This window comes from Rattus rattus, chromosome 3, assembly GCF_011064425.1.
Source record: "Rattus rattus isolate New Zealand chromosome 3, Rrattus_CSIRO_v1, whole genome shotgun sequence".
NCBI lineage: Eukaryota > Metazoa > Chordata > Mammalia > Rodentia > Muridae > Rattus > Rattus rattus.
This window is the reverse complement of record NC_046156.1, coordinates 220,826,561-220,954,755: the sequence shown is the minus strand read 5'-3', so window position 1 is coordinate 220,954,755 and position 128,195 is coordinate 220,826,561. Positions and strand designations below refer to the sequence as shown.

Genomic DNA, 128,195 nt, shown 5'->3' with positions numbered 1-128,195 from the left:
ATCTTTCAGTAACTTTCAAGGTAGGTGTACAGTATTGCTGTCCCATTTGAAGATGAGGAAACCAAAATTACAGAACAAATCCAAAAACACACTAATGGTGATTGTAGCACAGGATTAAATTTGGGATTTGTACTACTCAATATTCCTTGAATTCTCTGACATTCCCCCATTTCTTTTTGAGACTATTTAAATGGACCTGGCTCATGGCATAGTGGTCAATCTACCAGTCATTTCACATTCTCAATGGTCATGTATATGTATACCTTCTGAAAAATTTCATTCTACCAAAGAGTCAAATAATGTCATGACTCTATAACAAGAAGATCTAACATAATGTTAACCCTTTCCACAAACATGCGTGACTCCGATCTCCCAGAGGGAGAAAAGCCTTGTAGGATATGGTGCAGGAGATCTCTCCTGTTTCCCTGCAGCAGCCCTGCCTCTCTTGAGTGTTTGAAAAGACATTCATTTATTTATGAAATAGAAGAGGAATCAAGAAAGCATTTAAGTTGTCATTCTGTGCTTGCAAATTTACATTGGAGGTTGGGTCATCTTTGGTAGGTGGATTCTACCTTAGAGCAAGGACAGTGGAATGGTAATCAGTCACTGCCACCATCTGCAGGCAATAAGAGCTTCACATACAGACAGAGCCTCTCACCCACCGCACGGCTTCTACCCTATTGCTGATTATATCCTTACCTGGGCATGCCTGTTCCTTCACACTCGGTGTTCAGCTTGCAGTATCCATGCCCCTACACCCATAACACTCACACTCAAGCAAGTCTTTCCCACCCAGAATTCCAATAACTGTTGCTGGTGACTACCAAAGCTAAATTCACAGTCTGGATCTTTATCCAGGCCTCATTAAACACTGGACTCGACAGTTTTGACAGTCCCCAGAATACATACTCTATATACTGTATACCCCTGAGCACACACACACTGCCCTGCTGTGTCATTTCTCTTTCAGCCCAACTGTTCTTCCTCCCGACTGTCTAATCTGTACACTCCAGGCAATGGAATCTCAAGGATAAATCTCAAGTACTCTCCTATATAAATCGCTTGGGGCTTATTATGGGCCCTTGGGAGAAAGCCCAGTTTCTCAACATGAATTACTAAGTCCTTTGTGGTTGAGTCCCCTACACCCTCGATGTTCGTTCCCCAGCTCTTTCTTTCTCTACCCACTTCCTGCATGCCCCTCCCCTTCCTGTCTCCTAGGACTCATTTTAGGCTCTGACTATATTGAACTTCTTGAAGTTCATAGATTTAGTCTCTTGTCCTCCAGACTGTGCTCACTCTCCTCCACTTGCCTTAGTTCCCATCACAGCCTTGCCCAAGCATTTGCAAATATAATTATTGGCCTTTCCATAGACTTTAACTTCCTTAAGAGCAAGATATTAGCCTCCTATTAAATATATGATTAATATATGAAGTCTGTAGGTAATTCATCTGTAGATTCAACCATTGGTAAAAAGTATTTTAAAACTTGAACTGTATATAACATGTACTTCTTTTTGTTATCATCCCTACTACCCCAGCCAGGAAAAAAAAAAAAGGTTTAGCAAAACTATATAGCACTGACATTCTGACACTGCAGTAATCTAGTGAGGTATAAAGAACATGGATGACTAGTGATGTGGCTGAATTGTGGAGTGTATGTGCAGCCTGCTTGTGAACTTAGGGTCACTCCAACATTGGAATGTGATATTTGTGCAGGGGCTCCTCCTCTGGTTCCACATCCTTTGTTTCCTCCCTCTCCATATGTCCAGGCATCACTGCACACCAGCCTAGGACCAGAACAAGTGGGGTCTGCAGGATCCTGGTCTGGCAGGGAGTGAGTGCCAGGCCTGGAGTGGGTAGGGGCTTCTCTGGTGATTTTTAATGAAACAGTTCTTTCACATGATCTTAACTTGTGCACATACCATTATTTGGGGTAGTCAGGGGGAGTATATGATCCTTGAAGAATTACTATTCTTCATTCTTCTTAAGGTAAAGTTTTATTGGCTGGAGTTTAAAGTACTGGGATTGTTTCATTTGTATGGAAAGGCATTTCAAGAATCCCAGGTACTTTCTGGGCAGATTTTTATCAGGAAAGAGGAAGTTGCCAGGGACTATGTGAAATTCCTCAGGTCGGTTAAGGGTCGGGTTCCCCAGAGCAGGCAGAGAAGAGGAAGCCCTAGTAAGAAAAGGGAGTTGCACTGAGTTCAAAGGAGCTATCTGGACATGCTAGACTAAAACCTTAGTAGCGAGGTGCAGTATAGGAACAAATAAAATATTAGAATTTGCATAGGTCTTCAATACATGCTACATGGTTTTACAGGAGTTCAACATGTATGGATCATCATGATGCTGACTGCTAGAGAAGGACATCAAATATCCTATCACTTTTCACCTTTTTCACTTGAGATATGCTCTTTCACTGAACCCGGGGTTGTACTGGTGTCAGCTTGCTCCAGTGATCTTCCTGTCTTGGCCCCTGCAAGTGCTGGTATTGATGTGTCAGCTCTTTATGTGGGTGCTGGATTCTCAATGCAGGTCTTCATACATGCACAGCAGATGTTCTTATCTACTGAGCCATTTCTGTGTCTCTTCTTCCCTTATGCTGTCCCTACATATTTTTGCCTTGCTATGTGGAAATCTTTTATTTGATGTAGTCATACTTTTTTCACCCTGTGCTTTGATCTTATGTCCAAAAAGTCACTGCTACAACTAATGTCAAGATTTTCAGAATATTTTCCAAGAGCAGGTTCTAATACATACAGGGAAAGCAGAGGCTGGGAAACAGCAGGACTTACACTGTTTGGGACTGTGTAAATGGTATTAGTATACAAAAAGTACGTATGTTCTGGATATGATCTGAGAGTTCCAGTGTATTAGCCTGTATCTGTGGGGAGAGGAGCTTCACATTTCTTAACTGATTAAGCAAAAGCATTTGAGATGGAGTGTAAGTATCTTGTCTCTGCATTGACTTTCTCTCAAAAAGGAAGTCTATCATGCTGATAAAATTTTTCAGTGAACTTAAATGACATAATGCAAGGGGAAAGCTCTAATCCTCCAGTGTCCCCTTAACAGAGGTTAAATTGTTGTGTAACCACCAATGTTTCTTCAGCTTCAGAATCCCTCATGAGTCTTGAATGTGTCTTTACAAAGCTTTGGGGAGCTTTCTGTGTGTAATAGAACAGGTTTGGAGTTGTAATTCTGCAGGGTCTGTGCATGATAGAGAGTCAGGAGATGAAGGAAAGAGAACAGAAGAGAATATTTAATAGATTCTTCCAGATTGCCCTCTAACTCATTGTAGCAGTTTATAGGCACACCCATGCTTGATGGGAGCGTTCCTTTCTTTTTTCTTTTTTTAAGACTGGAGGTTTTATTTGGTAATCATTGAAGAGTTCTTTCCAGAAAACAAAACAAAACAAAAAAAATTTATATGGTGATCACATGGAATAGTTTCATTTTTTATTATATCTAAACTAATAACAGAATTGCAAATTTTTACTAGTGACCCCCATTAAGAATGTGTATGTGACAAACTAACCTATCTTCTGTGCCTTGGATTTCCCATGCAATCACCATTTACAACCTAAACAAATGAAAAACTGTAATGTTAATATACATGTGTTGAGTGTATATTGATAATAATTTGCTAAAAACAAAACACTTAGGTTAAAAGCAATGTTTTAAATACATACCTATTGTAAATGTAGAACTCAATATATAGATTATAGTGATATTTATTCCTTTTATTTACAATAATACTTATTTTTTACTTTTTATGGAATATTTTCTTTTATCTACATTTCAAATATTATACCCCTTCCCAGTGTCCTCACCAGGAACTCCCATTTCATTCCCCCATCCCCTGCCTTCATGAAGGTGCTCCCCAAACCACTAACCCACTCCCTCCCACCTACCTGCCCTGGCATTCCCATACAGTCAGGCATCAACCCTTCAAAGGAACAAGGATCTCTCCTCCCATTGATACCCACCAAGGCCCATTCTCTGCTATATATATATATATGGCTGAAGCCATGGGTGGCTCCATGTGTACTCTTTGGTTGGTGATTTAGTCCCTGGGAGCTCTGGGGTATCTGATTGATTGATATTGTTGTTCTTCCTATGGGATGCAAACCTTTTTAGCTACCTCAGTACTTTCTTTAATTTCTCCATTGGGGACCCCATTCTCAGTCCAATGGTTGGCTGCAAGCACCCACCTCTATATTTGTCAGGTTCTGGCAGAGGCTCTCAGGAGACAACTGTATCAGTCTCCTGTCAGAATGCACCTCATGGCCTCCATAATAGTGACTGGGTTAGGTGACTGCATGTGGGATGGATCCCCATGTGTGGCAATCTCTGGATGGCCTTTCCTTCAGTCTCTGTTTCACACATTATCTCCATTTTTCCTCCTGTGAGTATTTTGTTCCCCCTTCTAAGAAGAACTGAAGAATTCACACTTTTGTCTTTCTTCTTCTTGAGCTTCATGGGGTCTGTAATTGTATCTTGGGTATTCCAAGCTTATGGGTTAATATCCACTTATCAATAAGTACATATAGTGTGTTCTTTTGTGATTGGGTTACCTAACTGAGGGTTGTATTTTCTAGTTCTAGACATTTGCCTAAGAATTTCATGAAGTCTTTGTTTTGAATAGCTGAGCAGTACTCCATTGTATAAATGTATCACATTTTCTGTATCTTTTCCACCCACCTTCTGACTATTGTAAATAATGCTGTTATGAACATAGTAGAGCATGTGTCCTCATTACATGTTGGAGCGTCTTTTAGGTATATGTCCAGGAGTGGTATAGCTGGGTCCTCAGGTAGTATTATGTCCAATTTTCTGAGGAATGTCCAGACTGATTTCCACAATAGTTGTATAAGCTTGTAATCCAACCAACAATGGAGGAGTGTTCCTCTTTTTCCACATCTTCACCAACATCTGCTGTCACCTGAGTTTTTTTGATCTTAGCCATTGTGATTGGTGTGAGGTGGAATCTCAGAGTTGTTTTGATTTGCATTTCCTTGATGACTAAGGGTGTTGAACATTTCTTTAGTTGCTTCATGGCATTCGATAGTCCTCAGTGGGGAAAATTCTTTGTTTAACTCTGTACCCCACTTTTTAATAAGGTTATTTGATTCTCTGGAGCCTAACTTCTTGAGTTTTTTGTATATTTTGGATATTGGCCCTCTATCAGATGTTGGGTTGGTAAAGGTCTTTTCTGTTGGTTGCTGTTTTGTCCTAATGACAGTGTCCTTTGCCTTACAGAAGCTTTGCAATTTTAAGAAGTCCCATATTTGGATTCTTGATCTTAGAGCATATGCCATTGGTGTTCTGTTGAGGAAATTCTCTCCTGTGCCCATGTGTTCAAGGCTCTACCCTACTTTCTCTTATATTAGTTTCAGTGATTCTGGTATTATGTAGAGGTCCTTGATCTACTAGGACTTGAGTTTTGTACAAGGCAATAAGAATGGGCCAATTTTGAACCGATACCATCCCACAGTTCCCTGCACCCAAATCCCGTGGGGAAGAGCAGTAAACACCCAGGAGTTCAGACATCCTGAGGCCACAGGACAGACTGCCACCTCTGCACACCTCTGCCCATAAACCTAATCCAAGGGGAAATTGCACAGTGCCTCTGGAAACAGGGATATAGGAGCAGACAGCCACCAGTACCCACGGTTCTGGTCTGCGCCCAGGGACTGAACTGAACCAGCCAAACAGCTCCCTGCACCCAAATCCCGGGAGGAGAGAGCTGGACCCTCAGAAGTGTGGACACACCTGAGAAGTCAGAGGAGACAATCCTCTGCCCACAGTCCAGACCCAAGAGGGAATCGCATAGTGCCAACCGTGCCCTCTGGGTGCAAGCACCTCGGAGTAATCAGGGGCAGGACCCTTTGATTCCTGCCCATGCCAGAGCTAAAAGACAGTCTCCAGGAGTGCCTACACACCTGAAATCAGAGCACCTGTTCTCAGAAAAGGCTGAAAGAAAACAGGAAAACAGTTCTACAGGAGTGCTGACACAGAGGCCTACAGCAGGGTCAAGTCACTCTCAGAAACAGCAAGACAAGCAAACACCAGAGACAACCCAATGGCTAGAGGCAAGCGCAGGAACCTAAGCAACAGAAACCAGGAGTACTTGGCATCATCAGAGCCCAGTTCTTCCACCAAAGAAAATACTAGATATCCAAACACACCAGTAAAGCAAGATTTAGATTTAAAAATCACATTTTTTGATAATGATGGAGGACTTTAAGAAAGACATAAAGAACTCCCTTAAAGAAATGCAAGAAAACACAAGTAAACAAGTAGAAGCCCTTAGAGAGGAAGCACAAAAATCCCTCAGAGAATTACAGGAAAACACAAACAAGTGAAGAAATTGAAAATGGAAATAGAAACAATAAAGAAAGCACAAAGTGAGACAACCCTGGAGATAGAAAACCAAAGGAAGACACAAGGAGCCGTACATACAAACATCACCAACAGAGTACAAGGGATAGAAGAGAGAATCTGAGGGGCAGAAGATACCATAGAAAACATCGACACAACTGTCAAAAATAATGTAAAACGCAAAAAGTTGCTAACACAAAACATACAGGAAACCCAGGACACAATGAGAAGATCAAACATATGGATAATAGGTATAGAAGAAAGTGAAGACTCCCAGCTCAAAGGACCAGTAAATATCTTCAACAAAATCATAGAAGAAAACTTCCCTAAGCTAAAGAAAGAGATGCTCATAAACATATAAGAAGCCTACAGAACTCCAAATAGATTGGACCAGAAAAGAAACTCCTCCTGTCATATAGTAGTCAAAACACCAAATGCACAAAACAAAGAAAGAATATTAAAAGCAGTAAGGGGAAAAGGTCAAGTGACATATAAAGGCAGAACTATCAAATTACACCAGAATTCACACTGGAGACTATGAAAGCCAGAAGATCCTGGACAGATGTCATACAGATCCTAAGAGAACACAAATGCCAGCCCAAGTTATTGTATCCAGCAAAACTCTCAATTAACATAGATGGAGAGACCAAGATATTCCATGAAAAAAACCAAATTTCCACAATATCTTTCTACAAATCCAGCCCTACAAAGGATAATAGATGGAAAACTCCAACACAAGGAGAGAAACTACACCATACAGAAAGCAAGAATATCATTTCCTTGCGATGAAACCAAAAGAGAGACAAACAAACATAATTCCACCTCTAACAACAAAAATAACAGGAAGCTACGATCACTATTGCTTAATATCTCTCAACATCAACAGACTCAATTCCCCGATAAAAAGACATAGACTAACAGACTGGATACGAAAAGAGGACCAAGCATTTTGCTGCATGCAGGAAACACACTTCAGAGAAAAAGACAGACACTGCCTCAGAGTAAAAGGCTGGAAAACAACTTTCCAAGCAAATGGTCTGAAGAAGCAAGCTAGAGTAGCCATTCTAATATCGAATAAAATCAATTTTCAACCAAAAGTCATCAAAAAAGATAAGGAAGGACACTTCATATTCATCAAAGGAAAAATCCACCAAGATGAACTCTCAATCCTAAATATCTATGCTCCAAATGCCAGGGAACCTACATACATAAAAGAAACCTTACTAAAGCTCAAAGCACACATTGCATCTCACACAATAATAGGGGATTTCAACACCCCACTCTTATCAGTGGACAGATCATGGAAACAGAAACAGAGACATAGAGAAACTAACAGAAGTTATGAACCAAATGGACTTAACAGATATTTATAGAATATTCCATCCTAAAACAAAAGGATATACCTTCTTCTCAGCACCTCATGGTACCTTCTCCAAAATTGACCATATAATTGGTCACAAAACAGGCCTCAATAGATACAGAAAGATAGAAATAATCCTATGCATCCTTTGAGATCACCATGCACTAAGACTGTTCTTCAATAACAACAATAATGACAGAAAGCCCACATATACATGGAAGTTGAACAATGTTCTACTCAATGACAACTTGGTCAAGGAAGAAATAAAGAAAGAAATTAAAGACTTCTTAGAATTTAATGAAAATGAAGATACAATGTTCCCAAACTTACGGGACACAATGAAAGCTGTGCTAACAGGAAAACTCATAGCTCTTAGTGCCTGCAAAAAGAAGCAGGAAAGAGCATATGTCAGCAGCTTGACATCACACCTAAAAGCTCTAGAACAAAATACATAAATAAACAAACAAACAAACAAACAAACCCAAGAGGAGTAGAAGACAGGAAATAATCAAACTCAGAGCTGAAATCAACCAAGTAGAAACGAAAAGGACTATACAAAGAATCAACAAAACCTGGAGCTGATTCTTTGGAAAATTAACAAGATAGATAAACCCTTAGCCAGACTAACCAGAGGTCAGAGTGTGTATCCAAATTAACAAAATCAAAAATGATAAGGAAGACAGAACAGAATCTGACGAAATTAAAAAAAATCATTGGTTCCTAGTACAAAGCCTATATTCAACAAAACTGGAAAATCTGGAGGAAATGGACAATTTTCTCGACAGATACCAGGTACCAAAGATAAATCAGTAACAAATAAATCTAAACAACCCCATAACTCCTAAAGAAAGAGAAGCAGTTATTAAAACTCTCCCAATCAAAAGGAGCCCAGGAACAGAATTAGTGCAGAATTCTATCAGACCTTCACAGAAGACCTCATACCAATAACTGTCCAAACTATTCCACAAAATAGAAACAGGTGGAGCAAATTCCTTCTATGAAGTAACAATTACTCTTATACCAAAATCATACAAAGACCCAACAAAGAAAGAGAACCTCAGACCAATTTCCCTCATGAATATTGATGAAAAAATACTCAATAAAATTTTTGCAAACTGAATCCAAGAACACATGAAAATGACCATCCATCATGATCAAAGTAGGCTTCATCCCAGGAATGCAGGGATGGTTTAATATATGAAAAATCCACCAATGTAATCCACTATATAAACAAGCTCAAAGATAACCCCATGATCATTTCATTAGATGCTGAGAAAGCATTTGACAAAGTCCAACACCCCTTCATGATAAAAGTCCTGGAAAGAATAGGAATTCAAGGCCCATATCTAAACATTGTAAAAGCCATATACAGCAAACCAGTAGCCAAGATCAAACTAAATGGAGAGAAACTTGAAGCAATATCACTAAAATCAGGGAATAGACAAGGCTGCCCACTCTCCCCCCACTCATTCAATATAGTCCTCGCAGTCCTGGCTAGAGCAATTAGACAGCAAAAGGAGGTCAAAGGGATACAAATTGGAAGGGAAGAAATCAAAATATCACTATTTGCAGATGATATGATAGTATACTTAAGTGACCCCAGAGTTCCACCAGAGAACTACTTAACCTGATAAACAACTTCAGCAAAATGGCTGGGTATAAAATTAATTCAAACAAATGAGTAGCCTTCTTCTACTTAAAGACTGAGAACGAAATTAGGGAAATGACACCATTCACAATAATACCAAATAATATAAAATATCTTGGTGTGAGTTTAACCAAGGAAGTGAAAGATCTGTATGACAAGAACTTCAAATCTCTGAAGAAAGAAATTGAGGATGATCTCAGAAGATGGGAAAACCTTCCATGCTCATGGATTGGCAGGATTAATATTGTAAAGATGGCCACTTTGTCAAAAGCAGTCTACAGATTCAATGTAATCCCCATCAAAATTCCTACTCAATTCTTTATAGAGATAGGAAAATCAATTTTTAAATTCATTTGGAATAACAAAAATCCAGGATAGTGACAACTATACTCAACAATAAAAGAACTTCTGGGGGAATCACTATCCCTGACTTCAAGCAGTACTACAGAGCAATAGTCATAAAAACTGTATGGTATTGATACAGAGACAGGCAGATAGATCAGTGAAACAGAACTATACATTATATGCTGTGTATACACTAATAACAGTAAGTAGAGATGTTCTACATGCTTAAAAATTTAGGAAAGTGGGTGTAGATGAAATGTTTGGGTGTTAAAACTGCTTTATTATGGGAGAAATTGCTACTGTTTTTAGAAATTGACAAACCAAGGAAGGTTCCTAAATCTATTAATGGGTTCCCTTGTCAGGTTTATAAAACCTGTGGGTAGAAATTAGTCCACAGTGTATGCCACAAAGTTTTATTTTTCATGAATAAAAATGCCTAATTCTGATAGTTCCTGTAACGATTAGCTTTGATTGTCAACTTGACACAATTAGGACTCACCTGGAAAATGCAACTCAGAGAGAGATTATTTGTAGTTTAGTTGGCATGTGGATGTATTTGTAGGGAGATGTTTTAAATTAATCGATATGGAAAGAGCATGCCCACTATGGGTGGTAACATTTCTTAGGCAGGGGTCATGAACTGTAGACAGCTGAACACGAGTAAGAATGAGAAATATTTATGCATTTATTTGTCTCTGTTCATAACTATGGATATGCTAGGACAAGCTGCTTCAAATTCCTGCTGCTTGATTTCTCTACAATGAATTGCAACCCAAATAAATCCTTTCTCCCTTAAAGTTGCTTTTTGTTAGGGTATTTTATCACAGGAGCAGAAATAAAACTATAACAGCTCTATACTTGGGCTGTGTGTTTTAGTTTTACAGGAAACCAATGTTTTTGATGTACTTCTGATTTAGTATCTAGGCCAAATATTGTGGAGCTTTTTCAGTGGAAGCAAGTACGTCATTTTATTTTCAGGTGTTAGTACAATTCTGATACATTGAGTGCAATGAAAATTCATTTTAAATATGCATAAGTCAGAATTACTATAGACGTAGTATTTTTAGAAAAGAGAATTTTCTGGGTCAGAAATTATAAATTATCCCTCTGATATGTATGTCCCACAAATGTTGATCTTAGAATTTATGGAATATTTTATCATGAATCTATAAGCTATTTTGATCTCAAATGCTAATGGTAAATGAGATTTTTAAAACGTAGATATGTTTTACAATAATGGACAAAATTCATATTATAGCAATGAATTGTAACCATATAGTGGTTACAATATTTTCAGACGTAATCAGTCATCTAGTGGGTTTGCCATATACCTGAACTTACTAAATTCATGTGGTTCACAATACAGACTATGTTTTTCTTACTTGTGTGCAAATAAAAATAAAACAAAGCAAAAAAGAAAGAAAGAAAGAAAGAAAGAAAGAAAGAAAGAAAGAAAGAAAGAAAGAAAGAAAGAAAGAGGACCTAAGAAAAAAGATTGGGGATTTAGCTCAGTGGTAGAGCGCTTGCCTAGCAAGTGCAAGGCCTTGGGTTTGGTCCTCAGTTCTGGAAAAAACAAAAAAACAAACAAAAAATAATGCATGCATGAAAACAAATTTCTTAATTTTTCATTAAGAAATTAAAGGCATCATGAAGCTTTTTGATTTATTTTGTGTTTTTTCCTCCTGAAATGTCTATTTACTTTAGTGGTGATAAGAAACACCAGTAGTAATATCCTAAAGATATTAATTTTCTTCTTCACAACTTTTCCCAACCAACCCTTGCACCTGCTGCTGGAAAGAAAGTGCCTTCAAAGTTATACTTCTTGGAGTTCCACTATTTTACGCTGTAATTTCTTTAGGTCTTTCTGTACTTTATATTTCTCTAAATCCATTTTTGTTTTCTGTATTTGTTGGAGAGAATTGAGGGAGTCGTGGATTGATTTAAATCCTAGAAGAGGAAAGGAGAACAGATATACTAAAACAATGCATTGTATCTCCCCCATCCGCAAATGTGCTCTTCATCAGTACTTCCATAATTGATCAACCTTTAATTCAAATAACATTAAAGTCCATTAAGACACATCTAAAATTATACAGACAAATTAGCTCATAGTAGCTTAACTGGATCTGTCTTTATTATGAATACCTTTTTCCCCCTCTCTGTAAGCATACTGGCTAGTAAAATAACTTTCAGAAGAACTTGAAAATATTTTCTTCTTTCTATAGGCTGTGTAAAAAGATTTGTGGGCTTCAAAAGAATTCTTGTTATCCCCTTAACAAGTAAGCAACTTGGAGGAGCTAAAAAGGCCTGCTGCCCTTGTCCCTCTTGCAACTTTCTACTTGTTCTCACGTTTATTCCCTGATAGCCACAGACTTGTCAGGCCACAAGCTCAGAACCTACATCCTGAGGTCTTCTACATAGTTGCTTATCAACATCTTTTTATTCAAAATATAAAGGAGCACTCATTTGTAGTCTTTCTTTGCTAGAACCTCCACTTAGTAAAATAAAAACAAAGGCTGAAAAACTCTCTTCTACTCGTCCTAAGCAACAATGAGTATAATTAAATAGGAAACGGATACTGAAATGAAATATGAAGAGGGTCTCTTTTTGGAAGAGTCATTTGAGTCTGGGATATGATTCCTGGTCACAGTAGGAGGTGTGGCTATGGCTGTAGGAAGTGGGGCTGTGAGGGTTACTTTCTGTAGGCAGCACGTTCACTTATGTGCCAAGACCACTGGGTAGAAGGAGGCACCTCCAGTGCAGCTCTGTGGGACCAAGGCTTTGTGGAATTTACACATATTTTTCTAAGCCCTGAAGGACACAACACAGCTTTCTCTAATAAAGGAACCTTACATTCTTCAGAATTGTGACTCAAGGCAGATGGCATTTGAATTAGATGAGCCTTTCAAATAAATTCTTTTTGAAGTCAGCTCAGCTGGACTCTGCTTCCTTTAGCCTCTTAAGAAGAAAAAGTTATTACAAGGACTCTGTTAATTCATCTCTTCCTCACTTGTCAAGGTCAAGTTGCCAAGCTAATATCTGTCTAGCACCACTACCTGCAGTTCGATGAGAAGGCCATTTGACTTAGTCTCCTAAGTTCATAATGGAGCCACAGTCAATTTTTTGGTGAGCCCAAGAACTTGCCATCTTACAGATCCAAAGATCTTAGTAAGTAAAGCATCTCACAACAATGGCAGGCATAAGACATGGTCAAGTGTAAACAAAGAACCATCTACTTATGTATGTGCCTTGAGTATTATGCCAACCTCCTGTAAGATGTTTGGGGACACCAGATTAAATGCATGATGATGTCACTAATGACCAGACCCAGTGAAAATAGATACTTGGGAACAGAAGGGGGATGGGAAGGAGGATAGGCCATATGATTTTTGCTCACCTGATTGATAGTCATTTTGCATTTTCTCTAGTTCCCCCCAGATCCGCTTCTCTATTTGGCACATTTTCTTGGACACTTTATTTTCTATGGCCTTCACTTTGTTTACTTCTGCCTCCTGTTTCTGGGAGTTAATAAAATTCTCCAACTTGCTTGAAAGTTGCAGCATTTTTTCTTCCATCTTATTCTCAGACTTTTCCTTAAAATAAATAAATAAAAATTAAATAAATAAATGAGAGAGAGAGAGAGAGAGAGAGAGAGAGAGAGAGATCATATGATAACACTTCAGACAAGAGCAGCAGAATGGATTCATGCTTCAGCTTAAAGAAACTGCTGTTGAGCTGAAACTGCTGTTGAGTTGGTGCCCAAACCTCGCTGGCCCCAGCCCACAGCTCCCTGCTCCCAAACCCCATGGGAGAGAGAGCTAATCACCCAGATGTGTGGGCAATCCTGAGACTGCAGGGCAGGAGAGAACGCCACTTCTGCCCACCTTTTTCCACATCCCTGGCCCAAGAGGAAACTGTATAGGTCCTCTGGGCACAGGAAGATATGGTAGTCAAGCTGCAGGAGCCCTGTGGTCCAGACTATGCCCGGATGTGAAGAGACCCTGTCAAAGAGCTCCCTGCACCCAAATCCCATGGAAGGGAGAGCTAGACCTTCAGAGGGGCAGACAGGCCTGGGAAACCAGAGGAGACTACTCTCTGCCCACATTTCTGATTCTAGAGGAAAACACCTAGCGCCATCTGGAGCCCCTGTGCACAGGGACCCAGGAGAAGTAGGGGCAGGCCCACAGGGACAGCTGAAAGCCAGAGGACAGGAATGACTACATGCCTGAAAGCAGAACACTCTGTTCCCATAACTGGCTGAAAGAAAACAGGAAAACAGGTCTATAGCACTCCTGACACACAGGCGTATAGGATGGGCAAGTCACTGTCAGAAATAGCAAAGCAAAGTAACACCAGAGACAACCTGATGGTGAGAGGCAAGTGCAGGAATCCAAGCAACAGAAACCAAGACTACATGGCATCATCAGAGCCCAATTCTCCCACCAAAGCAAACACTGACTATCCAAACACACCAGAAAAGCAAGGTCTAGATTTAAAATCACATTTGATCGTGATGATGGAGGACTTCAAGAAAGACATGAAGAACTCCCTTAGAGAAATGCAGGAAAACACAAGTAAACAAGTAGAAGCCCTTAGAGAGGAAACACAAAAATCCCTGAAAGAATTACAGGAAAATACAAGTAGGTGAAAGAATTGAAAATGGAAATAGAAACAATAAAGAAAGCACAAAGTGAGACAACCCTGGAGATAGAAAACCAAAGGAAGACACAAGGAGCCGTACATACAAACATAACCAACAGAGTACAAGGGATAGAAGAGAGAATCTCAGGAGCAGAAGATTCCATAGAAATCATGGACACAACTGTTAAAGATAACGGAAAACGGAAAAAGCTACTGGTCCAAAACATACAGGAAATCCAGAACACAATGAGAAGATCAAACCTAAGGATAATAGGTATAGAAGAGAGTAAAGACTCCCAACTCAAAGGACCACTAAATATCTTCAACAAAATCATAGAAGAAAACTTCCCTAACCTAAAGAAAGAGATGCCCATAAACATACAAGGAACCTACAGAACTCAAAATAGATTGGACCAGAAAAGAAATTCCTCCCGTCACATAATAGTCAAAACACCAAATGCACAAAACAAAGAAAAACTATTAAAAGCAGTAAGGGAGAAAGGCCAAGTAACATATAAAGGCAGACCTATCAGAATCACACCAGACTTCTCACCAGAGACTATGAAAGCCAGAAGATCCTGGACAGATGTTATACAGACCCTAAGAGAACACAAATGCCAGCCCAGGTTACCGTATCCAGCCAAACTCTCAATTAACATAGATGTAGAAACCAAGATATTCCATGACAAAACCAAATTTACACAATATGTTTCTATAAACCCAGCCTTACAAAGGATAATAAACGGTAAAGCCCAACATAAGGAGGCAAGCAACACCCTAGAAAAAGCATGAAACTAATGTTTTGCAAGAAAACAAAGAGAAGACAAGCACACAAACATAATCTCAGCTCCAAATATGAAGATAACAAGAAGCAATAATCACTATTCCTTAATATCTCTCAACGTCAATGGACTCAATTGACAAAACGGCAACCAACCCTACAACTGATAGAGGGCTTATATCCAAAATATACAAAAAACTCATGAAGTTAGACTGCAGGGAAACAATATCCCTATTTAAAAAAATGGGGTTTAGAGCTAAACAAGGAATTCACAGCTGAGGAATATCGAATGGCTGAGAAGCACCTAAAGAAATGTTAAACATCCTTAGTCCTCAGAGAAGTGCAAATCAAAACAACCCTGAGATTCCACCTCACACCAGTCAGTATGGCTAAGATCAAAAACTCAGGTGACAGCAGATGCTGGCAAGGATGTAGAGAAAGAGGAACACTCCTCCATTGTTGGTGGGACTGCAGACTGGTACAACCATTCTGGAAATCAGTCTGGAGATTCCTCAGAAAATTGGACATTGAAATACCTGGGAAACCAGCTATACCTCTCTTGGGCATATACCCAATAGATGCTCCAACATAAAACAAAGACACATGCTCCACTATGTTCATAGCAGCCTTATTTATAATAGCCAGAAGCTGGAAAGAACCCAAATGACCTTCAACAGAGGAATGGATACAGAAAATGTGGTACATCTACACAATGGAGAACTACTCAGCTATCAAAAACAGTGACTTTATGAAAATCATAGGCAAATGGATGGAACTGGAAAATATCATCCTGAGTGAGGTAACCCAATCACAGAAAAACACACATGGTATGCACTCATTGATAAGTGGCTATTAGCCCAAATGCTTGAATTACCCTTTATGCACAGAACACATGAAACTCCAGAATGATGACCAAAATGTGAATGCTTCACTCTCTTTAAAAGGGGAACAAGAATACCCTTAGGAGGGGATAGGGAGGCAAAGTTTAGAACAGAGTCTGAAGGAAAGCTCATTCAGAGCCTGCCCCACATGTGGCCCATACATATACAGCCACCAAACTAGATAAGATGGATGAAGCAAAGAAGTGCAGGCTGACAGGAACTGGATGTAGTTCTCTCCTGAGACACAGCCAGATTATGGCAAATACATAGGCAAATGCCAGCAGCAAACCATTGAACTGAGAACAGGACCCCCGTTGAAGGAATCAGAGAAAGGACTGAAAGAGCTGAAGGGGCTTGAGATCCCATATAAAGAACAATGCCAAGCAACCAGAGCTTCCAGGGACTAAGCCACTACCCATAGACTATACATGGACCTACCCTGGGCTCGGACTGCATAGGTAGCAATGAATAGCCTAGTAAGATCACCAGTGGAAGGGGAAGCCCTTGGTCCTGCCAAGGCTGGACCCCCAGTGAACGGGATTCTTGGGGGGAGGGAGGTAATGGGAGGATGGGGAGGGGAACACCTATATAGGAGGGGAGGGGTAAGGCACGGGGATGTTGGCGTGGAAACCAGGAATGGGAATAACATTTCAAATGTAAATAAGAAATATTTAATAGAGATAAAAAACAACAACAACAAAAAAAGAAACCACTGTTTTCCTCATAGAGAACATGAACATTGTATTTCTCTAACTGTCCTCCTAAGTGTGAGAGTCAACTGCTTAGTTTGTCTTTGTAATTCTTTTGTAACACTACACATTATGTAGAGGGGCTGATGTGCCTGGAAGTTTTGGAATGTTGGTCTGATGTTTAAAGAAGTATTACAAAGAAAGATAACAGACACCACTTTGTCTAAGCTCCTTGGATGTGCTTCTAAGCATTATAACTAATCTTTATAGAACCTCACATCTCCACGTGTACCCCAATCAATGTAAATGTTGACTCCAAGCTCTGGTTCTTAAATCTCCTAGGTCATACCCCTCCCCTATGAGCTCTAATTTAATTGGTGTATAATGGAACTCGGGAATTAGTACAGTAGAAATGCTCACGAAGTGATTCTAGGGGGTGAGTATGGGTGCAGTGACAGCCTTAGACCTAAGGGAGTTCCACAGAGAATCAAGGAGGAGAGATTGGGCACAAGTGCCATGCCTATTTTCTGCTTCTTGCTTTAGGAATGGTGAAGTCAGTTTCTCTCTTCCTCCCATGATGACCTAGGCTCACCCATTATACTGCTTATAAATGGTAGAGGGTTTTGGGTACTTTGGGAGTTGAAGAACTCGCAGGCTCACTTGGCAGCCATGAATCTAACTATCCAGACTTTGATAGTCACAGTCACAATAAAGCTGTTATTTGTGTTCGGCTCCTGGCCTGTACCTTGTTCAGTTATGTGCAGACTCAGGTGTGGGCTAGAGACATTGTTTACTGTGTTGCTGACAGTCCCACTGAATGAAGTTCTCAGGCCATCTCATTTGTACAGTTTTCGTGACAGGCAGCCATGGTCTACCATCATGATTGTGAGCTGCCCTTTTTGGAGAACTTGGGATTCCAGCAGCAATGAGAGAGGGAAGTCTACACACAGGTATGTTTGTATATGCTGTGTCAGCCTCACTCTGAAGATGTGGACTTGCTTCACAGGGTGTGATTGAGAAAAGAGTTTTTAAAACTTTGGATCTATGCCAGGCATGGTGGCATACACCTTTGATCTCAGCACTCAGGAGGTAGAGAGACAGGCAGATCTCAGTGAACTCCAGGCCTGCCTGATGTGTATAGCAAGTTCCACGACAACCAGAGCTACATGGTAAGATTCTGTCTCAAAAACAAAGAAAAAAAGCAATAACCAATAACTCTGCACTAGTAATAGATCTCAAATAGGGTAAATTTTGTTTTCCAGAAGCTTTCAAACTGTCATGAGGTCAAGTGTCACCTAGAAAATTTGTCTAGAGCCTCAGATTTCTTTCTTTCTTTCTTTCTTTCTTTCTTTCTTTCTTTCTTTCTTTCTTTCTTTCTTTCTTTCTTTTTTTTTTGAAAACAGCACAACCACTTTAATCAGTGAATTCTTTCAGGCTGTAAGCAAAAACATCATTCTAACAATACACAAACTTTTTCAAGGATTAGGCCAAAATACACTTTCCGGACTTTGCTTGCTAACAAACAGATAAGGACTCTTCATGAGCAGAAAGTTCCAGATCAATCCTGCTCGTGTATATTTATAAATGACAAAATGAAATACATAACATTGACAGTTCATGCGCCGTAGTCTATGATAATGATCAAGTCAATATTGTTCCAGGATTGCAAAGATCTCTGAACTTGATAAAATTAACAAGTTTGTTTCCCCAAATTGGAAGGATAGTGGAGAAGTACTATTTAGTCACTCACCTGAACATCTACCTCTGGTCACCATTCTTTCCAAGTTGGGAAAATGCACATTTTTTTTCTTTTATTTTTTATTTTTTTATTATTAACTTGAGTATTTCTTATTTACATTTCGATTGTTATTCCCTTTCCCGGTTTCCGGGCCAATATCCGCCTAACCTTTCCCCCTCCCCTTATATATGGGTGTTCTCCTCCCCATCCTCCTCCCATTGCCGCCCTCCCCCCAACAATCATGTTCACTGGGGGTTCAGTCTTAGCAGGACCAAGGGCTTCCCCTTCCACTGGTGATCTTACTAGGGCCTCAGATTTCTTTTTTTGCTTTTTTGTTTTTTCCTTTTCCTTGGAGCTGGGGACCGAACCCAGGGCCCACTGAGCTAAATCCCCAACCCCGGCCTCAGATTTCTAACAGAGCACCCCTGACAAGATTCTTCAGTTTGGGCTGAGAGTGCTTTGTTGTTGCTCTTGCTGCTGTTGCTGTTGTTGCTGCTCCTCCTCTTCTTGAAAAAGAAAATTTCTTCAAGTTATTTTGGTACAGAGAGAGCATATACTAGTAAATGTAGATTCCCACAGCTGGAGAGGAGATTCCTGGACCAGAGGTAGGCACTGGCCCCCTACAGAGGTGTCAAAATACAAGCACTCTCTCAAGCAAGAGAGATTACTGTCAAGGCTTGGGCAGCCACCATGCAATGTTGTTAACCTCAGGAAATAGTAGCACCTTACCAGCTTTTCTTGAACAACCTTCAGACATTCATTCATGTGGCCCAGATGGTCTTTTCTGTACTTGATAAACTGGTTTTCTGTCCATTTTTGATTGTTTTCAACTTCTTCATATATGTTTGTAGAAAGTGAGTTAAATCTAAGGAAAAACATTTTAATAAGTGAATTTACTAAGTCAATCAATCAATAAATGTAAATATAAATAAAATTAATAAATTTAAAAATTTAGCACCAAAAAGGTGCAGTAGGATAATGTCTCTGGGCCTGAGCAGGTACTTATGAGACATCTTGGGAGGTGTAGGCACTGCCCTAGGCTGGAGTCCAGGCCAGCCACTGTCAGCAGTCTTTTGTGTACCTCAGAATGCAAACATACATGGTGGTAGGTAAATGGTAAGCTTATGATAACTTTCTCATACAGAAATGCATATGTTATCCATGTGTAAATCCCCTCAAGGCTTGAAGTTCTCTTTATGAGGGAAAGAAATGCTCAAGTCACTTTGCAGTAGAAACTGACAAATTTTCTGTAAAGAGCCAGATTGTAATAGTTCAGGCCCTACAGCTTGAATGGTGCTACTGTGGTAGGAGAGTATCCACAAACAAATAGCACAGCTCTGCTCTGATCAAACGCTCTGTATACCCAGAGTAAAATTTCACAAAATATTTACAGGTCACACAGTATAACTTTAAAAAAACGTATTCAAGAGTATAAAATGCATCACCTTCAGTCAGACTCAGCTGCTTGAGTTTGCTGACCCACCTGAAGTACGGAGAAGAACAAAAGGGACTAAAAATGTCATTAGAGGGAGGTGAGGGCAGTCCCCAGATATACCACAGTAAAGCACTGTCTAAGGTCTGGCTTAGGGTAGTGTATGATTTCCCTGGGGAAATCATCAGAGTCATCTCCTCTGTAGCCCGTGGATCTGAGTGGATGGATTTGTGCCAAGTTACTCATATGGCAAAAGGAAGAACCTAAACAACCAACCCTAAAGTAAAGAATGCACAGAAAGGGACTGCTTCTGACATGGAGTATAAGATCATTAAACAACCACAGAAGATTTTAACAAATCGGAGTGAATGTTTTCCTTTGACATCACTTAAGATGTCAGGCATGTATGTATATCTTTCTAGCTGCCATGAAAAGTATTTGGCTCCATAATTAAAAATGTCAGCTGACCTTAGCATACAATTATATTCCTAGTGCTTGCCTGCAGGTGCAGGAGGATTGTTCACAAGGTCGAGGCAAGTCTGGTCTACTTATTACACTGTAGATTAAACAGGGTTGCAGACTGAGATGTTGTACTGGCTAGTTTTGTGTGTCAACTTAGCATAAGCTGGAGTTATCACAGAAAAGAAGTCTCCCTTGAGGAAATGGCCTCATGAGATCCAGCTGTAAGGCATTTTCTCAATTAGTGATCAAGGAGGGAGGACCCAGCCCTTTTTTCCGTCCTGGGCTGGTGGTCTTGGGTTCTATAAGAGAGCAAGCTGAGCAAGCCAGGGGAAGCAAGCCGGTAAGTAACATCCCTCCATGGCCTCTGCATCAGCTCCTGCTTCCTGACCTGCTTGAGTTCCAGTCCTGACTTCCTTTAGTGATGAACAGCAATGTGGAAGTAAGCTGAATAAACTCTTTCCTCCCCAACTTGCTTCTTGGTCGTGTTGTTTGTGCAGAAATAGAAGCCCTGACTAAGATAGATGTCTCAAAACAAAAGAGAGAAGTGGAGTGGAAGGAAAAGGAGAAAGAAACAACAACCTCGAAACAGGTGCTGTAAAATAATTGTTGTGTAGACCAGTGGCTATAAAACAGAGGCTATTTAGTGTCTGATGACAATTCTCATTGTCAACACTGGGAGGTGCTATTGGCATTTAGTGTACAGAGACTATGGCTGCTACTGTGTATCCTCCTGAGGCATACAGTCAAGGTCATGCAACCAAGCCATCAGTAATGTTAAAGGTGACAAACCCTGACTTGCATCACAAAGGCAAGGAATGGGGAAAGTAAGTTAATTAAAGTCTGATCTTCATCTAAATTTTCCCACATTAGTTTTTGACACAAGAACTTATTTTGATTTAGCTGAGTTCTTTGGCATTGAAGAACATGAAATCAGTTTCATTTCTTGTGCTTAGTAATGTCATGATTCCCAATCACCTGTGCAAATATCTAATTGCTGTTAGATATCAGGCAAATAGGTTCAATGGATGTTATGTGGGTAGCACCATTTGGGTCAATAGTTTCCTCTTTGTGGACTGCTCCTTTGGTTGCTCCTGGTTTCCATTCATTCAGACTTACTTCTCTGTTGAGTAACACCCTTTTAACAGAAGTCTCTTTTCTAACCACCCTGAGAAAGAGAATGTTTTAACTAATGTGACATCCACTTGCTCCATGTCTTCACTGTTTTATTGTTATGAAAAGACACCATGGCCAACACAAGTCTTATAAAGTATTTAATTGTGGGCTTGCTTACAGTTTGAGAGGGTTTGGCCATTATCATTATGCCAGGGGGCATCATGGTGGTACATATGGTACTGGAGCAGTAGGTAAGAGTCCATCATGATCCATGGGCAAAGAGAGAGAGAGAGAGAGAGAGAGAGAGAGAGAGAGAGAGAGAGAGAGAGAGAGAGAACTTGGGCCTAGTGTAAGCTTTTGAAAACCCAAAGCCCATGCCTAGTAGCATACTTTCTCCAACAAAGCCACACCTTCATCCTTTCCAAATAGTTCCATTAACTGGAAAGTAAGTATTCAAACATTTGAGCTCTTGGGCCATCCTCATTCAAACCACCACACCTGATTTGTCAATAATTAAGTGGGCATAGCTTTCCCATTTTATTTCTAGGTTCTCTATCTATTGCAGTGGTCCATTGGTCCATTTTTATATCAGAACCAAGCTGTCTTTATAACTATAACTCTGTGTAGTATTATTTGAGATCAGGTAGTGCAATATCTCAATCATTGTTGTCATTCCTTAGGATAGCTTTGGCTATTTGTGTTGTGTGTGTGTGTGTGTGTGTGTGTGTGTGTGTTGTTGTGATTTTTATAGTTCCATATGAATTCTTGTATTTTCCTATATCTGTGAAACATGATATGGAAGTTTTGAAATGAATATGTTTAATATTGATTTGGGTAATATAGACATTTTTATAATATTAATTTTACCTACCCAGGAGCATGAAGTAGGTTTCCATCATTTAGTATCTACTGTGATTCCCTTTTTCAATATCCTGAAATTTTTGTTGTCAAAGTCTTTTACTTCTTTAGTTAGATATTTTCCTAAATACTTATTCTTGGGAGGAAATATTTTAATTTGAAAAGATCCTGATCATAGTATCCTCTCCCCCAACAATTCCAAGATTCTCTCCACCTTCCCATCCACCCAATTTCATGCCCCCCTCTCAAATTGGCATCAAACAAGCAAAACAAAACAGCAGCAGCAGAAGCAACAACAACAACAACAAAACCCCATACCTTCCACACACAAGAAACACAAAATTAAAAACTGTATTATGTACATTATGTGGTGAAAATCTGAGTTAATAAAGAAAAATTCTTTGCACGTTCCTATGTGTTCCAAGTTACAATAAAATTAAAGTCTGTGAAAATTGAAAAAAAACTGTATTATACAAGCAAAAGACGATAAGGACAGAAACAAAACAAAATGCTCAAATACAGCAATATGTGACAAAATTCTAGCAGTGACATTTTTGTTTTGTTAGTCTTCTGCTGCTGGGCACAGAGCCTACACTTACATGTGGATAATGCATCCACTCAGCTTTCTCCAATAGAGAATAACTTACTTTTCCTTTTCAAATGGTTGTCAATTGGAGGTAGCTTCTTGGTTAGGGATGAGAGCTGTGTCTACTTTCCCTCTCAGTGCTGGGATCCTGTCTTAATTGAATCTGTACAGGCCCTGTGCATGCTGATATTTGTGAGTTAATTATGTGTCATTCCTTTTGTATCTGGAAGATACTGTTTCTTCCATCCCCTATGACTTCTTACACATGGTTTCCTGTTGGACCCTACCTTGGGGTGTTTCCCTTCCCCTTCACTGAGCCTTTTCCCCTGCTATAGCAAGAAGTCATTTACACCCTTGGCAGCTGCTCTCAGTGCCTGATTTGGGCCTGAGACTTTCCGTGGCACCCTTCTCCCTTGCTGAGCCTTTCAGCTTGTTATTAAAAAATTGTTTATTGCCCTGATTTGGTCCTGGGACTTTCCACGACACAGATTTTTCCTGTTTTCCTGATTGGGGATTTTCATCTGCTTTGTTGTTTTTCCATGACTTTTGCCTCGGGTATATAAGGAGATCTCAGTAAAGCCTTGGTGGCACTCTCTGAAAATGGGTGACCTGTGTATTTGTTTTCTTTCAATCCCGCAGACCTACACCCGATATTCACACATTGGCGGCACAGGTGTCCTCATTTGGCGGTCCCACCGAGACTGAGAAAAAGAGGACAACCTGACGGGATTGTTCCAAAAGGGTGGCCAGTGAGGAAGCAGAATGTATTGGGGACAAGTGGTGACCACGAGACAAAGCAAAGTAAGTAGCACTACAAAAGTTTCATCTTAGCCATGGGAACTAAAAGTTCCTTGTTATTGGTCGCATATCAGCTTGTAAGTTTACTCAAATAACAAAGTACTGGTATTAAGGTAAAGGCAGCCCAAGATTTTGTTAAAACTATAGAACACGTCAGTCCTTGGTTTATAGCTAGTGGTGGTTTGAATAGTCCAGATTGGAAACAGGTTAAAAGGGACAAGGTAATAATGGTAAAATATTTTTGTGTATGTGTTCTTTTAGAGTCATGCTAAAACCTAGAGAAGTGAAGTCAATTCTCATAGATGTCTTTGAACCCTGACTAGAGACATTTTACATCCTAGACAAGAGAGAGAATAAGTTTTAGAAAAACAATCTGTCCACAGATGTTTTGGCAAAATAAGGAAAATGAGCCTAAGCTTTTTAAGAGCTCTCCTAGGGACAGACGTCCCGCCTCCTTGCTGGCTCCTATTGGAGAAGTGCTTATTTCAGTTTCTGGGTCCTTTAGGGTATCTGGGTCCCTTTGGTGGGACGCCATCTAGTTCTTTCCCTCTATGTCTATTGCCTGTCCTTGGTGCACCAAGCTGTCCATGTATGTCAGTTATGTCTGGGTTTTGCTTCTTGTTGCTTAAATGTTTTATGTTCAAAAGAAAAAAATGCTAATAACTTTATCTGTCAGTCGTTCACACCTTGATTTAGTACTAACTCGTTTCAAAAAAGGAACAAATAATTAAAAAACAATTTAAATTGACCTTTGGAGCCCTGCACTTGTAGCTAGGAGCCTAGGTCAACTGGAGAAGCTCCCCAGGGGCTGAGTGTCTGCACAAGCTGATCTTAAAGGTGCCAGCAGCTTCTCAGCTCCTATGGTAGGGAGCTGAAAAGCCATCTAGTTCTCAGCTGATGGCTGTTTCTCTTTGAAAAATCTTTGATTGTGATTATTGAATTCAACAGATGACAAGGTGCTTCTCTTAAAATTACAGCTAGAAAAAGTAAAAATGGTTTTTGATCTAAATATCAAAGATAATGTTTAGCCATTTCATTTTTTTGTTTCTGATTTGTTTTAAATGTATAATATTCTCTACATGTCTTGGTTATAGGTTAGTGGCTTTTAAGTTATTGGGTATGGTAGAAAATTTGTAACATTGGTAACATAAAGTTGGCTTAAACCTCATAATTCAGATGGAATTATTTTAGACAACACAGGGAAATAGGTCTAAATTGGGATAATATTTTAATATAATTCTTATCATTAAAAACCAGACCTATAAAAGAATTTAGGGCAATATCTCTTTGTTGAGGTACTAGAGCCTGCACCATTGTTGGTTCATACGCAAGAACTGGCAGTCAAACTTTAAAGCATGAGAAATGCAGTTGGTGTTTTGGAGAGACTGGATTTTGGAGAATAGATGGCTTGTTGGAGGTTGAGCTTTGCTTTCCAAAATTATGGTTGTGCTCTGGTGTTACAAGGGAGAGTTAAAGATTATGGTTAATGATTGTCAGTGTTACATTGGCTACAGATTACAGTTTGATCACAGACAGGCTCAGGATTCTAACTCACACATATTTGTAATTAAGAAAAAATCAAACGGATGGAGAATGTTACAGGATTTATGAATGGTTAATGAGGCTATGGAACTTATAAGAGCATTATAGCCTGTTTGCTCACTCCAACTGCTATTTCAAGAAATACATGTAGAATTATTATAAATTTAAAAGATTGTTTTTATGCTGTTTCTTTACATCCTGGCGATTGTGAAAGATTTTCATTTAGTGAGCTTGCTTATAATTTTGGAGAGCCCATGAAGTGATACCATTGGAAAGTTTTGCCTCAAGGAATCACTTATGTCCCTACATTACATTAAAATTTTTTTGTCACTGCTTCAATACAAGAAGTTAAGACTTTGAATCTTTCAGTGTGTATTATTCATTATATAGACATTTTAATTTTACTACAAGCCTTTATTCTTACAATGTGCTTTAAATTTTGGACAGTAGCTGCTGCTCCAGAAAACATTCATTATTCCTTTTCAATATTTGAGACATTGGTTATATCCTAAACAAAGTGTGGCTCAGAAAATTGAAGATATTTTACTTTAAATTAATTTTAAAAGCTTCTAATATATGTTAATTGGCTAAGACCTTACCTTAACTTCACCACCAAGCCTTTGTTTGATATCCCCAAGAGAGATGCAAATTCTATTCCCCTAGACAATTAACTGAGGAGTGATTGAATAGCTTTACAGAAAGTAAAGAGAGCTAGATGTACAGAATTGTAAGATTGAATCATGGAAGTATTATAGAAAAAGAACCTGATGAAACATACCTTACTTTATTCCAAACAGCAATTAAATTGGTTATCTAATGAGAAGGCAACACATGTAATTGGATCACGTGCTTATTCTCTTGACTGTGCTTCAACACAGATTATTGAATTACATGCTGTAGCCACTCTTGTTAAAATGTTAAATCAAGCTTTCAATTCGTATTTTGATAGCCAATGTGTGGTTTGCAATTGATTAAAATTTTTCCTCTTTTAGATACTGTTAACCCTCAAATTTTACAAATATTTATGCTAATACCACTGATTTAAGAGAAGTGTACTGTTCCTTTATAGGCCATTTAAGAACTCAGACTGGATTGCCTGGACCCCTTAATGAGGGCAAAGTCACAATAGAATTATATACCAAGGCAGATTTTGGGCCTTGCATAGGAACAATTAGACAATCTCATTCTTTATATCATCAAATAGAAATAGCTAGAGACAATAATCTGGTATTTCTAGATTTATTTGTGACTACTGACACTTTTTCAGACTTTCTGGTTGCAACTGCTTTAACAGGAGAAGCAACTATAAATGTAATTAGTCATTACATACTTGACAAGGAGTGGGGACAGCTACAGCTCCTCAAAAGTAGTAAAATACTTAAATGGAAAGATGAGGAAGGACATATGGGATATTTTCAACCTTCGTCATCAGTAATATTCCTATTAATCTATGGGGAAGCAATGTGCTTCATCATGTGGAAGCTGTCTTGACTATGCAACCTGCTCAAAGAATGATTATTTTACCTTATGATCAGGAACAGGTAAGTAATTTGATTAGAACTTTTGATGATTTGTCCATTTTTTCATGTTCTACTACTAGTCAATTTGATAACTATTATCCTGAAAATAAAATTTGTCAGTTAAATTACATACTGTGATTTCTCCCTCTATAGTAAAAAAAATTAGCCTCTAAGTAAGGCCAGATTGCTTTTCACTGATGGGTCTTCTGAGGGAGACGCCATGGTCCTTTCAGAGGGCAAGGTGGAGAGACTGATGCTTGATTCTGTCTCGGCACAGCTGGCTGAGTTAAAGGCCCTGATTCTGGCGCTATCTGTTTCCTCAAGAGCCCTGCAATACTTATACAGATAGTGCTTATGTATCTAATATTATTTTACCTTTGGAACCTGCTGCATATATTGCTCCTGTATCTCCTATTTGCTCTTGTCTTTTGCAAGTGGAGGCATTGTGGCAACGCAGAGAGCCTATTTATGTAGGGCATTATCAGAGGTCATTCTGGATTGCCTGGCCCCCTTGGCAGAAGGTAATGCTGCTGCTGATTTTTATATTAGGCCACAATTTGTAGCTATAGCTCTTGATTCTTATGATTTGGTCCTTCAATTACATAGAAAATTTCATATTAACTCACAATCTTTAAGACATCATACAGGATGCACCAAGGATCAAGCTGTTCAGATAATTACTCAGTGTTCCTCATGTGCTCCGTTGATTCCCTCACCCAGTTTGGGCATTAATCACATGTACTTTCTTTTGAGAAATTGAAATATGTCAGTATGTCCATAGATACCTATTCAGGATTGATTTTTGCTTCTGCTTAGAGTGGAGAAAAGATCAAAGATTTACAAGCCTTTGCCTTTATGAATGTGCCTAGGCAAATGAAAATAAAAACTGATAATGGACCAGCATATACCAGCAAATCATTTCAACAATTTTGTGCTTATTTCGATATTCTTCAGAAAACAGGTATCCCTTATAATTCTCAAGGTCAAACAATTGTAGAGCAAGCCCAATTGACCATAAAAAACCAACTTGAAAGAATAAAAGAGGGAGAGTATATAGTCCCCCTATAATTATCAACTATTCTTTATATCTTAATTTTTTTTAATTGTGGATAAGGCTGGTCTCTCAGCGGTTGACAGGCACTGGAGGAAGGACAGAGCACATAATGGTTTGGTTAAATGGAAAGATCTGCCCTCGGGAGCCTGGAAGGGGCCTGACCCCATCTTTGTCAGGGTGAGAGGATCAGCTCGCATCTTTCCCAAGGATGCGGAGGCCCCTGTTTGGGTTCCTGAGCGTTGTGTGTATCCTGTGGACGACAGTCCACTTGGAGTTATACTGAAGCTTCGTAAACAATCCCTCGATCCTGATGCCAGTGGGAATACATAACACGGCACAGCCTGCCATTATTACAACAAACCACACAATTGGTAAAATGGCAGCTCACATAAAGGTAAAATGAATAATTCTTAACTTTATTTTTCATCTTAAAGGATAGTCTATGTTTTGTTAAGATTTTTATAAAGCCTCATTAAATAACTCCTCATTTTTTTCAGTCAGGTTTACTTTTAATAATGTTTTCATAGCTGATTTAAGTATTACTGTTACCAATGCTAGTGTTAATAGGATTGAGAGATATTTTGTACCCCATTAGTCTTGTTAGAAATGATAGTTATCTGCTTCCTAGACCAGCACATAGGTGCTGGCCTGGACCTTTAAGTACTGCCTCTTGAAGTATACCTGATATTTTTGAAACCTCCCTACATTTTTGCCCAAATAAGAAGAGTAAAAATTTTCTGAAATCTGCGCCATGTGTCTTGGCACCCCTTTTCTTTTTTGGTTTGGAATGGGACTAAGGCAGTGTCAAGGGAGGAGATTCTCAATTGTTCTTCCAGGTCTTCCAAGGGCTTCTCCTACCTTTGGTGCCCAACAGAGGCATCCTCTTTTACATACGCAGATGGAGCCATGGGTATGTGCATGTGTAGTCTCTGGGTAGTGGTTTAGTTCCTGGGAGCACTGGTTGGTTGGTATTGTTGTTCTTATGGGGTTGCAAGTCCCTTTCAGCTCTTTCAGTTCTTTCTCTAATTCCTCCAACTGGGATCCCGTTCTCAGTTCAGTGGTTTGCTGCTAGCATTGGCCTTGTATTTTACGTGCTCTCGCTGTGCCTTTCAGCATGCACTTATTAGCTACATACATCTTATCTAACTTTAGTGGCTGTATGTATGTAGGTTGTATACCCATATGGGGCAGGCTCTGAATGGCCATTTCTTCAGTCTCTGCTCCAAACTTTGACTCCATATACCCTCCTATGAATATTTTTCTTGCCTCTTTAGACAAGACTGAAGTACCCACACGTTGGTTGTCCTTCTTCTTGAGCTTCATGTGCTCTGTGGATTGCATTTTGGGTAATTTGATCTTTTGTGCTAATATCCACTTATCAGTGAGTACATACCATGTATGTTTTCTGTGATTGGATTACCTTACTCAAGATGATATTTTCTACTTCCATCCATTTGCCTATGAATTTCATGTAGTCATTGTTTTTGATAGCTGAGTAGTACTCCATTGTGTAGATGTACTATATTTTCTGTATCCATTCCTCTCTTGAGGGCCATCTGGGTTCTTTCCAACTCCTGGCTATTATAAATAAGGCTGCTATGAATATAGTGGAGCATGTGTTTTTGTTGTATGTTGGAGTACCATTTGGGTATATGCCCAGGAGAAGTAGTACAATGTACAATTTTCAGAGGAACCTCCAGACTGGTTTCCACAATGGATGTACCAGTTTGTAATCCCACCAACAATGGAGGAGTGTTCCTCTTTCTCCACATCCTTGCTCGCATCTGTTGTTACCTGATTTTTTGATCTTAGCCATTCTGACTGGTGTGAGGTGGGATCACAGGGTTGTTTTGATTTGCATTTCTCTGATGGTTAAGAATGTTTAACATTCCTTTAGGTACTTGTCAGCCATTTGATATTCCTCAGCTGAGAATTCTTTGTTTAGCTCTGTACCCCATTCTTTTTTTAAATAGGATTACTTTGCTCTCTGGAATCTAACTTCTTTCGTTCTTCGTTTATTTTGGATATCAGATGTAGGATTGGTAAAGATCTTTTCCCAATCTGTTGGTTGCCATTTTGTTCTACTGACAGTTCCCTTTGCCTTACAGAAGCTTTGCAGTTTTATGAGGTGCCATTTATTGATTCTTGATCTTAGAGCATAAGTCATCAGTGTTTTGTTAAAGAAATTTTTCCCACTGCCTATGTGTTCGAGAATCTTCGCCACTTTTTCTTCTATTAGTTTGAGTGCATCTGGTTTTATGTGGAGGCCATTGGTGCACGTGGACTTAAGGTTTGTATAGGGCAATAAGAATGGATAAAATTTATTCTTTTACGTACTGACCTCCAGTTGAATGAGCACCATTTGTTGAAAATGCTATCTTTTCCCCATTGGATGGTTTTAGTTCCTTTGTCAAAAATCAAGTGACCATAGGTGTGTGGGTTCATTTCTGGGTCTTCAATTCTATTCTACTGGTCTAACTGCCTGTCTCTGTACCAATACCATACAGTTTTTTATGACTATTGCCCTATTGCTTGAGATCAGAGATGGTGATTCACCCAGAAGTTCTTTTATTCTTGAGGATAGTTTTCCAGATTCTGGGTTTTTTTGTTATTCCAAATGAATTTGCAAATTGGTCTTTCTAACTCTATGAAGAATTGAATTGGAATTTTGATGGGGATTGCATTTAATCCGTAGATTGCTTTTGCCAAGATGACCATTTTTACTATATTACTCCTGCCAAACCATGAGCATGGGAGGTCTTTTCATCTTGTGAGATCTTCAATTTCTTTCTTTAGAGACTTGGAGTTCTTGTCATACAGATCTTTCACTTGCTTGGTTAGAGTCACAGCAAGGTATTTTATGTTATTTGGCACCATTGTGAAGGATGTCATTTCCCTAATTTCTTTCTCAGCTTGTTTATCCTTTGAGTAGAGGAAGGCTACTGATTTGTTTGAGTTAATTTTATACCCAGACCCTTTGCTGAAGTTGTTTATCAGGCTTAGTAGTTCTCTGGTGGAACTTTTGGGATCACTTAAGTATACTATCATATCATCTGCAAATAGTGATATTTTTACTTCTTTCTTTCCAATTTGTATCCCTTTGACCTTTTGTTTTATGATTGTTCTGGCTAGGACTTTGAGTACTATATTGAATAAGTAGGGATAGAGTGGACATTGTTGTCTAGTCCCTGATTTTAGTGACATTCCTTCAAGTTTCTTTCCATTTATTTTGATGTTGCCTACTGGTTTGCTGTATATTGTTTGTACTATATTTAGGTATGGACCTTGAATTCCTGATCATTCCAAGTCTTTTAATATGAAAGGGTGTTGAATTTTGTCAAATGCTTTCTCAGCATCTAATGAAATGATCATGTGTTGTTTTTTCCTTTGAATTTGTTTATATAGTGGATTACATTGATGGATTTCCATATACTCAACCATCCCTGCATCCCTGGGATGAAGCCTACTTGATCATGATGGATGATACTTTTGATGTGTTCTTGGATTTGATTTGGGAGAATTTTATTTGGTATTTTTGCATCCATATTCATAAGAAAATTGGTTTGAAGTTCTCTTCCTTTGTTGGGTGTTTGTGCGGTTTAGGTATAACAGTAATTATGGCTGATAGAGGGAATTGGGTAGTGTTCCTTCTGTTTCTATTTTGTTGAATAGTTTGAACTGCATTGTTATGACACCTTCTCTGAAGGTCTGATAGAATTCTGCACTAAACCCATCTGATCCTGGCTTTTTTTGGTTGGTAGACTTTTAATAACTCTTTCTATTTCTTTAGGAGTTATGGGATTGTTTAGATGATTTTCTGAGCCCAATTTAACTTTGGTACCTGGTATTTGTCTAGAAAATTGTCCATTTCCTCCAGATTTTCCAGTTTTGTTGAATATAGGCTTCTGTAGTAGGATCTGATGATTTTTTTAATTTCCTCAGATTCTGTCTCCCTTAATTTGCATACACTCTCTGTACCCTCTGGTTAGTCTAGCTAAGGGTTTATCTATCTTGTTGATTTTCTCAAAGAACCAGCTCCTGGCTTTGTTGATTCTTTGTATAATTCTTTTTGTTTCTATTTGGTTGATTTCAGCCCTGAGGTTGATTATATCCTGACTTCTACTCCTCTAGGGTGTATTTGCTTCTTTTTGTTCTAGAGCTTTTAGGTCTGCTGTCAAGCTGCTGATATATGCTGTCCTCTGTTTCTTTCTGCAGGCACTCAGAGCTATGAGTTTTCCTCTTAGCACAGCTTTCATTGTGTCCCATAATTTGGGTATGTTGTACCTTCATTTTCATTAAATTCTAAAATATCTTCAATTTCTTTCCTTATTTTTTTCCTTGACCAAGTTATCATTGAATAGAGTGTTGAGGCCTGCATTATGACTGATTATATGGTCAATTTTGGAGAAGGTACCGTAGGGTGCTGAAAAGAAGTTATATTCTTTTGTTTTAGGATGAAATGTTCTATAAATATCTGTTTAATCCATTTGGTTCAAAACTTCTGTTAGTTTCTCTATGTCTCTGTTTAGTTTCTGTTTCCATGCTATGTTCATTGATGAGATTGGGGTATTGAAATCTCCTACTATTATTGTGTGAGGTGCAATGTGTGATTTGAGCTTTAGTAAGGTTTCTTTTATATATGTAGGTGCCCTTGCATTTGGAGCATAGATATTTAGGATTGAGAGTTCGTCTTGGTGGATTTTTACTTTGATGACTATGAAGTGTCCTTCCTGATCTTTTTTGGTAACTTTTGGTTGAAAGTCAATTTTATTTGATATTAGAATGACTACCCTAGCTTGTTTCTTTGGATCATTTGCTTCTGTTTGGTGCAGAAGTGTTGGTGTTACCTCTGCTCTCAGGTGTGTAGGCGCTCCTAGGGAATGACTTTCAGCTGTCAGCACAGGCAGAAACCTGAAGGGTCCTGCCCTTGTCTGTGGCTCCTAGGTCCCTGTGCCCAGAGGACACAGATGGTACTAGGTGATTTCTTCTTGGGTCAGGAATGTGGGCAGAAAGTAATTGTCTCCTCTGAGTTCTCAGGAATCTCCTCGCTTCTGAGGGCCCAGCTCTCACTCCCACGGTATTTGGGTGCAGAGATCTGTGTGACCAATTCAGTTCAGGTTCCTGCTGCTGACCTCCTCTATATTCCTATATCCAGAGGCCATTATGCAGGTTACTCTTGTGTAGGGAACGGCTAAAGATGGCGCCAACATCCGGTGGTCGTTTGTGGTAAACACCTACTGCGCATGTGTTGGCATACCCCCAGCACCTACTAGGCCAGGGTGATATTCATGCTAAATAGGTTATTTCATACTCCACCAATCCCCAGTGGACAAATTTACAGCTACAGTCTGTTTTGTATATAAGGCAAGTGCCTTTGTTCCTCGGGGTCCCCGTATCATCAATAAGGTGTTCCTGCAATAAAGGCTGATTGAGAAGGATCCAACGGTGTTGCGTCTTCCTTGCCGGTCGAGGTGGGCGCGACACTCTTGGGTCAGGAATATGAGCAGAAGTGGTGGTCTCCCCTGAGCTCTCAGGATTGTCCATACTTCTGGGAGTTCAGTTCTCTCCCCATGGGATTTGAGTGCAGGGAGCTGTGGGTCTAGTTCAGTTCAGTTCTGGACACAGGCAGAAACCAGAAGTGTCCTGTCCCAGAGGACTTCTGCCTTTGCATGTTCTGAGCCCACCAGGTGGGTCACTTGGAGCAGAAAAGTTGGTCTTACCTCTGCTCTCAGGTGTGTAGGCACTCCTGGCATCTGTCTTTCAGCTCTCAGCGCAGACAGAAACCTGAAGGGTCCTGCCCTTGACTGCTCCTAGGTCCCTGTGCCTAGAGGGCACAGATGGCACTAGGCAGTTTCCTCTTGAGTCTGGAATGTGGGTAGAAAGTACTTGTCTCCTCTGAGTTCTCAGGATTGTCAACACTCCTGAGGGTCTAAATCCCCCAACCCCCATGGGATTTAGAAGCATTCTTTAAAGATCTCCCAATCTGGCCCAGGGCCAAATGGTTTAGCACAGAATTCTATCAGACAATAATAACAATAATCCTCAAATAATTCCATATGATAGAAACACAAAATACATTGCCTCATTCTATTAGGCCATAGTTACTGCCAGGAGCCATCCTTGCCTGCAGTGATTTGAAGCAGGATTTAGAATTGGATGTACAGCCACCAAACTAGATAAGATGGATAAAGCCAAGAAGTGCAGGCTGACAGGTACCAGATGTAGATCTCTCCTGAGAGACACAGCCAGAATATGGCAAATGCATAGGCGAATGCCAGCAACAAACCACTGAACTGAGAATGGGACCCTCGTTGAAGGAATCAGAGAAAGGACTGAAAGAGCTTCAAGGGGCTTGAGACCCGGTATGAACAACAATGCCAAGCAACCAGAGCTTCCAGGGACTAAGCCACTACTCAAAGACTATACATGGACTGACCCTGGGCTCCAACCTCATAGGTAGCAATGAATAGCCTAGTAAGAGCACCAGTGGAAGGGGAAGTCCTTGGTCCTGCCAAGACTGAACTCCCCAGAGAACTTGATTGTTGGGGGAAGGGCAGTAATGGGAGGAGGATGGGGAGGGGAACACCCATAAATAAGGGGAGGGGAAGGGGTTTGGGGGATGTTGGCCCGGAAACCCGGAAAGGGAATAACAATTGAAATGTAAATAAGAAATACCCAAGTTAATAAAGATGAAAAAAAAAAAAAAAAATTGGATGTAGAGGTGGCTTTAAAAGACTGATGGTCTCTGGCCTTCCAGCTCCTATAACTATACTGAATGCTTGCTGATAATTTCTTTAAAAAAGAAAAGTTCTAAAAACTTTCTTGCTTATTTTGTGGTTAAAAACCACTGGCTTGGGTGACTAACATCTGTTGCCTAGCAGCAGAAAACTAAGTAAAAAATGTATTGCTATCACTCCCTTCTCAGTCCAGGCAGCCAGAAGCCTCTCTGGCTAGATTGGTTAACTCTTTGTGAACCAGAGAGGAAGTAAAGGAAAAGAATTAAGATTCTTTATACAACAAATATGCACAGGCACATATACATTCATGCACCCACACTGCTAGGCCCTAATGTCTATCTCAATCAACTCCATGACTACTCATGCATGCTTACATCCATACCCATATTCCTAAATATATACATACAAACAACCAGACATATACATTTGGATGGATAGATGTAGAAGCCAAACTACCCAACCAACAATTTTATTTCCTTTCTCTGGACGTTTTATACCTTTTTAGACAAAAAGTTCTTTAGAAAATTACCTCAGAGTTAAAATGTTACATAAAATGGGAGTTATAGAGAGATGTTGATATTCTTTTCAAAGCAGTATTTCATACTGTAAGCTCAAAGTTCAAAGCAAGTTTTTACATGGCTTTGCCTTATCATAGTGCACACCTATGACTTTTTCATTGGACCTAAATGTTTTTCATTGAATACAGATTTGTCCTGAAAGGTAAAGGTTTTAAAGTTGTCCCCCACCCCAGACACAAAGTTTAGAGCAGAACAGGTTAGGCCCCAGAATTGTATGTTCCAGGAAGCCTATTCTAGGTCTATAGAATAGGTAATTACATCGGCCAGTTCAACAGCTTTCTCCCAGGAACTAGCTGATCATGAAGTTAGATTAGAATCTTAGAGAACAATCTTGAGAAGCAGGAAGCAGCTTCTCCCAGGAACTAGCGGACCATAAAGTTAAACAATCTTGAGAAACAGGAAGCTCCTCCTTGTGATTTTTCACTGGTATTCTAGACATTTTCCAATGACTCTCTCCCTACCCCCTTGGGTTGCAGTTTCTTCCTTTAAATTGCCCGTCTTAGCTACTGGTCTTCGAACTCCACTGCCCCTGCGTGGGATATGAGTCTCGACCCCAGTGCACTGGTTCCTATTGATAAACCTCATGTGATTACAGCAAGGATGGTTTTGTGTGAGTTCTTGGGGGTTTGCGTCATCCCAAGACTTGAGTGAGGGTCTCCCTGCTCTTGGGGTCTTTCATTTGGGGGCTCGTCCAGGATCGGCGACCACCCTCGTCTCTGAAGACCCACTTGGAGGTGAGATAGCATCTCTGTCTTTGTCTGTGTCCTTGTGTTTTGTGCCGGCTAAACTCTGGGTCTGTATTTGCTACTCTGGGTCTGTATTTGTTTGAAAGTTCTGGAGTTCTGGTTTTGCAGTCGCTCCCGTCTCAGGCTGAGAAGGGAGGCTTATGTCTCAGGAGAGATGAGAGTGTGAGCAGTAGACGTACCAGGGGCTCACCGATTGTGCTGCCCTGAGAGATGTCCCAGGAGGTCTGGAGGAACCTCAGGGACGCCTGGGAGATTCCCATCTGGGTGCCGGTGAGGATTCAGTGATGCTCCTGGATTGGAGAAGAGACCCGTCCTCCCGGCCGTCTGTATTTCTAGAGTGGTCTTTGTCTGTGTGTCTTAGGTCTTTGTTTTGTGTTACTTGTACTTTGACGATGGGACTCCTCTGAGTTTGACTTTAGACCACTGGACTGCTAGAGCACACAATTTGTACCGTGGCAGACTTTTTGCTCCTTGGAGTGGCTGGCATTTGATGTTGGCTGGCCTCCAGAGAGCACCTTTGACTTAACCATTATTTTTGATCTGCTCTCCTTCATCTGTCTTTGGTGTCCCCTTGGGAAGGAGGAGTGAAGTGAAATCCACTCCCCTTCATCTCTCTGTGGTTGAGAAGGAAGAGTGATGTGGAATCCGCTCTCCTTCATCTGTCGTTGGTGAGCTCAGTTCAGTTTTGTGGTGATTTTGAGGCAGCCGCTTGTTTTTTGTTTTTGTGCACACTTCTGCTTTTTGTCTGTTAATCTTTTGATTGTCTTTCTGTGTGACTGAATGCTTTTGTCCTTTTCAGCGGACCTCTATTTTCTGGACTCTCTTCTTGTTTTCTCACCATCCCACTTGAGATGCTTGTTAATAGCTGTTACAGGAAATACAGAATCCTACTAGAGGCCAGAAAAAATGTTCCAGACACGGATGGAAGGCCCTCACTTCTGCCTGTTGACTTCAATACGCCTAAAGGTAGGGAATGCCAGGTCTACTGTCAGACTCCAATGGTAGAACTCTGAGGGGCTAAAAAAATGCCCTGCCAATTTGGCTAAAATAAGGAAAATATATGAAAAAAAAAAGCTGCAGAAACTTGAAGGGTTAAGCTAAGTTGCTGAGAGAGTTAGTGTAAGTCGCAGAGAAAGTAAGGTTGAACAGAGAGACTGAGGCAGAGAAAGAGAAAAGAAGGTAAAAAGAAGGGGAAGCTAGAGAGCTAAAGAGAGATAAAAGACAAGAGAGGAACATATACTGGATACAGTAGTTAGGGAACCTAGGAAGACAGTACCTGGCAACCGAAGAGAATTCCTGGCTAAAGATCAGTGTGCCTAATGCAAAGAAAAAGGACACTGGGTCAGGGACTGCCCCAGGAAGAACAAAAGGGGCCTCTTCAGTGGCCCCTAAGGCAAGCCTCTCAATCCTAGAGTGCTGGCTATGCACAAAGATAGAAGGGAAGCCCGCCCAATTGTTTTGTGAATAAGGGGGCCCAACACTCTGTGCTCCTACGCCTAAATAGGCTAGTGTCCAACAAAAGACCTTGAATACAGGGGGCTACCAGCAACAAACAATACTTATGGACTACCCGAAGAACAGTGGACCTTGGTGTGGGCTGGGTAACCCACTAGTTCATGATCATCCCTGACTGCCCCTATCCCTTGCTCATGAGAAATTTGCTCTCCAAAATGGCTTGTGTGGGCTGAAATGGCTGGATGAGGCCATGTGTATGCATATCTGCAGACTGTGTATGTGGAACTTAAGACCTGCCTCAGTGCACCAGTACCTGATGCTGGAAGATGTGTGGCTTAGTGCCATTCTGCCTGGAACACACCGCTCCTGCCAGCCGGGCACTAACAGTTATCACCCAATCCAGGACTTAAAACTGTGGTAGAGTGGCTGATGTTTTGCCTTTGAATAAAATGTCCCAGAGGATGGAACCACTGGTCAGCTGACATGGACTAGATTCTCCACCGGTTGGGGGCAATATGGTCACCTTGCTGCCCAATCCTGACCTGGAGCCACCACAGCATGAGTGTCAAGCACTAGCAGAAGTCAATGGGTGGAGGGAAGACCTCTGCGAAGGCTACCTTGTCTACAGATGGAAACAGTTTTCTTCATGAAGGTCAGAGATAAGTGGGTGCTGCCATGGTGGACAATTCAATGTCATCTGGGATGGCTGAACCTCTATTCCCCAGCACATCAGCACTGCAGATGCCTTGCCATCTCTTGGATGCCCTGATGAAGCCAGCAACTGTGAGTATTATTCATTACCCAAGACATCAGGAGGGAAGAGATTCAGTGGCATGGGGCAATAACAAAGTAGATTAAGTGGCTCGAGAAATGGCTATGCAGGAGCCTATTCTGGTTGCAGGCCTACAAGAGACAGCCACTGGGAACTGGAGTCGGACTAAGGAATGGCCTTGCCAAGAATACCCACATTGCAAAAAAAAAAAAAAAGACAATGGCACATGAGGGAAAACTATATTCTCCAGAGAACAAACAAGATTCACTTTGCCAAATACACAAATGGACTAATTTAGAAGATAAGAAGCCTGTCCAAGTAGTTAAGATATATGTAATAGACTTTTAAGATTTTAGCCAGAGAGGCAGTAAAAAAGTATGTATGTCAGTAAGTGAATGCTTAGCAAACAAACATGGCAAAGAGACCTAGAGAGTTTAGTAGAAAGTCGAAGTGAACTTCACTGAGATAAAACCAAGAAAATATGGTTACAAGTATCTCCTAGTGTTTATAGATACCTTTTCAGGAATAGATAGAAGCTTTCTCCACCAAGCAAAAGATGGCCTTCGTAGTCATCAAGAAGATACTGGAAGAAATCTTCCCCCAGTCTGGAGTGCTCAAGGTAATCTGGTCAGACAACGGCCCTACTTTCGTTGCCAAGGTAAGCCAGGGTGTGACCAAGAGGTCTATTGGAAATTACATTGTATCTATGTACCTCAAAGTTCAGGACAGGTAGAGTAAATAAATAAAACTCTAAAAGAGACCCTGACCAAATTGACCATGGAGACTGGTGCAGACTGGGTGGCACTCCTTCCTTCTTGCTCTCTTCAGAGCAAGAAATACCCCTTCCAGATTCAGCCTTACCTACTTTGAGATCTTATATGGGGCCTCAGCTCCTCTGACTGTATTAGATGATGTTACTGAACCAACATGTCATAGTAATAATGATTTGTATGCCAGGCTAAAAGACCTACAGGTGATACAGAAAGAAGTCTGGTCACAGCTGACAGCAGCCTATGCCTCGCGGACCCCTGAGACATCTCATCAGTTCCAGGTCAGAGACTCAGCTACATACGACAACACCGAGCCCAGACACTCGAGCCTCGCTGAAAAGGACCATACCTGGTGCTGCTGAACACCCTGACAGCCGTCAAGTCTCAGCCCTCACTAGCCACATACTAACTGTTGGGGCTGAGAGCTGGGACCTAGAGGGACACTCAGATCTTCAAAAAGCTCCCTAGACTTGCACATCAGATAAGCAGATACATCAGAGACATGACTGGGAGGTTGCTATAATGCTCATTTGAGGAGTGTGCTTTAGAAACAAGAATTTCATGTTTACCCAGGGTTCCATCAGGATAGGTGTGGGAATAGGCTTGATTTCTATTGCAAATGATGTAACATTGCATATGTTAGTACTCCTAACACTTCTTGGGACTGTGCCTGAGGGATCACAACCTGTATAAGTTTAGAAGTTCTAAAAGGCAGTCATGACCTTTGTGTGTAGGTTCAGATAGTGTCCAGATTGGAATCCTGATGCTAAAGACTTAGTAAGACACAAAAGAGAGTTGACCTGATATTCCTTAAAGATAGAGGTCTGTGTGCTACACTAAAAGAAAAATGTTGCTTCTATGTAGACCATTCAGGAGTAATTAAAGACTCCATGAGTAAACTTAAAAAATGGTTAGACAAAAGACAGAAAGACAGAGAAGCACAACAAGGATGGTTTGAGAGATGGTTTAATAGATCTCCATGGCTGACTACTTTAATCTCCTCATTAGTAGGGCCCCTTTTGATTTTATTTCTGCTTCTTACGCTCTGGCCATGTATCCTTAATAAGCTAGTAGCCTTTGTTAGAGAAAGAATAAGTGCTGTACAGATTCTGATGCTACACCAGCAACACCATGCTTTAGGAGGACAAAAAAAAATCAATATTATGAATATACTGAAATTATGATTAGACCTAGCCACTAGAAGAAGTGGAGAACTCCACTGCCCCTGCATGGGATATGAGTCTCGACCCCAGTGCACTGGTTCCTATTGATAAACCTCATATGATTACAGCAAGGATGGTCTTGTGTGAGTTCTTGGGGGTTCGCATCATCCCAAGACTTGAGTGAGGGTCTCCCCACTCTGGGGGTCTTTCAGTCCCAAGTCTATTTCTATTTTTAGTATAATTATGAAAATTCATTGTATTTCTTATTATATAGCCTTTACTTTCTATATGAGGAGTGGGCACATTCTATTTTTGATTCTAAATTTATCACATCTTTCTAGCACAACAGCCATCTCTAAAAACTCTTCCTAAAGATATTTGAATCAAATCATGAATTCTATAAAATCATCTAAATAGCAGTAATTCATGGCAGTTCATCCTTATGTTGATCTGTAGGAAATTTGATCAATAGGGTGGGCTAATACTCATGGATTATTATATTAATTTAATAATGACAGGAAAGGCATATCAGCTGTCAAGCAATTCTGAGATTAATTCTCAGAACCTTGCCATCCTTTGTAACCTTGCCATTGAGCTCACCATTACAGAACATGCAAAAATGATGGGCCACCTCCAGGAAGACTCCCTGCTAACCTTAGCCTATCCTAGATGACTCTTAACAAGTTACCCTGTGATACTTTGTGGTGTCAAAGAAAGACTCAACAAATAAAAGAAAAAATTTACAGACCAATTTTCTTCATGAACATAAATGAAAAGATATTCAATAAAATACTTGCAAATCATGTCCAAGAACATTTCAAAAAGATGACCCACCATGATCAAGTAAACTTCATCCCAGAGATGCAGGGAGGGTTCAATATACAGAAATCAATAAATATAATCCATCATATAAACGAAGTGAGTGAAAAAATCACATGATCACTTTATTAGATGCTGAAAAAGTCTTTGACAAAATAAAACACCATTTTATGATAATGGGAATTAGAAACCCCTTCGGTTGATCAGCACTTTCAGCAAAGTACTTAGAGTTTTGATATAATTATGTCTTTGCACTGGGAATTACATTACACCAGGAAACTATTTTCCAAATTGTACTGTGTTTAAAGAAACTGGCAATAAACCATCTGTCACCTGACTCCCAAAGTTTAATCCAGGCCAAATCAGGCTGACCCCCCTGCCATGACCACTGCAGGAACCCTTTCAAAATGACACTTACTCAATCATGTTTGTGCTGTTTGCTTCCTAAGAGCTAGCAGTTGGAAATAATCTACATGCTCCTCAACAGAAGAATGGATAACAAAAATGTGGTCCATTTGCACATGGAATATTACTTAAATGTTTTTAAAAAAACATGAAATGTGCAGGCAAATGGGTTGAACTAGAAAAAAAAATCACACTAAGTGAGATATATCAAACCCAGAAAGGTAAGTATGGCATATATTCACTTATATCTGGAAATTCACTATTAAACAAATGATAACCAACCTACAGTTCATAAATCCAGGGAAAATAAGCATAGAGGAGAGGGCTAGGCCAGACACATGGATCTCTTCTGGAGGGGGAAGTAGAATAGATTTTATGGGTGGAGTAGAGCCTTGAAGGAGAATGGGAGAAGGTCAAGAGTGGGAGGATCTGGTGAGAAGGGGGACAGAATTGAGGAATGGACTGAGATAAAGGACATTTAAGCCTTGAAAGGACATTAAACTACATGAAAGCCCAGTACAGTACCAATAAAACAACCTTAATTATATTGTGCTGTACTCAGAGATTGGTGCTCTAAAAAATGAAGTTAAAATTTTTTGCAGGAAGATTGACGGACTTGGAATGTATATTTTTAAGCAATGTTATACAATCTCAAAAGAAACTGCATGTTCTCTCCTATGTGCAGAATTTAGCCAATAATATATGTGTACATGTAAACAAATGTATATATGGATACAGCACAATATAAAGAAAGAAAGCAAGAACATATATATATATACAGGGGTGAGGAAGAATAGACTGCATGTAGCAGTCACAAGCTATAAAAGTGTATAAAGCTAATTGCTCCAGTAGTTCTGTCAAGGAGCATCTAACTTCTAGATGCTGTTGTGGAATTTTTGGTTCTGGTAGTAGATGGGTGTGTAAAATCCATTCAACACTAAGAGTGCAAAAGTTAATGCTCGGTCCTACAGCTTCCCTTCCACTCGCCTATTCTAACTGTGCTGGAGTCCACTAAGATGTATAGACTTAAGGTCTGGTTAATTTTGGTGTGCTATACTTTTTCTTATTTGTAAGTTCTTTTTAGTAGTAAGGATTATAAATTAAAAGGTGAAATACAAATGAGCAGGAAAAAAACTTGTCAAACTATTTAGAAACCTAAGATGCTTTGACTTTCTTTTTCTTTTTCTCCATGTCTGGGGGAAGTATAAATTGCTATAGTTTACAGAGACAGTAAGTCCCAGGTAATCTATAGTCTTCCAACTGTGAAGTGAGACTTTAGGTTCACCTTTGCTTGTAGTGAATACAAGCATTTGTTCCCTTATCGCATATCTATGCATGTCTCTCTGAACAAGAAAACACTAACTATACTCAAGTAACATCTTTTGGAAGGGTGCGTTGCTAATTGAATTTCTGAAATTAAAATAAAACCAGAAACAATTACTGTTGTGACCCTTTTATTACAAGGTCAGCCTTCAATCAGACAATGACTTTCCTTTATCATTGGAAATCAGACTCAATCTGCTGATAATATATTAAAACAGAAGCATATTTAAAAAAGCATTTTTCTTCAAAGAAAATGTAAAATAAGTTTGTGTAAATCTTTGCTTAGAATTTTCTCTAAAATCATGGGCATAATTCACCCTAATTCTGTAGATTATAGAATTAATAGTTAAAAGTTGTAATATTAATTTATTTTATGTCATTTACAGTTTTACTTAACAGATCATCAAATCTACTGGATGTAGAAATAGTTCAATCAGGAGTAGATAGGTGGGTAGGTAGATGTTAGGTAGCTAGCTAGATAGGTAGGTAGGTAGATAGATAGATAGATAGATAGATAGATAGATAGATAGATAGATAGAGTGATGGTTTGTATATGCTTGGATTAGAAAGTGACACTATTAGTAGGTGTGACCTTGTTGGAGTAAGTGTGTCACTGTAGGCATGGGCTTTATTTCCCTTTTTAGAGTTGCCTGGAAGCCAGTCTTCTCTCTGCAGCCTTCAGATGAAGATGTAGAACTCTCAGCTCTTCCTGTACCATGCCTGTCTAGATGCTACTATGCTCCCATTTTGATGATAATGGACTGAAACTTTCAACCTATAAGCTAGCCCCAAATAAATATTGGCCTTTATAAGAGTTGCCTTGGTCTTGGTGTCTGTTCACAACAATAAAACCCTAACTAAGTCAGATAGATGCCAACAGGCAGACAGGCAATAGGTTGGTAGGTAAATAGCACTTAAAAATTTTTTTTAAAGACAAAGGTCAGACTTTTCAGTTACAGTCAGAGTCCTCAGTAGGACAATACAGGCTATTCATTTCAGTTTTGTCTAATTTTTATATAGATGAAAGAAGGCTAAATTTCACACCCAGGGAAATTCTAGGAAGACTTAATTGAAAACTGAAGGCACAGCAGAGGCTGGCACTGAGTTGTGGTGAGAGCTAACAGTGCAAATACCTTGGTTGGTATTCTTAAACAAACAGCTCCATCCTAAATCAGTGTTACTAGGCCACTCATGACCCCAGTGCAATTCCATGTCCTAATTATTCAATGAACAGTTTTAGAAGATTTAAAGATTTGTAAAACTTAAGAATGTGTCTTTAATAAATTGAATGTAAAAAAAAATAAAAAGAAGAAAAGAGAAGAAAAAAGACATGAAAAAAAGTTCATTGTCATGAACTTATAAATACAGGAGATAATTTCATATTTTATAATGATTGTTTTTAGGTGTATATGATAGATGGTGTGCTATTTTGGGGGATTGAGTCAGTTTTGAGCTTCATGTCAAGAATGAGAAATTAATTCTAACTAATATATTTTCTCCTAACTTCATTCCTATTAATTCTCCTAAATTAATTTATGTTAAGGAGTAGGGATATATGAATAGAATATCCCTCTAACATGTATAAGGTTTGATCTCCAGCACTGGACCAAATAAACAAAAATGCATGAATGTCTTAGAGTATGTATGGATCATAATTACCTAAGCTTTCCAGTTAAGCACTTGTGTGATTTGGGCAGGTCACTTACAATAATTCAAAAATGCCCTGGTTTTTGAGTAATGATAAGACTTGAGATGCAGGCCTGGCTGCACTGCAAATCTTGAGGTCTTCAGGATTGGTAGGTATTTATAAACAACTACTACATTTTTATTTTTATTTCTGTCTATGTTATTGAACAGTTACAGTTTGACTTTTGCTTTATGTCTTTTTAGTTTTTCACTTACCTATGCTTTCTTTTCACCTGTTTGTATCTAGATAAGTTACATACATAAATTCTCAAAGCTCACCCATTCAGGCATCAGCTTCTATTTGTGTTTGAATGTGTAGCATGCTAAGTGTGCAAAGATGGATGCCATAGGGTCCTTCCTGTCTTGGATACTGTTCTACCATGATAACCTTTTCAAAGCTAGGCAATAAGACTAGATTTTATGCTTTCACACCCCTGACCTAATGGCTTCTTTTCTTTCTCTTCTCTTCTCTTCTCTTCTCTTCTCTTCTCTTCTCTTCTCTTCTCTTCTCTTCTCTTCTCTTTTCTTTTCTTATAAATAACTATCTCCTAAGCAGCAGCAGCCATAAGAAATATTTAGGTAGTAACTAGCATGGATGCAAGTTTCTTATAATAAAATTCTTTTTAAAAATATACTCTTTGACCTAGAGATTATTCTTATGCTAATTAAAATTTAAAGATAGCATGCAACATAATAAGCTTTGCTATGGCATTTTTGTGCTTAAATATCATTATGTTTTGTTCTTTTTGTTTTGTTTCAAGACAGGGTTTCTCTTTGCAGCCCTGGTCAACCTGAAACTGGCTCTATAAACCAAGTTGCCCTCACACTCAAGAGATCCATCTGCCTCTGTCCCACCACCCCTGCTTTCCTCCAGTGTGGGGATTAAAGGCATGGTTTTCTTATTTATACCTGTCTTTTACTCTTCTTCTCTCTTCTCTTTATGGTCTCCTTCTTCCCTTTCTCCCCATAGTCTTCTGTCTTTATATCACAGGGATTCCATTATCCCTGTCTCCATGTGGACATTTTTTATTTCCTATCATTGCTCCATTACTACTTTCTGATCTGAACTTAACACGTACACACACGCACACACACACACTTAGGTTCCACCCATTTTGGCTGTAAGCCCAGACTTTGATGGCTGAACCACCTCTCCACCCCTAGATTCCACAAATAACAGAAAACATGAAATATTTGTCTTTCTGAGAGTGTCTTATTTCACTTAACATAATCATTTTCAATTCCACTTCCCCATAAATTTCATGATTTCACCTTTTCTTTATGACTGAAGGAAATTCTACTGAGTATGTCCTATATTTTTTTACCCTTCCATGTATTGATGGACATCTAATCTCATTGTATTTTTTTCTGTGAAAAAAACAATGACATCACTGATGTGCATGTGTCTCTGGGGTATCCTGACTGAGTACACTTTAGATGTATACTCTCAAGAGTGGTATACCAGGGTCATATGATAGCTCTATTTTAGCTTTTTAGGGGTCTTTATGTTAACTTCCATGGTAGCTGCTAAAAGCTTACAGTTTAAGTTGTATCTTAGAATGTTTGCATTTTCACTTTCCCTTGGAACATTTTTTTCTTAATCCAAAAGTAAGGGAATTAAATAAATCACATAGCTATTTACTGAGGGATCTCATTGGAGAGGACTATCATAATCTGAAAATGTTGTCCTAAATATAAAGAAATTGATATGTTCCCTTTAGTTGAGAAATCCTTGTCTTCAAAATTTAGCAATAACTTATTTGTCACCTTTTGGTGTACATATATTTTCCATTTCACATTATGTCAGACTGTGTCTTGTGAGCTTAGTGACTTTGAGGTACAAATATTATGGTGTCTCTTGTGGCCAGTAAGAATTCAGAGGGGATGTGGAGAATGGACAAAGCATTGTTTTACCTAGGTGCTGTGGGACAGACAGGAAAAGAGCAAGATACAAGGAATGCTAAGATCATAGTATCCTAGTTTCTTTATGCTGTATTTCTGGGACACAGTGGTTATTTAAACAAGAAAGGGAACCTTGAGAATAGTGGCGGTCATCCAAACATTTGTTCAATCCTCTTTATTACTTTCTCCTTCAGTAGGGGAAAATTCAGTTTGGAAAGGTAAAGCCCGGTTTCAGAAGGGGTAAGGGAGAGCAGTGAATGCAGCACCACATAGGACGCAAACATGCTTTTATAAACAAACCTAAGAACTTAACATTTTAGATTGAAATAATACAATTTATGTTCAAATTAGTATTCATATTTATTCATATGAACATTGTGTAAATGATCTCAGTGTGGAATGTCCCCTGGACTGATTTGCTACTTAATTTCTTGTTCAGGCTCAAATTTCTGGAATAGGTTTTACTTATTGCCAGTGTTTTTGTTATAAGAAACTTTTTGACATTCACATAACAAAATTAAAAATCATCTATTTACTTACTTGAAATCCAAGAGGTTCATTTCATGCTGATAATCACCTTGGACTGTCTTTAAATTTGAGGTATGTTCAGAGGTAGAGGCCTCTATCTTTCCTAAGAGCTGCATTACCTAATGGAAGTAAAGATGTTTGTATGTGAGAGCAAAGCCTCCACCATTTTTGCACTAAGACTTCCTTTCTAAGAAGTCTAGAGCACATCTGCATTAGCAAATGATTCAACTGCCAGAAGACCAGGCAGGCTGCTCTCAGACTTCCTTATCCCTCTGTTATCCCAGACACAATTTTCATGGCTGTTCATAACACTGGAAGAGAACACAATGGGCAGCTTTCCTCCAACCTCCTGCCTATGCCTCCTGTATATCTCCTCATTGCCTCCTCTTCCTATAGCCTCCAACACCAGCAAGTATCCCTACAGCTCTCACCACCATTCCTGTGAACATACCAGCCTAGCAGACAAGTAAAACAGACAACACTCAGCCAATAAATGCACTCTCTGGAAACCTAGAGAGAGGATACAGAAACCAAGGAATAAAACTGTCACACAACAAAGACAAACCCAGAAATCAACACCTAGACCTATAAGCACTTCAAACCCAGATGCCTAGACACCAGCATAAAAAAAACAAAAACAAACAAACAAAAAATCAACATAATATCAGTCAGAGCAATAGCAAAGTCCAGCTATCCTTGGATATGCTAACATAGCTGAAGCACAAGAAAATGATCCTAAAACCAACTTTATGAAGATGACAGATATCCCTAATGTCCTCATGAATAATTGTAGAAATCTGAAAAAATACAACAACCAATTGGAGGAAATGAATAAATCTTTCTTTAAAAAAGGAGTAAGGAAAAACAAAACAACTGAAGGAAACAAATAAAACTGTCCTGAAAATGGACATAAAAGCAATAAAGAAAACAGAAACTGGGGGAATCTAGGAAATGGAAACTTTTATGAATTTGAACAGGAAATAGAGGCAAGCTTCACCAACATAGTACAAGAGAGAGAAGAGAGAATCTCAGTCATTGAAGATACTAAAGAATAAATGGATACATCCATCAAAGAAAATATTAAATCTAAAATAATCCTTACATAAAACATCCAGGAAACCTTGGAAACCATGAAAAGATCAATGCTACAAATAATAGGAATAGAGGAAGGAGAAGAATTTCAAAGTCCTAGGCAATATTTTCAACAAAATCACAGAAGAAAAATTTCCTAACCTAAAGAATGTGGTGCCTATAAAGGTACAAGAAACACACAAACACCAAATACAATAGACTAGAAAAGAAAGTCTCCTTGCCACATAATTATAAAAACACTAAACATACAGAACAAAGGAAGAATATTAAAATCTATAAATGATCAAGTAATACATAAAGGCAAACCTATTAGGATTACATCTGACTTCTTAATGGAGACTCTAAAATCTAGAAACATGCCGACAAATGTTTTGCAGACTCTAAGAGATTACTATAAGCAGCAAAACTTTTAATCACCATAAACGGAGAAAATAAGATATTCTATATAAAGTCAAATTTAAACTATATATATCTACAAATCTGGTCCTACAGAATGTGCTATAAGAACAAGTTCAAACCAAGGAGGTTAGCTATACCCACAAAAATTCAGAAAATAATCTCAGATCAACCAAACCAAAGGAAGGTAAGCATAAACGCACCACCACTACCACCACCACCAATAAAAAGCAGAAATCAACAATCATTATTCACAGAGATCTCTTACAATCAGTGGTCTTAATTCCCCAATAAAAAGACACAGACTAACAGAATGAATATAAAACAGGACCCATCCTTCTGCTGCATATAAGAAACACACCTCAACATTAAGGACAGATATTATCTCAGGGTAAAGTGATGGAAAAAGATATTCCAAGCAAATGGACCCAAGCAAGCCAGTATAGCTTTCTTAATATATAATAAAATTGACTTCAAACCAAAACTAATCAAAAGAGATAGGGAAGAACAGGACATATTTATTCATCAAGGGGAAAATTTGCCAAGATGACATTTGAATTCTTAACATCCATGTCCTCAAAACAAGAGCATACCAGTTTATAAAAGCAATACTACTATAGCTTAAGTCATGCACTAACCCTCACACAATGATACTTAATAGATGTATGTACCAGCCCATGATGCTCACAAACAACTAGCACTGGCTAATTCTTTCCCAGCATCAGTGAATAAGCAAGTAATCACTGTGATCTGAAGGGAATTTCAATCTGCTCCAAATGCAAGAACAAAAGCACAAGCTATGTGTCTGTACTGTGCTAAGTGGAAATGAATATAACAGAGTACATATAAAGAAACCAAAGTCCAGCCATTTGAATACAGAAATGTTTTGAATTCTACTGTCTCGCATGCCTCTGATAGTTACTATGAGAGGCATACTTGGCCCAAAGGCTCAACCACTGGGCTTAAAAACAGTAAGTAGTGTTGTGTGTACCCTGAGTATCTTTCCCAAATCTTTGGTGCCAGCACAATGAGTGCTGCTCCTCACATGGGTACTTTTCATTCATGGAACTTGAAGACATGTTCTTCATGACATCCCACAGAGTCCTTTCTTCCCTGTCTGTGTCACAGGAGTAAGATTTCTACTTCCCTGTCTCATCCAGCTCTCTCTCCACTATTCTGCACAGATGCTCCCTTAGTGAATCTTTTGCTTATCTGATTCCTCCATTATATTTGCCTCTCAAAGTGTCTGGACTAATAACAAGTATCAATGAGAGAACCCATTCTGCAATCAGTTTTCCTAGGAAACGAGAATGAATGTGTCACCCACTGACAGGACATGAACAAATCTAGTCAAGTAGTGATTACCTTGCAGGTAGCTCAGTATCACTGGCCCAAAAGGATGAGTCCAATGGCCCAGGTACTAGGCATGCCCATTAAAGAAGCAATGTCTAAAATCCGAGTCTAAGGTTGTTTATGCTTTTCATAAAAAATCTAACCCACCACAGGGTTTAAATAGGTATGTAACATCATCAGTGACATGAATGTTGGATCTTTAGTAATAACAGCTCTCATGAGAACTGCTATTATGTGCAATCCTGAGCTCCTCAGTGTTAAAGGGAGCCAGAGAGTGAGCGAAAATCAGCAGTGATGGAAGCAGCCCATGATCACATTGGAAGCCTATGCTGGGACACAAGAGGCACTCATTAAATGTTTGTTGGTTCAACTGAATGAACTAATAATGTATATGAATAAGCTTCATGTTAATCTTTTAAGGTAAGGGGTTCTCTTTTCGATGTAGGCCTTTGAAGATCTATCACATTACTGCTGCTTATAATGCCATACACATCCTGTCTCTTTCCAGTTACCTTCACATCCAAGTTCTTGGAAATGGTTTCTATGGCAGAAGCGAGTTCTTGAACTGACTTCTCAGTCTGTCGGCACTCGTGCCTGATGAACTGTATGTCTCCCGAAAGCTTCACAATGCTTGAATCACACCTAGGATCATGATAGAAATCTGTGTGATATTAGCAGGCTCACTAACTGTAAAATCTACAGTAGGATATAGGGATTCACTTAACACCAAATTTCTCCAGGGTTTTGAATAACATGTTAGTAGATAAGAGAAGGAGCATGGAGAGATACTGAGGTACTGTGGGAACACCACGTTGAGTGGAAGGAAACTGCATTTCATTACAAAATTGTTTTTTCCCTCCTTCCCTCTCTCCCTCCCTCCTTCCCCTCCCTCCCTCTCTTCTTTCCTTCCTTCCTTCCACCATTCCTTTCTTCTTTCTCTTCTTTTCTCCTCCTCCTCCTCCTTCCTCTCTCTCTCTCTCTCTCTCTCACACACACACACACACACACACACACACACACACGCATACACAATCAAGGTCTTATTGAATACCTCTGGCTGGCCTGAATTCCCTATGTAAACCAGGCTAGCCCTGAACTCACAGAGATATACACATGCCTTGCCTCCTCTGTGCTGAAATGTACAATGCTTGGTTAAGCTGGGTGATTTTTATAGATTTTGATGTTTGGGTAATACATTCAGTTACCTTGGGTTAGGTAGTTAGGTGTGACTCTAACTAAGCAAGTGAAAAATCTGTATGCCTAGAACTTCAACTCTCTGAAGAAAGAAATTGAAGATCTCTGAAGATGGAAAGTCTTCCATGCTCATGGATTGGGTAGATTAATAGAGTAAAAATGGCCATTATGATTAAAGCAATCTACAGATTCAATGCAATCCCCATCAAAACTTCAACTCAATTCCTCATAGAATTAGAAACACCAATTTACAAATTAATTTGGAATAATAAAAAACCCAGGATAGTGAAAAAAGTATTTTCAAAAATAAAAGAACTTCTAGGGGAAATCTCCATCCCTGAACTCAAGCTGTATTACAGAGCAATTATGATGAAAGCTGCACGGTATTGGTAGAGACACAGGCATGTAGATCAATGGAATAGAATTGAAGACCCAGAAATGAACTCACACACTTATGGTCACTTGTTCTTTGACAAAGGAGTTAAAACCCTCCAGTGGAAAAAAGACAGCATTTTCAACAAATAGTCCTGGTTCAACTGGAGGTCACCATGTAAAAGAATGAAAATCAATCCATTCTTAACTCCTCGTACAAAGCTCAAGTTCAAGTGAATCAAGGACCTCCACATAAAACCAGATACACTGAATCTAATAGAAGAGAAAGTGGGGGAAGAGCCTTGATCATTTGGGCAGAGGGGAAAATTTCCTCGACAGAACACCAATGGCTTATGCTCTAAGATCAAGAACTCATAAATGTGACTTCATAAAGTTGCAAAGCTTCTGTAAGGCAAAGGGCACTGTCAATAGGACAAAACAGGAAGCAATTGGGAAAAGATCTTTACCAATCCTATATCTGATAGAGGGTTAGTATTTAATATATACAAAGAACTCAAGAAGTTAGACTCCAGAGAACCAAATAACCCTATTAAAAATGGGGGTACCATGGTAAACAAAGAATTTTCAACAAAGGAATATTGTATGGCCAAGATGCACCTAAAGAAATGTTCAATATCCTTAGTCAACAGAGAAATGCAAATCAAAATGTCTGAGATTCCACCTTACACCAGTCAGAATGGCTAAGATCAAAAACTCAGTTGATATCAGATACCTGTGAAGATGTGGAGAAAGAGGAACACTCCACCATTGCTGCTGGGATTGCAAGCTGGTCCAACCGCTGTGGAAATCAGTCTGGAGGTTTCTCAGAAAATTGGACATAGTACTACCTGAGGACCTAGCTATACCACTTCTGGGCAAAAGATGCTCCAACATATAACAAGGACACATGATCCACATAGCAGCCTTATTCATAACAGCCAGAAGCTGGAAAGAACCCAGATATCCCTCAAGAGAGAAATGCATACAGAAAATGTGGTATACTTACACAATGGAGTACTACTCAGCCGTTAGAAAACAATGACCATGAAATTTACAGGAAAATGGATGCAACTAGAAAATATCATCCTGAGTGAGGTAACCCAGTCAAAAAAGAACACACGTGGTATGTACTCAATGTTAAGTGGATATTAGGAAAAACTCTAGGAATAGAGATGACACAAGTTACAGAGCACATGAAGCTAAAGAAGAAGGAAAACCAAAGTGTGGATGCTTCAGTCCTTCTCAGAAGGGGGAACAAAATAGTCACAGGAGGTAGAGGTTGAGAGGGACTTGATAGAGACAGAGGATGGGGAGGGTGGGAAGGGGAGCAGTATTAGGTATGGGAGGAGACTGGGATGATAAATAGAGGCTTAGAAAATTGAACAGTTATGTATAAATTATGGATGGGAAACTGGGAGTAGCCAACTGACAGTCCCAGATGCCAGAAAGCAAGAGGCTCCCAGAATTCAACAGGGATTAGATTAGCTGAAATGTTCAACAAAGGCCAGGGACAACCTATGGAGACCATATCCAAAGGTTAGGTAAGGCCCCTGGTTGGGCAATAGGGCTACCTACTTATCTCCAAATTTTTAATCCAGAATTGCTTCTGTCTATAGGAAATACAGAGAGAAAGTGTGGAGCAGAGACTGAAGGAAAGGCCATCCTGAGACTGTCCCACCTGGGGATCCATCTCATATACAGACACCAAACCCAGACAATATTATGGATGGTAAGAATTGCTTGCTGACAGGAGCCTGATGTGGCTGTCTCCTGAGAGGAACTGCCAGAGCCTGACAATTCATGGATGCAGATGCTAGCAACCAACCATTAACTGAGCATGAGGACCTCAATGGAGAAGTTAGGGAAAGGACTGGAGGAGCTGAAGGGGTTTGCTACCCCATAGGAAAAACATTATCAACCAACCAGACTCCTCAGAGCTTCCAGGGAATAAACCACTAACCCAAGAGTATACATGGAGGGACCCATGGCTCCAGCTGCTTATGTAGCAGATGGCCTTATCTGGCATCAGTTGGAGGAGAGGCCCTTGGTCTTGTGAAGGCTCTATTCCCCAGTGTAGGAGAATGCCAGAATAGTGAGGTGGGAATGTGTGCGTGGGTTTGGGAGCACCCTCATATTAGCAGGGGGAGGGGGCATAGGGTACAGGGTTTGTGGAGGGGTAACAGTGAAAGGTGATCACATTTGAATGTAAATAAATAAAATGTCCATTAAAAAATAAGAACAAAGAAAAAAAGATGAAAAAAAATCCTTTTGGAACCAAAAGTGAATTAAGATAGTAATCTTGCAGAGCATTCTGTGAAGAAAGGCTATGTTTGGAAGCCAAGAGGCTATAGGGGAGAAAATTAGGAGTCAGTATGATCAAGAACAAGAACAATATGCTATGCACTCATGTCATGTTCAAAAACTGTTGTCCAGAGTTGTGTATAGAATCTACAATTGTTGGAATGGCACCTCTGTTTTTGATTTGTTAGAATGTTCTCATGTGAATCCATACAACCCACTAGACTATGCAGGAGTTGCTGCTGCTTTCACTACTTCCTGTCCTCTTCTGCCACCCTTACCTTACTTCCCATACTCTGGGATAGCTGGAGTGCACAATGCAGGCTGCTGACTAAGACGCTGGTGTCAAATAGACCAGGCTTTGAGCCTTATGTCTACTACTTCTTAGGTTTGTGATCTGGAATGAATTTCTTAACACTTATGAGTTTTGATTTTCCACACTGAAAAAGAAGTAGTTCAGTGGCCAATGATGTTAAACTGATGCATTGTAACAGATACATAATTTTTAATCCATACTACTAGGAGATGCTAGACATTTTTGCAAATATGTGCATATGTCTTCTGAAATGCTGCCTGCTCAACCTCCAGGATTCTAAGCAGCTCTCCCAATATTATTACTTATGGAAGCTATTTAAGGACAGGAGGTCGTGGTGAGTGTGAATTATCTAGACACTCCCTGGCACTCTGAGAGCATGGACATGGGCTTGGCAACTCTATGTACCAATCTGACAGCAATTCCTGACATCCTTCTGAACAAAGTCTAACCCCACATATTTTGAAATCCAAGGTTGACCAGAGGCTTCTGAGAGCAGTGCTTTTTATTCCCTGGGGCTGTTCTTTGTGCCCACCATTTTCCAGGATAATTTTACTAACTGAAGCCCATTATAAACCATGTTGTCTGAGGCCGGCTGCCTTTGTAGACATAGAGTCTGCAGATCTAGAGCCCACAGGCTGGCTGTGTACTTCTTTACTACAGGAGATATTTATTTCTAAAATAAGGTACTTCAAAAGCCACAGTAGACTGGAATTACTGGCTTTTTACACTTGCCATCTCAACTTTAGACATCATCTGTTGCCATACGTCCCCAAGCAAGCGGGGAAGATAAAATAGACTTACATATCTGCTCCTTCAGCATTTCTATAAATGATTTGCTCTTCTAAAATGTCAAAATGTATGGTACTTGAATTGTGTTCTATAACTGGAATTTTTAGTTATTGCATTTTCATTATACATTTTGATGCTGCTATCCCATCCTTCCTTTATTTCTTGCTTAGTCATATTTTGTTTTTCTTATTTTAATAGGAGAGCTCAAACATGCAGGATACACAGATACTTAAGTTTTTATAGGCGGCTGTCTGCTCTCACATACATAGAAGAATGACTTATGATCGTATTTTTCTTTCATTTTTATTTTGTCTAGAAGGGCAAAGGCACACCTTCTTTTGATGGAGCCTGTTTCCTTCTCATCTGTGGAAAAGTGACTTGGCTAAGACTTTCTTCTATCCAAATCTGGTAGGTAGCACTCTATTCTCCTCAGGAACATTCTACATTCATGTAACTTAAGTACATTTTCATAGTTAAAATTTGATTTTGCTCTATCAACTAAGAAAGTTACAGATAATGTAGGATAAAACCAAGCTGCTTCAGGTATCTCATGGATGTTAATGAGGTATCTTCCACAGGTGAGTCCTGAACAGTAGGACCCAACTCTGTCTCTCCTTACCCTCTCTAATAACAAAGCTAGATGTCTTTAGAGACCTCTGACCCATAGCACTCTGCTTTTGATATAGAGATTTAAAAGTGTGATGATTAAGCTTTCCAAGGCCATTTCCACATGCTCTTCTATTTTATAACTCTAAAACTCACTGATATCCCTCATGTTAATGGGTTCACACTTTAAAGAGAAAAATAACTTCATTGTAGATTTATGTGTGAAAAGAATTTGTGTGTCACCTTTAGACAGGGTCACATATAAGTTCACAAGTCTTTCATTTCTCTCAGTTTCTTTGAAACTGGGAGACGTTTGGGTTGTCTTGCTTTCTATTTCTGGGCAATTATGCTCATGAAGTATATTCCCCAGTCTTTTGGTCTATCTATCTATCTATCTATCTATCTATCTATCTATCTATCTACCTACCTACCTACCTACCTATCTATCTATCTATCTATCTATCTATCTATCTATCTATCTATCTATCTATCTATCTATAATCTATCTGATATCTAACTACCATCTATCTATCTATCTATCTATCTATCTATCTATCTATCTATCTATCTATCTATCAATCATCTATCTATAATTTATCTTTCTCTCTGTTATCTATCATCTGTCTGTCTGTCTATCTATCTATCTATCTATCTATCTATCTATCTATCTATCTATCCATCTATCCATCCATTCAGCAGGGAATTCTTCAGTTTGGAGGAAATCGCTAACCAACACCTGTGACAAACTCCACATTATGTTAAAAGTGAAAGGTTTCTTTTTTTTTTTTTTCCTTTTTTTTTTTTTTTTTTTTGCACTGAGATATCTTAAAAGTGGGGTGAGGAAAATGTCTTCATTTTGTCCAGTATAGACTGACTCCTTCTCTCTCAACTTTTATTCTCAAAGTAAGTTCATGATTATTGCTTTTAATCACAAATCAACATAATTTAACATTGTTTTTAAAATACAAGTTTTCTTTGTAGTCCTAATAAACCAAGCATGGCAATGGGTTGGCCACACATGGGCTGCTGCTGCCTCAAGTTATAAGCTATGCCCATTCCTGTGGGTGCCCCATGTACACTCACCTTTATTTGTTTTAGACTCAGGATCAATCTGCCAGAGGAGAGATATCAAATGGAGGCTGTGCCACAGTGAGAAACTCATTTCAAAGAAGTATGAGCTTTTAAATTACCCAAACATTTGGGTCAGGGAGAAGTGAAAATCCAAGGAATTAGAACTTTAACTAAGTACTAAATATTAAACTTAAATTTTGAGGCTCATTTAAGAACAGCAAAGGGCTTGCTAAGATTTATGTTGAAATAATTAACTTAATTTCACATATGGCAAAATGCTAATTAGAATTAAAATTACTGCATGTGGAAAGGCAGTTATCAAGATAGATGCCTTGCCTTGTCCATTAGTCTTTTTTTTTTCTGGCAAAAACCACAAAAATCCAGGTAGTACAGGGAAGGCAAATCTAAGTTTGATGAATTCTAGCCATGGTTTGTTTCAGACAACCAAATAGACTTCAGAATTATCCACTAATAATAGACATTTCAAGGAGAAACAAGACCTTTTCCTGATGATACTACTTAAGATTGAGGATGAAAGCTCAGAAAGTATTGGAGGACACACCTGAGAGCAGAGGTAAGACCACCACTTGTGCTCCAAGGGACCCACCTGCTGTCCTCTGTACATAGGAAACAAGGAGCAGTCTGGGACAGGATCCTTCTAGTTTCCAACTGTGCCTGGAGCTGACTGAGTACCACAGCTCCCTGTACCCAAATCCCGTGGTGGGGGAGAAAGCCGGACTCTCAGAAGTGCAGATAATCGCGACAGCTCAGGGGAGACAAACCACTTCTGCATACATTACAGGCCCAAGAGGAATCCACATGGAGCCCTCTGGACACAGGAACTTAGGAGGAGTCAGGGATAAAAGCCTGCACCCAGAGCTGAAAGCTAGTCTCCAGGATGCTGACAAACCTGAGAGCAGAGGAAAGACCACCACTTCTGCTCCAAGGAACTCGCCTAGAGCCATCAGGATATCAGAACCCAGAAACAATCTGGGATAGGATCCTTTTGTTTTCTCCTGTACCAGAGCTGACCCAGTCCCACAGCTCTCTGTACCCAAACTCCATGGTGGAGAAAGCAGGACTCTCAGAACTGCAGACAGTCCTGAGAGCTCAGGAGAGATCACCACTTCTGCACACATTCCTGGCCCAAGAACAACCCTCTAGGAGCCCTTTGGACACAGGAACTGAGGAGCAGTCAGAGACAGGATCCTTCTGGTTTCTGCCTGCAACCAGAGCTGACCCTGTGACACAGCTCTCTGTACCCGGATCTCCTTTGAAGAAAACCAGCCTCTGTGCTGAAACAGATTTACAAGAGGGTCAAGTCAGTGTCAGAGACAGCAAGACCAGCTAAAACCAGAGATAACAAGATGATGAGAGGCAAGGATAAGAACCTAAGCAACAGAAACTAAGACTACTTGGCAATGTCAGAGCCCAATTCTCCTACCAAAGCAAATACTGGATATCCAAACACACTGGAAAAGCAAGATTTGTATTTAAAATCACATCTCATGATAATGATAGAAGACTTTCAGAAGGACATAAATAACTCCTTTAAATAAATACAGGACAACACAGGCAAACAAGTAAAAGCCCTTAAAGAGGAAACATAAAAATCCCTTAAAGAATTACAGGAAAACACAACTAAACAGGTGAAGGAATTGAACAAAACCATCCAGGATCTAAAAATGGAAGCAAAAACAATAAAGAAATCACAAAGTGACACAAACCTGGAGAGAGAAAACCTAGGAAAGAGATCAGGAGTCATAGACACAAGTATCACCAACAGAATACAAGAGATAGAAGAGAGAAACTCAGGGGCAGAAGATACCATAGAAAACATTGACACAATCTGCAAGGAAAATGTAAAACGCAAAAAGCTCCTAACCCAAAACATCCAGGAAATCTAGGACACAATGAGAAGATCAAACCGAAGGATAATTGGTACAAAAGAGAGCAAAGATTCCCAACTTAATGGGCCCATAAATGTCTTCAACAAAATTACAGAAGAAAACTTCCCTAACCTAAAAAAAGAGATGCCCATAAACATTCAAGAAGCCTACAGAACTTCAAATAGATTGGACTAGAAAAGAAACTCATCCCGTCACATAATAGTCAAAACACCAAATGCACAAAACAAAGAAAGAATATTAAAAGCAGTAAGGTTAAAAGGTCAAGTAACATATACAGGCAGACCTATCAGAATTACACCAGACTTCTCATCAGAGACTGTGAAAGCCAGAAGATCTTGGGCAGATGTCATACAGACCCTAAGACAACACAAATGACAGCCCAGCTTACTATATTCAGTAAAAACTCTTAATTAACATGGATGACAAAACAAAGATATTCCATGACAAAAAAAAATTTACACAATATCTTTCTCTAAATCCAGCCCTACAAAGGATAATAGATGAAAAACTCCAACACAAGGAGGGAAACTATACTCTAGAAAGTAATCTTCTTGTAAGACACCCAAAAAGAGAGAGTCACACAAACATAATTCCACCTCTAAGAACAAAAATAACTGGAAACAACAATCACTATTCCTTAATACCTCATAACATCAATGGACTCAATTCCCCAATAAAAAGACATATACTAGCAGACTGGATATGTAAAGAGGGCCCAGCATTTTGCTGCATATAGGAAATACACCTCAGTGACAAAGACTAACACTACCTCAGACTTAAAAGCTAGAGAACAATTTTCCAAGAAAATGGTCCCAAGAAACAAGCCGAGATAGTTATTCTAATATCAAAGAATATTAACTTTCAGCCAAAAGTTATCAAAAAAGATAAGGAAGGACACTTCATATTCACCAAAGAAAAAAATCCACCAAGATAAACTCTCAATCCTAAATATCAATGCTCCAAATGCAAGGGCACCTACATTCATAAGAGAAATTTTACTGAAGCTCAAAGCACACACTGTACCACACACAGTAATAGTGGGAGACTTCAACACCCCACTCTCAGCAATGGACAGATCATGGAAACAGAAACTAAACAGAGACATAGAGAAACTAACAGAAGATATGAACCAAATGGATTTACAGATACATATAAAACATTTCACCTAAAAGAAAGAAGTTATCTTCTTCTCAGCACCTCATGGTACCTATCTAAAATTGACCACATAATCAGTCACAAAACAGGCCTCAACAGATACAAGAAGATTGTATCATATGAGATCATCCTATCAGGTCACCATGGACTAAGGCTGATCTTCAATAACAACAAAAATGTCAGAAAGTCCAGATACACATAGAAGTTGACCAATTCTCTACTCAATGATTACTCAGTCAAGGAAGAAATAAAGAAATTAAAGACGTTTTGCAATTTAATGAAAAGGAAGGCATAACATACCCAAAATTATGGGACAGAATGAAAGCAGTGCTAAGAGCGAAACTAATGGCTCTGAGTGCCTCTGAAAAGAAACTGAAGATAGCATACACTAGCAGTTTGTCAGAACATCTAAAAGCTCTAGAACAAAAGAAGCAAATACACCCAAGAGGAGTAGACTGTAGGAAATAATCACACTCAGGGCTGAAATCAACCAAGTAGAAACAAAAAGAACTATACAAAGAACGAACAAAACCAGGAGCTGGTTTGCTGAGATTATCAACAAGATAGATAAACCCTTAGCCAGACTAACCAGAGGGCACAGAGAGTGTATCCAAATTAACAAAGTCAGAAATGAAAAGGGAGACATAACAACAGAAACTGAAGAAATTTAAAAAAATCACCTGATACTACTATAAAAGCCTATATTTAACAAAACTGGAAAATTTGAATGAAATGGACAATTTTCTAGACAGATACCAGGTGCTAAGGTTAAATCAGGATCAGATAAACCATCTAAACAACCCCATAACTCCTAAAGAAATAGAAACACTTAAAAAAAAAAAAAGCCCAGGACCAGGTGCGTTTAGTGCAGAATTCTATCAGACTTTCATACAAGACCTAACACCAATACTGTCCAATCTATTTCACAAAATAGAAACAGAAGAAACATTACCCAATTCCTTCTATGAAGCTACAATTACACTTTACCTAAACCACACAAAGATCCAACAAAGAAAGAGAACTTTAGACCAATTTCCCTTATAAATATTGATGCAAAATCACTCAATAAAATTCTTTCAAACTGAATCTAAGAACATATCAAAACAATCTTCCATCATGATCAAGTAGGCGTCATCCCAGGGATGCAGGGAAGATCAATATACAGAAATCCATCAACATAACCCACTATATAAGCAAACTAAAAGAAAAAAACTCACATGATCATTTCATTAGATGCTGACAAAGCATTTGACAAAATTCAACAGCCCTTCATGTTAAAAGTCTTAGAAATATCAGGAATTCAATGCCCATATCTAAACATAGTAAAGGTAATATACAGCAAACCAGTAGCCGACATCAAACTGAATGGAGAGAATCTTGAAGCAATCCCACTAAAATCAGAGACTAAACAAGGCTGCCCACTCTCTCACTAATTCAATAGAGTACTCGAAGGCCTAGCCAGAGCAATCAGACAACAAACAGAGGTCAAAGTAATACAAATTAGAAAGGAAGAAGTCAAAATATTACTATTTGCAGATGATATAATAGTATACTTAAGTGACCCCAAAAGTTCCATCAGAGAACTACTAAGCCTGATAAACAACTTGAACAATGTGGCTGGGTATAAAGTTAATTCAAATTAGTGGCCTTCCTCTACTCAAAAGATAAATAGTCTGAGAAAGAAATTAGGGAAATGATACCCTTCACAATAGTCACAAATAACATAAAATACCTCAGTGTGACTCTAACCAAGCAAGTCACAGATCTTTATGACAAGAACTTCAAGTCTCTGAAGAAAGAAGTTGAAGAAAATATCAGAAGATGGAAAGATCTCCCATGCTCGTGGATTGGCAGGATTAATATAGTAAAAATGGCCATCTTGCCAAAAGCAATCTACAGATTCAATGCAATCCCCATCAAAATTCCAACTCAATTCTTCATAGAGTTAGAAAGAGCAATTTGCAAACTCATTTGGAATAACAAAAAACCCAGGACAGTGAAAACTAACCTAAACAATAGAGGACTTCTGGGAGGAATCACCATTTCTCACCTCAAGCAGTATTACAGAGCGATTGTGATAAAAATGCATGGTATTGGTACAGAAGGCAGGTAGATCAGTGGAATCAGATTGAAGACCCAGAAATAAACCCACAAACCTATGGTCACTTGATCTTTGACAAAGGAGCTAAAACCATCCAGTGGAAGAAAGAAAGCATTTTCAACATATGGTGCTGCTTCAACTGGAGGTCAGTATGTACAAGGATGCAAATCAATCCATTCTTATCACCCTGAACAAAGCTCAGGTCCAAGTGGATCAAGAACCTCCACATAAAACCAGATACACTCAAACTAATAGGAGAAAAAGTGGGGAAGAGCCTCAAACACCTGGTCACTGGGGAAAATTTTCTGAACAGAACACCAATCGCTTATGCTCTAAGATCCAGAATTGACAAATGGGACCTCATAAAACTGTAAAGCTTCTGTAAGGCAAAGGACACTGTCATTAGGACAAAACAGTAACTAACAGATTGGGAAAAGATCTTTGCCAATCCTACATCAGATAGAGGGCTAATATCCAATATTTACCAAAAAAACTCAAGAAGTTAGACTCCAGAGAACCAAATAACCCTATTAAAAAATGGGGTACAGAGCTAAACAAAGAATTCTCAGCTGAGGAATATCAAATGACTGAAAAGTACCTAAAAACATGTTCAACATCCTAGTCACCAGGAAAACATAAATCCAAACAACCCTGAGGTTCCACCTCATACCAGTCAGAATGGCTCTAAGATCAAAATATTCAGGTAATAACAGATGCTGGCAAGGATTTGGAGAAAGAGGAAAAGTTTTACATTTTCGGTAGGATTGCAAGCTGGTACAACCACTGTGGAAATCAGTTTGGAGGTTTCTCAGAAAATTGGACATAGTACCACCTGAGGACGCAGCTATACTATTCCAGTTCATATAAGTAAAAGATGCTCCAACATATAACAAAGGCACATGCTCCACTATATTCATAGTAGTCTTATTTATAAAGCCAGAAGCTGGAAAGAACCCAGATGTCCCTTGATAGAGAAGTGGATACAGAAAATATGGTACATTTATACAATGGATTACTACTCAGCTATTAAAAATAATGACTTCATGAAATTCTTAGGCAAATGGATGTAACTAAAAAATATCATCCTGAGTGAGGTAACCCAACCACAAAAAACAAAACAAAACAAAACAAAAAAACAAAACAACAACAACAACAACAAAAAAACAAAAAACCACACATGGTATGTACTCACTGATAAGTGGATATTAGCCCAATAGTTCGAATTACCGAAGATACAATCCACAGACCACATGAAGCTCAAGAAGAAGGATGGCCAATGTGGGGAAGCTTCAGTCCTTCTTAAAATGGGGAACAAAATATACAAAGGAGGAGATAGGGAGACAAACTTTGGAGCAGAGACAGAAGGAACGGTCATTTAGAGACTGCAAAACCTGGGATATACAGCCCAAATACTTACAGCCACCAAACTCAGACAATATTGTGATGCCAAGAAGTACATGCTGATAGGAGCCTGATATAGCTGCCTCCTGAGAGGTTCTGACAGAGCATGAGAAATACAAAGGTGAATGCTCATAGCCAACCAGTAAACTGAGAATGGGGTCCCCATTGGAGGAGTTAGAGAAAGGATTGAAGGAGCTAAAGGGGTTTGCAACACCATAAGAGCAACAATACCAACCAACCAGAGCTCCCAAGAACTAAACCACCATCCAAAAAGTACACATGGACAGACCCATGGCTCCAGCTGCATATGTAGCAGAGAATGGCATTGTTGGGCACTAAAGGGAGGAGAAGTCCTTGATCCTGCCAAGGCTGGATCCCCCAATGTAGGGGAATCTCAGAGCTGGGAGGCCAGAAGGAGTGGGTTGTTGGGTGTGGGAAAGGGGATAACATTTGAAATATAAATAAAAAGTCCCATAAAAAGAATAAGGAAATATTGGGGACAGTGGTATCTACTGACAAGGACCAGTACATCCAGGTCCTTAGAGGAGCAAGTGAGAAATTAGTAATTTCAGCTCTCCTCAGTCAGCAGTATTCTCTTCAGCAGTACTCTGTTTCAACACAGAGAGAGACAGAGGGAGACAGAGAGAGAGAGAGAGACAGAGAGACAGAAAGACATTAAGAAATAGAGCCAGAAGGGGATAGAGAGGGATGAAGTTCAGTAGTAGATAGAGAGTGTGGTTAGCCTGGGAACAGTCCCTGAGATTTGACTTCTATACCAAAAAATATTTAAAAATAAATTAAATTAGAGCAAAAAGAAAAAGAATGTCACATCTTCTTGGTGTTACTCTATTGGTCTCTGTGTTACTTTTAAAAAAACTGTGTGTGTATGTGTGTGTTTCAGTGTGTATGTATGTCAGTGTGTGAGTATGTGTGTCAGTAGATGTGTATGTTCTCAGTGTGTGTATCTGTCAGTGTGTACAATGTGTGTCAGTGTGTGTGTGTGTGTCAGTGTGTGTGTGTGTGTGTGTGTGTGTGTGTGTGTGTGAGACATGTGCCAATGCTCATCTGTGGAGATTAAGTAATCAGTCCTCCCCTTCCACTCTGGGTTTGGGAATTGAACTTAGGTCTCTAGGCTTACTCTGAGAACACTTATACCCATTGAACCATCTCTCAGGCCCTTAGTTACTTTGAATTCATTTGCTCTTTGCCTTATAAACAAAATAGAATTTATAAGAAAGGGATAATAAACATTTAAATGTTATCAGTACACCACCAAACTAAACCAAATCATATTTTATTCAAAAGGAATCGTTCGTTGCTTATGTTTTTCAAATAATATTAAGTAAGGTCATAGGTTCATTCATGTTTACCTTATTATGTTTTTTATAACTCGCCCAAATCTAAAAATTATTTTTGCATGTATCAGATATTGTCTAATAAATGTAGAATGATATCTAAATATTGTTTTTATCTACTAAGTCTCTGGATTATTAGTAAATTTTTCTTTGATGACTTTCTAACTATGAGTATTATTTCCTAATCAGTATTGAATTTTTAAGGAACAAAGCAACAGTTCAGAACTCTACAGTCTTTCCTAGTATACAAAGTTATTTGTGTTGGAGGACTACAAAAATCCAAGGTTTCTCTCCTACCTCTACCCCTCCAGCTTCCCTCTGAGCACCATGCTCATCTGCCTAAGACCCCACAGGCTTTTCAGATGGCACACTTGTGGGACCAAGGAACCGTCTGCTTATTTGTTCTACCCATTTCTCATTTCATGTTTTGTTCCTCTGCCAAGTAATGGGGTGATAGCAGGTATTCAATCAGACCCCAGATCAAAATTTTGGGTGTTTGCTAAAACTTTGACATGCATTTCTCAGTCATAATTAATGTTAATTTATTGAGTAATTCCATAGATTCTCTTTTTCTATGTCTGTCCTCTGCACTGAACAGCCAAGGCTAATGACTTAGTTCAGGCCCCACACACCTCTAGCCTGCGCTGTTGCAAAAGAATGCTTCTGATTTCTAAACCCTCTTTCTATTTGTACCATCAATTGAGATATTATTAGAATGCCACTTAATATACCATTACCTTACCTAGAATCCTCTTATAGCTATTTATAGCCTTCCACATGAAGTTCAAACACTTTACTTTGGCCCACAAGGTTCCTCCTTTTCAAATTTTATTGTTTCTTCAGCATTATCTCCCATCTTTCCTTGAATACATATTGGAACAATGTTCCCATGGGCAGGCTTGGAACATGCCCAGCAGACCTTTCCTTTACTCTCTTCTCCACACCTTTCCTGTATGAAGGGTCTTTTCCAGCTCTTCTTGGCTCATTACTACCAATACTTCAGAGTCTGTCTTGAGTCTTGCCTCCTTGAGCAGCCTCTTCTGCTCAGTCTGATTTCTAAGCCAGGTGAGAAGAAACATATTTAACTCAGGACACCAGGCTTTCAGGACAGTATTACCCTCATTGCTGGTAAGCTGATGATAGAGCTGGTTTTGCCTGATGGACAGTGAAGAACTACTGAGAAGGGATGTGTTGTGAATCTTATCCTGGCATATGGTAAATGATGACTGAGTCAAATGAGTTGTTTTTGTTTTTGTTTTTGTTTTGCAATTGGGTCTTTTGAAGTAGCCTGGCTGTCATAAAACTCACTATGTAGACCTGGCTGGTCTCAAACTCAGAGTTCCACCTGCTTCTCACTCCTGAGTACTGGGATGAAAGAAAAGCATATGACACCAGGCTTAGCTAACTGCATTTTATTTAAGTGATGAAATACATATCATAGAATTCTCTGGCTTAACTTTGTGTCCAAGTGCTGTCAGTATGATAAAATTAGGAGGTGAGGCATCTCAATGGAGGAAGCACCTCCCAGATGAATAGAATTCATGGCCTTATGGAAGTCTTCAGGTGTCTGACACACGATGACATTGTTTATCCCCCTGGAAGATGCAGCCCTCCCAAGACAATGGAATGCATTATTATCCTGGAGTATTGACTTCCCAGTCTCTGAAACTGAGACACCCTTGAGTGTCTGGTTCTTTTGTGATAGCTGCATAGATGGACTAAGACGTTTGACTTAGATGTCAGCCATTCAATTCTCATCTGGTGATTTGCACATTTGGGACATAGAAGATGAAGGTGGAAAATTCAAGGAACAAGAAAACAGAGTTGAGCAGAAGATGTAGAGATGGAATTTAACCATAGTAAGCCAATCTCGAGTAATTTCTGTATGCCTGTAAAGGCAGTCCAGCCATTGCCATTCCCCAACTTCTGATGTGTCCATCAGTGTTTCCACAATTGTCATTATCTATAGATTGTTTGTCCGATTCATGAACTATTAATGATTTAAATATCAGGCAAGATATTATTCAAAATGTTTTCTGTTTGGCTGACTTGTATGCAATCACTGCATATTGTAAGTACTTTATTTCCCAGAACTACCACGCACGGTGATTTTGTGTCTTTATGTGGGTGTTCTGAGTATAACTGTTGGCATCTGGGCAGGAGAAGGCTGTAAAGACAAGACTGTGGTAACTTCTAGTAGAAAAAAAAGACAAGTGGGTATTCTACATAAGGGTTCATGGAACTGACAATGAGCATCAGACTTTCAACTTTTTGAGACACTTTCTCAACTACAGGTCACCCACTTAGCTTGATGTAATGATAACTCACTTTTTAAAATGTAAAATTCTTCTGAGAGATATTCAGTAGACAACAGCTATCCAGGAAACCTGAGTTAAACATGCTTCTCACCTGGCTACTCTTCCCCGAAGGTCTCCAACTCCTTGTATGTGTTTGATGTTTAGATCCTGCACTGCAAAATTAGTTCCTGTGGCCACCTGGTCTCGGATTCTTATTTGGTCTTCTAGGAGCTGTAATTTTGAGGTAAGATCATCATTAGTTTCCAAATAATCGTGATAAAAGAACATCACTGAAATCCATATAAAACTAGTTAAACAGATGGAATGAGAAAGAGGGATAGAGAAAGAAAAGAGAGACACAGAGACAGAGAGACAGAGAGAAAAACACAAAGACACACACACACAGAGGGGGGAGGGAGGGAGGGAGGGAGGGAGGGAGAGAAAGAGAGAGAGAGAGAGAGAGAGAGAGAGAGAGAGAGAGAGAGAGAGAGAGAATTGAATTTTTGAATTTTGATGTAAGTGGGGGAAGCTGATGCAATTCAGTTCAATGCCAGGGGAAGTGAGCTCTCAATAATTTTTGAACATTAGCCAGAACACCAGGCTTTTATCTCTTGATTTAAAAATATTGGCATCTACTATGTCAGTCTGTATGGCAGTTCTTCAGCAGGTTGGGAACAGTTCCTTAAGATTCAGCTGTATCAGTCTTGGGCATGTACCCAAAGAACTCTGTATCCTAGCACAGAGACACCTGCTCATCCATGGTCATTGCTCCTCTATTCATGATAGCCAAAAAGAGGAAACCACCTAGATGTTCACCAACAGATGAATGGGTAATGAATATGTGGAACCTTTACAAAATGGAATATTGTTCAGGTGTTAAATAAACAAAATCATAAAATTCTCAGGTAAATAGAGGGAGTCAACTCGGACCCCAAAAGACAAATATGTGTGTGTTCTCTTACATGTGGAGAGTTTGTAAATGCTCAATAGTCATGTGATAATTCATATAACCCAGTTTAGGGGTAGAGAAGGGGTCTAGAGAGTCTAGGAAAAATCTCTCACTGACACAGGACTGTTAAGTATAAAGGAGGCAAGTAGGGTTAGGAAGGGAATATAGGGGAAGTACAAATAATGCTAGGGGACATTTGAGGGTCCTATGGACACCCAGTAGTATGGAAGCTTCTTAATATATATATGGAAGAAGTACAAAAGGAGTTACCAAATAATGGAGGAGACAAAACCCAAGCTAGACATCATTTTGAAGAGGGTGTACTCTCATTTTATGGTGATTATGAAAAACTTATGTCATATATTCTTTCAGATTACATCCCTAATTAGTCACATCTAAACTGTATCCTGGCGTTTCCCTATAGTACCAAGTTGGTGTGCTGGGAATAGTGCTTTTACAACCATTTCACACCAAATTGTAACAATTAACTTAAAAAATGAAAAAAAGTATGCCTACCTATTAAAACTCATGTTTTAGTTGACAAACACCTTTAGTGTACACTGATACACAAAACATTTAGTTGAGAAAAAAAAAGTACAGTACTTTGGAAAAACCAAGTTTGAGTTTGGTTACATCTGAACAATGCCTGAACTGTGCTTAAATTTGATGAACTTTACAAATCAAAAGGAGTTTTAAAAAGTGAGTGCTAGGAATGAAAAAGACCATCTATATACATTTTTCCCATTTCTTAATCTGGTGGACTAGGAAAATTGAGGAGCACAGAAAACCTGAATATCAGACACAGACTAGAGGAGGACTCTGGGCGAGGATGGTCAGTTTTCTGTAAGGCCATGGCCACCTCATGTCCTTGAGTATATGGGCAGCACAAACTGGACTCAAATAGGGTTCAAACTTTTTTTTTTAAATTTGAAATTGTGTTTTTTTTTTTAATTTATTTCAGAGATACCACTTCATGCCCAAATAATTTGTCCATTTTGCTTTATCTTGCTGTCTTTCCAATGAGAGACTTTGCAGGCATATGAAATTTGCAATACTTCCTAAAAATACACACCATATATTTACTTACTTACTTACTTACTTACTTACTTACTTACTTACTTATTTACTTACTTAACTGGCTTTATGCAGCTACTCTGCTCTGCTTTGTATCTGTTAAGATATAAAAGGGAAGCCCCTAGATATTCTTTTTTTTTTTTTTAATTAACTTGAGTATTTCTTATTTACATTTCGAGTGTTATTCCCTTTCCCGGTATCCGGGCAAACATCCCCCTCCACCTCCCCTTCCTTATGGGTGTTCCCCTCACCATCCTCCCCCCCCTTGCCGCCCTCCCCCCCACAATCTAGTTCACTGGGGGTTCAGTCTTAGCAGGACCCAGGGCTTCCCTTCCACTGGTGCTCTTACTAGGATATTCATTGCTACCTATGACTTCAGAGTCCAGGGTCAGTCCATGTATAATCTTTAGGTAGTGGCTTAGTCCCTGGAAGCTCTGGTTTCTTGGCATTGTTGTACATATGGGGTCTCGAGCCCCTTTAAGCTCTTCCAGTTCTTTCTCTGATTCTCAATTCAATGGTTTGCTGCTGGCATTCGCCTCTGTGTTTACTGTATTCTGGCTGTGTCTCTCGGGAGAGATCTACATCCGGCTCCTGTTGGCCTGCACTTCTTTGCTTCATCCATCTTGTCTAATTGGGTGGCTGTATATGCATGGGCCACATGTGGGGCAGGCTCTGAATGGGTGTCCCTTCAGTCTCTGTTTTAATCTTTGCCTCTCTCTTCCCTGCCAAGGGTATTCTTGTTCCCCTTTTAAAGCAGGAGTGAAGCATTCACATTTTGATCATCCGTCTTGAGTTTCATGTGTTCTAGGCATCTAGGGTAATTCAAGCATTTGGGCCACTTATCAATTAGGGCATACCATGTGTGTTTTTCTGTGATTGGGTTACCTCACTCAGGATGATATTTTCCAGTTCCAACCATTTGCCTACGAATTTCATAAAGTCATTGTTTTTGATAGCTGAGTAATATTCCATTGTGTAGATGTACCACATTTTCTGTATCCATTCCTCTGTTGAAAGGCATCTGGGTTCTTTCCAGCTTCTGGCTATTATAAATAAGGCTGCTATGAACAAAGTAGAGCACGTGTCTCTTTTATATGTTGGGGCATCTTGTGTGTATATGCCCAAGAGAGGTATAGCTGGATCCTCAGGCAGTTTAATGTCCAATTTTCTGAGGAACCTCCAGACTGATTTCCAAAATGGTTGTACCGGTCTGCAATCCCACCAACAATGGAGGAGTGTTCCTCTTTCTCCTCATCCTCGTCAGCATCTACTGTCACCTGAGTTTTTGATCTTAGCCATTCTCACTGGTGTGAGGTGAAATCTCAGGGTTGTTTTGATTTGCATTTCCCTTATGACTAGAGATGCTGAACATTTCTTTAGGTGCTTCTCAGCCATTTGGCATTCCTCAGCTGTGAATTCTTTATTTAGCTCTGAACCCCATTTTTAATAGGGTTATTTGTTTTCCTGCAGTCTAACTTCATGAGTTCTTTGTATATTTTGGATATAAGCCCTCTATCAGTTGTAGGATTGGTAAAGATCTTTTCCCAATCTGTTGGTTGCTGTTTTGTCCTAACCACAGTGTCCTTTGCCTTACAGAAGCTTTGCAGTTTTATGAGATCCCATTTGTCGATTCTTGATCTTAGAGCATAAGCCATTGGTGTTTTGTTCAGGAAATTTTTCCAGTGCCCATGTGTTCGAGATGCTTCCCCACTTTTTCTTCTATTAGTTTGAGTGTATCTGGTTTAATGTGGAGGTCCTTGATCCACTTGGGCTTAAGCTTTGTACAGGGTGATAAGCATGGATCGATCTGCATTCTTCTACATGTTGACCTCGAGTTGAACCAGCACCATTTGCTGAAAATGCTATCTTTTTTTCCATTTGATAGTTTTGGCTCCTTTGTCAAAAATCAAGTGCCCATAGGTGTGTGGGTTCATTTCTGGGTCTTCAATTCTGTTCCATTGGTCTATCTGTCTGTCTCTGTACCAATACCATGCAGTTTTTATCACTATTGATCTGTAATACTGCTTGAGTTCAGGGATAGTGATTCCCCCTGAAGTCCTTTTATTGTTGAGGATAGTTTTAGCTATCCTGGGTTTTTTGTTAGTCCAGATGAATTTTGCAAATTGTTCTGTCTAACTCTTTTGAAGAATTGGATTGGTATTTTGATGGGGATGGCATTGAATCTGTAGATCGCTTTTGGTAAAATGGCCATTTTTACTATATTCATCCTGCCAATCCATGAGCATGGGAGATCTTTCCATCTTCTGAGGACTTCTTCAATTTCTTTCTTCAGAGTCTTGAAGTTCTTATTGTACAAATCTTTTACTTGCTTGGTTAAAGTCACACCTAGGTACTTTATGTTATTTGGGTCTATTATGAAGGGTGTCGTTTCCCTAATTTCTTTCTCGGCTTGTTTCTCTTTTGTGTAGAGGAAGGCTACTGATTTATTTGAGTTAATTTTATACCCAGCCACTTTGCTGAAGTTGTTTATCAGCTTTAGTAGTTCTCTGGTGGAACTTTTGGGATCACTTAAATATACTATCATATCATCTGCAAATAGTGATATTTTGACTTCTTCTTTTCCGATCTGTATCCCCTTGATCTCCTTTTGTTGTCTGATTGCTCTGGCTAGAACTTCAAGAACTATATTGAATAAGTAGGGAGAGAGTGGGCAGCCTTGTCTAGTCCCTGATTTTAGTGAGATTGCTTCAAGTTTCTCTCCATTTAGTTTAATGTTAGCTACTGGTTTGCTGTATATGGCTTTTACTATGTTTAGGTATGGGCCTTGAATTCCTATTCTTTCCAGGACTTTTATCATGAAGGGGTGTTGAATTTTGTCAAATGCTTTCTCAGCATCTAATGAAATGATCATGTGGTTTTGTTCTTTCAGTTTGTTTCTATAATGGATCACGTTGATGGTTTAATATACGTATATTAAACCATCCCTGCATGCCTGGGATGAAGCCTACTTGATCATGGTGGATGATTGTTTTGATGTGCTCTTGGATTCGGTTTGCCAGAATTTTATTGCGTATTTTTGCATCGATATTCATAAGCGAAATTGGTCTGAAGTTCTCTTTCTTTGTTGGGTCTTTGTGTGGTTTAGGTATAAGAGTAATTGTGGCTTCATAGAAGGAATTCGGTAGTGCTCCATCTGTTTCAATTTTGTGGAATAGTTTGGATAATATTGGTACGAGGTCTTCTATGAAGGTCTGATAGAATTTTGCACTAAACCCATCTGGACCTGGGCTCTTTTTGGTTGGGAGACCTTTAATGACTGCTTCTATTTCCTTAGGAGTTATGGGGTTGTTTAACTGGTTTATCTGTTCCTCATTTAACTTCGGTACCTGGTATCTGTCTAGGAAATTGTCCATTTCCTACAAATTTTCTAGATTTGTTGAATATAGGCTTTTGTAGTAGGATCTGATGATTTTTGAATTTCCTCTGAATCTGTAGTTATGTCTCCCTTTTCATTTCTGATTTTGTTAATTTGGACACACTCTCTGTGTCCTCTCGTTAGTCTGGCTAAGGGTTTATCTATCTTGTTGATTTTCTCAAAGAACCAACTTTTGGTTCTGTTGATTCTTTCTATGGTCCTTTTGTTTCTACTTGGTTGATTTCAGCTCTGAGTTTGATTATTTCCTGCCTTCTACTTCTCCTGGGTGTATTTGCTTCTTTTTGTTCTAGAGCTTTTAGGTGTGCTGTCAAGCTGCTGACATATGCTCTTTCCTGTTTCTTTCTGCAGGCACTCAGAGTTATGAGTTTTCCTCTTAGCACAGCTTTCGTTGTGTCCCATAAGTTTGGGTATGTTGTACCTTCATTTTCATTAAATTCTAAAAAGACTTTAATTTCTTTCTTTATTTCTTCCTTGACCGGGTTATCATTGAGTAGAGCATTGTTCAATTTCCACGTATATGTGGGCATTCTTCCCTTATTGTTATTGAAGACCAGTTTTAGGCCGTGGTGGTCTGATAGCAGGCATGGGATTATTTCTATCTTTCTGTACCTGTTGAGGCCCGTTTTTTGACCAATTATATGGTCAATTTTGGAGAAAGTACCATGAGGAGCTGAGAAGAAGGTATATCCTTTTGCTTTAGGATAGAATGTTCTATAAATATCTGTTAAGTCCATTTGGTCCATGACTTCTCTTAGTCTGTCTATGTCTCTGTTTAATTTCTGTTTCCATGATCTGTCCATTGATGAGAGTGGGGTGTTGAAATCTCCTACTATTATTGTGTGAGGTGCAATGTGTGTTTTGAGCTTTAGTAAGGTTTCTTTTACATATGTAGGTGCCCTTGTATTTGGGGCATAGATATTTAGGATTGAGAGTTCATCTTGGTGGGTTTTTCCTTTGATGAATATGAAGTTTCCTTCCTTATCTTTTTTGATGACTTTTAGTTGAAAATTGATTTTATTTGATATTAGAATGGCTACTCCAGCTTGCTTCTTCTGACCATTTGCTTGGAAAGTTGTTTTCCAGCCTTTCATCTGAGGTAGTTTCTGTCTTTGTCTCTGAGGTGTGTTTCCTGTAGGCAGCAGAATGCAGGGTCCTCGTTGCATATCCAGTTTGTTTTTATGTCTTTTTATTGGGGAGTTGAGGCCACTGATGTTGAGAGATATTAAGGAATAGTGATTATTGCTTCCTGCTGTATTCATATTTGGATATGAGGTTATGTTTGTGTGCTTTTCTTCTCTTTGTTTTGTTGCCAAGATGATTAGTTTCTTGCTTCTTCTAGGTTATAGCTTGCCTCCTATGTTGGGCTTCACCATTTATTATCCTTTGTAGTGCTGGATTTGTAGAAAGATATTGTGTAAATTTGGTTTTGTCATGGAATATCTTGGTTTCTCCATCTATGTTAATTGAGAGTTTTACAGGATACAGTAACCTGGGCTGGCAATTGTGTTCTCTTAGGGTCTGTATGACATCTGTCCAGGATCTTCTGGCTGTCATAGTTTCTGGCGAAAAGTCTGGTGTAATTCTGATAGGTCTGCCTTTATATGTTACTTGACCTTTTTCCCTTACTGCTTTTAATATTCTTTCTTTATATTGTGCATTTGGTGTTTTGACTATTATGTGACAGGAGGTGTTTCTTTTCTGGTCCAATCTATTTGGAATTCTGTAGGCTTCTTGTATGCCTATGGGTATCTCTTTTTTTAGGTTAGGGAAGTTTTCTTCTATGATTTTGTTGAAGATGTTTACTGGTCCTTTGAGCTGGGAGTCTTCACTCTCTTCTATACCTATTATCCTTAGGTTTGATCTTCTCATTGAGTCCTGGATTTCCTGTATGTTTTGGACCAGTAGCTTTTCCCGCTTTACATTATCTTTGACAGTTGAGTCAATGATTTCTATGGAATCTTCTGCTCCTGAGATTCTGTCTTCCACCTCTTGTATTCTGTTGGTGAAGCTCGTATCTACAGCTCCTTGTCTCTTCTTTTGGTTTTCTATATCCAGGGTTGTTTCCATGTGTTATTTCTTGATTGCTTCTATTTCCATTTTTAATTCCTTCAACTGTTTGATTGTGTTTTCTTGGAATTCTTTCAGGATTTTTGTGACTCCTCTCTATGGGCTTCTACTTGTTTATTTATGATTTCCTGGAATTCTTTCAGTGATTTTTGTGACTCCTCTCTATGGGCTTCTACTTGTTTATTTATGATTTCCTGGAATTCTTTCAGGGATTTTTGCGATTCCTCTCTGTAGGCTTCTACTTGTTCTCTAAGGGAGTTCTTCACGTCTTTCTTGAAGTCCTCCAGCATCATGATCAAATATGATTTTGAAACTAGATCTTGCTTTTCTGGTGTGTTTGGATATTCCGTGTTTGCTTTGGTGGGAGAATTGGGCTCCGATGATGCCATGTAGTCTTGGTTTCTGTTGCTTGTGTTCCTGCACTTGCCTCTCGCCATCAGATTATCTCTAGTGTTACTTTGTTCTGCTATTTCTGACAGTAGCTAGACTGTCCTATAAGCCTGTGTGTCAGGAGTGCTGTAGACCTGTTTTCCTGTTTTCTTTCAGCCAGTTATGGGGACAGAGTGTTCTGCTTTCGGGCGTGTAGTTTTTCCTATCTACAGGTCTTCAGCTGTTCCTGTGGGCCTGTGTCTGGTGTTCACCAGGCAGGTCACTTGCAGCAGAAAAGTTGGTCTTACCTGTGGTCCTGAGGCTCAAGTTTGCTCGTGGGGTGCTGCCTACGAGCTCTCCGCGGCAGCAGCAACCAGGAAGATCTGCGCTGCCCTTTCCGGGAGCCTCCATGCACCAGGGTTCCAGATGGCGTTTGGTGTTTTCCTCTGGCGTCAGAGATGTGTGCAGAGTGCAGTCTCCTCTGGTTTCCCAGTCGTGTCTGCCTCTCTGTAGGTTTAGCTCTCCCTCCCACCGGTTTCGAACTTTTTTAAAAGGAGGTCAAAACGTTGTCATGGGATGAAGAAGGGGAGTGGATGTGGGAAGATGTGTATGGAGATATGAGTGAATCAAAATTGATTACATGTATGAAACTGAAAATTTAATAAAATAGTGTGTATGTTTTCAAGGGTAAGCATTAAAGCATCTTCTAGTGATGTCTTTTACATTGCTTTTCCTTCAGTAAAGGCCAGAGATGAGCCAAAGGTGTTGTGTATACCTTTAATCCATTATGAATCCCAGTACTTTTGAGACAGAGGCAGGGGGATTTCTGTGAGTTTGAGGCCAGCTTGTTCTACATATTAAGTTCTAGGACAGTCAGAGTGACATAGTGAGACTGTCTCAAAAAAAAAAAAAACCCAAAAATCCAAACAAACAAACAAACAAACAAAGAAACCCAACTAACCAACTGACCAATATCACAGGAAAGGAATCAGCTCTGCTCAATATGGAGTATTTTCTAAGATAAAACCAAGTAAATCAGTAAAGTGATGACATTGCAATCTCAGCGCCATGTAGCATTGTCCTGTATTATAACATAGCAACATATTGAAGACTTCTGTAACCCTGGGAAAGCAATAGTTACACTAAGACATGGGTGTTCATGTGTGTATATGTGCGTGTGTGTGTGTGTGTGTGTGTGTGTGTGTGTGTGTGTGTGTGGTACACATTAGGGCAGGACCATGACAAAAGGTATCAGTATTTTTGGTTAGTTTTTCGTTGCCCTGCAGAATACTTAAATGTCTAACTTTATATAAAATCATGTAAATGCACTTTAAAAACAATTAAGCTATAAAAGCACAAGGAGATATGACAAATGCCATTGCCAAGGGTTTCACTGATGTCAGGAAGCCAGCATGTGCCTCTGTGAGGCTGGACTGCACAGGTCTTTCCATCTTTGTGTGCTATGACACAACGATGGTTAGTTAAAATCATAGTGGAAATACTAATAACAAAAGTGGAGCCAAACTGCATGACCATGTGGGGAGCTTATTGTTAAATGTTTACTAATGTGCCCCTGGCTACCATCCTTACTATATGAGACAGCTTATCATACTGAACATAATTAAAAGTGCTAAGATCCCCAAAGAGATATTAGCAAATGGCAGAAGAAATATAAATTATCATAGGCACATTAACAAGTGGACTCAACATCTTTAAGGAAAAAAACAGCATTTCATTTCTGTGCAATGAGCAAGGTTTGAAATCATAAATCTTGATGTTGGCATCAACATCAAGCATATAACACTAACTGAGTGTAAATTAGTGCAGAGATTGTGAAGCCAATTTAGCAACACACATCAGGAACTTTTATAGTGTCTGAGCTTGAGTAATGTCATTTCCAAGAATATATACCATGGAAGTAACTCTACACACAAGGATATTTCAATATTAAGAAAAAATTAAGCAAACCCTGATCTATACCCTTATGTATAGAGATTTTTGTGATGCAAGTTTTTTTTACACTAAAGATTGTGCTTGATTTGATAGTCTTTCTTCTAAGTGGAAATACTTGCAAGGACTAGAGGGAGGTTGCTCTGAGTGTTTGTAGAGACAGTCATTTGGTGGTAGGATTGTGAGAATATTTTCCCAGGTTTCAAATTCTCTCCCTGAATTCAAATGAATTATAATGACGAAACATTGTTTTTCTCTGCAATAAAGCATAAAATTTCCCTTTACTGAGGGAAAATAAATTAATTTTGAAACTTACAGTGAATTCCTTGTTAAAAGCCTTTTGTTTGTCTAGGTTTGGTGGTGCATGCCTGTAACCCCAATATTTGGAATGCAAAGGCAAAGAGAGTCACAGGCTCAAGGCCAGCATGCCTCAAAAAAAACATTTGACTTTTAAAATGGACAAACCACTCACTCTGCTGCTAAAATTGTAGTAAGGTACCCCTCCACCAATTCTTTCAAGGACTTGAGTTAAGCATTATTTCATATTTCATTATCTCTTTAGACACAAAATGCAAATGAACTAGCTGGGTTGATGAGTCTAGTTTCCTTTAAAATATTGGAGTAGCATCCATTTTCCTATATAATGTTCTTTAACTGAGTTCTTTACCAATGCTAAACCTAGAAGTTTTCTGCTTTGCAATGTTTAATTAGATTACCTTAAAACTTTGAATGCATTTTTGTGGTGCTGTGGATTGGTGTCAGGGCTTACACATGCTAGGCAAGTGTTCAGCCACTGAACTATACTTTCAGCTTTTGATTTTGCAATGTAGCACAGGATGTCCTGGAGCATGTGATTCTCCTGTGTCTTGTGTCCAGCTGCTGAGGTTACAGGCATGTGTCAATGTGCCCGGAAATGGAAACAGTGTTCACACATTCAGTTTTATGACTTCATGGAACGTTTTAAATTTTCTCCATCCTTTTGGTTGCATTGTAGAGTCTACTAGACCTACATGTAAAGATCAAATTTACATGAGCCACTTGTACTGAGTTAACCCCATGGGTGCTGTCTTGTTGTCTTTCTACTTAAAAAAAAAATCTGTCCCAAAATTTCACTGGTACTCGATGAGGGGAAATACAGAGCAGGGAATTGTTGTCAGTTATCATGGTTGTACAAGTTCTGAACTTTTGCCTGAGGTATCCTCTCCTCTAGATCCCTTGCCCAAAAGTTATCTGTGTAGACTCACGATGTGTAAACACCCTCAGAATTCTGAACAAAAGGCTTTTATTCTTTTAACATATTAGAAATCATTTTTAGACAAAACTTCACAGAGAAACCCTGTCTCAAACAAAATAAAACAAACAAAAAAGCATTTTTTTTGCCTGATGTGTGGCTTACCATTGAACTAAACTGAATCTAAGCCTCATGGAGATTTTACTATGGAAGGAAAACAGACAAACATATAGTATCACACTTAGTTGTGATAACTATGGATAAAAATAAAGTTTAAGGGAGGCTAAAAGTGTTGAGGTGGGCAGGGGATGAGTCTGGTGTGGGAGAAGTGCTATTGTACAAAGTGGCATTTGAGCAGGAACTTCAAGAAAATACAGAACATTCATAGAGCTGTCTACAGGAAGACGGTCTGACTAAAGTGAACAGCAAGAAGGGAGGCTGGCATGGCCAGAGAGAAGACTGAGCGCCAGGCCATTGTTGGGTGGTTTGTTGATATAAACAAATACATACATACACAAAGCTCTACTTCAACTTATGTCAGCCTTAAAGACTAAGACTAAGAAAGCCTATGAGGACAATATTTGACATAGTAAACCATTCTCTTTACTGTCTCAAAAGAGATGAACAGTATTTTCTAAGGAAAGTTTTGTTTTCTTTACTTTTTTTACCATAATGAGCTGTGCAAAGTTTAGCAACAACTGTAGCATATTTCTGATTGAAAAATGATTTGACAGTCAGTATTCTTTGTTGGGTTGTGATGGCAAAAAATGGAAACAGATGTACCTCAATGTTTTGGTTGAGTTTCTTGACGATGCTAGTGATGGTCTGTATGTGACTTTCTAGTAACTTCCTGGCAAGAGATTCTTCTTTTCGAAAGCCCTGGCTTCCCTGGAGGCAAGCAGAGATGTCCTCCTTGATGCGGAAGGCCTGCTCAAGGAGGAAGGCTATGGTGCGCTCCTGGTTATTCAGCCTGTCTTGTAGTTGACTTGTCTGGTTGCTTGGCATGGCAGGAAGAAAGGGGCAACCCCTGTTCAGAAAAAGGACACACCATCGTGTTACAAGCGTGAACACAGGTCTGTCTCAGTCACTGTTTAATTGCTATGAAGAGACACCATAGCCAAGACAACCCTGACACATAATAATCAAAACACCAAATGCAGAAAATAAAGAAATATTAAAAGCACTAAGGGGAAAATGTCAAGTAACATATAAAGGCAGACCTATCAGAATTACACCAGACTTCACACCAGAGACTATGAAAGCCAGAATATCTTGGACAAATATCATACAGACCCTAAGAGAACACAAATGCCAGCCCAAGCTACTATATCCAGCAAAACTCTCAATTAACATAGATGGAGAAACCAAGAGATTCCATGACAAAACCAAATTTCCACGATATCTTCATACAAATCCAGTCCTACAAAGGAGCTAAAACAGTGGAAAAGCAACAGCGTTTTCGACACATGGTGCTGGTTCAACTGGAGGTGAGCATGTAAAAGAATGCATAGCGATCCATTCTTATTTCCTTGTTCAAAGCTCAAGTCCAAGTGGATCAAGGACCTCCACATAAAACCAGATACACCGAATCTAACAGAAGAGAAAATGGGGAAGAGCCTTGCTCATATGGGCACAGGGGGAAATATCCCGAACAGAATACCAATGGCTTATATTCTAAGATCAACAATCAACATATGGAAATTAGTCTGGTGGGTCCTCAGAAAATTGGACATAGTATTACCAGAGTATCCAGCTATACCACTCCTGGGCATATACCCAAAAGAAGCTCCAACATATAACAAGAAAACGTGCTCCACTATGTTCATAGTAGCTTATTTACAATAGCCAGAAGCTAGAAAGAACACAGATGTCCTTCAATGGAGGAATGGATACAAAAAATGTGGTACATTTGCACGATGGAGTACAGCTCAGCTATTAAAAATGACTTTATGAAATTCTTAGGCAAATAGAGGAACTAGAAAATATCATACTGAGTGAGGTAACTCAGTCACAAAAACAAAACATATGGTTTTGTTTTGCACTCACCGATAAGCAGATATTAGTCCAAGAGCTAGGAAAAACTAAGATATAATCCACAGACCACATGATGCTCAAGAAGAAGGAAGACCACTGGTGCCCAAACCTCGCTGATCCCAGCCCACAGCTCCCTGCTCCCAAACCCCGTGGGAGAAAGAACTCATTGCCCAGACTTGTGGGCAATCCTGAGACTGCAGGGCAGGAGAGAAGGCCACTTCTACCCACCTTTGTCCACATCCCTGGCCCAAGAGGAAACTGTATAAGGCCTCTGGGCACAGGAAGATATGGCAATCAAGCTGCAGGAGCCCTGTGGTCCAGACTGTGCCCGGATCTGAACAGACCTGGTCAAAGAGCTCCCTGCACCCAAATCCCATGGAAGGGAGAACTAGACCTTCAGAGGGGCAGACAGGCCTGGGAAACCAGAGGAGACTACTCTCTGCCCACATTTCTGATTCTAGAGGAAAACACCTAGCGCCATCTGGACCCCCTGTGCACAGGGACGCAGGAGAAGTATGGGCAGGCCTTTCTGGTTCCTGCTCACAGGGACAGCTGAAAGCCAGAGGACAGGAATGACTGCATGCCTGAAAGCAGAACACTCTGTTTCCATAACTGGCTGAAAGAAAACAGGAAAACAGGTCTACAGCACCCCTGACACACAGGCCTATAGGATGGTCAAGTCACTGTCAGAAAGAGCAAACAATGTAACACCAGAGACAACCTGATGGTGAGAGGCAAGCACAGGAACCCAAGCAACAGAAACCAAGACTACATGGCATCATCGGAGTCCAATTCTTCCCCCAAAGCAAACACTGAATATCCAAACACACCAGAAAAGCAAGATCTAGATTTAAAATTACATTTGATCATGATGATGGAGGACTTTAAGAAAGATATAAAGAACTCCCTTAGAGAAATGGAAGAAAACACAAGTAAACAAGTAGAAACCCTTTGAGAGGAAACACAAAAATTCCAGAAAGAATTACAGGGAAACACAATCAAACAGGTGAAGGAATAGAAAATGGAAATAGAAGTAATAAAGAAAGCACAAAGGGAGACAACCCTGGATATAGAAAGCCAAAGGAAGAGAAAAGGAGCTGTAGATACAAGCATCACCCACAGAATAAAAGAGATAGAAGAGAGAATCTCAGGAGCAGAAGATTCAATAGAAATCATCGACACAACTGTCAAAGATAATGTAAAATGGAAAAAGCTACTGGCCCAAAACATACAGGAAATCCAGGAACAATGAGAAGATTAAACCTAAGGATAATAGGTATAGAAGAGAGTGAAGACTCCCAACACAAAGGACCAGTAAATATCTTCAAAAGAATCATAGAAAAAAACTTACCTAACCTAAAGAAAGAGATACCCATAAGCATACAAGAAGCCTACAGAACTCCAAATAGATTGGACCAGAAAAGAACTCTTCCAGTCACATAATAGTCAAAACATCAAAAGCACAAGACAAAGAAATAATATTAAAAACAGTAAGGGAAAAAGGTCATGTAACATATAAAGGCAGACATATCAGAATTACACCAGACTTCTCACCAGAGACAATGAAAGCCAGAAGATCCTGGACAGATGTCATACAGATCCTAAGGGAACATAAATGCCAGCCCAGGTTACTGTATCCAGCAAAATTCTCAACATAGGTGGAGAAACCAAGATATTCTATGACAAAACCAATTTTATACAATATCTTTCTTCAAATCCAGCCCTTCAAAGGATAAAAAATGGTAAAGCCCAACAAAAGGAGGCATGCTACACCCTAGAAAAAGCAAGAAACTAATCATTTTGCAACAAAACAAAGAGAAGACAAGGACACAAACATAATCTCACCTCCACATATGAAGATAACAGGAAACAACAATCATTATTCCTTAATATCTTTCAACATCAAGGGACTCAGTTCCCCAATGAAAAGACACATATTAACAAACTGGATACCTAATGAGGGCCCAGCATTTTGCTGCCTACAGGAAACACACCTCAGAAACAAAGACAGACACTACCTCAGAGTGAAAGGCTGGAAAACAACTTTCCAAGCAAATGGTCAGAAGAAGCAAGCTGGAGTAGCCATTCTAATATCAGATAAAATCAATTTTCAACCAAAAGTCATCAAAAAGGATAAGGAAGAGCACTTCATATTCATCAAAGGAAAAATCTACCAAGATGAACTCTCAATCCTAAATATCTATGCTCCAAATACAAGGGCACAAACATACTTAAAAAGCGCATATTAAAGCGCAAAGCACACATTGCACCTCACACAATAATAGTAGGAGATTTCAACACCCCACTCTCATCAATGGACAGATCATGGAAACAGAAATTAAACAGAGACATAGACAGACTAACAGAGGTTATGAACAAAATGGACTTAACAGATATTTATAGAACATTTTATCCTAAAACAAAAGGATATACCTTCTTCTCAGCTCCTCATGGCACTTTCTCCAAAATTGACCATATAATCAGTCAAAAAGCAGGCCTCAACAGATACAGAAAGATAGAAATAATCCCATGCATCCTATCAGACCACCAAGGGCTAAAGCTTGTCTTCAATAACAATAAGGGAAGAATGTCCACATATACATGGAAGTTGAACAATGCTCTACTCAATGATAACCTGGTCAAGGAAGAAATGAAGAAAGAAATTAAAGACTTCTTAGAATTTAATGAAAATGAAGGTACAACATACCCAAACTTATGGGACACAATGAAAGCTGTGCTAAGAGGAAAACTCATAGCTCTGAGTGCCTGCAGAAAGAAACAGGAAAGAGCATATATCAGCAGCTTGACAGCACACCTAAAAGCTCTAGAACAAAAAGAAGCAAACACACACAGGAGGAGTAGAAAGCAGGAAATAATCAAACTCAGAGCTGAAATCAACCAAGTAGACACAAAAAGGACTATACAAAGAACCAACAGACCCAAAAGCTGGTTCTTTGAGAAAATCAACAAGATAGATAAACCCTTAGCCACACTAACGAGAGGATATGATAGTATAAGTGATCCCAAAAGTTCCACCAGAGAACTACTAACCCTGATAAATACCTTCAGCAAAGTGGCTGGGTATAAAATTAACTCAAATCAAATAGTAGCCTTCCTCTACACAAAAGAGAAACAAGCCGAGAAAGAAATTAGGCAAACAACACCCTTCATAATAGTCCCAATCTATATAAAATACCTCAGTGTGACTTTAACCAAGCAAGTGAAATATCTCTATGATAAGAAGTTCAAGACTCTGAAGAAAGAAATTGAAGATCTCAGAAGATCAAATCCTCCAATGCTCATGGATTGGCAGAATTAATAAAGTAAAAATGGCCATTTTACCAAAAAGCGATCTACAGATTCAATACAATCCCCATCAAAATACCAATCCACTTCTTCAGAGAGTTAGACAGAACAATTTGCAAATTCACCTGGAGTAGCAAAATACCCAGGATAGCTAAAACTATCCTCAGCAATAAAAGGACTACCAGGGGAATCATTATCCCTGGACTCAAGCAGTATTACAGAGCAATAGCGATAAAAAAAACAAAACAAAACTGTATGGTATTGGTACAGAGACAGGCAGATCGACCAGTGGAATAGAATTGAAGACCCAGAAATGAACCCACACACATATGGTCACTTGATCTTTGACAAAGGAGCCAAAACCATCCAATGGAAAAAAGATAGCATTTTCAGCAAATGGTGCTGGTTCAAATGGAGGTCAACATGTAGAAGAATGCAGATCGATCCATGCTTATCACCCTGTACAAAGCTTAAGTCCAAGTGGGTCAAGGACCTCCACATCAAACCAGATATACTCAAACTAATAGAAGAAATAGTGGAGAAGTATCTCGAACACATGGACACTGGAGAAAATTTCCTGAACAAATCACCAATGGCTTATGCTCTAAGATCAAGAATCGATAAATGGGATCTCATAAAACTACAATGCTTTTTTATGGCAAAGGGCACTGTCATTAAGACAAAATGGCAACTAACAGATTGGGAAAAGATCTTTAACAATCCTACAAATGATAGAGGGCTTATATCCAAAATATACAAAGAACTCAGGAAGTTAGACTGCAGGGAGACAAATGACCCCATTAAAAATGGGGTTCAGAGCTAAACAAAGAATTCACAGCTAAGTAATATTGAATGGCTGAGAAGCACCTAAAGAAATGTTCAACATCTTTAGTCATAAGGGAAATGCAAATCAAAACATCCCTGAGATTCCACCTCACACCAGTAGGAATGTCTAAGATCAAAAACTCCAGTGATAGCAGATGCTGGCGAGGATGTGGAGAAAGAGGTACACTCCTCCATTGTTGGTGGGATTGCAGACTGGTACAACCAATCTGGAAATCAATCTGGACGTTCCTCAAAAAATTGGATATTGCGCTTCCTGAGGACTCAGGTATACCTCTCTTGGGCATATACCTAAAAGATGCTCCGACATATAACAAAGACACATGCTCCATTATGTTCATAACAGTCCTATTTATAATAGCCAGAAGCTGGAAAGAACCCAGATGCCCTTCAACAGAGGAATGGATACAGAAAATGTGGTAAATCTACACAATGGAGAACTACTCAGCTATCAAAAACAATGACTTTATGAAATTCATAGGCAAATGGATGGAACTGGAAAATATCATCCTGAGTGAGGTAACCCAATCACAGAAAAACACACATGGTATGCACTGATTGACAAGTGGATATTAGCCCACATGCTCAAATTACCATAGATGCACAGAACACATGAAACTCAAGAAGGATGACCAAAATGCGAATGCTTCACTCCTTCTTTAAAAGGGGACCAAGAATACCCTTTGGAGGGGATAGGGAGCCAATGTTTAGAACAGAGGCTGAAGGAACGCCCATTCAGAGCCTGCCCCACATGTGGCCCATACATATACAGCCACCAAACTAGATAAGATGGATGAAGCAAAGAAGTGCAGGCTGACAGGAACCAGATGTAGATCTCTCCTGAGAGACCCAGCCAGAATATGGCAAATACACAGGCGAATGCCAGCAGCAAACCACTGAACTGAGAACAGGAACCCCGTTTGAGGAATCAGAGAAAGGAATGAAAGAGGTGAAGGGGCTTTAGACCGCATATGAGCAACAATGCCAACCAGAGCTTCCAGGGACTAAGCCACTACCCAAAAACTATATATACATGGACTGACCCTGGGATTCAACTTAATAGGTATCAATGAATAGCTTGGTAAGGGCACCAGTGGAAGGGGAAGCCCTTGGTCCTTCCAAGGCTGGATCCCCAGCGAACGGGATTCTTATGGGAAGAGTGATAATAGGGGGATGATGGGGAGGGGAACAACCATATAGAAGGGGAGGTGGAGTGTTATGGGGATGTTGGCCTAGAAACTGGGAAAGGGAATAACATTTGAAATGTAAATAAGAAATACTCAATTCAATAAAGATGGAAAAAAAGAAAAAAAAAAAAAAGACCAACGTGTGAATGTTTCAGCCCTTCTTAGAAGGGGGGAACAAAATACTCAAGAAGGAAATATGGAGACAAAGTAAAGAGCAGAGACTGAAGGAAAGTTCATCCAGACACTGCCCCACCTGGGGATTCACCCCATATACAGACACCAAACCCAGACACTATTGTGGATGCTAGTAAGTGCATGCTGACAGGAACCTGATACAGCTGTCTCCTGTGAGGCTCTGTCATAGCCTGACATATACAGAGGCTCATAGCCAACTATTGACTGAGCATGTGGTCCCCAGTGGAGGAGTTAAAGGACTGAAGGAGCTGAAAGGGTTTGCAACCCCATAGGAAGAACAGTATCAACCAACTAGACCCCTCCAAACTTCCGGGGGCTAAACCACCAACCATAGAGTATACATGGAAGGATCCATGGCTCCAGCTGCATATGTAGCAGAGGATGGCATTGCTGGCATCAATGGGAGAAGAAGCCCTTGGACCTGGGAAGGCTTGATTCCCCAGTGTAAGGGAGATGGGAGGGAGTGGGTGGGTGAAGAACCCCCCTCATAGAAGTAGGGGAGAGAGTATGGAATAGGGTGTTTCCAGAGGGCAAAATGGGAAAGGGGATAACATTTGAAATGTAAATAAATAAAATATCCAATAAAAAGAAAGAGAGAAAAGAACAAAAATAATTAAAAAAAGAAAAAGATATCTTCTGTCAACCTCTGTCCAACTCTCACTCTCTCTCTCTCTCTCAATCTCTCTCTCTCTCTCTCAATCTCTCTCTCTCTCTCTCTCTCAATCTCTCTCTCTCTCTCTCTCTCTCTCTCTCTCTCTCTCTCTCACACACACACACACACACACACACACACGACTGTTTACAGAGTTTCTATGACAATCTGTCTTGGAATAGTAAGTAAAATGGCTACTACAAAAGAATTGTATATCCAAACAAAATGTACAATATTGTATGCATTATCTTTCTCTTGGTGACTTACATTTTGCATTATCTTCTTAGTGTTTTACAGTATTATATTAGCTTCACAGAAAAGGAAAATGGCTTATAGAATAACTGCCCGAGGTCATTCTAGACACATGACTAACTTGATTATTTTATCACTGAGTACAGGTCACTGCCAATGCTCTTGAATGCAGATCTGATCTTTATCTTAAAGGCTACAATTTCACTAGATTTATGTAGAGGAATTATATTAACTTTAAACTAGTGTGCAATGCTATTCAATTTCCTGGGGACTTTCATTATGCTGTGGTTCAGTAAGGCCGCCTTTGCAGGGGTGGGGGTGGGGGTGGAGGGGTTTTTGTTCAACACACAGAGCGTCTGCAAGAGCACTCATTATAAAGGTGTATTCCAGTGTGAGCACTGATGAGTTCTGAAGACTTCAAGTATAAGCTAGTGTTGTATACAGGTATGCATAGGAAGTACTCCAAAGAATGACATGAGGTCACAGCCTGAAAAAAGACATACAAAAAAAAGTGACAGAATCAAACAGGGATTGGGGGCTGTGTATGCAGAAGTCTAGTGGGAGATGGCCCAGCAGTGGTATATTAGACCAGGAAAGCCCTCAAATAGGCAGGTTCCATCGGAACCCTTACTGCCATGGAGTATACCTTTACCTGCAGCCTGAAAGTACTTATAGTACCTTGTCATACTATGTGTGTATTTCAAACAGAAGAAACAGAGGGCAAAGAATAAGATGTTTACCAAGTGAGCTTGTCCAGCCTTCCTCCTGAGAACATTTTGGAGGATTCATCATGGCACTCTGTCTCACTGATTGAAACTATGGTGTATGGACAGATTTTGTGATTTAAAAACAGTTTATGTGACTGAGAAAAGACTGATCAATCACACATCCTTCAACTGAGGGGTTCCTCCAGCAATCTGCTAGTGAGATTACACACTTCAAGAGACATCTCCCAGCCTTTGGATAATAACCAATGATAACCTTGTGAGGCCATCTGAGTCCAAATCACCCAGGGAGCTACTCTACACTGCCAATCCATAGAAATTGTGGGAAAATATTTGGTGTTTTGTGCTACTGTATTTTGACAGACTTTGCTACATAGCAGTAGGTAAGAAATAGAGACACTGATGTATCTGAAACACTGTTGGCTTGAGATTAAGGTGGTGAGTCTGGACACGAGGGGAGGAAAGACATCATAGAGATTAAGCACCCGCAGTTAGATTATTGTACAGGTTCTAATCTGTGTTTAATGAATAATGATTCCTTTAATCAAAGTTTACAGTTAAAAATCACTAGATGTAGGGGAAAATAAATGAGAGAGAGAGAGAGAGAGAGAGAGAGAGAGAGAGAGAGTGTGTGTGTGTGTGTGTGTGTGTGTGTGTGTGTGTGTGTGTAAATTCCCTATTGGTTAGACTGAGATATATCTAGAGATAGAGCATTAGATGTTACCTAAAAATTTAGCAATACTTGATTTGGGGAGGACAGTGCAATTGGCTGATGTGATGTGTGCCTTGCATGTGCATGTACATGTGTCATGGGAAGAAGGCATTTTCACACATTGTTGAGTATAAGGTAGAGGCTCTCCAGACCACATTTCCCAGCAATCTTATAGGTACGAGGTGCTTATTGGCACTCCACTGGGATTGTCAGCTACAGACTTACAGTGTCTCAGTAGGTATCTATGAAAGGGAGAGAAGAAGCTGTTGCAGATACTGTGGTCTGAGCAAAGGTTACATGCTGACATTACATCCTCACAAGCATCACTTACATAGAAAAGAATTGAATTATCTATCTTGGTCCTACTCTACCCTACTGTCCACCTGGGACTCTATTTTATCTCATTATCAACCTTAGCTTTATAAAATCCTAGATGCTTCCTGCCATTGATTAGAGGCCCAGGAACTGGCATTTGATATGGAGGAATCAGGAATTTCTGGAACCGTCTTTAGCTTTATGGGGTATGTCTTCCCTTCTGCCCAAGAGTCCTAGCAACTGCAGAATCACTGGTGAGGCTGTCCCAAGATCTATTCTTAGCTCTAGATGGCCTTCAGGGGCCAAAAACAGCTTTAGCCACCTTGAGAACTCGAGACTTTAAAAGAGGAAGAACCTCAAGAACTACAGGTCCAAAAGGAACCCCAATTCCCCTAAAGGCAGTCGACCACCCCAAGATGACAGTCTTTGCTGTGTTCAAGTTGGACTATAGGAGCAGCAATTCTCAGGAACCAGGGAAATGGGAGTCTGCCTGCCAGAAAGAACCACTTCCCTTGGCTGTGGTTACAAATCAAAGCCCATGCTAGCCTCTAGACTCCTTCAGGATCTGTTCCCATGTACCTGGTTTCAAAGTTCACACTAGCATTCTGGCCTTCTCACTCCCTTTTCTATCCTAAACCAGTTCACAGGCTCCTCTCCTGTCAGCTACATCCTTTTTGCTTCTTTCTCTCTTTGCTCTGGACTCTTCCAAATTCTCTGTCTGTCTGTCTGTCTGTCTGTCTGTCTCTCTTCACACACACACACACACACACACACACACACAGAGAGAGAGAGAGAGAGAGAGAGAGAGAGAGAGAGAGAGAGAGATGTCAGAGATTTTCACTGAGTTTTCTCTTAAAACCATGACAGCTGATCTACATCTGCCTTGAAGAAACATGAATCAGCTGAGACAAAGGAGCTGAATGATTCAGGTCTTTGGGGTGGAATTTCTGGGTTGATAATAGTTTTGACACAAATGCATTAGCATGACTACTCTTTTCCCAACCAGAGAGAGTTCCTGGAACAGAACAGGAACTTGGAAGACCTGAAGAGAAAAAGCATGCACCCTATGAGAAATTCTGGAGCCGTGTGGAAACATGTGTGTGTGTGTGTGTGTGTGTGTGTGTGTGTAAGGCAATGTGCGAGCTTGTAAATACACTAATGTTATAATGTGCTTGCCACTTGTGCTCAGAAGAGTTTACTCCCCTCTGGGGTTGGGTTGGGAGGGCTTCTAGTAGGTAGCAGGTGGCCTGCTCTGGGACTTGCATTAGCAAAGTCACCTTGTTAAGTTTTTATCCACTGGGGTAGCTTATATGCTGTTTATGAACATGAAGGCCTTGCTTTGCTCTAAATGGCCAGTTCTTTGGAAATGTAATCTGAGTCAGAAGGTCTCAGTAAGAGATAGCTCAGTGAGTGTAGGAGGGTGAATAGGAAGCAAGCATTACTTGTGGCTTCTCTATTGTTCTGGGAAGAAACTACTCATGTGAAACTTGAGACTTCTGGGACCTTTGAGAAGAACCAGGCAGAGCTGAAGGGTTCTGTAAAGTGCTGAGTCACAATAACAAGAAACAGGAAGCACAGTAACCTAGACAGTTTCCTTCATGGGACTCCCCTGCAAATGGCTCAAAGCACGATGGCTTTCAACTTACTTTTTGCTAAGCAGCAGAAAGTAATGACTTGACAGATGGTCCTTATGTCCGACAGAGGCTGCCTGTGTTTTCCAGCTCTAGGTTCATGGTGTGAGAGAGATAATTATATGAAGCATATGAAAATCCTTTCTTACCATGTGTTACTATGGTAAGAAATCCTTTCTTACTATGTGTTACAAACAATGTGTGTCTATGATACACAAAGAGAAGGTAGATCATATGTAAACAATCTACAAAGGCCCAGAATTCAGCAGGCACATGTGTCTTTTACCTTCTACTGCTAGGAATGCCATTTTCTCTTTCTCTTTCTATCATGATTCACATGTCTGATTCATTGTTCAGGGACACAAGAACCTGAAAAATCTCATTAGGTATGCCTTAGACCTGAACCCATAACAAACATCTGGGATCTGCGTGCTCTAGCTCTGGATTACAGACATCTGCCACCTGGCTTTTATTTGTCTTGGGTGCAGGGAATCTGAACTATGAGCCCCACTAGTCCATCTTTCCAGTGCCTAGGGTGATTTTGTCTAAATTGTAAATGACAGCATGTACCCACTTAAAATCCTCCCTGTCTTGGCTTATCCATTCTCTGAGAGTAAGAACCCTGCTCATAGCCTCCCTCCCCATTCCTGTCATTCCATACTCCTGGGTTTCCTCTGACACCAAGCTATCTTTTTCACTCAGAGCCATGGCACTTGCAGATCCTTCTGCTGCATGTGATTTTTATAGAGTTATTGAATGGCTGCCTCCTGGGCATAGTCAGGTCTCAATGCCAGTTTTCCCAATTCGGACTCCTTTCTGCTCTGTTACTATCATGATTCCATAGTTCATTTTCTCCAAAGAACTTCATAAACTTATCTTACTTATCTGGTGTTGGGCTTAACTTCTTTTTTTCTAAACACAGATTTTTTTTTAATTTTTATTTTATGTGTATGAATGTTTTTGCCTTTATGGATGGTTGTGCATCATGCATATGTAAGTATTTGTGAAGGTCAGAAGAGTGTTGGGCCCTCTGGAACTGGAGTTACAGATGGTAGTTGGTTGTCATATGGGTGCTTGGAATTGTACGTGGGTCCTCTGCAAAAGGAACAAGCTGTCTCTCCAGCTACTTCATTTATTTTCTGTCCTCTGTCACTAGAAATGTGTCCTCTTATTTTCCACAGTATCCTCAGCACCCAGAAGGGCACATGGTACATAGTGGGAGGTTAAGTAATTATAGTTGACTAATTTCCATGTTCTGTTAATGCTAAGTAGAAAACTATAAAGTAGTAGGTTAATCCAGAGCAAAATAAAGTAGCCTTAGCCCAGGCAGCACTGTTCCTTCCTGTTGCCTGTACATCCAAGAAAAAGAAGAAGGCTGTGCTAAGGGCTTTTAATAGTCAGATTCAACCTACTACCCCTTTGGCTCCAAATGTTCTCCTGGAAAATTACCAAATGGAATATAGGCACATATACACTCTACAACTGTACCATGCTGATAATGCTCCCTTGTATCAGGTGAGTGAAACAGAGACGGGAGTGAATCATGGGACGGGATGCCAGGCCTGTTGATGGGGATGTGTAGCCTAATAATGATTTTTCTCATTAACTTCTTTGAGCTAATGCTTCTTGAGGTCACTAGGCAATCTGCTTCCTGGGCTGCCAAGAACCAGGGGCTCTCTAGTTTTCAGTTCTAGACAGATGCTTATAAAAGACACTATCAAGCCCCCTACTAAGATTATTTTCTTGTGTATTCTCATAATGGCAGGCATTGTTAAATACATTTCTAAATTCCTATTGGCCATGGTTCACACACATGTCTCTTGTGTCCTCTATGTTTACCTCATTCTTTTGGGCTTAGGCATGCGAGGTTTGGATAGAAACATGTGAAACAATTTTGCTTCGGGGATCTTGGCCTCAAAAAGGAGGATGAACATGAAGAAACATCCTTTTCTTCTATGGCGGTGCATGGAACTGTTGAACTTATCTTGTGAGCATAAAACAAAGGGGGACTCTGGTAAAGAACAGAAAACACCTGGCTGTTTGATGATTTTGTTAGGCCACCAAAGTAAGCAAACTCTAGATTCCGTTGCTGTCATTATTATATGAGCTAATTTGTACCTTTATATTTAAGCTCTTTTGCCTGGGGTTTCTGTTATGTGCAGGTAAAGCAACATTTCTTTATCTAGTGACTTTAAAATTGCATCATTATTAATTTATTTTGTGTGTATGTATGTGTGTGTATGTATATGTATGTGGAAGAATGGGGGCTATAGCACATGTGTGAAGGTCCTGGGGATCCAAGTCACATGTTCACGATTACTGGTAGCCAATCCTCTGCCTGCTGTACCATCTTGCCAGCTCCTATATTAGTGATTTACAAATAAGCATATAGCACTTACTGAATATTTACTAAATTTTTACTCTGTAACTTAGTGGGATTCAGTGTTTCTCATAAAAACATCTGAATTGATGTTATGGGAGGACAGGGAGATTATTAAAATACAGATTTGTTGGTTCCATCACAGACCTATTAAAACAATGTTGGAGTGGGTCAGGAGAGCCTTCATGTACGCATAAGGAAAGCACTTACATGATTCAAATGTTCCCTGAAGACTGAGTACCACAGTGTTGGGGTTTGGGTCAGGAATAAGAGAAGTCAGGATATAAAATGAATTGCTGAAGAGTGAAACATGAACTCTCATGTTCTGTCAACATTCAGAAACATGAAGGCAAGATGGAATGCATGATAATCTGAGGGTGAAATACAGGCTCCATTGCTGTTTCAAAACCAAGGGTTGCAGTTGTTGGATCTTCAAACAGGGTCAACAGGTGTGGTCTGCTGTTTGGTTATGAGTGATGGGATAGTGAGAAGCCTATGATAGCAAGAAGTCTATAGCAGGTTTTAGATCAAACAGTGCCATACAAGTGTGCTACAGTCCTGGGCTATAAGGGACCCAAAGTGCCCTCTTCTTGGGAGATGCTATAAGCTGTGACCAAAATTGTTCCGATACAGAGCATGAAGAAGCAGACCTTTCCCTATAGAGGCTACCCCTCAACTCACCTGTCTCTGATCCTGGCTCTCAGAGCTGACTGAGCTGCATTTCTACTCTATAGGGCATGTTACTGCGGCCTCTAGGGAGACAGCACATATTTCAATGCAAATATGTTTGCTTGCACCATGGACAGTCTAAGGACACACGCACGTGCTTGGCTAGAGTTCTTCTGGTCCTGTGGTTTTTAAGGCTTATTTTAAAGGTATTTTCTCTCTAGAGAGCTGTCAGGAAGGTTTCTTGTCATGCCTAAGGCTTTTTGTCACCTAGATGTAACTATCATGCTTGTTAATAATGTTCACCATTTGTTAGTTTTAGTCACAGGAGTCTCAGATGACAAAGGCCTTTGTATCATTGCTATAAGGAAAGTTCTTTTGTTACTTGTTCAATAACCAGAAGAACAAATTTATGAATATTTTAATGTAAAGGAAATTCTTAATGGTACTATTATTCAAACCACCAGGTTACTCCCAAAGGGGATATAATTTGAGAACTTTCACTGACAAGGTGTGTCTATTCTGGTATTATAAACACACAAACAAATAAACCGGCTAACTCTTAATAATGTGCTACATTAATGGGATCATGTTTTAAACTTGACCTTGGAAGGGAAGAAATAACTGAATATTCCAGACATATCCAAATGGAGCTACTAACCACAGGATAAAGAAATCCTGGGGCCTCTCCAGAGAGGCTTTGCACACATCACTGACTGTAGCTGAATCTGAACAGATTTTCCCCAGACTCAGAATTCTGCTTCCCTGCAAGTTAGTGTGACTTACACCAGCTGTGCTGTGGCTGGCAGAGACTCCGGTACATGGGCCCTTGCTTTGCTGCCTATTCTGTCCCTGTGAAGAGAGCACTAAATTTACTTAGAAACTTCAGATAACCATTTTGGAAACCTGTAAAAGCCAGAGACAAAAACATGAGAACTTAATCCTCTTCTGAACACAATAAAGCCATATTGAGAAGATTTTCTACGTTTTCATGAGATCAACTTTAAGGATTAGTTATAGTTTATAGCATCCTGTAAGAAAAGGTAATATAAAATGTAGCCACTGTTCTGATGGCTTACAAAAATAATTCTATGAGCATGTGGAAATGGTGAATTAGAAATACGTACTTGGTATAGTTTCTGCATTTCTTGTCTGTCCATAACCAATTATAGGTTTTCCATTGCTTGTCTATAACCACTCATCTGGTGGACTTGGGAGTTGTGTAAAGAAACTTCTGTTGTAGAGCTTAAAATAAGTAAAATACCTGAAGTGTTCTAAGGGGTGAGACAGTCAATGAGAATTGAGGCCAGACAGACAACCAGGACTGATAGGGTTGGGCAGGATGCAGCCTACCAGGGGACATGACTGGAAAAGAGACAATTCCAAATAGTGGCCCAGCCAAGAAGAGACGAGGGAGACTGGTTGTGGATCTTCCCAGTGAAAAGTCGTGTACACTAAGATGTGAATGTCTCTTATTCAATGAGGTTTCAAGAGGACTGCAAAATTAATACCATATGGTGGAATGGGAACTTTTCTTGGGGAGCTGTTAGAGTGGGTAAAGGTTCTAAGCAAAACCCATGTGTGTATAGAAGCAGGGTGGACATCTGGATTGCACATACAAATAAAATGTATGCCAGCAGCAACAGTGATTGAGGATGTTTGGAGTTTACATAGAGTTTGTAGTGCCATCAAGACATCTCCTACACCCTTCTCTGTAAATAACATGTATGTCTATGTGACTTTGGTATAAAAAACATTACATATCAAATTGAAAGACCTGAGCTCAAATTCTAGTAACTTTTGTGTAGCACAATGGTCTGAACTGTGACCCACAAATTATATATTAAGTCTTGATAGCCATTATATTAGAATGTGATCTCATTTGGAAGTAAGAACATTGCAAAAGTTGCTAAGATGAAGTCACAGTGGCGTCTCAGGGGCCTTGAGTTAATATGGATACTATTCTTACATGAGTATGTCCTTGTAAAAGGCACAGAGGGGAAAAGGAGAGAGAGAGAGAGAGAGAGAGAGAGAGAGAGAGAGAGAGAGAGAGAGAGAGAGAGAGAGAGGGAGAGAGAGAGAGAGGAGGGAGAGAGAGAGAGAGAGAGAGAGAGAGAGAGAGAGATGGGGGAGGGGGGATTGAAACATCTATAAACCAGGAAGTGCCAAGAAGTCTGTGGAAAGCTTGCAACAGATCTGCCCTCAGCACTCACAGGAACCAAGTCTGCTGACTCTGTCTCTGGCCTTCTAGCGTACAAGGTTGTGAGATACACATTTTTGTTCAGCATTATCAGAGTGCTGGTGACCATGGCAGTCCTGGTATGTTAATATCAGTGGTAAGCTGTTCTTAGCACAGTAGACATTAAGGAGTTGAATTAGTGTCATCTGATTTCTATAGAGTCTTTAGAGCTAGCATATCACTGTAGTTTAATTTTATTACAACTTCACAGTAACATTTGTCACATAAACTTTTTCTGAGACTTGGAAGTTAATAGTGTCTCAGCTGAGAAATATCTTGCTATGCTTCTTCATCTTTCCTCCCTTGCTGCAGCATTGTCCCTTTGCACCACTCTCAGAGAAGTGTGTGTGTGTGTGTGTGTGTGTGTGTGTGTATGTGTGTGTGTATGTATGTGTGTGTGTGTGTGTGTGTGAGTGCGTGCATGCATGTGTACCCCATTGCACACTTTTGAGTGTGGACTTTGCTTTCAACATTGTGCAGCTTCCTCCTGGTCACCTTTTACAGCTTGGTTCACAGCTCTTACTGTTGAAGCCTCATTAAGTCTCTCTAGGGAACTGAGATTGACTTTGGTCTGTGCTGCAGTAGGGTCTTGGTGTTTCTCAGACTTGCCAAAAACCGAGACCCTCCTGAGGTAGAGATAACTGGGTTTCTTCTGAGCAGCCTTGCTCTGATGGGTTTCAGGGTACTTGTGAATATCACATAATGCCTGTGGCCATGCCCACTCATCACCAGCAACTTGCCCATCATAGGCAGAGGTGAATATGGGCAGATTACAGAGAACCAAAGACTGCCTGTACTTAATGACAGGCCAGTCTGCCATACCACATCCAAAGCTTAGCCCTTCATTCTCATGTATCATGATGTGAGTGATCTGTCTTCTTCACATGTTAACAAGCACAGAGAATTACATCGTTAAAGAATGCCTATCACCATGGGGGATGAAGCAGAGACTAGGGCAATGGCCAACTAATAGCCAGCCCAACTTAAGTCCCATCCCATGTGCAAGCACTAATCACTAACACTATTAATGATATTCTTGTGTGGACAGGAACATGTTGTCCTCTGAGAGACTCTACCTAGCAGCTAACTCAGACAGATGCAAATACCCACAGCCAAACAGTGGATGGATCTTGGAGGATTCTTACTGACGAATAGGAGGAAGGATCGTGGTATCTGGAGGGGATAGAAAACCCGCAGGAAAATCAACAGAGTCAACTAAACTCACCCTTGGGCCTCTCAGAATCTGAACCACCAACCAAAGAATATACACAGGCTGGACCTATGCCTCCCTAAATATATGTAGGAGATGTGCAGCTTTGCATTCATGAGGGTCCCAAACAACTGAAATGTGGGACAAGGGGGGAGCTATCCTAATGCTGTTATCTGTATATGGGATATATTCTACTAGATGGGCTGTCCTGTGTGGCCTCAGTGGGAGAGGAAGCGCCTAGCCTCAAAGAGACTTGAAGTGCCAGGGTGGAGGGGATTCTCAGGGGCCTCCCACCTACTCAGAGAAGGGTAGGTGTAAGAATTGTTGGGAGGAGGTGACCAAGAGGGGGCAGTGAGTGGGACTTAAAGTGAATAAGTTAAAAAAAATGCCTGCCACTGTCCTAAGAAGACTTGGTAATGACTGTCTTCAGACCTTGGATACCACATTCTCACAAGCAGACATTATTCTCACTCCACAGTGACCTCATCTTAGCAATATTTGCAGTGACCCTACTTTCAAATGAGGTCACATTCTGATATAATGGCTATTAAGAATTCTCCTTGTGAGACTGTGGCAAACAGAATCTGAAGACAGTCATTAGCAGGTCTTCTTAGGACAGTGACAGGCATTCTTTTATGATTTTATATCTTCTATTGTCTTATCTGATGCATTGAACATTTTATCTACTTCAATTGTAAATACTAATTAGCATCCAGACCCTGTCTTCCCAAAATGTACCCAAAGAGAGTTGTTGACATATATTGTGACTATAAGTCAGGAACTGCTGCTCAGTATCACCTTCGTTTCTCTGACTTCCTTTTGATTTAGGAAACTTAGAATTTTCACTTTGGTAGGACAGACTGGAGACTCCATATATCAACATGCATTTATATTTCTAACCTTCTTACTCCAACCATCTTCACCCCATCTGTATTCCTGTCTGACAAATTTTGTCCTTGCCCAGGTGTCTACCTGCCCATATCCTAGTCTGCTCAAATGCTAACCTGTAAGCAAATATTGTCCTGGCAGGATTACCAGAAATCTGTGCATCTTCCTTCTTTGGAATAAAAGGTATGTGAAGTAGGAATCTTTGTCTAATTTGCTCACTCTGTAAACGCCTAGCCCAGAGCTTGCATAAACTAAGTAAGCAATAACCAGCCTCTGAAGGATTAGAAAGGACCTCAGAAAGCATTTGATTCCAAGGTGAGAAAAAAAATTCTCCTCTTGTGGGATAGCCAATTAAAGAAAAATAAGAGATTCATAAGCACAATTTATTTTCCGTTCAAAATTAAATCCTGTAAGAGGATAATTAGGTGTTCAAAAATTTCAACCACCTAGCTTATTACATAGAAAGATGTAGATGAAAATCATGAGTAGAATTAATTGAGAAGTATCAAGAACTCATCTTTGATCACTTGAAACTCTACTCTCTTACACATAAGGCAGAAACTGACTAGTAAGGCAATGGGAGCTTTCTCGATCACAGCCAATTTAGCTGCTGTGGACTCAAAAGAGTTCCTTATGAAAGCCCTAGACTCCACTAGTGTGACCAGCAGGAGAAAGGCAACGAAAAGGAAAACTTTGATGCTCTTCAGTCCATTAAGTATAAATGAGCATATGTACAGGGTCATAAAGTCAGAATGTCTGATAATTGTGGATTAGCAAACCAATGTACACATTAAAATTATCTGCTGCCTTTAATAGGATGACACCTTCACCATTGTCCTATAAATACTTGCAAACATTCTGCTGCCCCACACATGTATTATTAATATGACCTACCATTTAATGTGTATAGATAATATGTGGGTTCTACTATAATTGACAGGCCAAGAAAGACTCCATAAATAGTCAGTTGGCCACCCTTCTCTAAGTTGAACTTTTTCATAAGCTAGGTATGATCTCTTTTGTAACTCAAGTTTTGCTTTGGGGGGCTTATTAGTACATTTTTGAATACCACCCTTAAACATATTGATAAGTGTCTACAAGGATGCATCCCTGAAGCTGTGTAATGCATACTAAGGTAGTTTAATGAGTGGACAGTGATCTTCATTTGTCAAAGTACTTCATTTACATCTAGTACATCTGTTACCAATTGGTGATTTAGAGGATACAGTTATTTAAAGAAAGCAAAGTTAAGTTTGTTTTATTAAATGTCAATTCAAAATTCTGCAGTGATAGTTGCAAAATGTCTGAATTTCATTTTGTTTTTCTGCTAGTCAGCATCCCATAAGCACTTCTGTTAGTATAGCTCATCCAATTCACCCTGCCCCGGCCTTCCTCTTCATTATATCTGTCAGCTACAGTTCATCAAAAATTGATAGTCTATGCACCATGATAGACTATTACAGGGTTAGTAAAAAGCATAAGGTTCCGGAGCCCCTGTGTTTGAGACTACAGTGTGAAAGAATAGAAGTAAAGAGCATGGTAGATTTAACCATCTCTTAATAAAATAGGCACCTGACTTAGGCATTGAGAGGTGGGATTATGAAATTGAACTGGGGTAGAAAAGAATGCTGGGAATAGGCAATCTTTGTCTTAACTTTGCTGAAATGCAACTGGGTGACATAACTAAGCACATAAAGGTGTTTGCTTCCCAAGTCTGGTGACCTGGAACCCACACATGCAAGAACACAACCAAATTCCCAAAGGTTGTCTTCTGGCCTCTGCATGTACACAGTGAGACACATGCTCACACACATATACATATAAAGTACATGTATAAATAAATGTAAATATCCTTTCATTGTGCTGAAACCCACAATGATGTTTTAAAATCTAAGGTTGTTAATCCTTCTCTAGGAGTTTATTCTTGAATCTCCTGCAATGTAGGTCACTCTGCCTTCCAACTGGAATTATCTCACTAGGTCAGAGCAATGATTTTTATTTGCCACATGCAGACAGGTGGAAACAACTACAGTTTCCACAAACAACAACTAACGCTACAGTTAGCTAATATGTCCTTTAATTCTGGGAAGACTACATTCATTGTTCCTAGTTTATTTATCTAAGTAGCACACTTTAAAACACCAAGAAAAATAATTTCTCCTGTTTGAATCCCCACCCTCCCAAATCATAAAGCCATACTCATGTATGCAAAGTGAAAAGAATTGAAACACAGAAGTGCTGAAATGGATTGAATCCATGTGGATGAGAACAGGGGAATGCTTAACTGTAAATATTGCAACAAAAAGCAGAATTTAAAATTTTGTAATTTTCGCCATTAAAGATGACTTTAAAAAATCAGTCTACCATTTATGACGCTTCTTCTCCTTGAGTCATTTCATTTATTTGGCACATCTCTCTTGTGGTTAGAATGCATATTATAGAATCTGAATTATTTTAAAGCTGCAGTATATACCAAGAACTTCTTAGTTTGCAAATGAAAAGAAAGAACTATGTTTCCCAAGTCCAGAGTTAAGAGGAATAGTGCAAGGAAGGGCCAAAACAGAGCTGCCTAGAAGCTCTTAATGGGAGTCCAGACAACCGCCTTTCATGCTGAGGAGAACACAACTCCAACCCAGATGCAGTGCTTCTGAAACTCCACCCCAAAAACATACAATTCTGGGGTATTTTGAACAATGTACATCTACCAATGGTTGTGTCCTAAGAACCAGAGCTGTTCAATTTCTGTGGACCACTCCAGTGGGCATTGTAAGTAGGAATGTAGTGGAATTTGATTTTTTAAAAAAGTCAATCTTTTTCTGATAATTAAAATATCTCAAGTTTCCTGGTTTGTTTTTTTTTGTTTATTTGTTTGTTTGTTTTGTTTTTATATCACAGTGTCAATTGATCTGCTAGGCTTTATTTGACAGTTACAGTTATTTAATCTGTTGTGTTACGTGTCACTTCTGGCCCCAGTTGTATTACTCCCCCCACAGATCTACAGGAGTTTATGAAATTGTTTAAAGAGAAGGTAGCACAATGTGTTTAGAAACAGTGAGCTTTGTCTGTCTAAGGTTGTTCAGGGTTTTCTGAAAGCAGAGATCTACTTACATGCTTTCATTCAGCCATTCTATTCTCTACAGAGTCATCAAATGCAGCAAAGAGACTTAGTTTAAAGACTTACTTGTCAACATATTCAACTAGATCTGTGGAGTTCTTAGTTGACATTTTGCCTGGAGATAATCTTACCTAAAACAGAAGCGACAGATTCAAAATATACCTGTGATGCTATGGTGGGCTATTCTTCAAACATCTTGTCTTTAAATAAATGTTTTGATTTTAAATAAACTATATACCACAGTTTACCTATGCCATGTTTGCATAGATACTAACTGAAACTGAAATTAGGTTCTGGGGCACTCCTAATGAGCTTTGCTTCATAGGTCTGCTAGCACATGGGAAAGGTTTTACAAGTTCAAGCCATGCATCCTTCCCAGATGAAAACTGCTCAATGAAAGCCCCCATGATTACTGACTAGGCTTTGAAAGAAGTCCAATGATAATAAGTTGTGCCTGACATAGTAATTTCCTGGGGGAACCAGCTAATTTTCAAAACAGCCCCACACATAAAAGTCAATCTAAGTAATTTTATATTCTAAAAACATAGATGTCAGGTTATTATAGATGTGAAATAAAAGCATAGAACAGCTACATGTATAATTTAGTAGCATGAAACGAGTTGGCTATATGAACACTTAGCTGAAAATCTCTAATTCACTATTTTGCTACTCTTAGAAGATCCTATTTCCTTCCGAAGGTTGATAATTTGCTAACATTTTTTCCTATGAGGAAAAAAGATACCAAATATATTCACTATTTCCATATATGGAAAATGACTAAAGGCCTAATACATTTTTTAAAGTTTAAAAGCACAGCAAGTTTTAGTTTAATTTCAATAACCAATCACTGAATTGGATTCAGTGGAGGGAATGTAAGTGATATTCTTCTTCAGTTAACAAATTAAGCAAGATTATTGGATTCTTTACTTGGGTTATACCACGGCATAATAAAACAGAATAAAATATAATTATTCAGGGTTTAAGTAAATATTCAGAAATTAGTTCTTTAGTCTATTTAATGGAATTAACCATTTCCTGGGTTAGAGCCAAGACAATTAATTATACATCCCCCTCCTCTAAAAATAAACCCAAAACTGAAAACCAGGCAACTCTATTATCATGAAAATTTGTAGTGGCCATGCTGGTTTGATCTAGGACAGTTGGCAAGAAGCTGTCAGAACAGGCTCAGGATGGGGCCAGTGGACTTCTAAGAGAGTGCAGTGCCCCTGAACATACTGTGAATTAGGGTCTGCCAGAAGTTAGATGTGCCCTAGCTCAGACTTCCCCTACAGCACTGTTTTTCAACCTGTGAGTGAATCTTTGGGAGTCACGTAGCAGATATCTTGTATATCAAATATTTACATTACAATTCATAACAGTATCAAAATTATAGTTATGAAATTTCAATGAAATAATTTTATGGTTGGAGGTCACCAGGACATAAGAAACTATACTAAAGGTTTGCAGCATTAGGAAGATTGAGAACCACGGCCCTAGAGATTAGTCTGGTGCCTATGCACACGGTTGTGTTCTGGATATCATCCAGAGGACTTGACCAGATTTGTACCCTAGCATATCTTCTCACTATTGCTTTTGGGTCTTGAACTTAGCATTGACTTCACACCAGACATTTTCTCATTGCTCCAATGAACACCAATGGCAGCAGGAATCTGGTCTTAGTATTTCCTCATCAACAGATTGGTCTTTAACTTATGCATTTAATAACCAATGATGCTGGGTAAATATTTGTGGAATTAGTGTATCCAAGGGAAATAAATTACTAGGATATTCTCATCAAATCTACTTTGGAAGTATAATGTATATCTATATATCTATATCTATCTACATCTATGTCTATATTTATGTGTGTGTGTGGTTTTTCAATGTATTCTTAGATGCTAAGATTTGGTTATATTTAAAAATTATTCCACAAATAACTTTCTTATTTATGGGATTTTTTACATGACCCAATTTTGATCTGTTCACAGTGTATTTAAAATATTGTAATTCGTATCCTGTGGAATCCTTTCATAGATAGTGATTTAGTTGTTCTAATAGCTCTATGAGATCTGTATCATTGTTTCATCATATGTGACAAAAGTTCCTTTGACTAATTTAAGATGACTCTTTTTATAGGTGAAGAGCTTGAAGACTGGGAAAGCAAAGGATCCTGTGATTGTTGTACACTGAGCCTATTTGCTTGCGAAGTCTTAAGAAGCTCATCGGAATGCACAACAAAAGCAAAGCCTAACTAACCTATTTTCTTCAAGGAAATTGAAGTTAAGCAATCATCCAGTCTAACTCAGAGACTTAACACCAGAGCTTGATATCATGCTTGCTTTTCATAAGAAGAGACTGTATATTCTGCTCAGGTGTTATTAGACCTACCCAAGTCCAAAGCACAACTTGCTTTGCACGGTCTTTATCATTAATGCAAAGTGCCAGAGGCACTGACAAAGGAAACATTGCATATAACAATTCCTTTTCTTAAAGAATCTTCATCATAATAAATCATCACCAAATTCAAAACCTTATCCCCATATTAAAAATCACTCCAGTTAAGATATTTAGAAACTGAGAGGAATTTGTTTATGGTAACCTCCCTGGGCTCTGTCACTTTCTCAAGGCAGAACAGCAGGAACTGCAGAACAGACAGTCATTCTTCTGGGATCCCTTCAAGCTCTGAACAACCCCCAGCCTTAGCCTTGAGCAACTGAACAGAGTATTCCACTCTTAATATGAAGATCTGAAAGTACTTGCTTTCTTTTCTCCGTCACTAGCTGAGCCAGGAAGGGGGCCATCAGGTAGATCAGGCTGTTCTGCAGGCAGAGAGGCACGTTTGTTTACATCTGTATCTAGGCAACCAGAATGCAGAATCAGAAAAGGAACTACGGCAAGTGAATTTTTGCATTTGTGGCATTTTAAGATTTAAAGCTAGTTTCTAAACAGGTGTCAAAAGTTAAACAGAGGCTTACAACTTGTTGACATTTGCCTCTCCCCTCCCCCACCCCAGTTCCCTCACCTGCCAGAATCAGAACATTTCTAGCTGTTGAGCAGAACATATTTCTACAAGTACTTCCAAAACCTTTTAGCTTTGTTAAGGTCAAATAGACCTAAAATATTGGGAGATACATCCAATTGTGTCCAAGATTAGAGCTGAGGCCCAATGAGGTTTTTTTGTTTGTTTGTTTGTTTGTTTGTTTTGTTTTTTGTTTTTTTGTTTTTTAACTTTGTTTATATATAGTAAAAAATGTCAGGAATTTCAAGACTGAGTTGTCCATGGGTAGATACCCGAACTCATAAAGCTGGTCCTCAGCTTTATTATTATTACTTTTCGTTGATTTGCTTTTTATTTTTGAAAGGGAACAGAGGTTTGTTTTCCTTCTTAAAAAGTCAAAATACTAAGGATTCCTGACTACTTCCAAAATAAAACCTTCATGCTTCTGAAACATCTTTCTAAGGGCAGTTGAAGAGTATTGTGACTTGGAGGGATCTGTGATGTCAGTGGGGTTTCCTCTCATACCTCAAGTACTGAGCTCTCTAGGATTTATGAGGCGGATCCTCGATTACGGTTGCTCATTTGCTTTGTCTTATTGAATGAGAAGTGACCCAATATTTCAAATGCTACAGGAGATGCAGTTGAGTTTGACAAGAGCACAGTGTTCATCAAGTTAGAAGCAGAAAACAAGGAAAGGAAAACCATTACTTTATTCCTTAATCTTTGTCCTGGTATGCTTGTTGAGGAAGCTAACACTTTGAGGACATTAAGAGAATGCCATGGGCAGTTGAGTGACAATGGCAGATGGCCTGGGTCAGGAGCTAAATAAATACTGGGTTTTGGGTTAAAAGAAAATTTTATTCAGTAATTGCAAAATGAAGCAAGCTATTTTAGTTTTAAAGTGCTTTTTTTCTCAGTTTTAAAATTAGAATTCTTTTGTGTTATTATTTGCTTAGCTTTCATATACAGAAATGAAGCTAGGTTACTATCCAAATTACAGATTGTCTTGCTCCAAGAACTTAGATGTTTGGGATGGCAAATGATAAAGCTTGATCCAGAGATAAAGACAGCCCATGATTTTGGCTCCAATATTATATCCTGTAATGCTAAGCTAAGCTTTGAAACTTAGACTGGGTTTATAAGCAGGCTATGACCTCCAGCCCAGTTACTCTTTTATCCAGCACCAAGTGAGAGGCTTTTACTTGATTGTAGCTCAGGCTGGCCTTGAACTCAGGATCCTAGCCTCAGTCTCCAGAATCTTAGAAATACAGTCATGTACAACCAAACTCATTGTTTAGAAAAAAGAGCCAAACTGAAATGGATAGTTTAACTGATTTTGACTCTAGATATACATGGTCAATTTGTTCATAGTATAATGAGTGTGTTTAACACACACACACACACACACACACACACACACACACACACACACACACACACACACACCATTGACTTCTGACCTGTGTATGTGAAATCCTTCCCGGACATCAATGATTAAGAGTTGTAGAATTAGAGCTTAAAGTACAACCCTCCAAATCTTCAAGTTCAATCTAAAAATGCTTTCTTAAGAAATACTTCTGTATTGGGGTGATCAATGTCTAGGATCATCCAAGACAAAACCATGTGCACTGCTTGCCTTAGGGATTGCCTTAGTGATTACACTGTACATTTTTCATATTTGCAAGGATTTCTCAGGTACATAACAGGGAATATTTTAACAAAGAAAATCTACTAAAACTGTTTTCTGATGGATAGAGTCAAACAGTATTGAGAAAGGTGCAACTGTTCTTAACTTACATAAGCAGTGGACGTGGGCAGATCTGAGTATTTGCTATGTCCTCCTGCTCTAGCCTCACTCCACCTGGTCTTAAGCAGACAGCTATTATTGGAACTCCTCCTCCTTTCTTTTGCCTCCAAGAGGTATTTCAGCACTACTAGGCAACCCCTCCCAGGGAGACTCATTTGGATCCGGAGTAATCCTCTGGGTCTTCCATCTTCTTCTTTGGTATTCTGATTTTACTGACTTTGGTCTTACATACCTCTTATCTGTGTTTACTATTTAATGTTTATAAATTATTCCTCATGGCCCACCTCATGATTCATATGAGGTAGTATGACTAAACAAATATTACAAATACAATTACAAAGAAGTTCAATGATGTTAAATAACCCACATGAGTCAATGATGAAGTCAACTAGCTCCCAAGTGTCTTAAACCTTAGTTTTGTATCCATTCCCCCAATTCCACACAGGACACATTCAATAGAATTCTGCTAAGATGTGGAGATTTGTTTCCCTTGCTAAAAGGGTTGGTTCTCTGTGTTTGAAACCAAAGGAAAGCAGGGGTTGACATTTTATCAAGTAGATTTGTAAAAGTATATTTTTGTTCCTCTGGAATGAAATGACTTCTAGTTGTAAGACAGAACATATGGATCACCTAGCAGAGTGTTTAATTCTTCCTTTGGTATCAGAGTGAGTACATTTAGTTCCTTCAGCTACTCATTGGAGGATAATCTTTTTTAAAAATATTCTTATTAATCTTTTGAGAATTTTAAATGATATGTTTAGATCACATTCAGCTTGTTTTTCAATTCCTCTGAGAGCTGTGCCCACCAAGTCCAATTTCTGTTGCTCAAATACTCTTGGGATCAGACCTGCCCTAGAGTGTGCTTGACCTACACAGGCTCACACCCTCAAAGAAAATGACTCTTCCACTCTTAGAAGCTCCAAGTGCCAATAAATCTTTGGATAGGACTAGGGTAGGACTTTGTGCCTACCTACCCCACATGCTGAAACTTTGTCTGGCTTGAGCTGGTAGAGGTGCTGTCACAGGTCACAATCATCTGTGAGTTCATATGTGTAACTATTGTAGTACATACAGAAAACACCTTTACTGTTATTTATCTACAACCTCTGGCTTTTATAATTGTTTTTGCCCCCTTCCTCTTCAGAAATCCAGAAGCCTTGTGGGGAGAGGCATGATTTTTATGTCTCAATCAGGGATGAGTACTCCACAGTCTCTTATTCTCCACATGTTATCAGTTGTGGATCTCTGTTTTAATGCAATCTATAACAAAAAGAAGCTTCTTTGGTGAGAGCTGAGAGATGCACTGACCTACGGGTATAGGAATAAGTCATTAGGAGTCATTTTAACATTATGTCCATTTAGCAGAATAATATTACTAGGTTTTATCCTCAGGCCTATGACCTATCTAGCTACAAGTTTTAGGCCTTGAAAATGATGCCAGGTATGGATACCATTTATGGACTAGGTCTTAAATTCAATCAAAAAGTAGTTGGTTACTTTCAAGATGTTCATACCAATATTGTTATCAGTGAGCATATCTTTCCAGAGAGTCATTGTTATAGCTCACAGAATTTGCAGTTGGGTGAGATTAATGATTCCTTTACTCCTCTAGTACTGTGAATAGCACCTTCCAGCTAACCAATATGGATGAAACTTCTAGGACTGTACTAGGCTTCATTTCTCCGTGTTCTATGCTTCAAGAGTGGTTCTAGAGGATAACCAAGAGCAACAGCAGTAGCCTGTAATGTTTTGCGGTCTATGGGACTTTCCTGGCCAACAACTCAGCCAGAGACAGCCCATTCCTGGTACTGGGATAGCATATGGTCTAGTCGTGTACTGTACTCTTGTTGTGGAGTTATGCCTTTTAAACTTTTTTTTTCTTTTTTTCGGAGCTGGGGACTGAACCCAGGGCCTTGCGGTTGCTAGGCAAGCGCTCTACCACTGAGCTAAATCCCCAACCCCCCTTTTAAACTTTTTATTTATGTTTCTGTACTAATTTTAAGAAGTTTCAACAGTAGCTAGTTTCCATATGGCTTTTTAAAAGGGTCTTTACTGTTATTCTTTTCCATATTCCTTCCTCTACTCTGCCCAACCCCTGACTCCATTTAATATTTCCTGTTTCCTTTTCCTTTGTCATTATATTCTCCCCTCCTTTGAAATGTTTCCTCTTCTCCTATATCCCCTTACTAGTTTTCTAACCTCAATGGGTATTCCAATTCCCACATATCTAAAGAACCAGCAATTACATACACATATGAGAAACAATTGCAGTATTTGTTTTTCTGTCTATGGGTTACTGAACTTTATTAGTTACTTTCCTATTGCTGCAATAAAACACCATTACCATGGCAGCTTAGGAATGAAGGAAGGGCTTAGAGACACAAGAGTTCATCTCCATGATGGTGGGAAGCATGGCTAGAGGTAGGAATGGAAGCAGGAACAACTGAGAGCTCACATCTTGAATCACAAGCAGAAGGCTGAGAAAGCACACTGAGAATGCCACAAGGCATTTAAACTTCAAAGCCTTCCTAGTGACATTCTTTCTCCAGCAAGGTCAAACCTCCTAACCCTTCCTAAACAGTGCCACCAACTGGGGAGTGAGTATTTAAATCATCTAGTCTCTGTCAGATATCTCATTCAAACCACCATACTCATTCAGGATGAACTTGTTTCCAGTTCCATCTACTTACCTGTGAATTTTATAATTTCATTTTTCTTAACAGTGACTGATATTCCACAGTGTAAATATTTTCATAATCCACTCCTCAGTTGATGAACATCTAAGCTGTTTTCCTTTCCTGACTATCATGAACAGTGCAGCAGTGAACATGGATGAACAAGTGTGTCTGTAGTAGGATATAACCTTTTGGGAATGTGCCCAACAGTAGTATAGCTAGATCACATGGTAGAATATTTCTCACATATTGAACAATTTTTGTGCTGATTCCCACAGTGTCTGCTTCAGTTTCTGTTCTCACCAGCAGTTAGTAGTGTTTACCTTTCCCCACATCCACCAGCATGTCTTGTTGTTTTAGTTTTTTGAGGTCCCTAATCCATGTGGACTTGAGATTTTGCTGGATAAGAGTTAACAATTAGTCTCATTCTTCTATACACAGCTAGTCAATCTGATCAACACTGGGTTTCATTTTTTTGTTTTTATTTTATTAATATATTTTTAAATAATGCAGTCTCTTACCAGGGTGTATTTTTGGTATTTCTGTAACAACAACAACAAGTAGGTGGGTATAGCTACATGGAATTATATCCAGGTCTTCAATTACATCCCTTTTATCAGTGTGTCTCTTCTTATGTCAATATTTTGCTTTTCTTATTATTATAGCTCTGTAGCTTAACTTAAAATCAAGAATGTTCTCTTATTGTTCAGGATTATTTTGGCTAGCCTGTGTGTGTGAGTGTGTGTGTGTGTGTGTCTGTGTGTCTGTGTGTCTGTGTGTGTGTGTGTGTTTGTGTGTTCATGTATGTGGTGCATGTGCCTGCCTGCCTGCCTGCGTGTGTGTATGTGTTCATATAAAAGGTAAGATTATTTTTTAAATTTTGTGCATAATTGCATTGGAATTTTGATGGAGATTTTGTTGGATATGTTAATTGTTTTTTGTAGAATGGATATTTTCACAATATTAATCCTACATATCCATGAACATGAGGGATATATTCATGGGCATCTTTTCGTATCTTCTTCAGTGCTTTTCTTAAATGTCTTGTAATTTAATTATGCAAATCTTTATCTTAGTTATATTTATTCCAAGAATTTGTCTGTCTTTCTATCTGTGTATCTGTTTCTGTCTCTGTCTCTCTGTCTCTCTGTCTCTGTCTCTCTCTCTCTCACACACACACACATATGCACACACACACACACACACACACACACACATGAATATAAATTTGAGGCTATTGTGAATGGGGTTATTGGTTCCTTAATTTCTTTCTTGGTATGTTTGTCATTTGTATATAGGAATGTGTTGCAGTAAAATTAAATAAGAAGGTTTCTTTTATCCCACACTAGTGCTGGCACTGTAGTAATATAAGGCATCAATGGGATATTTTCATCTCAATCAACAAAGCATCTCATCCACTAAGCTCCATCCCATATCACACTACCAATGGCTACTCTCTGAGCCCAGCAACAACCTCTCAACCCATCTAGTTCACAAAGCAGGTTGCTATCATGACAGACATACACATCCCAATTCCATGGTGGCCCAATGTGTACAGCTACCACATGCTCTTTTGAACTCAATTAAATCACCATATGAAAGAACACACAACACAATAACCTCTGATCCAATTGATAAGATATAATTGCCCACCTAAATAAGATATAGTTTGCTCATCTAGACATACAAAGCCCTGTCCACATCCATCCTTTAAGAATAGTCATAACAACCTGTAAATGTGCAGAGAGAAATCTTAACATCTGCCTCAATGTCCTCTTGGCTCCTCCTTCTTGCTCCAGTCTTCTCCACCTCTAAAACTTTTTTCCTGCCCATCCTTCCTTCTCATCCAATGACAGGCCTGGTTCTATCCTGTACTGGCCTTCACCCACATAATGACATCATCCTACAGGAATGCTACTGGTTTCTTGGTATTTTTATACACTGCTATTTTACTGCATATGTTTATAAGCTATAGGAGTTTCTAATAGAGTGTTTCAGTATATCTTATATATCATCTGCAAGTAGAGATACTTCATTTCCTATTTATATACCCTTATCTCCTTCATTTATCTTATCATTGTAGCTAAGTCTTCCAGAACTATATTGAAGAGGAATGGGGAGAGTGAACATCCTTTTTTTGTTTCTGATATTAGTGGAAACACTTCAAATTCTTTTCTGTTAGTAAAATGTTGGAGGTAGTTTCGTTGTACACCATATTTACTATGCTGTAATATGTCCATAAGGGTCAATCTGAGTAAATTGTACACTTTTACTTCCTACTTATGAAATCAGCTAGTAGTATTTACTAATTTGTCAAATAATAATTCACATAATATAGTAATCCAGTATATGACGTTCTTAGAAATAGTTCTTTGAACATTAATAGTTAATAAGTGTTAGTTCATATTCTCTTATTTCAAACTTGTCAATTTTATTGAATTTTTTAAGTGTAGTTTCTTATGTGGGCCCTCAATATATCTTAATTGAATGAATGAAAGAATTCATATTTCAGCCTTAAAAATTAGAAGGCTGAGAGGACTCTTCTTGATGGATTATCTCATAAATGCCTTAGACTGTTTCTGTATAGGTGGGTGTGGCTTATCTGTGTGGAAACACAGATGCGATTCTCTGAACTTAGCATTCAGAAAATCTTCTTGGACTTTGGAATCATCTGTTTAGGATTCTGAGTACTTTGCATTTTAATGATTGTTCTGGGGTCAATGTAATACAAAAATAGAAAAAGAAAGGAAATCAGATGTGATTTCCTGGTGATTCCAGGACAGCCTGAACTACACAGAGAAACCCTATCTCAGAGAACCAAAAAGAAAAGGAAGACTACCTTTTGAAACTGATGATCCTTCTTCTCCTGGGATGATACAGTCAAAATACATCATATACCTGCAAGAAATGACCTTGTGAAACTCATCTCTACATACAATAAAACCATACTAATTAAAACAGGAGAACAGGTGTGGTAGAACACACTTGATCCCACCACTGAGGCAGGAGGAAAAAGTCAAACACTGGTCAAGGAACTTAATGGAACTTTCTTACACACCACCACTCCACTGCCTGTTCCTCTCAGCTCTGTCCCTAGTTTATTCTCCTGCAGCCATAATGGTCACTTCCTGACTCTTGACTATCTCAGCAGGATCTTTAACCTTCACTTGCCTCTTAAATGCACTTTCCCTAGAAAAACTCTCTGCAAAGCCTGGGCTTTCTTCTAGTTTGTATTAAATGTAACTTTCTTTGAGATGGATTCTCTGGCTATCTAAACAATAGTTTCCTCCACATAAACACTTTCTATTACTATTTCCTGCTAGAAAAAGTATTGATCTATCATTTATGTCTGTTTATCTTCTATCTACCCATCATCTATCTATCTTTCTATCTATAATCTATCACTATGTATATTTATCTATCTGTCTATAATCACCTATGTATATCAACCTATCATCTGTATCTATGACCTATCTTTTAGTGTATATTGATTACTTACTGTGTAATAATCTAAGCTTCATAGAACACAGTGACTTTCTATTTGGTTCACTGCATTGCTTCAGAGGCTAACATTACCATGGCATTATCTGGCATGTGGTAGGTGCTTGCTAAACATGTTAAACTAAATAATTATTTTGCAGCATTGAGGAGGAAACCAAAAGATTTAGGCATACTGAATGTTGAATCGAAATTAAATATATACACAGACTTTCAAAAATGTTTAGTTGAATAAATTAAGTCCAGAAGACAATGAGAGAATTCTACAGATGAGTTACAAAGTGCAGGAAGCAGTTAAGCGTGGTGGGACTTGTAAAATGGTCTGGCATTTTAAAAGTGAAGAATGACACAACATCTCCCCTTAAAGACAATTCATAATCCTGTGGGGGAGAAAGTTCAGACCGTTGTTCAGAAGCGTCATTACTTAATAGACAATGCTTTAAGTACAAGTAGTTATAGAATGCAGACAAACCATATACTATTGCTCATACTATTAGCTCAGAGAAATATTTTTTTTTCATTTTTAAATTTCAATCATGTAATGACTGAACTGGTATTTTTGTCACTGAGTATTAGTAAATTTTAGGAGTTGACTTAAAAATGTGTTAAATTAAAAACAAGAAACAAATATTGAATGACCTTTCTCTCCAACAAAATAAGGTAGTTCCAAGGAACTTGTGTGTGTGTGTGTGTGTGTGTGTGTGTGTGTGTGTGTGTGTGTATGTATGCATGTGCCGCAACAGCGGTGGGGTGGAAGGGTGTGCTCTTACTGCTTACTCCCTTCCACTGACAATTCAGGAGAGAGAAGTCTTTCCCCACCATTATCTTGCCTGTCCCATTCTATTCCTGCCTGACTTTCTCCTTTGTGCATTAGAAAGTACCTACCCCTTCAGTATAGACTCTGTACCTGATAAGGGACAAGGTATTAGTCAGGTATCTGAACCATTAGTGTGCAAATGTGCAGAAAACTTCTTAAACTACAGGGATATAGGCACCAGCTCAGGAGTTTTAACAGAAGCTTACTGTTAGACATCCAAGGACCACACACTGAAAACCTCAAGAGAGGAGATCCTAGAATGATATGAAGAAGCTGGCAGGGAATGTAATTTTGGTCATGAGATGACTTTGATATACTTACCATTGCTGCATGTTCCTGGAAAGTGAAAGAATAAAAAATGCAGCCAAGAAGTCAGAAGTTTAGAAATGCTATCTTACCCCTAAGAAGCCCTAAATACCTCAAATTCCAGACCCTGCTCTCGGCCAGTGAGTAGGTAAAAGGTCACATTTCTTGAGCCTGTTCTCCCAGGAACTAGCTGACCATAAAGTTAGATTACAATCTTAAAACAATCTTGAGAGACAGGAAGCTTCTCCTTATGATTTTTCACTGGTATTCTCGACGTTTTCCAATGATGCCATCCCTAACCCCTTGGGTTGTGGCTTCTTCCTTTAGATACTCTTTCTCTCAGCTATTTGTAGTCGAACTCCTCTGCCCCTGTGTGGGATATGAGTCTCGATCCCAGTGCACTGATTCCTATTAATAAACCTTTTGTTATTACAGCAAGGATGGTCTCACGTGAGTTCTTGGGGGGTTGTGTCATCCTGAGACTTGAGTAAGGGTCTCCCTGCTCTAGGGGTTTTTCAATAGCATCAATCTAAACATCCTTTTGCATTCTTTAGATCCTGAGTTTGAGTGAATTTTCAGAAACTCTGGCCTGGGCTGGAAGTGCTTTCTGGTTTGAAACACCATCTGCAGGTCTTAATTATCTAGCCCCACTCCCACCCCTGCCCCCTTCTCCCAGGGCCAAGCCACTCCCTCTGCCCCCCAGCTGTCAGCTAGCAATTTGCATTTTACTCCTACTTCCTGTTTATGGGGGGGTTGGGGGGTTGGGGGTTGGAAGGTTGGGGGAGTGGGGGAGTCGGTGTGGGAGTGGGAGGGGGTGGCTTTTTTCAGTTCCCTGCTTTCTGAGTCTTCATTTATTTAATTTTCTCTTTTTCTTTCTTTTTGTTTTTTTTTTTGGGGGGGGGGGCAAAAGGCTTCTCTTCCAAACACTTGATTGTAGTCAAGCTACTGTGGCAAGTCCCCACTGCCATTTCTACTGTCTCCCAGACTCTATTTGGCTTTGACTATAACATCTGCTGAATCTTTTGATTAACCGGTGCACTGAAATAGGGAATTTTCTATGATGAAATAAAAATGCCAAAGGGCAAAGCTTCTCAGGGGAAGCATAGTTAAAGTTTGTAGCTATGTCTAGCAGTTAGAGGCCACACAGATTTCCATTTGCACACAGTATCAAAAGTCTAGTAGTTAACAAATCCCATACAACAAAGGAGTGCAGTGCAAAGGGTTGGAAACTACAGATTAACACCCAGACCACTGGAGTAGTGACTTTCCCATGGGCTGCAGGACTCATAGGTCTTTTTTATTGGAGTGACAAGGAAGCCTGAACTTCTTTGTAATTTAGTTTAAAACATCTCACTGGCTTCAGGAATGAGTTCTGAGTCTAGCTGAAAAGATTTCTTCAATCGAGCAGGTTTCTTGCTGAATCAGAGATGTACCATTAATACCTCTGGATCCAGTAGTCTATCTGAAAGTTCCTAGTCAATTCTGCTTGACAGGGACAGCCCAAGGGACAAGCTGGAAGTGGGCAGCTCTTCCCAACTTGCTGGCCCCAGGAATTCCAGGAACTTGTTTTTGTTGAATCATAAGACTGGTGGCCCCAACCACAGAACTTTAAAAGACACTTGTATTTCAAGGTCACCATAGATCTCTCTTTGAAAAACATAAAAATAGATTCTAGTTTTGAAATCAATGAAAGCACTTCTGGCCCCCATTTAGCCAAATGACTGTAGGACAGATTTTAATATTTTATGTACTCGTACTCTGTCTTACCAATAGAAAGTGCAATGAAGTCTCTGGGGAGTGTTCTTGAACTATTGGAATACCCCTGTGCTCATCATTAAAACTCAGGAGAATTCTTCCCTGTAAGATGTATCACTGTATAACCTTCTCTTCCCCAGGAATGCTGGTTTCAGGAAAATCTTTTCCTTTATCAAGAACAATTAAATTTTAAAACAATGAGATAATAACAAAAGAATAAAAAGCAATGGGAAAAGGTAAAAAATAATTATGTATAATAAAATGTGTTTATGATGATTCCACTGTTTCATTTTACATTTATATGAGGATGAACATATATGGGAGAATGCATATGCTACATGAAAGTGGGATGAGGATCAAGAATGTGCTTATGAACTTTTAATTATTTTACATGTCTTTTTGCCAACAGCATGAACAGCTATGTTTAAAAAAATGTTTAAGATAAATAATTATCAAAGTTTTCCATATATTTCAATGGGATTGAAGAATATGAATTTTCCTTTATTTAAGATCTGTTAGATTTGTCAGGACATATCTTTATGGACACAATGTCTTGCCTTTTTAAAAAAGAACTTTTGATTTTTATTTTGTGCATGTTTATTTTGCGTGCGCACACACACACAACACACACACACACACACACACACACACACACACACACGTCCACAGAGGGGAGAAGAAGGCCTAAGATCCTCTGGAATAGGCTACAGGGGGTTGTTATACCTCAATCAGGCTGGCAAATGAACCTGGGCTCTCTGCAAGAGCAACTCATACCAGTAGCCCCGAACCATCCATCTATGTCTCCAGCCCCAAGATTCCTTATCTTGTATGAGTTTCAGCATATTACCTTTGTATGGGTCTAGTCTAGCAGGACTCACTACCTTAAAATTCAAAGTAAAAAGAAATTTGCCAAGGCACGTTTCCCTAGAAATTTGATTGACTTTTTCCCAAAAATTTAAAGAGAAACATTTTGGGGGTTTGATTTAGACATTTTTATGTATATAGACTTTGATTTCTATAGATACAGAAACATCTAGACTAAGCCACAAAGAATAATGGTTGGGAAAAGTGAAGTGTCTTGCTGAGTGCCTTCAATATGCAAGGCATTTTGTGTGTGCACGCATTAGTGTGCTTATACACTGAGGTGATGCTTAAAAAGAGGCTTATGAGACATAAATGTGAGTAAATATAGGACCTTTGTTTTTACTTCATGGTGAAGGACCATTTTTTTCAAACTTAGTTAAAGATTAAGTGAAGAATGAAAAAGTATAATAAATGTAGAAATTCAACTGTGCATTTTCCTTGTTGTATAAAACTGTCATTGTATAACCTGCTTAAACTACCTACAGCTGAGGATATCTGAGAATCTGGGATGACAGCTCTGCTCATGTGTCTCATGACACTGTCAGAGGAATTTCTCTGAGTCACATAGTGACTCTATTCTCGTAACACTGAAAATTATATTGGACAGTAAAAGAAAATGTTACTTCTAAATGACTTGGGGGAACTAATATACAGTTTTCATTATCTTTTAATTGTTACATTCACTCTTGTTTATATGCATGCACATGCAATTTTACATGAATTTTATATAATTGAGATAGAATACAGCTTACAGAAATATTAATATCCCGAATATTTAAAATTTATCCCAAGATATGAAGAAAGGGTAATTTGAAGTGATTGCCTTTGAAAAATCACTTTACATATAAAATATTTTATTTATTTATTTATTTATTTATTTATTTATTTTATTAACTTGAGTATTTCTTATTTACATTTCAAGTGTTATTCCCTTTCCCGGTTTACAGGCCAACATCCCCCTCCCCTTCTTTATGGGTGTTCCCCTCCCCATCCTCCCCCCATTGCTGCCCTACCAACAATCACGTTCACTGGGGGTTCAGTCTTAGCAGGACCCTGGGCTTCCCCTTACACTGGTGATCTTGCTAGGATATTCAATGCTACCTATGAGGTCAGAGTCCAGGGTCAGTCCATGTATACTCTTTAGGTACTGGCTTAGTCCCAGGAAGCTCTGGTTGCTTGGCATTATTGTACATAAGGGGTCACGAGCCCCTTCAAGCTCTTCCAGTTCTTTCTCTGATTCCTTCAACGGGGGTCCTGTTCTCAGTTCAGTGGTTTGCTGCTGGCATTCGACTCTGTATTTGCTGTATTCTGGCTGTGTCTCTCAGGAGAGATCTACATCCGGCTCCTGTCTGCCTGCACTTCTTTGCTTCATCCATCTTGTCTAATTGGGTGGCTGTATATGTATGGGCCACATGTGGGGCAGGCTCTGAATGGGTGTTCCTTCTGTGTCTGTTTTAATCTTTGCCTCTCTATTCCCTGCCAAGGGTATTCTTGTTCCCGTTTAAAGAAGGAGTGAAGCATTCACATTTTGATCATCCGTCTTGAGTTTCTTGTGTTCTAGGCATCTAGGGTAATTCAAGCATTTGGGCCACTTATCAATGAGTACATACCATGTGTGTTTTTCTGTGATTGGGTTACCTCACTCAGGATGATATTTTCCAGTTCCAACCATTTGCCTACGAATTTCATAAAGTCATTGTTCTTGATAGCTGAGTAATATTCCATTGTGTAGATGTACCACATTTTCTGTATCCATTTCTCTGTTGAAGGGCATCTGGGTTCTTTACAGCTTCTGGCTATTATAAATAAGGCTGTGATGAACATAGTGGCGCATGTGTCTTTGTTATATGTTGGGGCATCTTTTTGGTATATGCCCAAGAGAGGTATAGCTGGGTCCTCAGGTAGTTCAATGTCCAATTTTCTGAGGAACCTCCAGATTGATTTCCAGAATGGTTGTACCAGTCTGCAATCCCACCAACAATGGAGGAGTGTTCCTCTTTCTCCGCATCCTCGCCAGCATTTCCTGTCACCTGAGTTTTTGATCTTAGCCATTCTCACTGGTGTGAGGTGAAATCTCAGGGTTGTTTTGATTTGCATTTCCCTTATGACTAAAGATGTTGAACATTTCTTTAGGTGTTTCTCAGCCATTAGGCATTCCTCAGCTGTGAATTTTTGTTTAGCTCTGAACCCCATTTTTTAATAGGGTTATTTGTCTCCCTGCGGTCTAACTTCTTGAATTCTTTGTGTATTTTGGATATAAGGCCTCTATCTGTTGTAGGATTGGTAAAGGTCTTTTCCCAATCTGTTGGTTGCTGTTTTGTCCTAAAAACAGTGTCCTTTGCCTTACAGAAGCTTTGCAGTTTTATGAGATCCCATTTGTCGATTCTTGATCTTAGAGCATAAGCCATTGCTGTTTTGTTCAGGAAAATTTTTCCAGTGCCCATGTGTTCGAGATGCAGCCCTAGTTTTTCTTGTATTAGTTTGAGTGTACCTGGTTTGATGTGGAGGTCCTTGATCCACTTGGACTTAAGCTTTGTACAGTATGATAAGCATGGATCTATCTGCATTCTTCTACATGTTGACCCCCAGTTGAACCAGCACCATTTGGTGAAAATGCTATCTTTTTCCCATTGGCTGGTTTTGGCTCCTTTGTCAAAAATCAAGTGCCCATAGGTGTGTGGGTTCATCTCTGGGTCTTCAATTCTGTTCCATTCATCTATCTGTCTGTCTCTGTACCAATACCATGCAGTTTTTATCACTATTGCTCTGTAATACTGCTTGACTTCAGGGATAGTGATTCCCCCGGAAGTCCTTTTATTGTTGAGGATAGTTTTAGCTATCCTGGGTTTTTTTGTTAGTCCAGATGAATTTGCAAATTGTTCTATCTAACATTCTGAAGAATTGGATTGGTATTTTGATGGGGATTGCATTGAATCTGTAGATCACGTATGGTAAAATGGCCATTTTTACTATATTAATCCTGCCAATCCATGAGCATGGGAGATCTTTCCATCTTCTGAGGTCTTCTTCAATTTCTTTCTTCAGAGGCTTGAAGTTCTTATTGTACAGATCTTTTACTTTCTTGGTTAAAGTCACACCGAGGTACTTTATATTATTTGGGTCTATTATGAAGGGTGTCATTTCCCTAATTTCTTTCTTGGCTTGTTTCTCTTTTGTGTAGAGGAAGGCTACTGATTTATTTGAGTTAATTTTATACCCAGCCACTTTGCTGAAGTTGTTTATCAGCTTTAGTAGTTCTCTGGTGGAACTTTTGGGATCACTTAAATATACTATCATATCATCTGCAAATAGTGATATTTTGACTTCTTCTTTTCTGATCTGTATCCCCTTGACCTCCTTTTGTTGTCTGATTGCTCTGTCTAGAACTTCAAGAACTATATTGAATAAGTAGGGAGAGAGTGGGCAGCCTTGTCTAGTCCCTGATTTTAGTGGGATTGCTTCAAGTTTCTCTCCATTTAGTTTAATATTAGCAACTGGTTTGCTGTATATGGCTTTTACTATGTTCAGGTATGGGCCTTGAATTCCTATTCTTTCCAGGACTTTTATCATGAAGGGGTGTTGAATTTTGTCAAATGCTTTCTCAGCATCTAATGAAATGATCATGTGGTTTTGTGCTTTCAGTTTGTTTATATAATGGATCACGTTGATGGTTTTCCATATATTAAACCATCCCTGCATGCCTGGGATGAAGCCTACTTGATCATGGTGGATGATTGTTTTGATGTGCTCTTGGATTCTGTTTGACAGAATTTTATTGAGTATTTTTACATCGATATTCATAAGGGAAATTGGTCTGAAGTTCTCTTTCTTTGTTGGGTTTTTGTGTGGTTTAGGTATAAGAGTAATCGTGGCTTCATAGAAGGAATTCGATAGGGCTCCATCTGTTTAAATTTCATGGAATAGTTTGGATAGAATTGGTATGAGGTCTTCTATGAAGGTCTGATAGAATTTTGCACTAAACCTGTCTGGACCTGGGCTCTTTTTGGTTGGGAGACCTTTAATGACTGCTTCTATTTCCTTAGGAGTTATGGGGTTGTTTAACTGGTTTATCTGTTCCTGTTTTAACTTTGGTACCTGGTATCTGTCTAGGAAATTGTCCATTTCCTGAAGATTTTCAAGTTTTGTTGAATATAGGCTTTTATAGTAAGATCTGATTATTTTTTGAATTTCCTCTGAATCTGTAGTTATGTCTCCCTTTTCATTTCTGATTTTGTTAATTTGGACACACTCTCTGTGTCCTCTCGTTAGTCTGGCTAAGGGTTTATCTATCTTGTTGATTTTCTCAAAGAACCAACTTTTGGTTCTGTTGATTCTTTCTATGGTCCTTTTTGTTTCTACTTGGTTGATTTCGGCTCTGAGTTTGATTATTTCCTGCCTTCTACTCCTCCTGGGTGTATTTGCTTCTTTTTGTTCTAGAGCTTTTAGGTGTGCTGTCAAGCTTCTGACATATGCTCTTTCCTGTTTCTTTCTGCAGGCACTCAGCACTATGAGTTTTCCTCTTAGCACAGCTTTCATTGTGTCCCATAAGTTTGGGTATGTTGTACCTTCATTTTCATTAAATTCTAAAAAGTTTTTAATTTCTTTCTTTATTTCTTCCTTGACCAGGTTATCAATGAGTAGAGCATTGTTCAATTTCCACGTATATGTGGGCATTCTTCCCTTATTGTTATTGAAGACCAGTTTTAGGCCGTGGTGGTCTGATAGCACGCATGGTATTATTTCTATCTTTCTGTATCTGTTGAGGCCCGTTTTTTGACCAATTATGTGGTCAATTTTGGAGAAAGTACCATGAGGAGCTGAGAAGAAGGTATATCCTTTTGCTTTAGGATAGAATGTTCTATAAATATCTGTTAAGTCCATTTGGTTCATGACTTCTCTTAGTCTGTCTACGTCTCTGTTTAATTTCTGTTTCCATGATCTGTCCATTGATGACAGTGGGGTGTTGAAATCTCCTACTATTATTGTGTGAGGTGTAATGTGTGTTTTGAGCTTTAGTAAGGTTTCTTTTACATATGTAGGTGCCCTTGTATTTGGGGCATAGATATTTAGGATTGAGAGTTCATCTTGGTGGATTTTTCCTTTGATGAATATGAAGTGCCCTTCCTTATCTTTTTTGATGACTTTTAGTTGAAAATTGATTTTATCTGATATTAGAATGGCTACTCCAGCTTGCTTCTTCTGACCATTTGCTTGGAAAGTTGTTTTCCAGCCTTTCACTCTGAGGTAGTGTCTGTCTTTGTCTCTGAGGTGTGTTTCCTGTAGGCAGCAGAATGCAGGGTCCTCGTTGCATATCCAGTTTGTTAATCTATGTCTTTTTATTGGGGAGTTGAGGCCATTGATGTTGAGAGATATTAAGGAATAGTGATTATTGCTTCCGGTTGTATTCATATTTGGATGTGAGGTTATGTTTGTGTGCTTTTCTTCTCTTTGTTTTGTTGCCAAGACGATTAGTTTCTTGCTTCTTCTAGGGTATAGCTTGCCTCCTTATGTTGGGCTTTACCATTTATTATCCTTTGTAGTGCTGGATTTGTAGAAAGATATTGTGTAAATTTGGTTTTGTCATGGAATATCTTGGTTTCTCCATCTATGTTGATTGAGAGTTTTGCAGGATACAGTAGCCTGGGCTGGCATTTGTGTTCTCTTAGGGTCTGTATGACATCAGTCCAGGATCTTCTGGCCTTCATAGTTTCTGGCGAGAAGTCTGGTGTGATTCTGATAGGTCTGCCTTTATATGTTACTTGACCTTTTTCCCTTACTGCTTTTAATATTCTTTCTTTATTTTGTGCGTTTGGTGTTTTGACTATTATGTGACGGGAGGTGTTTCTTTTCTGGTCCAATCTATTTGGAGTTCTGTAGGCTTCTTGTATGCCTATGGGTATCTCTTTTTTGAGGTTAGGGAAGTTTTCTTCTATGATTTTGTTGAAGATATTTACTGGTCCTTTGAGCTGGGAGTCTTCACTGTCTTCTATACCTATTATCCTTAGGTTTGATCTTCTCATTGAGTCCTGGATTACCTGTATGTTTTGGACCAGTAGCTTTTTCTGCTTTACATTATCTTCGACAGTTGAGTCAATGATTTCTATGGAATCTTCTGCTCCTGAGATTCTCTCTTCCATCTCTTGTATTCTGTTGGTGAAGCTCGTATCTACAGCTCCTTGTCTCTTCTTTTGGTTTTCTATATCCAGGGTTGTTTCCATGTGTTCTTTCTTGATTGCTTCTATTTCCATTTTTAATTCCTTCAACTCTTTGATTGTGTTTTCCTGGAATTCTTTCAGGGATTTTTGTGACACCTCTCTATGGGCTTCTACTTGTTTATTTCTGTTTTCCTGGAATTCTTTTAGGGATTTTTGTGACTCCTCTCTATTGGCTTCTACTTGTTTATTTATATTTTCCTGGAATTCTTTTAGGAATTTTTGTGATTCCTCTCTGTAGGCTTCTACTTGTTTATTTATGTTTTCCTGTGTTTCTCTAAGGGAGTTCTTCATGTCTTTCTTGAAGTCCTCCAACATCATGATCAAATATGATTTTGAAACTAGATCTTGCTTTTCTGGTGTGTTTGGATATTCCGTGTTTGCTTTGGTGGGAGAATTGGGCTCCGATGATGCCATGTAGTCTTGGTTTCTGTTGCTTGTGTTCCTGCGCTTGCCTCTCGCCATCAGATTATCTCTAGTGTTACTTTGTTCTGCTATTTCTGACAGTGGCTAGACTGTCTTATAAGCCTACAGGAGTGCTGTAGACCTGTTTTCCTGTTTTCTTTCAGCCAGTTATGGGGACAGAGTGTTCTGCTTTCGGGCGTGTAGTTTTTCCTCTCTACAGGTCTTCAGGTGTTCCTGTGGGCCTGTGTCTTGAGTTCACCAGGCAGGTCGTTTGTAGCAGAAAAGTTGGTCTTACCTGTGGTCCCGAGGCTCAAGTTTGCTCGGGGGGTGTTGCCTATGAGCTCTCCGAGGCCTCAGCAACCAGGAAGATCTGCGCCGCCCTTTCCAGGAGGTTCCGTGCACCGGGGTTCCAGATAGCTTTTGGTGTTTTCCTCTGGGATCAGTAATGTGTGCAGCGTGCAGTCTCTTCTGGTTTCCCAGGCGTGTCTGCCTCTCTGAAGGTTTAGCTCTCCCTCCCACGGGATTTGGGTGCAGAGAACTTTTTATCCGGTCAGTCCCTTCAGGTGCGGTGTCTCAGACGCAGTGGACCTGCTGCTCCTGGGCCCTCTTCTACGGGTACCCAGAGGCCGTATACAGTTTCCTCCTGGGCCAGGGATGTGGGCAGGGGTGGGCAGCGTTGGTGGTCTCCTCCGCTCTGCTGCCTCAGGAGTGCCTGCCCGACCAGGCGGCGAGGGCTCCCCTCCACGGGGCCTGGGAGCAGAGAGCTGCTGAGGACAGGGCCTGTTTATCATTTGTATAAAGGACAGCTATTGGTTTTTTTTTGTTTGTTTGTTTGTTTTTTGTTTTGGGGGTTGTTTGTTTGTTTGTTTTCTAGCTAATCTTATATCCATTCAGCCAGTTTGCTGAAGGTGTTTATCAGCTATAGGAATTCCCGGTAGAATTTTTAGGATCTTTTATGTATACTATCATATCATACTTTGACTTTTTCCTATTCAATTTGTATCCATTTGAGCTCCTTTAGTTATGTTATTGCTCTAGCTAGAACTTCAAGTACTATATAGATTGAGAGAGTGGACAGCCCTGTTATTGCTTTAGTAAAATAATTTCAAGTTTCTCTCTATTTAGCTTAATATTGCCTATTTACTTGTTCTAAATCACATTTCTTATGTTGAAGCATGTCCCTTATATCCTTGATGTCTCATGATTTTTATCATGAAGAGGTGCTGGCTTTTTACCAACCTTTTTTTTTTAATGAAATAATCACGTTGTTTTCTTTCAGTTTGTTTACATGGTAGATTAAATTGACAGATTTTCATATGTAGAACCCTTCTTGCATCTCTGGAATGAAGCCTACTTGATCATGGTGGATCATCTTTTTTATGTGTTTTTGGATTTATTTTGTGAGCATTTAATTTCATGTTCTTGCATCAATGTTTATGAGGGGAAATTGGTCTGAAAGTCTATTTCTTTGTTGAGTCTTCAAGTGGTTTGGGTATTAGGATGACTGTAGCCTCATAAAATGAATTTGATAATGTTCCTTATGTTTCTTTTCTCTATAATAATTTGAAGAGTATTTTAGTTAGGCCTTCTTTTAAAACTTGGTAGAATTCACCATTAAAACCATCTGACTCTGGTTCAGATTAGGAGATTTGTAATGACTGCTTCTATTTCACTAGGGGTTATATGTATGTTTAAACTGCTTATCTGATCTTGATTAAACTTTTGCAAGTGTTGTCTACAAGGATCTTATTTATTTATTTTACATTTCATTTAGATTTTTGGTGGACTATAGGTTTTTGAAGTATGTCTTTATAATTCTCTCAATGTCCTCAGTGTCTGCTGTTATGTCCTCTTTTCTGTTTCTTGTTTTGTTAATTTGGATATTCTCCCTCTCTGCCTTCTCCTAAATTTGGAAAAGGTTTTGTTGATCTTATTGCTTTTCTCAAAGAACTAACTCTTTGTTTCATTGATTCTTTATATGGCTTTCTAATTTATTGATTTTAGCCCTTCATTTGACTATTTTCTGCTATCTACTCCTCTCAGGTATGATTTTAACTTGTTCTAGAGTTTTCAGGTGTGCTGTTGAGTTGCTAGTATGAGAGCTCTTCAAATTTTTATTTAGGTACTTAGTGCTGTGAATTTTCTTTTATCATTGCTTTTATTGTGTCCATAAGATTGGGTTTGTTGTGCATTCATTATCATTGAGTTCTAGGAAGTCTAATTTCTTTCTGTCTGCTTTGACCCATTGGATAGAGTTCAGTTTCCATGAGTTAGTAGGCTTTCTGTTGTTTCTGTTGTTGAAATCTGGCTTTAATTCATGGTCATCTGATGAGTTTATAAGATAATATTTTCTATTGATTTAAACTCTGAATACTTAAACTTTTATTTTTTCTTTTTTGGTGACAGCACTATTATTCATCACCCTAGTATTTATTTCACCTAAGGACATGTAACTTGGATGATTTATGTTCTGGACCCATTAGCACAGGAAAGTAGCTTTGCAGGTCATAGGCTATGTCACTCAAGGAAATGTCATGAAAGATGCTTACATTATACCTTCATTCTGCCATAGAAGTAGTTCTTTGCTCTTCCAGCAGCCTCTTCAAGGTGTTAGCAAAAGACACAAAAGTAAGCAGTTCTTATTTAAGTGTCATGGTTATGTGCTCAGCCTCTCTCTCTCTCTCTCTCTCTCTCTCTCTCTCTCTCTCTCATTGTTTATTCCTCTCTCTCTCCCTTTGTCTACCTCTCTCTTTCTTTCAATACTTTATTAAATGTAGGTCAAGCAGAGAGATTGCTACAAGTTAATAAAAGAGCATTAATTCTGCTCTAAGCAATTCTTTAATAGTCTCATTTGGTCAGAACTTAACTAGGCCTTTTATTCAGTCTACTTTAATCAAGTTAACCAATAAACTACACTTCAAGCAATGGTTAGACATTGCATATCACATCAAAATACTCTTAGTTAGAAGTAGTGAAATATGGACTATGAAATTCGCAATGCAGACAACTTCATTCTTTCCACCAACTTAACATTTGGCCTCATGATTTACTATTCTTGAAGCTGTATGCTTTCAGCCATACCTTGCCTTCCAACTCATGGTAAAGACAGCAATGCTCTAGATCATGTATGATCTTTATTTGATAAAAATAAGTAGCTGAGAAGGTGTAGTCATTCTGGCCTTTATTCATTCAGTCACAGCAAGGAAGCTGGGAAATTCAGAAGCTATAGGAAGTGTTTGACAGGGAACTGATCTGAGGATTGCAAGGGTGCATGTTTGGGAGCATCTGGGTGAATGTGTGATCAGCCTGGGAAAGAACAGTACTAACCAACATTGTCCACACTTCTACTGGAACCTTTACTTCCTAATTTCTTCTTACTACTTACAACTAAAAGCCTATTGTTGAGATTGATTAGATACTTGGGGAAACAGTATTTGCTTTTAGAAAGAGTGAGCAGCAGTTTGACTGGTCTGTATGGAGAATGACCCGTGATAGCTATATGTTTTGAATGAGTGATTTTATCAACTGTATAGGAAGTATTCTATTTACTTTCTTCTTGTTATAATAAAATATATCAACAAAGCAACTTAATGGATAAAAGGCTTATTTTGGCTTATACTTTCAGAGGAATGTGGTGCATCATGGCAGGACACATGTCAACACTTGGGGAAGACATGTTGCATGAGCAGGAGCTGACTCTCGTCTTAAGATCTGTTCAACTCTCAGCAACTCTTCAGCAAGGCTTCATCTTGCAAAAGTTCCACAACATTTACCAATAGTGATGCTAGCTGGAGATCAAGTGTTAAAAAACACATGATAAACATGTGTGCCTATGAAGGAAAGTTCATATTCAAACAAGAACAACAAGCAAAGTGAAAAAAAAATAGCCAGCAAGTATTGTGTAGGTAGAAAGAGCAGTTGTGTAATGAATCATCATCAAGTTAAGTAACTAACATATCTGAGAGGAATGTCCGGGGGGGAGGCTCTGGTGACTCTGCCAAGCTGAAGTTTCTTTTAGAGAGGTTTTAGGGCCTTAGGTGAGCTTTTGCTTTCCTTTCCTACCCAGACATTACATTTATATGGATATAAAGTTTGTGTTAGCTCACTGCTTCAGAGGTTCCAGTCCATTATCAACTGGTTCTGTTGCTCTAGATTTGTCTTGAAGTTGTACATCATGACATAGGTACATATTGGAGCACCCCTTTCATCCTGTGGTGATCAGGATACAAGAAGAGAAAGAAAAGGGATAAAGAGAGTAGGCAGATGGGCATGTTCCCAATGAATTGAATTTCTACTAGGTTCCAGTTCCTGAAGATTATAGAAATTTCTGATTGTGTTCCATGATGCAGACTTGTGGTATTTTGCTGAAGCAGGCATGTGAGAAGGTACATGATGTTTGGAGAGATTATAAGTAGGACTCAAAAGACAGTGAAGGCATACTTGCATAGCTAGCCATCAGCTTTCTCTGATCTTCACTTCATTGAGAGAAGTATGGCAGAGAACTGATCACATTCTGCTGGTTCTAGTCACTCTGCTGACTCATACCATTCAGCAGAGGCCTGGTGGTTTCTTCTGAATCATGCTCCCACTGCTGATTTGTGTTTGGTTACACTTTTGAACTGGAATGTTGGTATCTTAACAGCACTGAACAGGATTTCTGGTATCTTGACAAGCAGAGATTGGAATTGCCCCAAAGAACTACTTCTAAACTGAGCTGCATCAACTTGTCCCCTCTAACAATTTTTCTCCCCTACCTTTAGACAGTGGACTAATAAGGGGGAATTGACTAGTAAGCATTTGAGAAGCTTACATGTGGCACCCAACATGACTTAGGTATAATCATAATTTTGCTTCGAATGTGGTAAAAGAAAAGGCCAGTTGTGAAGGGCTTAGCAATGTTCTTTAAGGAGCTTAACAAAATAATAGCTACAGCTGCTGGGTGGCCTCCTACCTTGTTCTCAAAGGGGTTTTTCTGGTTTTACTTCATGGTCTTCATATATATTATTTTGAAAAAGATTCAAGGGAAAGCTGACAATTCTTTTATGTTAGGGAAAATTGCAGAGTTGGATTAGCACACAGAGAATCTGCAGAAAGCAGTAAGAGTGCTTGGAAAGCAAAAAGAACCAGTGGGAGGAGAACAACAGGGTGCTGGCTTAGTGTCTGAGACTGGGAATATATCACGTGATAAAAAGGAATGTAAAATAGGTCAGAATATAAACTGTTGCCTCACCCTGCTCCACACACGTTCACTGCCAGGTACCCAGAAGATGATCATAACTAGGGGCTGGGAAGCACAGGCGATGGTATTGGTACAACAGTATAGTGTTCAGACAACTGCATCAACAGAAGATTTGCTTGGGGCTATACAGGCACCTTTAGCCTTCCCAGGCTTTGTGCAGCATATACCTGCTAATGATAGTGGTCCTGCCTATAGTGAATTGACCTGGCATCCGATAGAAATGCTAGATTTAAAGCATTTTAATAAGGTATTGTATGGCTAGCACTCTCCATTTGTTAAAAAAAATGTTAAATACTTGGGCTATGCAGAATAGGGGTTTCCCCCCCTAATTTGAAGAGATTGGTGTCAGCTGTTCTAGAAGCTGGACAACAATGACAATGGTTGTCATGGTGGAGGCACAAAACCACAAAAATAGAACAACATAATACAGTGAGGGGGATAAATATTACTAAAGACCAACTGCTTGGCGAAGCTGATTTACAAGAACAAATCCTAGCTGGTGATGGCATAATCGAAAAACGTCATGTTGTGACTTTAAGAGCCTGGGATATGATTGACAAGCCAGAGGGAAAAATCTACCTCATTTATAAAGGTAATACAGGGAACTGCAGAAACATTCACTGATTTCTTACAGAGATTGGGTTTAGTTGTAAAGAGAGCTACAACAGACCCTAAAACCAGACAGTCATTAACAGAAATATTGGCCTTTGAAAATGTGAATACTGAATGTAAGAGAGCAATCAGACCATTGAAAGCATGAGGAGCTTCAACAGAGGAATGGATAAGGGTAACAAGTGGCATTGGTTTTTAGAAGCATTATAGTAATGTCATAGGGCAAGCCAAAGATAGAAGTTTTAGAAAGCAAAATGCCTGATGCTTTAATTACGGTGAATATGGCCATTTTCAAAGAGATTATAAGGCTAGAATATTCAGAGTTCAAAATAGAAGATACATTGACTCTGGAAAATATAATATTGTAGAATAAGGAGGTTCTGGCTGCTATTAACCATAAAGATTTCCAGGGTATTGTAGCCTCTGTGGAAAGGGCAAACATTGGTCAAAAGGGGAAAGAAAAAGCTATCTTCTTTTGGTTAGCCAGAGGAAATCAAGCAGGCAAGAAAATCACAATTAAGTATTTCTGATCTTATACATGCTACAGAAAGGAGTGTATCTTTGGATCTGACCATATATATGACTCTTACCCTGTTCCAAAAGTTGAATGTTACAAGATAATCACTGGTTTATATGGTACTTTACCCTCAGGAACAGTGGGAATAATCTTAGGAAGAAGTGGGTTAACTTCTCAAGAATTTATTGTGGATCCTGGTATGGGGATCTCAGGGAAGAATTAGAATTGTGGCATATGTGAGAAAGGAGATGCAAATTGATGTAGGGAATAGAATTGCTCAACTGTTGTTATTTCCTTACATTAACGGGAAGGATGCTCCACTAGAAATGACAGGTGCTTTTGGAAGTACTGGGAAATGTTTGTTTTGGTAAAAAAGTGTTAATGATCAGAGACACAAATTAATGGAGAAAATGAATGAGGTTGACATAGAAGGTTTGGTAAATACAGGGGCTGATGTTAATATACTTTCTCAAAGTCTTGGAATCCAAATTACTCATTTCAGAAGGTTTATGTAAAGTTTATAGGAATTGGTAAATTATCAGAAATAAGACAAAGAGCAAGCTGGAGTAGGCATTCTAATATCAAATAAAATCGATTTTCAACTAAAAGTCATCAAAAAAGATAAGGAGGGACACTTCATATTCATCAAAGGAAAATCCACCAAGATGAACTCTCAATCCTAAA

The 128,195-nt window shown here is 39.3% G+C and overlaps 1 protein-coding gene across 1 annotated transcript; it reads right to left on the bottom strand.

The window, feature by feature from the left end:
* Positions 1-11,547: 11,547 nt before the first annotated feature.
* Fam81b (family with sequence similarity 81 member B) lies at positions 11,548-110,190 on the bottom strand. The gene is made up of 10 exons (XM_032899113.1): positions 110,126-110,190; positions 102,567-102,661; positions 99,873-99,937; positions 78,240-78,483; positions 66,532-66,650; positions 50,067-50,196; positions 46,726-46,832; positions 19,194-19,329; positions 13,132-13,327; positions 11,548-11,681 (listed from the first exon to the last, which is right to left on the bottom strand). Exons 1-10 carry the CDS (start codon positions 110,178-110,180, stop codon positions 11,548-11,550), a joined length of 1,281 nt encoding a protein of 426 aa, XP_032755004.1. The 5' UTR covers positions 110,181-110,190.
* Between the last annotated feature and the right edge of the window lie 18,005 nt (positions 110,191-128,195).

Coding starts and splice junctions, on each gene's coding strand:
- Fam81b (XM_032899113.1), bottom strand. CDS start 110,180: ATGATGTATTTTGACTGTATCATCCCAGGAGAAGAAGGATCATCAGTT. Junction 78,484..99,872: donor CTAGTTGAATATGTTGACAA/GTAAGTCTTTAA, acceptor TTTTCTGAACAG/GGGTTGCCCCTTTCTTCCTG. Junction 11,682..13,131: donor GCAAAATGACTATCAATCAG/GTGAGCAAAAAT, acceptor TTCCTCTTCTAG/GATTTAAATCAATCCACGAC.